The sequence below is a fragment of the Muntiacus reevesi genome, chromosome 2 (assembly GCF_963930625.1).
Source record: "Muntiacus reevesi chromosome 2, mMunRee1.1, whole genome shotgun sequence".
NCBI classification, from domain to species: Eukaryota; Metazoa; Chordata; class Mammalia; order Artiodactyla; family Cervidae; genus Muntiacus; species Muntiacus reevesi.
Window position 1 is genome coordinate 106,536,570 of NC_089250.1, and position 127,849 is coordinate 106,664,418.

The 127,849-nt window shown below is 50.7% G+C and overlaps 1 protein-coding gene across 2 annotated transcripts; it reads left to right on the top strand.

Moving 5' to 3' along the window:
* The first annotated feature begins 29,251 nt into the window (after positions 1-29,251).
* On the top strand, positions 29,252-118,052 carry UNC5B (unc-5 netrin receptor B). 2 transcript variants are annotated; one of them, XM_065922522.1, is made up of 17 exons: positions 29,252-29,800; positions 94,199-94,423; positions 100,656-100,799; positions 101,250-101,353; positions 102,633-102,813; positions 103,549-103,716; positions 104,411-104,575; positions 104,766-104,798; positions 106,711-106,905; positions 107,254-107,643; positions 108,269-108,356; positions 109,176-109,344; positions 109,472-109,705; positions 111,588-111,737; positions 112,305-112,469; positions 113,546-113,727; positions 114,219-118,052. In XM_065922522.1, exons 1-17 carry the CDS (start codon positions 29,722-29,724, stop codon positions 114,382-114,384), a joined length of 2,838 nt encoding a protein of 945 aa, XP_065778594.1. In that variant the 5' UTR covers positions 29,252-29,721; the 3' UTR covers positions 114,385-118,052. The 2 variants fall into 2 exon arrangements, with proteins under 2 accessions (XP_065778594.1, XP_065778595.1); XM_065922523.1 differs by lacking the exon at positions 104,766-104,798.
* Positions 118,053-127,849: the final 9,797 nt, after the last annotated feature.

The following is a 127,849-nucleotide window of genomic DNA, read 5'->3' on the forward strand; positions in this document are numbered from 1 at the left end:
TAAATACTGATCAAGTGTTTCTGATGAAAATGTAGCATCCAAATCAGAGAAGTTTTAAGTGTCAAATACATACCAGATTTTGAAGACTTAGTATTATGTAGTATTATTAATAATAAAAGGATGTAGTATTATTAATAAATTTTATATTGATTGCAGGGTTATGTATTGAAATATTTGAGGCATATTCAGTTAAGTATATCCAAAATAATTCAATTAAAAAAATTTTAATGTAGACACTAGAAAATTTTAAATTACATATGTGACTTGAGTTATATTTCAACCAGACAGAGCTGAAGGTCTTGATCGTTGGCCTAAATTTAGCTTTAGAATTACGCACTATCCATTAGGTGGCTCAGATGTGAGTGGCCCTGGGGAGTCTTCCTTGCTGCCCAAGAATGAGTAGGGCCCCTTCTCTGGGCTTCCAGAGCACTCGCATCCATTTCAACGTAAAGAAAGCACTATGACTCTAAGGCTTTATTAGTGTATTTTTTTTAAGTCCAGAGTCTGTGACTGGGGTACATGAGTTGGGATTCTGCTTCTAGGCTCTGCTGCCCGCCAACCCACCCTAGCTGTCAGCAGGCACAAGCCCAGTGTCCTAAATCCAGCCAGGCATGAAAAGCAGGCATCTCCTACCCCTCCCACCTCCCTGCCTGTAGCCTAACAGCGGCACAGACAGGCCCAGGACAGGCGCTGTCAGCCCAGGCCTCTGCAGGCTTCCTGTGGCCGGCTGCTGGCAGGGGGCTCCCAGAGGGAGCGCGCCGTGACACATCAGACCTGTCAGCTCTGATGCTGAAGAAAGGATACACAGGCCAGTGAAATATGACCCCAGTTGCTGCCTTGCATTGTCTGGGCCTGGGCCACCTGCTCGCAAAGCGCTCCCAGGCTCCCAGGCCTGTCGGAAACTCCCTAGCCAGAGGGGATAGGAGGTTGGGGCCACGTCCTCTCCAGGCCAGGGGAGGAACCAGATCAGCTGGCCTGGCCTGTTAGTTTGCTCTCTCTCCTTAGTTTCCTGGAACTATTTTATAGGGCATGTTTTCACCCAGTCCTTGAAATCGCCTTTGACTTGGTCTTTGTCATGGGGAGAGAATCAGAGGCCAGAATTCTGGCCAAGGCAGTTCCTAGGGGCCGCCATACTAGACTGGAATCGCTATGCTGCTTGCGGAGGGTCACTTTGCTTCTCTGTGCTTGTTTGCCCAAATGGGAAGACTGTCCTAAAATCCCATCTGATATCCCACACCTGACATCAACCAAACCTTTACAGAAGGAAAGAAAGCTAGGATGAGTTGTATATGTGCAGGCATGCAGAGATAGGAGATTCAGAACCAATACCCAAGAAGAAGTGGCTGACTTTATGGAAATCTGGGTTTGCAAGTCAGTTCATTAAGTGAAGGCTGCAAACCTTGTGCTTCCCCATTTCTCTTTAAAGACTTCTCTCTCTCTGAACACTTAGGACATCTGCCTCCCTATACAGGAATAGGCCCATCTTATTCATTTCTTCACTCAACAAACATCAATGTAATTTTGGTATCATGAACAATGCTGAAAGTCCGCTAAAATATATTATTATTATTATCATCATCTTCTTCTTTTACTCCAAGGACTGAACACACTCTTCCCCATAGACCATGTTCTTCCTGGGGGAACTATCACCTACTGAATATTCCCTCCCTGGACCAAACTGTCCCAGGGATGATGCAGATGATGGCTTTACAGCCTTATGAAGGGGCTATGCACTGCCTCCTCTATCTTTCCAAAGCCTCTACACACTCATGCCCATTACCCAGGATCACTGAGGTTTCCAAATGTTTTTCTTTTAGTAATTAAACCTTTTCTTTGAATAGACCCCAATGTGTAAATCAGCTACACTGAAGGAGAGGGTAGAGCTGTGGAATCCTCCTACCCAAAATCCATTCTCCCCAACTCGATGCTGTGGCAGCCTCTTGAATACCTGTGTAGAACCCCAGGACTCCCTAGAACACAGATTGAAAATCACCAAGGTGGAGAAAAGATTAGGAGTCAGAAGAATTGGGCTATAAAGCACAAGTCATTGTCTTGCTCTGTGACTTCAGGCAAGTTACTAATCTCTTTGGGTTCCAGGTCCGTTTTAGTCAGATGAGAAGGGTGAGGTGGGTGAATCTGAATAGATGGCCATAACCCTACATGGGGAAAAGAGGGAAGGTTACCATGAGCATAAGTGAGACAGTGTCTCACCTGTCCTGAAACAGGCAACCTGAGAGGAGCCACATCTCTTCGGATGGCAGTCCACCCTCTGGATTGAATCACAGCATACGAGGAAGTTTTGAGGTCCTGCAAAGACACTGCTGCTACGTCACTTCAGTCGTGTCTGACTCTGTGTGACCCCATAGAGGGCAGCCCACCAGGCTCCTCTGTCCCTGGGATTCTCCAGGCAAGAATACTGGAGTGGGTTGCCATTTCCTTCTCCAATACATGCCTGTATGCTAAGTCGCTTCAGTTGTGTCCGACACCGTGCGACCCTATGGACAGCAGTTCACCAGGCTCCTCTGTCCACGGGAGTCTCCAGGCAAGAATACTGGAGTGGGTTGCCACTCCTTCTCCAGCAAAGACACTAAGTGCCCCAAAATATGTCTCCTCAATTCTTTCACAATGTCTAAAATTCCACCATTAGCAAATTGCATCTCTTTGGATCCCTAGTGTTTTATGTTTCATTCAGATCTATGCTTCACTTTCTTGTAGAAGCTATACATGAGAGACGGATTTCCCCAGTGGCTCAGTAATAAAGACTCTGTCTAATAATATAGGAGACACAAGAGACGGGGGTTTGATCCCTGGTCAGAAAGATGCCTGGAGAAGGAAATGGCAACCCACTCCAGTATTCTTGCCTGAGAAATCCCATGGACAGAGGAGCCTGACAGTCTACAGTCCATGTTGTGGCAAAGAGTTGGACATGACTTAGTGACTAAAAAATAACAATATATATAGGAGACAGAAACATCTTATCAGCTAAGACCTTGGAGAAGATGAACTGGCATCTGGCAGAGGAGGGCTTGGAATGACAGTCAAGGAGGTCAGTCCCAAATCAAAGACCAACCTCACCACCAGCATCATTTTCACCAACAGATACTCTGGCAGACAAACTTGAGATTTTAACTAACCTCAGGGTCAACCCAGGGCAGCCAAACTCCCCTACAAACTCACCTCCCACCCAGGCCCCATGCTGTGCAGAATTTACTCCACCAGCAGCCACTCTCTGAGCACCTGCCGTGCACCAGGCACTGTCCTCTGTCCTGGGACTCATCCTTGAGAGGACAGACCAGGTCCCTGCCGTCCGACAAGGACACACAATAAATAAATAAGTCCCTAGCAGATTGTGCAAGTGGTATGATCTGGTTTATGCTGTAAAGGGTCACTGGCCACTGGATGGAGAAGGGATTTTTCAGGAGATAAGAATGGACACATTTGCCCCAGGAAGCTGGAAATGGGTCTAATGGCCATCCTGTCTAACTGGGGACATCTTGTCCAAAGTGGGAAGTGGCAGCAGCCTGGTGTAGTGAAGACAATCTAGGCTGACTGGTCTCATCCTAAACCCCAGCCTTGACATCATTCTCTGGGTGGCCTCACTGGAGTTCCTCGGCCTCTCTGAGCCTCACTTTCCACATCTGTTAGTACAGTCCCCATTCTGCCTTGGAGGGGTCTATGAGTGTGGATGAGATGATTTGTGCAAAGAGCCCAGAGCAGAGTTGTTGTTGTTTAGTCACTAAGTCATATTCAACTCTTTTGCCACCCTATGAACTGTAGCCTGCCAAGTTTCCCTGTCCATGGGACTCTCCAGACAAGAATACTGAAGTATGTTGCCGTTTCCTACTTCAGGGTATCTTCCCAAACCAGGGATAGAACCTGAATATCTTGCATCTCCCTCATTGCAAATAGGTTCTTTTTTTTCCTTTTTTTTTTTTTTTTTGTAGTCTTTTTTTTTTTTTTGTAGTCTTTTAAAAATTTTTTTATTATTTTCTTGGCCATGCCACACAGCATGTGGGATCTTTGTTCCCTGACAAGGGATTGAACCCATTGCCCTTGAATTGGAAGCACAGAGTCTTAATCACTGGACCACCAGGGAATCCCAAATTTATAGTCTTTAAAATTCTCTCTAGTGGTCTTATCACAAAAATGAAACAAACTGGCCTATTTTGACTTAAATTGTTAAAACCTGTTGTTCTGTGGGTAATAGAATAGGAGTTTCATTATTTTTAGACTATGGGCTGAAACTCTTTTTGTGAAAAGCCAGATGGTAAATCTTTTTGACTTTATGTATTGTATGGTTACTACTCAACTCTACTCTTGTACCAAAAGTAAACATAAGACAACATGTGGCAGGTGAGTTCTTTTTAAAATTTTGTTTTAAACTGGAGCATAATAATGATATTGTGATGGTTTCTTCCATACATCAACATGAATCAGTCTCAGGCATACACATACACATGTCCCCTCTCTCTTAAACCTCCATCCCACCCCTCTAGGTTGTTACAGGGCACTGGCTTTGGGTTCTGCAGGCAGATTCTTTACCACTGGGCCACCAGGGAAGCCCTCAACATAGTAAATGCTCAGTAAACAGAGTCGTTATTATTGCCATCATCGTCTGGGTGACCTGACCCAGGTCACATAGGAAGCAAACGGAGAAGTCAGGACTGGACCCCAAGCCTCCAATGCCCTGCCCACACCCACTAAGATCCTGTCAGCTAGCAATGGAGTTTCCAGATTAGATGATGGAGACTGGACAAAAAATTAATAGGATGTTATGCAACTGACTAACATCAGGAGAGTGATTAAAAAAAAAAAAAAAAAAAAGGAAAGTGCCTAAGAGGATGCATTGTCTTCACAAGCTGCTACTGCTTCCCAGCATGTTTTTCCCCTGAAGTGAGCTCAGTGGGAGACACAATAAATTAGTGCTGAACAGGAAAGGCCACCCCTGCCTGGGGAAGCCCTCTGGCTAAACTAGAGCCATGAGGAAGGGAGCTTGCTTGTCTAGCAAGAATCCCCAAAGACTGCAAGAGAGTCCTTCAGCCTGCCCAGTCTGGGAGAGCCCCAGGGAGAACAGAGGCCCATCTGGGGGCCAACGCACTGGCCACTGTCTCCGGCAATGCAAAGAGAAAGGCTTTGGAGTGACCGCTGAGCCTGATTTCTGACACTCCCCTCTTGAGTCCGCTTTTCCCCAATGACTGTGAGCTTCAGTGTCTTTATAAAACACAGGGCTGGCAGCATCTTTCTTGTGGGAGTAGGGCTGCAAGAATCCCAAGGGACCAAGTATTGCAGAGCCCAGGAGAGGTTCAAGACTTGTTTGCCCCTCTGAGGATCCAGGTCCCCACTTTGGAGCATGAGGGCAGAGGTGATTCCTGGAAGGTGAGGGCAGGATGGGACTGGGGCAGTAGGGGGCAAAAGGAGGAGGGTTGGGGGAACCAGTAGTTTCTTCTCTGGGTGGGGAAGGGGCAGTAGAGCCTCAGTTAGGAGGGACTTCGGGGGAGAAACTCAGATATTAAGGGAGTGCAGAGAGGGGTGTAGCAGACATGCTTGTTGTATATTAGGGTCATTGTAGTAACTCTTTCTAAAGGGGCTTGTTTCATTTTCCAGGGTTGCAAAAATAAAATGTCACAAACTAGGTGGCTTAAAACAGTAGACATTTATTGTCCCACAGTCTGGAGGCTAGAAGTCTAAAATGAGGTGTTGGCAGGGCTGTGCTCCCTCTGACGCTGGGCAGAATCCCTCCTCGCCTCTTCTTAGCTCCCTGGTCGGCAGTCCTTGGAGCTTCTTGACTCACAGCTGCATCACTCCAATCCTGTGTCTTCACGTGGGCTTCTCCCTGTGTATCTTCGTGTCATCTTCCGTCCGTGTGTGTCTCTGTCCAAATGTCCCTTTCTTGTACGGACACCAGTCTTATTGGATTAGGGCCCACCCATATCAAGCAATATTATTTTAAGTGATGGCTTGGAGGAAAGATGGAATAGCATCATGAAGGGACTAAAGCTCCTACCAGGCCCCTTTTGTTGTTGCCACTGTTAAGAGAGAGGTCTAAGCTAGCCCCTCCAGGAGAGGTGAATCCTGTGACCTCAGACTGGAATAATAGTGCTAAAGGGGAAGGACTGGGTGTCAAGCACTCTACTAGTCAAGTCACATAGCTCATCTCATTTCCTCCTCCCAATTGCCCCATGAGAACTCTTTTTCAGGTAGGCATCATGCCTATTTCCCAGTTAGGAAACTGAGATTGAGACAAGCAAGGGGTCATGATCAAATGCACACAACTGTCAAGGACAGGAGCTTAGATCCCAATCCAAGCAGTCTGACTCAATTGCCTCTGGGTTTCACCACTAAGTTATGTTCTCTCAGAGAGAGAATCACATGGTGCTCTGTCTTCCTCAAGCCCTTGAATTCCAAGGTCCTGCCAGAATTGGATCCAAAAGTAAACCAAAAGACAACCTGAAACTGCAGCCAAACCCATTCTCAGTTCAGTAATGAGATTGAAAACCTGCTCATGGCACTTGAGATTGCCAATAGAGCTAATTATAGGTGATTTGATCTAATTAAAACTGAAGCCCAACACCAATGAACTCAACCCAGGAAGAATCTGATTGATCTGCTTCTTACCATGGACAGAGGAAAGAGTTTATACTCTGTGTGAAAAACATAAGCAAAGAAAGGAAAATTACATTTCAGTCCCATATTTTTTTTTTCTAAATAGTAGTCATTAAAACAATTGTGCATATGAGTAAATAAGAAAATCTGCAGTGGTGTGCTGGAGCTAGCTCTGCTCTTGAGAGCCTATTGTGAACATTTTTTTTTTATAACTCTGTGTTCAGTTATGAAATGTTGGTAACTTGAACTCAGGTCTAATGGGAGTATTCACACAATGAAAACTGGCAAACACCACAAATAATGACTGCTGCTGCCGTATCTTTTTTTCCACGTCCCCACCCTCCTCTTCCTTCTCCTTCTTCAGAGAGCTGGTTGTTAAACATTTATACCACTGCAAATATGATCCATAATCAAGAAGAAAACAGTCACTACAAGCAGATCCACAGATGACCTAGTTATTGGAATAAGAGGAATAGGATGTTAACAGAATTGTCATAAATTCACTGTAGAGACTGTGTATAGGAAAAGATCGGAGAAGGCAATGGCACCCACTCCAGTGCTCTCGCCTGGAAAATCCCGTGGACGGAGGAGCCTGGTGGGGTGCAGTCCATGGGGTCGCACAGAGTCGGACACAACTGAGCGACTTCACTTTCACTTTTCACTTTCATACATTGGAGAAGGAAATGGCACCCCACTCCAGTGTTCTTGCCTGGAGAATCCCAGGGACGGGGAGCCTGTTGGGCTGCCGTCCATGGGGTCGCACAGAGTCGGACACGACTGAAGCGACTTAGCAGCAGCAGCAGCAGCATAGGAAAAGATGGGCATAACAGGTGAATAGATGGAATATTTCAGGAAAGAAATAGTAACTCTAAAACAGAAATAATAGAAAAAAATATATATGAAACAATTCACTTATAGACTTAAACACTGCAAAAGATGAGATAAGTGAAACTTGAAGTTAGGTGACAATTATCCAAATAAGAACAGAGAAATAAAACTGATATAAAAATAATGAATGGAACCTCAATAACCTGTGGGATAAGATTAAGTTGTCTGATATGTATTTGGAGTCCCAGAAGGAAAGGATAGATAATGGAGCAAAAAAACATTTTTGTTTGAAAAAAATAATGATTAAATGATGAGAAATAGTAACTCAGAGATCTAAGGTGCTCAATGAATCCTAAGTGGAATAAGCAAATAAACGAGGAGAAAAAAAACAACCAAACAAAAAAACTTACACAGCCTAGGTATATCATAGTCAAATTGATGAAAGTTAAAAATGAAAACTATGGTAGTTTTATAACATGTCTACAAATTCTTTGATGCCTTTCCCTGCAGGAAAGTGAAAGTGAAGTCACTCAGTTGTGTCCGACTTTTTGTAACCCCATGGACTGTAGCCTACCAGGCTGCTCCATCCATGGGATTTTCCAGGCAAGAATATGGGAGTGGATTGCCATTTCCTTCTCCAGGAGATCTTCCCAACCCAGGGATTGAACCCAGGTCTCCCACATTGTAGGCAAATGCTTTACCATCTGAGCCACCAGGGAAGTCCTTCCCTGCAGGAGGTTGATTATGCCTAATTTCTCGCCCCTTGATTGTTGACAATGACAAAATACATGAAACATTGTTTTCAAGACACCAAACATCAAAAAAATGAAGGACAGGGGGTTCCTTGGTGGTTCAATGGCTAAGACTCCACACTCCTGATACAGGGGGTCCAGGTTCAATCTCTGGTCAGGGAGCTAGTTCCCACATGCCTAAGTAGGAGTTTGCATGCCACAACTAAAGATTCTATGTGCTGCAACTAAAAGATCCCACATGGTGCAATTAAAACCCAGTGCAGCCAAATAAAAAATAATAAAAATAATTAAAAGAAGATGAACAGTGATTCTTGAGATATGGGAAATAAGTGAGGTATATCTGATGATTTCCTCAGCTTAGTATCTTGAAAATACTTCCAGGCTACAGTGCAAGGAGGGGTATTTCAGGTAAAACTTGGAAGATATCCTAAGTTGAGTACACAGAGCTGTGAGTCCAGAGAGATTAAGTCATCTAGAATTCACAAGACAGAGCTCTAGCACTAGAGAGAAGAAGATGGTACAGAAAAAGAATTCAAGAAATCTGCGGATATTGCCCTTTGAGTATTCAGCAGAGTTCTGATCAGCAAATTCATCTGAGGAAACTACCGGAGGCCAGGGTAGGAACCAACCAACATGATTTGAAGGAACAGTGCCTAAATGTCACACAAGGCTGAGCTCAGGAACAAGACAAGGATGCCCACTCTCACCACTCTAATTCAGCATAGTAGTGGAGGACCTAACCAGAGCAATCAGGCAAAAAAAAAAAAAAATAGAAAGAAAGAAAAACTGATTGGCTTAGTGCCTCCCTTCTAATAAATAATATGGCAGAAGGGAGAGTGTGTCTGTCAAGACTGGGTCACGAGAGGTGATGCTCACTATTGGATCACTCACTCTGGGAGAAGTCAGATGCCATGCTCTGAGGAGACTGCAGCAGACCCATGGAGAGGTCCACATGGTGAGAAACTGGAGCCTTCTGCCAAAATGCAGTATAATCGCTCCTGCTCATGCCATGTGAGTGAAGCATCTTGGAAGTGTGTCCTCTGATCTGTCAAACCTTTAGATAAACTGTAGCTCCAGGCAACATCCTGACAGGAATCTCATGAAAGATATGAAGCAAAAAACATGAATGAAGTTGCTCCCAAATTCCTGGCCCACAGAAACTATGAAAAAATTAATGTTCAGTGTTGTAAAACACTAAGTTTGGGGGTAATTTGTTACATAGCAATAAATCATGAATGTAAAAAGAAAGTCTTAGAGCAGATAGAGAAAAATGACACATTATATTCAGAGAAACAGTAGGAACACTGACTTCTAAAAAGAAACAATGAAAGCTAGAGGATAATGGAAGAAGATTTTTACAGTGGTTGGGGGAAAAGAATCCTGTCAACCTACAGTCACTATTCAGCAAAAGCAGTCTTCAAAAATTACAATAAAAAAAAGCATTTTTCATTGTCATTTTATGCACATTAAGAGAAATAATAAGAGGATACTCTTCAGGCTAATAGGAATGATGGTAGAAGGAAAGACAATTGTATAATGTGTCTGTAAAGGAAATAGAGTTGTGAGTAATAAATAAATGGTGTTAGGAAAACTAGGTGACTGCATGCAGAAGAATGAAATTGGACCCCTATCTTATACCACTCACAAAAATTAACTCAAAATGCATTAAGACTTGAACATAAGAACCCAAACTGTGAAACTCCTAGAAGGAAATACAGGGAAAGAGCTCCTCAACACTGGCCTTGGCAATGATTTTTATGGTGTGAGACCAAAAGCCCAAGCAACAAAAACAAAAATAAGTGTGACTACATTAAATACATTAAACTAAAAAGCTTCTGCCCAGCAAAAGAAAAAAATCGACAAAATGAAAAGGCAACTTATGAAATGTGAGAAAATATTTGAAAATCATATATCTGAGAAGAGATTAATAGCTAAAATATAAAAAAGAACACACATAACTCAATAGCAAAAAAAAAAAAAAAAAAAAAAAACCCACCAATTTAAAAATGGGCAGAGAAACTGAATAGACAATTTTCTAAAGAAGATATGGTGGTGGTGGTGATGGTTTTAGTTGTTAAATTGTGTCTGACTCTTGTGACCCCATGGAATGTAGCCCACCAAGCTCCTCTGCCCATGATATTGCCCTAGAAAGAATATTGGAGTGGGTTGTCATTTCCTTCTCTGGGGGACCTTCCCGACCCACAAATCGAACCTGGATCTCCTGCATCACAGAGAGTCTCTGGCATTGCAGGAGGATTCTTTATGATTGATCCACCAGGGGAGCCTCTAAAGAAGACTATAGATGGTCAATCAGTACATAAAAAGGTGTTCAACATCACTAATTATGAAAGAAATGCAAATCAAAATCACAGTGAGCTATCACCCCACACCTGTTAGAATGGCTATTGCCAAAAAGACGAGATAACAAGTACTGACAATGATGTGGAGAAAAGGGAACCCGTGTACGTATATATGATAGAATGTTATTCAGTCATGAGAAAAAAGGAAATCCTGCCATTTGTGACAATGTAGATGAATCTTAAGGATATTGTGCAAGTGAAAGAAGTCAGACAGACAGATGTTTTATGACCGTATGTGGAAACTAATTAAGCCAAACTCATAGAAGCAAAGTAGAGTGGTGGTTGCCAGGGGATGTGGGGTGGAGGGAATGGAGAGATGTTGGTCACAGGGTACAATCTTCCAGTTATAAGATAAATAATTTCTGGGGATCTAATGTCTAGCATGGTGATTATAGTTCCTAATAGAGTATTATATACTCAAAAATTGCTCAATAGCTCTTAAATGTTCTCACTACAAAAAGAAATGGTAACTATGTGACATGATGGAGGTGGCAATCATTTTGTAATACATAAAGATATCAATCAATATGTTATACACTATCAGGGACGTTCAACTTTAAGGGATCCAATATGTTGCATTTTCCTTTGAGTGCCGTTTCTCAAGGACTCTCTGTTCCTTAAGTTCCTGGAATACAGGAAGGAGTAGAGCTGCACACAGTTCTCAGGACTGAGATCATGGGAAAGGGCACCTGCTTGGATTCCTTTCAGTGACTCCCTTCAGTGACTGTCTTCAGCGACCTTGTGTTTATTAGAATATCCATTTTGTTACAACTGGTGGAATTTCATTCTTTGTAATGGCTGAGTAATCATTTTACTGAAGCTATATAAGCATACATTTCTGCTAATAAAATATCCTTGTTCCACTAAAGACTTGGGTCCCCCGCGTCCTTCTTTCTGTCTTCATTCTCTTCGGAGCGTGGAAACCTACCAAGCTCATTTTCTCGCCCGGGCTTTCAAGACCTCCTTGAGAGGACGCCCTGTGCCTTCCTAAGTGGTACAAGTCCTGTGTATGGGCTTTATTGGTTTTCCATGTAACCCGAGAGATACTGCTCTCTCTCTCTTTTTCTCTCTTTCTTTTTGTCAACTCTGGTCCCCAGGTCCCGGTCTGTAAAAGACCACAACAATACACCTTAAACTTACACAATGTTTTATATCAATGATATCTCAATAAAGCTTGGAAGAGAAAAATATTATACAGTTTCTTTCTGGTAAAATCAGACAAGAAGAAACCAAAGGCAACCAAATCAGCAAGAAATAAATAAAACTGTTTATTTGCAAACAAGTTGATGATCTCTGTAAAAAATCTGATGGAATCTACAAAAAGCTAGAAGATTTAATGAGTTTAGCAAGGTTGCAGGATATAAGATCAATATATTTAAAAATCAGTTATTCAGTACTTCTCTACTGGCAAGAAACAATTGTAAATTGAAATTTAAAAAATATTACTTGTAATAGTGTAAAAATATAGAATATTCATGGAAAAGTATGATAAAATGTGTGAATACATGAACATCAAAAACCATAAAATATTGCCAAGAGAAATTAAATAAAAGCTAATACTGTTAAGATATAAATTCTCCCAAAATTGGTGTGTAGATTCAATACAATTCTAATCAAAATCCCAGCAGGCTTTTAGTTGAAATTCACAAGCTGTTTCTAAAATTTATACAGAAATTCAAAGGAGTTAGAATAATCAGAATTACTTTGAAAAATAAGAAAAAAGTGGAGAACTAACACTACTTGATTTCAAGGCTTACTTTAAAGCTAGGGTAATCAAAACAGTGTGGTATTGATACAAAGATAGACAGATTAATGGAACAGATTAATTAAGAATCCCGAACTAAGCCCACATATAGACGGATAACGGATTTTTTTTTTACTAAAGTGCAAAGGCAAATCAAGGGACACAAGTTAGTCTATTCAACAAATGGTGTTAGAAAAACTGGGTGTCCATATGCAAAAAACAAATAAAAGACAGAAGAAAAAAATGGAGTTGGATCACTACTTTGTACCATATACAAAAAAGTATCTCCAAATGCATCATAGACCTAACTGTAAAATATAAAACTTATAGAAGAAAACAAAGAGAAAAATTTTTGTAAAAAAATAGAGAGATTTCTTAGATATACCACCAGAAACAATCTATAAAAGAACAAATCAATAAACTGGATTTCATAAAAATAAAAAGCTTCCAGTCTTTAAAAGGCACTATTAAGAGACTGAAAAGACAAGCCACAGACTGGGGGAAAATATTTTCAAATTTATACCTGATAAAGGACTTAATACCCAGAATGTCAAATCTCAACAATAAAAAAAAGAAATAACTAACTGAAAAGTGGACAAAAGATTTAAACAGATCTTTCATCGAAGATGACACAAAAGTACATGAAAAGATGCTCAACATCATTAGTCATTAGAGAAATAAAAATTAGAATCACAATGACATATTACCACATACCTGTTAAAATGGCTAAACTTCAAAACAGTGACCATACCAAACATTGGCAAGAATGTGAAGGAACTGGGACACTCATGCACTACTGATGGGAATGTAAAATGGTGCAACCACTTTGGAAAACTAATAGTTTGTTGATATCTTAAAAGTTTAATATACACCAATAGTATAATCCAGGTACTCCATTCCAAGATATTTACCCAAGAGTAAATGAAAGCATATATCAAATATGAAGACTTGGACACAAATGTTGATGGAAATTTTATCTGTAACAGCCCCAAACTGGAAACAGCCCAAGTGCCCATCAACAGGTGGTTGGATAAATAAATTGTGGGAAATCCACACAACGTAACACTGCTTGGAAATAACAAGGAATGTGCTGCTGATATACTCAACAACATGGGTGAATCTCAAAATGAGTACGCAGAATGAAAAAAACCAGACAGAAGAAGAGTATATGTTGTATGATTCCATGTTTGTAAAACTGTAGAATCTTCACACTAACATGCAGTGACAGAAAACAAATTGGCGTTTTTGCATGGCAGTAATAAAGAGGACAGAGTAGGGTGGGTGGAGAAAATTACAGTCACATGAGGAAACTTTCAGGAGTGGTGGATAGAGTCACAATCTTGATTACAGTGTAGGCTTCACATATATATCTCCAGAATGAATACGTTTTTATATGTCAAATATATGTAGTTTTTAAAAATGAAGTTTATTATATGTCAATCATATTTCAGTAAAGCCATCTAAAATTTTAAAGTATATGCTATGATCCATATGTAGAATGAATCTAAGTTCACATTGATTTATTTGTCTTTTATCTTATTGCTCAGATGCAACTATCTTTTTTATTATCAATTTTGTGCTGTACCATATAAAACACATTTTCTTAACATGTAAGAAAAATTATTGTTGCTATATTCATCATATCAGATAAGTAGCCTTCAAAACAAAAACTATTATCAGCAATAAAGAGAGATATTACATCAAGATAAATGGTCAGTCATCAAGAGACATGATACTATTAATGTCTAGGTTCTTAATAATAAAGCTTCAAGAGACAAGAAGCAAATATTCACAAAATTAAAGGAAGAAGTAGAGAAATTACATTAGAATATTTTAACACTATTCTTTCAGCATTTGATAGAATAATGAGATTAAAATTTTTGTAAGGATATAGATTCAAACAAAATTATCAATTTGTTAGTTGTTTTCAACTAACACTACCTAATTGACATTTTTAGAATATTACAGTTAACAATTGCAGAATGCACATTATTTGCAAATGCATATAGCATATTCATCATGATAGATCATCCAGAAAACAAATTCTAATAAATTTTAAAGGATTGAGACCATGAAAAGTTTGCTCTGTGACCACATTTGAGTAAATTAAACATTAATGACAAAAGGTATCTGGAAAACACTGCATATTTGGAAATTAAACAGCACACATAAATAATTCATGGGTCAAAGAATAATCCCATGGGAAATTAGACAATGTTTTGAACTAAATGAAATTGATTTGAGAACCTTTGCTTTCTTCCAATGTAAGTATTCAGTATGATAAATTTCCTTCTTAACCCCAAGCTGCATTTCAGAAATTTTGATATTGTGTATTTTCATTATTACAGTTCTAAGTATTTTTAAAATTTATTTTGAAACTTTCTGAATGAACAACATATTATGTAATTATTTAATTTGCAAGTGTTAGGAAATTTTCCTTTTTTTTTTCTGTTATTGATTTCCAATTTGAGTCCACTGTGGTCAGATTTCAGACTGTTTATGATTTCAATTCTTTTAACTGAGATCAATTTTATAGTCTAAAGTATGGTATGTTTTTGTGAATTTTCCATGAATAATTCAAAGAATGTGTATTTCACTGTTTGAGATGGAGTGTTTTATAAATATCTATCAGATCCTAAACTTGTCCATCACACCGCTTCTGTTTAACATTGTACTGTAGATTTTTGCCAGTACAATAAGACAAGAGAAATAAATACAATTCATAAATGTACATGCATTAAACATTTATAATAAATAAATGCATAAATAAATATAAATAAAATATAAATATATAATTTATAAATAAATTTATAAATTATTATAAAATATAATTATAAATTTATAAACAAATATACTTTATAAATAAAATATAAATATATAATTTATAAATATAATATAGAATATATATAAATATTTATTTATATATAAAATATAAATAAATAAATGCAAACATTTATTATCTATAAAATGTTTTTTATTCATAAATAATAAGTATGTTTGTATGGGCTTCCCAGGTGGTGGTAGAGGTAAAGACCCTACCTACCAATGCGGGAGACATAGGAGACATGGGTTTGATCCCTGGGTTCAGAAGATCCCCTGGAGAAGCGTATGGCAACCCACTACAGTATTCTTGCCTGGAGAAACCCATGAAGAGAGGATCCTGGTGGGCTACAGTCCATAGAGTTGCAAAGAGTTGGACACGACTGAAGTGACTTAACACGCATGCAATATGTGTATGTACAGAATACAAAGGAATTGAGAATAAAACAGCTAGTACAAATGAGTTAATTTAGTAAGTCACAAATCAACATACAAAGTCAATGGTTGTTATTGTTCAGATGTTCAGTCATGTCTGACTCTTTGCAACCCCATGGACTGCAGCACGCCAGGCTTCCCTGTGCTTCACTATCACCCTGAGTTTGCTCAAACTCAGGTCCATTAAATCAGTGATTCCATCCAACTATCTCATCCTCTGTCATCCCCTTCTCCTGCCATCAATCTTTCCCAGCATCTGGGTCTTTTCCAATGAGTTGGCTCTTCACATAGGTGGCCAAAATATTGGAGCTTTAGCTTCAGCATCAGTCCCTCCAATGAATATTCAGGGTTGATTTCCTTTAGGATTGACTGGTTTGTTCTCCTTGCTGTCCAAGGGACTGTCAAGAGTCTTCTCTAGACCACAATTCAAAAGCATCAATTCTTCAGGGATCAGCTTTCTTTATGGTCCAGTTCTCACATCTGTACAAGACTATTGGGAAAACCATAGCTTTGACTATATGAACTTTTGTTGGCAAAGTGATGTTTGTGCTTTTTAATACACTGTCTAGGTTTGTCACAGTTTTTCTTCCAAGGAGCAAGCATCTTTTAATTCATGGCTGAGTTACCATCCTCAGTGATTTTGGAGCCCAAGAAAATAAAGTCTGTCACCATTTCCTTACCGCCCCCCCCACCCCCCCATCTATTTGCCATGATGTGATGGAACCGGATGCCATGATCTTAGTTTCCTGAATGTTGAGTTTTAAGCCAGCTTTTTCACTGTCCTCTTTTCACCTTCATCATGAGGCTCTTTAGTTCCTCTTCGCTTTCTGCGATTAGGGTGGTGTCACCTGCGTATCTGAGGTTACTGATATTTCTCCTGGAAATCTTGATTCCAGCTTGTGATTCATCCATCCTGGCATTTCTGCAAGATGTACTCTGCATAGAAGTTAAATAAGCACGGTGACAGTATATAGCCTTGATGTACTCCTTTCCCAATCTTGAACCAGTTCATTGTTCCATGTCCAGTTCTAACTGTTGCTTCTTGTCCTGCATACAAGTTTCTCAGGTAAGGTTTCTCACCTTACCTGCAGACAGGTAAGGTGGTCTGGTATTTCCATCTCTTTAAGAATTTTCCACATTTTGTTGAGATCCACACAGTCAAAGGCTTTAGCGTAGTCAATGAAGCAGAAGTAGATGCATTTCTAGAATTCCCTTGCTTTTTCTATGATCCTACAGATATTGGCAATTTCATCTCTGCTTCCTCTGCCTTTTCTAAATCCAGCTTGTACATCTGGAAATCCTCAGTTCATGTACTGCTGAAGCCCAGCTTAAAGGATTTTGAGCATTATCCTGCTAGCATGTGAAATGAGTACAATTGTGCAGTAGTTTGAACATTCTTTGGCATTGTCTTTCTTTGGGATTAGAATGAAAACTGACCTTTTCCAGTCCTGGGGTCATTGCTGAATTTTCCAAACTTGCTGGTATATTGCGTGCAGCACTTTAACAGCATCATCTTTTAGGATGTGAAATAGTTCAGCTGGAGTTCCATCACCTCCACTAGCTTTATCCATAGTAATGCTTCTAAAGGCCCACTTGACTTCTTACTCCAAAATGTCTGGCTCTAGGTGAGTGGTCACACCATTGTGGTTATCCAATCAATAGTATTTTTAACCAAACAATTAGAAAATGAGATAAAAATGAGATTTAAAATATTTTAATAGCCAAAAATCCATAAAATATACAGAAATATATTTAATAAAAATGTACAAAGCCTCTACACTGAAAACTATAAAACAATGCTGAAAGAAATTAAGAAAATGGAGAGATATGCCTGTTTGTGGATTGGAAAACTCAGTATCAAGATGTCAGTTTCCCTTAAATTAATCTATATATTCAGTGCCCTAAATTGATCTATATATTCAAAATCCCAATGGCTTTGGTACAGAAATTAACAAGGTGAGTCTAAATGAAATGCTAAAGATTTAGAAGACCAAAATCATATTGAAAAATGTGAACAGGGCTAGAGGGCTTAAAGATTAACTATAAGCTTATAATGCTAAAGATGGGATGTGATATTAGGGTAAGGATAGACAAATGGATTAATGAAACAGAATAAAGGATCTAGAAATAGATCCACATTTATACAGCCTATTGATTTTGATAAAGGAGGCAAAGCAATTCAATGGGAAAAGGAAAGTCTTTTCAAAAGGATGGTGCTGGCACAACTGGATAATCATACAGGAAAAAAAAAAGTGAACCTCAACCGATACCTCACATTATACATTTTAAAAAATTGGATATGGACAGACTTAAAAAGGCTAATTACTATAAAACTTCTGAAAGGAAACAGAATATCTTTATGACACAAAAGGCAGTAACCATAAAAGAAAACAAAAAGTATAGAATTGATCTTTATCAATTTAAAACATTGGCTCTTTGAAACACGATTCACAAAATGAGAAAGCAGCTGTAGACTGGGGAAAAGTATTCAGAACACATATGCCTGACAAAGGATGTGTACTGAGAATGTTTAAAGAACTCCTACAAATCAATAATAAAAAGACAAATATCTCAATAAAAATTGAGCAATTGGTTTGAACAGATCCTTCATGAAAGAAGGTATACAAAGAGTTAACAAGCACATTAAAAAAGTGATTAGCATCACTAATCATCAGGAAAGTGCCAGTTAAAACTAAACTGAAATGCCACTTCACACCCACTGGCTAACACTAGAAAGCCAGACAATATCAAATGCTGGTGAAGAACAACTGGAACTCTCATCCATTGAAAGTAGGAATACAAAATGTTATAATAACTTTGGAAAACTGCTTTGGCAGTTTTGTATACAACTATGCATATACTTACCTGATGATCCAACAATTCCACTCCTATACATTTCCTGCTGAAAAATGAAAATATATGTCCACAAAATAATTGCTCAAGAATATTTTTAGCAGCATTATTCATACTAGACTAAAATGGGAAGCAACCCAAATGTACATCACAAGTGAATGGATAAACAAATTACAGAGTGTTCAAATAATTAATCCTCTTCAACAATCACAAGGAATGAACTTCCATTACCACAACAACACAGCACCCTGGAATGAATCTCAGTCATTATGCGGCGAGAAAGAAGCCAGACACAGAAGACTACATATTATTTGCTTCTGTGTATGAACATTCAGAATAAGCAAAACTAATCTCTAGTGTTAGAAATCAGCCTGGTGGTTGCCTCTGCACAGTGAGGACTGACCAGGAAGGAACAGGAGGGAATGGTCTAAGATGACGGAAATATTCGAATCTTGATTGGGATGGTGGTTTAGTACATGCTTTCCCTTGACAAATGTCATATAACTTTATGCTGAAGGCCTGTGCATTTTGCTATATGTTAATTATACCTCAATCAAAAAATTTTTGTAAGGAGAGAGAAGAGGAAGCACTGGGCAGGAATGCAAATGTGCTAGTTCTTTAACTTCCTTTCCTCACAGTTGACCTTCTTCACCATTAGTTCCAGCTGGTGATACTAACAAGGCAACAGCAATCTAAGTCCTGATTTCTGCACATCTTTGGGGTGATGATGTTCTGGGCAGCATCCATTGGAATTTTTAATAGCTCTTTGAATTTGGAGCTAAAGTTTTCATTTGTTTAAATATCTCTCACCATGCAACTTAAGCAAACTACTTGAAAGAAAAGATAAAATTCTCAAAAAGCTTAGACATGTTGAGATAGAATATGTGTAGGCCTTCACACTGACAGCCTCAAGTCCTGCTAAAAGATGTCAGCAAGGATGAAGAATCATCAGGAACAGCAACTCTAGAAGAAAACAATGAAAAGCTAATAGGTCCAACTTCATGGTTCAGAGTGGAATCGATTTTATGGCAAAAATGCAGAGCAGAGGGGACCTGATGAATTGACGGCTGATATTGCAAGAAGAGCAGAGGATCAGAGGACCTGACAAGGCATGCTCCTCATAAGGAAAGGTTTTCACTACCCCTTCCCTTTTACACACTCTCTTCTTTCCTTCCTTTGCTTCTCCCTCCAGTTAAGATCTTTCTTGCCAATACATCCCAGGGGACAGAGTTCACAACTCAGGTACCTCTTCTTCCCGCTCCTGTGGGAAGCTTGTATACGAAACCTCAAGAATCCTTTTCACTGAAGAGTTTCTTTGGTGTATGTCCTGAAAACAATAGTGAGTTATCTTCAGGCTTCAAGAGAAACTGCTCCTAAAAATTCAAAACCATAGCAAGAAACACGGGGATTTTTGTCTCTCTTCCAAGTTCATTTTGAATTCTCCCTCAGTCTTAGTTTAAGAAACTGCTATAACTTAAGTGGTCATGCTTTTGCCCAAATGAAAGCTTCACAGAATTATAAGTATCAAGATAGTGTGTTGTAAATAAAGTTGTTGTTCAATCACTAAGTCATGTCTAGCTCTTTGTGACCCCATGGACTACAGCATGCCAGGCTTCCCTGTCCTTCATTATCTCCCAAAGTTTGCTCAAACTCATATCTGTTGAGTCAGTGATGCTATCTGCCCATCTCATCCCCTGCCACTCCCTTCTCCTTTTGCCTTCAATACTTCCCAGCATGAGGGTCTTTTCCAATGAGTCAGCTCTTCACATCAGGTGGCCAAAGTATTAATATTAGAACTTTAGCAACAGTCCTTCCAATGAATATTCAGGGTTGATTTCCTTTAGGATTAACTCGTTTGATCTCCTTGCTGCCCAAAGGACTTCTCCAGCACCACAATTTGAAAGCATCAGTTCTCTAGTGCTCAGCCTTCTTTATGTTCCAACTCTCACATGTGTACAAGACTACTGGGAAAACCATAGCTTTGACTATACCAACCTTTGTAGGCAAAGTGATGTCTCTGCTTTTTAATACGCTGTCTAGGTTTGTCATAGCTTTTCTTCCAAAGAGCAAGCATCTTTAAATTTCATGGCTGCAGTCACTGTCCACAGTGATTTTGGAACCCAAGAAAATGAAATCTGTCACTGTTTCTGTTTTTTCTCCATCTATTTGCCATGAAGTGATGGAACGGAATGTCATGATCTTAGGTTTTTGAATGTTGAGCTTTAAGCCAGCTTTTTCACTCCCTTCTTTCACTTTCATCAAGAGGTTCTTTAGTTCCTCTTCATTTTCTGCCATTAGAGTGGTATCATCTGCATATCTGAGGTTGTTGATATTTCTCCTGGCAATCCTGATTCCAGTTTGCGATTCATCCAGCCCGGCATTTTGCATGATGTACTCTGCATGGAATTTCAATAAGCAAGATGACAATATACAGTCCTGTTGTACTCCTTTCCCAATGTTGAACCAGTGTATTGTTCCATGTTCAGTTCTAACTGTTGCTTCTTGACCAGCATACAGGTTTCTCAGGAGACAGGTAAGGTGGTCTGGTATTCCCAACTCTAAGGATTTTCCACAGTTTGTTGTGATTCACACAGTCAAAGGCTTTAGTGTAGTCAATGAAACAGAAGTAGTTTTTCTTCTGGAATTCCCTTGCTTTCTCTATGATCCAGTGATTGTTGGCAATTTGACCTCTGGTTCCTCTGCCTTTTCTAAAACCAGCTTGTACATCTGGAATTTCTCAGTTCATGTACTACTGAAGCCTTGCTTGAAGGATTTTCATGTGAAATGGGCACAATTGTACAGTAGTTTGAACATTCTTTGGTATTGCCTTTCTTTGGGATTGGAATGAAAACTGACCTTTTCCAGTCCTGTGGCCACCGCTGAGTTTTCCAAACTTGCTGGCATATTGAGTGCAGCACTTTAACAGCATCATCTTTTAGATTTGAAATAGCTCCACTGGAATTCTCTTACCTCCACTAGCTTTTTTCTGGTAATGCTTTCTAAGGCCCACTTGACTTTGCATTCCAAGATGTCTGGCTCTATGTGAGTGATCACACGATCGTGGTTATCTTGGTAATTTAGATCTTTTTCGTATAGTTCTTCAGTGTATTCTTGCCACCTCTGCTTAATCTCTTTTGATCCTCTTAGGTCCTTACCATTTCTATCCTTTATCATGCCGATCCTTTCACGAAATATTTCCTTGATATCTCCAATTTTCTTGAAGAGATCTCTAGTCTTTCCCATTCTATTGTTTTCCTCTATTTCTTTGCATTGTTCATTTAAGAAGGCCTTCTTACCTCTCCTTGCTATTCTCTGAAATATTAATCTCAGTGAGTGAATTATTTACATTATATTGTAATTTCTAGATAGTTTAAATATTGTGTTTAATTTGGTTAATTGTTCTTATTATAGAAACAATACAGGAAAGGTCACATGAGCAATTCTGAAATTAGACTATTTGGGGCTACTTATGTTTTTAATTTTTATTGAAATAAGTTGATTTATAATGTGTTAATTTTTGCCGTACAGCAAAGTGATTCAGTTATACACATGTACACTCTTTTTCATATTCTTTTCCATTATGGCTTATCACAGACCATTGAATATAGTTTCCTATGCTATACAGTAGGACCTAGCTGTTTATCCATTCTGTATGTAATAGTTTGCACCTGCTAATCCAGACTACCAGTCCTCCCCTCTCCCGGCCCCTCCCGCTTGGCATCCACAAGTCTGTTCTCTATGTCTATGAGTTTCTGTTTCATAGATATGTTCATTTATGTCATATTTTAGATTCCACATATAAGTGATATTATATGGTATTTATCTTTCTCTTTCTGACTTACATCACTTATATAATTTCTAGGTCCATCCATGTTCCTGCAAATGACATGATTTCATTCTTTTTATGGCTGCATAATATTCCGTTGTATATATTCCATATCCTCTTTATCCATTCATCTGCTGTTGGACCTTTATGTTCTTTCCTTGTCTTGGCTATGGTAAATCGTGCTGCTGTGAACAGAGGAGTGCATATATCTTTTTACATTATAGTTTTGGCTGGATATATGTCCAGGATTAGGATTGTTGGATCGTATGGTAGCTCTATTTTTGTTTTTTGAAGAACCTCCATACTGTTTTCCATAGTGGCTGCATCAGTTTACACCGCTACCAACAGTGTGGGAGGGTTCCCTTTTCTCCATACCCTCTGCAGCATTTGTTATTTGTAGACTTTTTGATGATGGCCAATCTCACCAGTGTGAGATAGTACCTCATTGGAGTTTTGATTTGCATTTCCCTGGTAATCAGTGATGTTAGGCATCTTTTCATGTGCCTATTGGCCATCTGTATGGGAAATTAGACATCTTTGAAATGGCAAAAGGCATATATGCCAAGGGCTGTATTCCATAGTTTTAAAACAAATATGAAGTGCCCTGATGTTTTTCTTAGGCAAAGTACCTTGGTGCTTACCTGAATACACTTAAATTGGGATGTTTATAAAAGAAAAACAGAATATAAGAAAGTTTGAAAGGTCTATCTTGCTATTTTGGACTGTACCCTGTTGGAGTGTACCTTCTTCCCTCTGTATGGATAATTTCCTACTGAATTCCACAGAACTGAAATTCAGCATGGCCTGAGCAGCATGGCCTGGTCATAATAATGTGGGTTTAAAGCTCAGAGTCAGTACTTACCAGCTGACCTTAGGCATGTCCCTTTCCCTTTCAGAGCCCCAGTTTCCATTTAATGAGCCCATGTTTAACACCTACCTCCAGCAAAAATGGAAATGAGCAATGGGAAATTACATTGTTAAGATTTAAAAAAAAACAAAAACAAAAACAAAAAAAAAAAACTGCATCCTGGAGATGTGTTGAGTGTGCAGGCTCTGGCACCAGGCTGCCTGGGTTTGAATCTGTCCTCCATCTCTAGCTAAGCAGGAAAACCTGTCACACTTTTCCCATTAAAATGGGGATAATCATTGCATCAACCTCACTGGTTATCATGGAGATTGAAGGAACCAATTCACACAGCACCCTTTGCACGGTGTCTGGCCTGCTGCAGTTTCGTCAGCTGACTTTTTTATTTTTCAAGACGGCAACCCCTCCTCTAAGGACTGGTTGGTGCTTCGGTCACAGCTGTGCCCTGGAAGTCCACAGGCACCTCTGACTCACCACGTCAGCACGTGGACCCAGCTACTCCCAATCACACCATCCACATTCCTGATCCTAGGCCTTCCTCACCATGTTCCCTCTGCCTAGAATGCAGTCGTCTTTCATGTTTACTTTTTCCTTCTCCCCCCTGGATCTAACCCCCAACACTACCCCTTCAGAGCACTAAGGAAACCCCCTCCACCACTGCAGGCAGGCCCCGGGCATGGCAGTCTCAGTCAGCAGTCTGTTCCAGCTCTGTCTTTGTCTGCTTTTTCTATGCCCTATAACCCACAAGCGGGACATACTGCATCATTTATTGGTCCCAGTGCAAAGTTATTTGGAACAGGGCTCCTCATTCAAAAATTATTAAGAACTTCAAGATAGACAAGTCCCAACTGAGGGATATTCTGCAAAATACCTGATGAATAATACTCAAAACTGTCAAGATCATCAAAAACAAAGAAAATCTAAGAAACTCTTAGAGGAGCCCTTAGAGTCCTGACTACTATGTGTAATGTGGGATCCTAGAACAGAAAATGGACATTAGGTAAAAGCTAAAGGAAATCTAAATGAGTCTTAGTTCATAATAGTATTTCAATATTGGTTCATTAATTACAGCAAATCCACCACGCTAACCTAAGTTATTAATATAAGGGGAAAGAGGGATGAAGGACTAGGGGAACTTTCTGTGCTATGTAATTTTTTCATAAATCTAAAACTGTTCTAAAACTATTATTCTTTTTTAAGTAACAACAACAAAGAATTTTGAGAAGGCAATAGCGGAGAAAATTGTGCAAGACAGAGCCAGGATTTGAATCTGAATCTGCCTGACCCTAAAGCTTTTGTGAATGACTACTTACACTGCTTGAATTCCAGGGAGAAGGTCCTCTTCTAGAGGTAAGAGAAAAGATGTACATGGGGTGGGGGAGGAGGTGGAGGGTTGTCACAGTATTTAGTAGGTTAAGAGCCCGTTCTTGATGACTCAGGCCACATAGTGTATGTGTGTTAGTCGCTCAGTCGTGTCTGACTCTTTGCAACCCCACGGACTGTAGCCCACCAGGCTCCTCTGTCCATGGGATTTTCCAGGCAAGAATACTGGAGTGGGTTGCCAGTTCCTTCTCCAGGGGATCTTCCTGACCCAAGGATTGAACCCAGGTCTCCTGCATTGCAGGCAGATTCTTTACCATCTGAACTACAGGGGAGTCCTGTATAGTGTGTGATTGCATTTATATGAAATTCCCAGAACAGGAAAATCCATAGAGACAGAAAGTAGATTCCTGGTTGCCAGGGGCGGGGGATGGGAGGGGAGCATAGGGAGTGACTGCTTACTGGTGTGTGGTTTCTTTTTGGGGCAATGAAATGTTATTGAATTAGATACTGGTGATCACTGCACAACAATGTGAAGATATTAAAAGAGACTACATTGTATGCTTTAAATAGTTAAAATTGTAAATGTTATGTTACCTTGATTAAAAAAATATAGTACAAGCTTGAGATCCAGTCTGCCTAGATTTGAATCTCCAGGGTCCCATTTACTAGCTGTCTGCTACCTCGGGCAAATTACCTCTCTGTGCCTCATTTCCCTCATCTGGTAAATGAGGTAGTAACAGTCCCTAGTTCATAAGGTTGTTGTCAGCAAGATCCAGGCGTTTGGAGTCCATCCCGGCCTTGAAGGGTCAGGGGAGGGATTATGAACTCATCCCCAAGACTTCGCACCTAAAATTTTGCAAACAGAGTGGTCTGAAAGCCCCCTCCCCAGACAACCTGGAGTGGAAACCCACTCTTGGGCGGGCCCAAGGTGGAAGCCGGAGCGCATCTCCACTCCAGACCCACTGCTTTAGGAAGCAAGCCGAAGCAGCCACGGAGGAGGTGTGAGCTGCAGCGCGCCGCCTAGTGGCGCCTTGGAGCACAGCGGTACCGGCCGCCTGGGGAAGCCGCCAACCGAAGCCACTAGCCACTCCTGCAGGGAACCCCGGACAGCTGCTCCTTATTATAAAATAGGTGGCGTGTATTCAGCCAGATTAGGGGCTTTCTGTAAATTCTTTTTAATCCCACGAGCTAGTTATTGTTCACATTTTACACCTGATGGAATTGATGCTTGGAAAGGCTCCTCAGCCAACCCAAGTTCTCCCAGCAGGTAAGAAGAGGAACCCCGCGTCTGGTGTTCATCCATCGGCTCAGCTGCAGATTACAAAACTGTCTCTGATGCTCTCTCCTGATTTTGGAAAATGAGGGTAAACCCAAGGAAGCACCACAGATCCCACTAAGGGTCAGAACTAGCTCTGAGACTGATTTCAAAGCAACTACATTGCACAAAGTCTGCCCCACCTCCAACCTCAGGCCCTGTAGAACCCCCTAGGAAATGGAGGGGAGATGGGAGGCTCCGTCCAGGGCTCATCAGGCAAAGCTGTAGGCCCTTTAACCAGTAACCCTTCTTTCCTCAGCCTCTTTCTTAACTCACAGCAAGACCTCTTCACTGTGAGTCTGACGGAACTGGGTTTGGGAACACCCTGGTAGGTCTTAATCCAGCTATTCCAATGTGTCATCCCAGGGCCAGGACCTTACCCATTCTTCACCCATTCTGGGGAAAGGTGTGAGCTCAGTGTACTGTGACTCCCTCTGAAGTTCTTTTGCTGACCCCCACCCCCCGCCTCAGTTGAGGGCTGGCACTTGAAGATGTCGGGGCTGGGGAGCAGCCACACCCCCAGTGGTTATTTAACTGCAGGTGTCTGGGGAAGGGACATCCTCCCAGACACTGGAATGGCAGGGAGGTGCAGAGGAGTTATGGAGGAATTCCAATGTGGTAAGTCTCCTACCCCAATGCGGGAGTCCTGGAGGCAAAGAAGGGTCCAGGACCTCCAATGGGCATATTTCTAGGATCAGGGGAAATGGGATGGGGATCAGCAGAATAAGAGGAATGGACTGTTCTCCTTTTGCTTGCCCAACCCCCGTCCCCGAGACCCCTTCTTTCCAGTTAGGAATTAAAGTCATGAAATCTGACACTAGGACTAGAAGGGCCTGCCTGGTGCAATTACTATCTAAACAGCAAAGTCCTGTGCACTGGAACTTTTTGGAAAAATGTCCAATATCATATTGGTCTTCTGGTTAAGAGAGAGAGCATGCCTGTCCTGTGGTCCCTGCCTGCCAAGGCTCTACTGAGGTCCCCGCTGAGTTATCGAGCAAAATGCACTTGATCTTGTGCCTGTGCCAGGGGTTGACAGTACACGGACCTGTATGTGTTGCCTGGTAGAAGTTAAGCATCTAAATATCTATTTGTCCTCGGTGTCATCTGCCTAAGAATGTATTTGTACTTTTGGATTTGCATGCCTGTGTGTGTGTCTGTGACAAGGTGTATGTGTGTACTTTTTAAAATCCTATGTTTTAAGTATGTGGGCCTCTCTGCAGGTGGGTGCCTTTGTGATGTTTCTGGGTCATTTTGCACTTGTATATTTTCATTGTATGTTTGCTTGTGTGTGTGCCTTTGTAGGTGTGCCTGTAACTGTCTAGGGGTGGGTGTGTGTATATGTGCTTGTACTGTGGTTAGGTGGGGCTGGCTGGGTGTGATGAGCTATTGACTCCCTCACCTACTGCCCTTGCCTGGGCCAAGCTAAACATAATCTGTCTTTGCACATGGGGGCCTTTCTTAGTTGGCCTAAGTTCTTCCCAGGGAGTTCTACTCCCCCATATCCACCCCCTTTCCTACATGTTCCAGACCCAAGCTGTGGAAGCAGTCTGTATGGACAGGAGTCCTGGGCAGTCCTGCCCTTCTTCGTCCTCTGGGAAGACAGCTGAGGCAGGCCCTTGTTTTTTCTCTACCTGCCCCCACCCAAAAAATCCCTTTCCAACCTGCAGTTCTGACCTCCAAGTTCTTTCGCCGCCAATCTAGGAAGTGATCCTGGGAGCACTGACCATATTCCAGCCTACCCCTACTGGCCTGGGTGGACCTCCCTCTGCCTTCCTTTACCCCTACTTGAAGCAGCCACTGCCTCTGTATTGGAGGAGTGATTCCAGACCCCAGCTCTGGAAAAACCCCAAGTAGTGAACAGATCAGGACTAGAGGAAGGGGCATTCCTGCTGGCTGCCAGTTCTTTCTCACCCACCAGCCCCAGAAGAGGTAGGAGGGTGGAGGATCCCCAGCTCAGCATTTCTTTCCAGTCCTATCTCTCTTGCCCTTTGACTCATCCACCCATTCACTCAAAGCTGTGTGATCTTGGGCAAATGCCTTCATGTCTCTGTGCCTCCATTTCTTCATAGGTAAAATGAGACTACAAATGGTACTTACCTCCCAGACTTGTGAGGATTAACTGAAGTGATGCATATAAAGAGCTTAACCTGGTGCCTGGCACATAGAAGGACCTTGCTGGCATTAGCTGATCCACCCCTTCTAATGTCACTGGGTTTCAATCTCAAGATACTGCCTAACCCCAAACTCCACCTGGCTCCTCATGCCCTTTGGCTCACTCTTGGGTGGTCAGGATTTTCCACCAGGAGTCAGATTAACTGAGAGGAGAGATCTCAGAAAGAAAGATTGAGAGATTATTGACATTTGCACAGTAGTTTCCATACTTTGGCCGGGGAGGCACGCTGCACTGCATGTAGGATCTTAGTTCCCCAGACCAGGGATTGAACCCATGTACCCTACAGTGGAAGCACAGAATCCTAACCAATGAACTGCCAGGAAATTCCCTCTATACATATTTTTAAAATTCAATTCTGCCATGCCCTGCCATGTCATTTCAGCGTGTCTGACTCTTTGTGACCCTCATGGACTATAGCCCACCAGGCTCCTCTGTCCATGGGATTCTCCAGGCAAGGATACTGGAGTGGGTTGTCATGCCCTCCTCCAGGAGATCTTCCTGACCCAGGGATCAAACCAGAGTCTCTTTTGTCTCCTGCATTGGCAAGCGGGTTCTTTACAATTAGTGCTACCTGGGAAGCCCTACAGTTCTACACCTCTTATAAAATTGTTATCATTTTTCTCCATTTTGGAGATGATGAAGTATCAGAATGGTTAAGTAATTTGTTCAAGGTCACACAGCAGGCAAGGGGCAGAGCCCAAATTTACACCAAGCCAAACAGGGCTCCCCCCGTGCCCCACTGTCAGTTGGGATGGAGGTAACATCCTAGGCCCTGGGTGCTACAGGAGGTTTAGCCGGTCCGGTCAAACAGTTCTGCCCAGGGTCATGCCAACAAGTAGGGCTAACCAGGATGATCCAGATCCACAATCAAGTTCACAGAGCTGTAAGTTCCAACTTAACCCAGGACTTGAGGGTTTGAGATTTTTCTCATTTAAGAAGGGTTTTCTGGGAAAGAACCCCCACCGTCACCCCCTTCCCACGTAGAATACATAGATTTTACAGGTAGTATAGACCAGGGAACCAAAAACGACAGAGTCCTGAGTTTAATCAGAGGAGAAAGCTGACACAGCCAAGCCAAATGGGAGCGCAAAAATACATTTCCTTAGTTTCTGGGAAGGAAAATTGGGCAGACTCCGCTTCCAGTTTCGATCCAGAGGCCGAGTTTTCCAATGCTCCGGGCCCAGCGTCTCTCGAGGACCTCCCTGAAGGGCCCCCAGCTTCGCTGAGGCCGCGCCCAAGAGGCCGTCCGTCACCCCCTCGAAAGGCCCCGCGCCGGCTCCGCCCCTGCCCACCCAAGGCCCCGCCCCGCCCCGCCCCGCCCCGGCTGTGCTTGGTCCTTCTCAGCTCAAAGACGCACTAGGGTGAGCGAGCGGCCGCGCTCGGCGTTGTGGCAGGAGGCTGGGGCCGGCGAAGACGCCGGAGCCGCGGGTAGCAACTGGGCGCAGGAACGCGCGTACTGGGGTTCGGACCGCGCGGCTTCAGCCGCTGCGAGCGCCACTGAGCGCTCTAACCTTCAGTCGTGCAACTTCGTAGCCAGGACGTGAGAACCCGCGGAGCGCTCGAGTCCCGGCGCCGGAGGAGCGCAGAGAGGGGCGCGCCGGAGCCTGACCGGAGAGCGGACGCCAGGCACCCGTCGCGCTCCGAGCGCCCGGCAGCCCTCTGCGAAGCGTGGCTGCCTCTGCCCCAACGGAGGGCACGAGCTGGCGCGACCGGGCGCCGGGGAGGACGGCGAGGAGGAGGCGGCGGCGGCGGAGACGGCGGCGGCGAGGCTGGGGCCAGGGAGAGAGCCCCGGGGGAGAGGCGCCCGAGCCGGGCCGAGGGAGCATGTGGGCCCGGAGCGGAGCGCGGGGCGCGCTACTGCTGGCGTTGCTGCTCTGCTGGGACGTGAGGCTGAGTCAAGCAGGTAGGGAGCGGTCGGGCATGGGGGAGTGGGGCGAGGGAACCCTGGGGCCTCACTCTGCCCCGAAGTTGAGGTGGTCCATCGCTCCGTTAGTGCGCGTAGGGAAAGAGGCAAGGGCGCCCAAGTTCGGAGGTAGATTTCTCTGCCCCATCAAAGTGGGCGATGATGCAGCCATCTCGCGCGGGGTGCGCAGGTCCTCCAGCTCCTGCTTGGAAAGGAGGGGTCGCTTCTTTTCCCTGGAATGATATCCGAGTCGGGGTCTGCGCCTCCTGGAAGACCGGCCTCCAGGGGACCCCTGGTTCTGCGCGTGCTTGGCAGCGGCTCGTAAAAGACACACACACACACACAGAGTCGCTGCACAGGCCAGGTGTGCGCTCGTTCCCGGTTCTCTGGCAACTTCCTAGTCCAGGTCCCGGCTCGCCCAAGCTCCTACCGCGGCACCGACCGGAATCCGCAGACTAGAAGGAGGGAGCGAGAAACCTGGGGAGCACGGGAAGCGCTGGTCCGCTCCACCAGCCGGATGAGGCCAGCTTGCAGGGGTTTGGTTATCGATGAGAATAGGACTGAGTCTTGCACGTACAGTTTTACCCGAGATCTTGGGATTCGCGGGTCTAGAAGATATTTTTTTTTCTGTGTGTTGGTGGTTGAGGGGAGGAGTACGTAGCGATCTGCCTAGTTTCTTTTTAAATGAATCACTGACATTCTCCCCGTCTGGGGAGTCGACTGGGTGCGCTCGCCAGGCTCCTACTCAGGACCCACCAAGGTGCCTTAAGGGAGTTGGTGGGCTACTAAAAATTAAAGCTATTCCGCCTCTTCCGCCGTGGATGTGTACACGTCTCGCTGGTCTGTAACTGGGTCCGGCGCGGCTGACTGGGCTGAGTCTTCCTGGGGAGCAGGATGGACGCACGGGAGCCATCCACCTCTCTCGTTCTCTCTCCGAAACCGAAGCACAGGGCTTTCGAGGTAGGGTGGGAAAGGGCCGCATCCTGCAGAGTCCTCTTGAGTTGAGGCTGAGAATGGGGCAGGAAAATTGGTGCAGAAAGTGGACAGATGACGCAGCCGGCCCCCCCCCCCCCCCATCTTCCGCTGAGGTGTTGACGTCCACCGCCCTCCTGCCTCCCCCCGACCTTACCACCTCGCCTCCCCCCCAACTTGTAGTCAGAGATTCTTCACTCTGGAATTAATGATTCCCACGGCCCAGGCCCAAGTGAGGACTTGGTTTTAGCACATCCCCCCGCCCCCTTTTTTCCCCTAGCCCTATGTTGTAAAGTTACGACACAATCAATTTGATCCACGTTAATTATGATTTGGGCAGACTCTGGTATTTAAAGCAGTGTTTTGAAGTTGGAAGGTAATGATGGGGGAGGGGGCAGGCTGCTGAATGACCAACTTTGTTTTAAAGAGTGCAGTTGGATGTGGGAGGTGCTGGGCTGGGGTGTTGGTTTCTGGTTTTGCGGTGTTTGAGGGGACGTGATTGAAGGGTTGGGTGAAGTCTCTGTAAATGGCACACGGGCAGGATTGGGTCTTGGGAAGCTGTCTTTGACCAGCAGGGCAAGGATATAAGGAATAAATACCGAGATTACTGAGGGTGGGGGGCTGGGTAGGCAGGAGAAAGACAAGACTGATTGGCCTGGAGTTCTCCAGAGCTGCAGAGTAGGCTCCGTTGGGAGGCTGGGGGTGGTCTGCCTTGCCTGCTTAACAAAGCATCCGGCCTCCACCTTCCCCAAAAGAAACCCCAGGCCCAGGGCTTTGATGGATTTGGGCATGATCGGTGCCCAGCCAGAAATGGCCTCTAATACTGGGCTTTGATTTCTCACTAGCAGAGTAGAACTGGCGTTGGAATTGTGCTCATTACTTAGCGCAGCAGGGGTTGCCTGCCCACCAGCCTGGAGAGGGGCCAGCCGGTGGGATCAGCCTGCTGCCTTCCCTTACCCTTAGAAGCCTGCCTTTAAGACAGAGAACATGCCCCTTCCTCCTACACAGCCCTTGTACTCTAATGTACAGAGCAACTTCCAGAATATTCATTAGGTCTTCCCAGCGATCCCCCATGAGTTCCATTGCACAGATGGGGGAAAAAAAGGCCAAGATGTTGCCTTTCCTCAAATCTTACCTTCACTTGACCACAGATTGCAGATGTAAATCCAGGGCTCCTGTTCAATAGCCAGACTGATTCAGTTCACTTTGAATTCCTGCTTATGGTCTTCATCCACGGTCTTTCTTGGGAGTCTCCAAGTTCTCCTGAATGGGCAGGCACCTCTCTGTCCTCCCCCCTCCTCCTATTCCCAGTGGATCTGGAAATGAGTCCCCTTTACAGTACTGAGAATTTTTTTTTTAAGCCATAAAATTTGATGGTGGAGAAATCAAACCCAGAACCATAAAACCCCAGACTCTTAGAAGGAGATGTCAGCAGGTGACTGGCCAGAGAGGACACTTTAAAAGCTAGGTTAGCCCTGGGAATCTCCTCCCACCTATCCCTCAGCCTTTCCCAGAGCTATTAATGAGTCCCTGGCTCATTGGCCTCTGGCTGGGATGGTTGAGAAGGAACCAAGGTGTCATGGTAATACTTCTTTTTAAGGTGCAGTTAAAATCAGAGTTTTCCTAGTGTTTTTGCTCTGTGTGTGTGTGTGCATGTTGGTGGTGGCCTGTCCTTGTCTTCCTGTACACTATACTAAATGCCAAGTTCAATTAAACAAATGGAAAATCGAGAGTGTCTTAATTCTTTTTCTCATTAAAGTGAGAGTACCACTGCAGGGGAGGAATTCTGTATGTAATTTTTCTCCCCACCTGACAAACTGGGAATTCCATAGGACAAATTAATTCCCCTCTCTTCCAATCCACTTATTTAACTGCTGAAGCTTTGGGACAGGCCCTGACCTGCCCAGGACTACACTTGGACTCATGGAGAGACCTGAGATTTGCACTCAGGCCTCGTAAACCTCATTCTTGTCAGGGCTCCTTTATTCCACTTGGGCTGCAGACTGTCTGCGTGGGTCTGGGATTGAGATTTTGAAATCAAGGCCTGGCTAGGCCAGGTAGCTAAAGATGGAGTTGGTTTGGTAACCGAGTTGGACTGGGACTTGCAGGGGCAAGACTTGCAGGGAGCATGGACCTGGAAGAGGTGGAACAGGGCTGGACCAAAGGTCTAGGTGAGACCTTGAGAAAAGGCAAGTGCCCAAAAGTAGCTTCCTCCCTGGTCTTCCAACACTGATCCTCTCAGTAAAAGCCCCCACCTGCCCGTGGTGAGATAAATCACAATCCAGGCTCCCTTGGTCTGCAGGACTACATATTAGCATTTTTTTTTTCATATTAGCATTTTAAAGCTCTATACTGATTGGCATGGAGGCTTTCCTGATGGCTCAATGGTAAAGAATCTGTCTGCAATTCAGGAGCAGAGGGTTCGATCCCTGGGTGGGAAAGATCTTGTGGAGAAGGAAATGGCAACTCACTCCGATATCCTTGCCTGGAAAATCCCATGGACAGAGGAGCCTGGCAGGCTACAGTCCATGAGGTCACAAGGTGTTGGACACTCATTTGTATAGCTGGAGGCGAAATAGGTTTTTACATTTTTATTTTGAAGCTTTAGGGACTCATCTCCTGCACCCATTTTGTTGTTGAATTTTTCCTGGACTGAGGCACTGTGACCTGTTCCTGGCTGTCAGAGCAGGGTGTCAGGTCTGCCTCCCACTTCCTCACCAGCAGTATCTTCTAAGGAGGGTTTGGACTTTGGCAATGAGGCTGAAGGGGAGGTGGGTCTCTTACATTCCAAGTGCTTGGTTGGTATTTCTGAATGGCCCACCCTGGAGCCTCCTCCCGGGCCTGCTGGCCAAACATATGGTCATTTGAACCTTGTGGCTGGGATTAGGGTAGCAAGGAAGTATCTTGGAGCCCCCTGAGGCCTGGAGGAAAGGGTTAAGGAGCAGGGGTCATAGGCTGGGGTTTTAGGGGTTGCCTGTGGGGTTGGTTGTAGGGAGAAGCTACTCTCAAGGCAGGGAGAGAGGGATTCAGACACTAAGGCCAAGGGCTGGCGCTTCTGGCCTCTTCTTCCTCCTCCTCCCCAGTTTCCTAAACAGCTTCCACAAATGGAATCATTAAAGCTGTGAAGGCAAAATGAAACCAAACAAGTGTGTTCTGTGCTTTTCTGTTACTTTCCTTTTTTTAAATGAAAACTTAAAATACCGTAATTAGCATAATATGAGGAAGGGCAGTTTCAGGAGGGTGGAGGGAACGTGTGTCCTCCTTTTGATTTGCTCCTGAAGTCGGGGATGGGGCGCCACCTCCTGCCCCACCGTGGGCCTGCGCTCAGCCGGGTACCACTGGAGCTGGGGGAGTTTGTCCCCAACCCGACCGGGTGACCGAGGGCCAGGTGAGCCCCTCCTCTGGGTTTTTTGAGAGAAGCCTGGCTTCTCGTTGGGAGTTGGGCCGGCGGCTGGATTGCGCTGGATTCGAACTCCGGCGGCCAACACCAACCGCTCCAGTCCCTGCACCCCCTCAGGGCAGGCGGGTCCTCGCAGCGCCCCTGTCTCTCCGACCCTCCACTTCGGCGAGGCTAATGGCAACGAAAACGTTTGCTGAAGTGAAGGCATAAATCAGCCGCCTCCCTGCTCCCCCGACCCTCCCCGCTTTGTTCCCTCTTCCTTCTCTTCCGAAGCCCTGGGTTGCTGGAAGCTCCCAAATTTACCCTTGCCGACAAAGCGGCCTGGTTAGTATCTCCGAGGCTGGCGCTGGCGGGGCTGATTCAGCTCGCGGGTACCTGGAGGATGCACGAATCTTGGCACCGACACCAACCGCTCCCCCTTCCCTTCCTCTCCCGCGTACCCCCTGGTCCTCCTCCGGCCCCCTCACCAACCGCCTCTACCCCTTCCCCTGCTGAGGAGCCGGGGCAGCTCTCGGCCACGGTCAAGGAGTGAGCTCGTGGGGCTTCCTTCTCACCTCCCAGAACAGGCTGACCCCAGCGCCTCACAGCTTCCCCGCCTGCTGCTGCGCAGCTCTTTTCGAGAAAGGCAGGCTGTGGTGTGAAAGTGTGCGTGGAAGAGTGGGTCGGGGTGGGGGTGAGAATGTGTATGAAGGAGGTGGGCGGAGGTGGGAGTGTGAAGTGGGAGGTGAGGGTAGGTGTGGTGCTGCATTGGGTGCTGGGTGTGTGTGTGGGGTGAAGTGTGCAGGAGGGATGGGGCGCATGTCTTGAGTTGTGCCTTTTGCATATGGGATGGCGTGCATGTGTTAGGGTTGGGGGTGGGTAATGCAAGTGGGTGCAGCTGTGGTGTGTGTGTGTAAATAGGTGTGTGTAGCATGGGGACGGTGAGTCACCACCATACTAGGGAAGCTCCAATGTGCTTAGGAGGTGGGACCCAGGTGAGTGAGACTTGATCCATTTGGTCTGCATGCCAGCTTATGGAGTTGGAAGGGCAAGAAGCTCCCTCACTTGAAGACAGGTGGAACCGATTGCCACAGACAGGCCCTATAGCTCGCTAGACCAGGAGCTTGGGTGACTCCCCCCAGGAGGACAGGAGTCCGAGTCCTGGGGTCTCCTGCAGTCTGCTTCCCTAAAACAGTGGCAGGTCCTGTGGTTTGAAGGTCTGCTCTCTGCTCTGGGTCAGGTTCCTGCTTCAGCCCTCCAGGAGGAGTGGGGTCCTCAGGAATTTGCGAGGGAAGAAGCAAGCTGAGCTCAGATGAGTGGCATCGCCTATGGAGAGCAACATGGGCAGGCATGGCTGGGCCTGGGACTCTCCGTGGATGTAAGGCACATACAGACACATACATGAGCCCTGGACTCCACTGTTCCTCATTTCCTTGGTTACAAAGGGCTCCCCTGCCATCCTTAACTCTAGGATAAGGTATGCTGTTGTAGACTAGAGAGACCTTTAGGAAAATCATAGTCCCACCGATAAACTTTTGTTTAACAGGTTATAAAACCCTCTCATATGTAAGACCTCAGTTTGTCCTCGTAAGAACCCCACTGGGGAGGCAGGTGCCACTTAGGACGCGCACTTCGGACCTGGCTCAGAACCAGAGCAGCCCTGGCCCCAGCCCTCAAGGTGGTTACTTTGTGTGAGGGATGCTGATGTCCACTCCAAAGAATGGTAAGTGACATTCCAACAGCCTCTGTGGCAAATGAGGCCAATGACACTGCAGCTGATCTCTGAATAATGTAGGGGTCAGGGGCGCTGACTCCCCAGAAGTTGAAAATATCTTTGCTACATCAGCCTCAAAAATAAAGAAATTGACAAGTGACTCACCCAAGACCAGGAAGCTGAAATGGTTTGGATAGAATCAGGACAGTTCTTTTGATTCCACATATTGTAATCTCTAATCAAACATTAACTCATCCCCAAGCTTAAACATCTATAAAATGAAAATACGGATACCACATTCATTGAAAAATTATCTACTTTTATGTGGACCCACATTCAGAGAAGAGAGCCTTGGGGCTTCCTGGAGAGGGTGATGTGAGCCAGACCTTGACTCTCTCTTTCTAAGAGCACTGCTGAAGAGGAGACAAGATGGGGGCAGGGGTGCCCACCTGAGACTTCTCCAAATCTTGAGAAGTTGGCCCTGCCAGCATCTGCAAGGGCTCCATCCTGTGTGGACACCAATACTTGGTGAGCCAGCTTTCAGCCGTATTTCCATCCTGTCCCTCCCAGGTTCAGCTGAAGGGGTGGTGCCCCTCTCAACCACCTCTGAGTAGTTGCAACCTGGGGCTGGCACTTGAGAGGAAAAGATTTCTTATTCTTTGATTTGCTCTCTGTGGTTTTTGAAGATGGAGTGAGCCCAGAAAACACTTTTTAAGCAATGATAGGAATTACGTTGGGGATGAAGGTGTGGAAAGGTATACTGTTTTGCCTTCTGCCAGGCCCCCACCAGAAAACACAGAGTGGGGTACAAGTGAAGGACAGAATCCTCAGCCCAGCTACTGCCATGAGATAATTGGAGAGGGCAAGCTCAATTGTCAACACCTCTAGGAACCCCCAGCCCCTCCAACCCCTCTCCTCACAGAGGACCCTCAGGACCTCAGCTACAGGTGCTTGGCGTGGCCAGCTGAGGTTCTGAGGAGATTAATATAGGCCCCCAGCATTGCCACTTAGTAACCCTATGGCCTTGGGCAGCTCACCTAACTCTTCTTTGCCTCAGTTTCCTCACCTATACAGTGGGGGTAATGATAGTTTTGAGGATCACATGACCTGATATATGATAAAGCACTTAGCCCAGGGCCTGGCTCACAGTGAGCTCAGGGAGCACTCGGGCACAGCCCTGCGATGCCAGAGAGGACCCCCTCCAGAAAGCCAGGAGGTTCAGGGCCTGGAGTCCCGGCAACCCCTGCCCTGGGAGTTGGGAGGTTCTGGCTTTTGCTCTTTCTCTGCTGTGTGACCTTAGGCAAGTGACTTCCTTCTCTGGGTCCCCTCTGTAAATTCAGGATGGGGGAAAGGTGGAAGGATGATCCATCCTTAAGGGCTCTAGGATTTTTGATCTGGTTCCATCTGAAGAGGCCCCAGCAGCCAATAAGAGACAGAGGTAACCAAGGCCCAGAACCACTGTGTTTACAGAGGCCCCTCTCAGAAGTCAATATATTGACTAGAATGCCCTTGTGAGCATTATGCGGCCCTGGGTCTCTCTCTCGCTAAAGCTATAAATCACCCTCTGGGACCTCAGTCTGTTTTTCCTGTTTCATAAGCATCTCCTGCCTCATAGATGGAGAACCCCAGATGCTAAGCAGGGCTGGGGAGGCAGAGAAGGGCCCCACTGGCAAAGGTACTCTGAGCATATGAACAAAGAGGTACTTGCTCCCCCCACCCTGCCACCCCCACCAAGGCTCAGGGAGGCCCCGTGGGGGGGTGTGGTAGGAAGACACTGTCCAGACCTGGCCATCCCACTCACTGTTTCCTTTCTCAGGGGTAGAGTGTAGTTGAACTCAGGATTGGGGGTTTAAGAATCCTGTGCCCACACCAGGTATTGGAACACAAATACACTCAGCCCTAAAACTTGGTACAGATGGAAGTTCATTTGATCTGAGGAAGTACTGGGTCAGAGGTGGGCAAAGCACTGGCCTGACCCTTGGATTGATTTGTGTTGCTTCTTGAATCATGAGTCATGCGCCAGGCTTGTGGTGCTGGAGTGGGTTCTGGCATGATGTTTAGAGGGTGGGCTGTGCAATCAGACTACTTGGGTTCAAGTCCTGGCTATTCTAGCATTTGGCTGTGTATCCTGGAGCAAGTTACCTACCTCTCTGAGCTTTAGTTTCTTCATTTGTAAAGGAGGAGTGGTAACAGTGCCAATCTCATCAGATCCTTGTGGGGATGAATGAAATAATGTATGCAAGTGCTTTGCACATTCTAAAGCACTCAATAACACTCACTGTCCTCCTCCTCATTGTTGTTGGTGCCAAGTATCGAGTGATACAACAGGAAGTCCTTCAGGTGTTGAAAGAAGGCTCTTGTGGACCCAGGTGGCTGGTTAAGGAAGGCTTCCTGGAGGAGGGAAGGATGGTGCTTGACTGGCCTTCAAGGATAAGCAGAGCTCGGGTGAATAGAAAGTGCATTCTTGGTAGGGGGTATGTATATTAAAGTGTAGGATGGGAGCGTCTGACATATCCACCCATGAAATGGATTTTGAATTCAGCCATCTGATCATCTGATAAAACAGGACTTCAGGAGCCAGGGCTCCCTTCCTGGTAGAAAGAGCCAAGGCCTTGGAATTAGAAGAATTTGACTCTTACCGAGTGGCAGTGCTGTGTGGCTGAACCTCCGTGTACCCTAGTATCCCCATCTGTGGGGTGGAGATAACCCCCTGCCTTCCCGGGATGGTGATGTGACATCAGATAGACATGCGGTCCTGGCACAGAGCAGGTTCCATCAATTTCCCATGGCCTCCCTCCTGCTTGTCTCCCCCCGCCCCGTGTCTGGTCGCCCCCTGGCTGGGCCTGGGCCCTGCTTCTCTGCCTGTGCCTCTGGGCAGGAAAGCAGGGGTCAGAGAGCTCCTGGTGGCAGCTTTCTGGTTGACCAGAGAGTCAGGCAGAGGGGCAAGAAGAAGGAGGCTGCCTTTTCTGTCCCTGAGGCCTACCTGGGCCTGGTGGATATCAAGAGATATCCCTAAGGTCTGGGAGAAACGTCTTCTGCTGAGATCACCCAGGAGCCTGCAAACCCCAGAGGCCTTGAGTAGCGTCTAGAGGCATTACTGGCGTCAGGAGACAGAGCTGAAGGCAAGCAGCTCTGTAATGCGATCAGAGGCGCCCGCCTGCCCAGCCTGGGCCAGGGCACCCATGAAGAGCTTGCAAGAAGTTGAGCGGGGATTCTAGGAATGCTATTCCTCGCTCCCTCCCTCGTCCCACCTTTGCTCATTCTGTGACACTCTGCAGGACAGAGTGAGACTCAGAGATGGGACTCAGGTGTGCCATGGGGTGGAGTGGGGAACACCTTATGGAGCAGCTCCCCACCCTTCGTTTTCCTTGTCACTCAAGCCAGGGCCCTGGGGGTGAGGAGGCAGGGTCAGTGAGTGGAGGCAGGATGAGCTTGGAACAACTAGATGAACAGGGTATGATTTGTCTGATTTTGCTCAATCACATGTCCCTGGTACACAGCACCATCCCAGGCGCGAAGAGAGAGCTTGATAAACACATGTAGGGCAGATGAATGAGGAATTCATGCAGGCCTTCCTCACTCGGGAGATTGCTGTGACTCACTCCCTGCCACACTTTGGACTTGCTGCTGCTTTAGAAGAGTCTCACAGCCCCCACCCCACCCCGACTCTGCCTGCTTCTCTCTCTTCATTTTCTCCTGCTTTCCGTCTTTGATCACTTACTGGGGTGCCATGGAAATCAGAGCCAAGCCTGCAGTGGTCAGAACCCTGAGGTAGGAAAGAATGTATTCATGAAATCCAGTGGAGCCACGAAGAACTGATCAAGGACTGCAGTCAAGTGCCCTTGATGCTTGTGTTCAGAGGAAGCAGACGGACAGACATCTGCTGGGCTGGTAAACATTGTACTTACCTGCAAGGTGGCCTTCACGAGGCCCAACAGGCTGGTCCAGGCCCTTTAAAGATGTTTGTTTCCAGTTTGCAGCCCCAAGCCCATTGATCATTCCCCTCTACCTTGCTGTCTAGTGGCTCAAGACAATGTCTGTTGCAGAGACTCTGGTCCTGAGACCTGGGAGTAGGCATGGGCTGAGACAGTATATCTGAAAGTTCGTTGGCAGGGTCTGCCTGAAGACCTCAGCCCTCCAGAACAGCTGCCACCAGCATCTTGGCAGGAGCTGGGTTTGATGCAAGGGAACAGTTTTGGCTTCAGAGTCTGGCTAAGGCAGGCTCCCCCAGCACTGCATCCAGTGTTAACATTCAGAGAGCATCCCTAGGAGATTAAATACCCCCAGGCGCTTAGCCGAGGCAGCAGTAGTCCGAGCCCCACCGCCACCCTCACAACTGGGCACCCGCTGCCTCTTGCCAGGAGTCCCCAGCACTGATCTGGAACTCCTGCCTGGCAGCACAAGATAGCCAGAGCTGATCCACACATCTGATCCGGCCCCACTTTTTCCTGCTGGTGCACCCTGCTCTGTACAGACACACACAGACAAAAAGAACTCTATGTTGAGTTCTAATGGCTGGATTCTAATCCTAGCCATGCAGCTAATCTGCTGTGTGTCACTGAGCTAATCCCATTCCCTCTCTGGGCTTCAGTGTCTTCATCTGTTCAGTGGAAGATGGTCTGCCCTACAGTCAGTAAGCTGAGTTCAAGTCCTGGCTCTGACTACTAACTGTAACTCCCCAAGCCTGCATCACCTCACTGTGAATTGGGGCCTGATTGGTTGTTGTTGGGGGGATGAAACGAGGTGGGGCATGGTCAGTAAGGGTCAGCTCCTTTTTATTTCTACCTGGAAGGAAATCAATCTGCAAACCACTGATTACACTCCTCCTTTCTTTCCAATATTACCCTATTGACACATCAAGTGTTAGACTTAAGGTTCAGGATGGCCCACAGGGTGACTTGATGATCTGCCTGGGGCCTGGGGGTTACATCAAGAGGGGAAGCCTGCATTGTCATATGCATTTGGAAAGAGCACTGGACTAGGAGTCTGGAAGCTACAGCCCTGAGACCAACTCTGTCTTTGTGTGACAAGCAAATCACTCACCCACTCTGAGCCTCAGTTTACCCACCAGCAAAAGGAATAAAAGAAGCCGAATGCTAGGCAGGGCTCAGGGAGAAAATGCCTGGACAGGTGCTTTGGAAACTTCTCCAAACCCCAGGGGCTGCTGATGTGAGTAGGAAGGAGGCCCACACAGCAAGGTCTATCCCCAGGGGCTGTGCGGTACGTCCTGGGAGCTGCTCACTGTGGGGCAGGTACGAGAGGGCCCGTGTTTCCACTTCCCTGGCTGGAACCTCCCGCGGCAGGTGGGCCCTGGCTTCTCCCTGTGGCCTGGCTGGCCCTGGCTCTTGAGCTGGATGACAAGAGTTTGGGCCGCTTCCCATCCCTCTCTGCTCCACACCCCAGAGCAGGGGAGGCTGGGGTACCACGTCAGGGAAGGTTAGTGTCAGTGCTGGGTTGGATGTGTCCGAGCCAGCACGCCATCTGCCATGCCCACCAGAAGTTACATAATCCCTCGGCCGGCTGCCTGTTCTTAGAAAACAGGGCAGGCAGGACCAGCAGAGAGTGGAGGTCAGTGTTTTCTTCCCTACGCTTTGTTCCCTCACAGCCCACCACCTCCCTGGACCCGTCTCATGCTCCGAGTTGTTCCCACACTGTCTGGAGCCTGAGACATAAATGCTGGGACTGAGCCAGGCTGAGGCTGGAAGGGGATGAGGCAGTCCTTGAGGGCTGCTTGCAGCCTGGCCTGGAGGCAGCCTGCAGGCACAGCCCTCACACCCTCTCACACCTTTCCTCTGCCGCGCTCAGGCAGAATGGACTGAGGGCAGCTCAGGGTTCAGGAGAGTAGGGGCAGACCCTCCCCCCGGTTCCTACAGAGGTGTTCCTCTTCTAACACCTTATCAAAGAATAAGCATTTTAATTGTATCTAAGTAACAGCTAAATAATGCTACCCATGTATTGCTATGGCCTTTGTAATCACTGAGACCCAAAATTCAATCCTGTCTCTTTTATTTGCTAGCTGTGTGATGTTGGTAAGGCAACTTCACCAATGTTAGCCTCAGTTGCCTCATCTATGAAATGAGAATGATAAAGCAATTCGTTCACTTATCACTGAATGATAAAGGGGTTCACATCAGTATCCTGAGGATCAAATCAGACAATAATGCATGTAGAGGACAGAGAAAGCGTTCAATCAGTGGTAGCTGTCATCATTGGTATCCAATTCCATCCCCCCCCCCCCACTTTCTGAAGAAAATGATATATAATGACTAAATCTTTTTTATTCTAGAAAGGCAAAGTTGGTTCAAGGCTAATCCATTAATATTAATAACATGTGCCAAATTAGTATCGTATACCATATTAATGATTCTAAGGAAACAAAATCATGTGATTATATCTATAAATGCTGAAAATGCCTTGGACAAAATTCAACATTTATTCATGATATAAACATTCAAGAAAATAGGAATGAAAGAATAGTTTTTAGTATAATATATACTGATATGTTGTTGTTGTTTAGTTGCTAAGTTATGGCCTACTCTTTTGCAACCTCATATACTATGGCCTGCCAGGCTCCTGTCCATGGGATTTCCCAGGCAAGAATACTGGAGTAGGTTGCTATTCCATTCTCCAGGGAATCTTCCCCACCCAGGGAGCAAACCCATGTCTCCTGCTTTGTAGGTAGATTCTTTACCACTGAGCCACCAGGGAAGACCCATATATATATCCTGATCCTAAAGCCAGTATCTTGTTTAATGAGAAAACAGTAAAACCATTTTGATTAAGATCAGTATAAAACATGGACACCCACCATTTTTCTTATATCCAACACTGCTAAAAGTATTAGCCAATGTAATTAAACAAGAGAGATCAATGAGAGGCCCAAGATTGGATAAAGAAGTAAAACTATCCCTACTGATATTAAAACATACTATAATCCCTGTATAATTAAAATAAAGTGAAGCTGGTGCCTGAATTGGCAGATAGACCAGTCGAAGATAAGAGAAAGCCCAGAATTAGATCCATATGCATATGAAAATATAGTATATGCAGAGGTGACGTCCCAGATCACCAGGGTAAAGACAGACTTTTAAATAAATGCTGCTTGGACAACTGAGTAGCCATTTAGAAAATGATAATCTTTGATTCACATTTTACACCAAACAGAAGAACAAACTTTAAATGGATTTGGAATCTAAATGTAAACAGAGGTATCATACAGGTAGTACTAGATAGAAACTCAGGTGGATTCTCTTTAACGTTGGGGTGTATGCGTGCGTGCATACTAAGTTGTGTCTGACTCTTTTTGACCCTATGGACTGTAGCCTGCCAGGCTTCTCTGCCCATGGGGATTCTCCAGGCAAGAATACTGGAATGGGTTGCCACACCCTCCTCCAGGGGATTTTCCCCACCCAGGGATTGAAACTGCATCTCCTGTGTTGGCAGGCAGATTCTTTACCACTGAGCCACCCAGGAAGCCCAATGTTGGGGTAGGGGAAGGCTTTCTATGTCTCCCAGAGACAATAAAATTAAAACTTGCTAATTTTTATTATATAAAATTTTTTTAAAAATTGACAATAAAGCACCCTAAGGAAAGTCAAATACAAATATTTGACAGATTCGGAGGAAATGTTCATAATATATGCCACAGACAAAAGACTAATATCCCTAATACATAAAACACTCTTAAATATTGAGGACCAAAACACTTGATTTTAGAGTAGGAAAAGGAGACTTCCCTGGTATTCCAGTGGCTGACTCCACACTCCCAACATTGGGGGTGCAGGCTTGATCCATGGTCAGGGAACTAGATCCCACATTCTACAATTAAAGATCCTGCAACTAAGACCAGGTGTAATAAAAATAAACAAAAATAATTTTTTTAAAAAGTGGGAAAAGACATGAACAGATAATTCACAAAATAAGATGTTAACAGTGACACTCAAACATGTGAAAAAAGATGTTACAACTCATTCATATTTAGAAGCAAATCAAAACAACTCTGAGATACTACCTCTCACAAGACTAGAAAAAATTAAAAATTGTGACCAAACATTCCACTGGGGAGGCAGTGGGGGACAGGCACTTTCAGACACTGCTGTTGGAAATGCAAATTGGTATAGTCCTTTGGAGAGCTAATATACCAATACTTGACAAAACTTCATATGTACTTTATTTTTTGGCCGAACAGTCCTACTTCTAGAAATCTACCCTTAAGGTACACTTTTATCAATATAAAAATGCTTATGCTCATGGTGAATGACTACAGCATTATTTGTAATTCCAAAATATTGGAAGTAACCTGAACACCCTGGTAGAGGAACTGAATAAACTATGATACAACCACATATCGGAGTACTATGCAGCTCTGAAAAATGATCCTAAAACTCTCTAAGAACTGATATGGTGAGATTCCTAGGACATACTGACAAGTAAAAGTAAAAGAAGCAAAGCACAAAATAGTATCTAAAGCCTGCTGCCTTTCATGTAAGAAAGAAGTAGGTATAAGGCCAGACCCAGACCTCTTTTCTCCTTTTTTCATGGCTTCTTAACAACATTCTATTTGCTCATCAAATGCCCAGTTCCGGTCTCCTTAAAGATCTGGGCAGTGAGCCCTGCATGGGGAGACAGATTTCCTGTGCTGTCCTCGAGGAAGATAGGAGAGGGGCAGGACCCACAAGTTGCCCAATTTATGACTCCTGGCTCCATGTACCTGCAGCCCCCTGGTACTCACTTTCCTCTTCTATTGAGTGGGGGATTATGAATCCCACACCATTGGCTACACAGGCAGGAGGTGGGACCAACATCATAGTTATTCATGTATGCAAAGGGCTTTGCATGATGTGGAATATGTTATTTATTATCTACTTACATAAGGCTCTGTACCTTGCTCCTTGGGGCTCAGGTGGGTGTTAGATCCTCCTTTTCAGTCCCTTGTGACATGAATGTGCATGCACACACACTCCATTCTGCACTGTACACCTCCATTCAGAGCTGTGGAAGATGCGGAGGTGGTTGCTTAATTTGTTGTTTCCTTTACCTGTGAGGGTCCCGTCCACATACTCTCCACTGCCCATCATGTGTGTTTCAGGCCCTCTGGGTCCCCGGCCTCCCTCCTACTCTTGGGCCTGCTCTTGGGCCCATATTGGCCAGTTTGAACCATTGTGCTGTTTAGTTCTTAAAGACTAAAGGCAGGTGGAGAAGGGGATGACAGAAGATGAGATGGTTGGATGGTATCACCGACTCGATGGACATGAGTTTGTGCAAGCTCCAGGAGATGGTGATGGACAGGGAAGCCTGGTGTGCTGCAGTCCATTGGGTTGCAAAGAGCTGGACACGACTGAGTGACTGAACTGAACTGAATGTCTCTGGGAGGAAGACCCTAGCAGAGGAGCAAAATGGGGCTTGGAGAAGTGAAGTGACACCTGCTAATCTCCCAGCTTTGGAGTCCGAGCCTAGTCTGGATCTAACCTTAGCCTCTAGACTCCAAATCTAGTGCTTTTTCCAGGATCCCTCTCTGCATCCACTCTCCAGAGCTGGGACCATGTTTTATCCTCTGTGTACTTCCCTGGATGTCCCAGTGAGCACTGGCTGCTTAGTGATAATTCGTGGAATGAATGGTGAGTGGACAGAACTTGGAACTGCTTTGTGAAATGCAGAATCCCCCAGCCATGTGATTCTGGCCTCACTAAAAGGGCTTTTCTACCATGTTCCTCCCCATGCACCCGTATAGTCATATGTTCACATGGGAGCATAGGGAAGAGTCTGTGCTCCTCAGGCCCCTGTAGGTCCAGTGGTCTGGGGGGAAGGGGCCAAGCCAGACGTCAGTCTCCACAGAGCAGGAGGTGCCTTGGGCAGGCAGTGGAGGGCATAATTGCCGGAAGGTCATGGTCCGAGCCCTGAGAACTCTGCTTGCCAATCAATAAGTCGTTTATTATGCCCTTGACAGCATGTTCCTCTGCCCCACCCTGGGTCCTTGCAGCTTGCAAAGGGAAGGGTAAGGCCAGCAGAGAGTCTGGCCTCTCCAGGGAGAGGGGCTGCTGGGAGCCAGAAGTAAGCCATCCTCCCGCCTCCTCATCACAGCCCACTGGACCAGAGTGGCTGCCCAAGCCCTCAGGCACCCTGATCACTGCTGAAGAAAGCTGGCTGAACGGAAGTTCTCAGGTACTTGGGCATCTCCATCTCACTGCCCTGGACTTCCTTCCCGAGGCTCCTTCTCAAGAATTGCAGTGCTTTCAGGGAGGGTGCAGTCCTGGGTACCACAGCCCGGTAGACCTGATAAAGGCTCTCATGAGGGCCCAGCGTCCCCTTAGCTTGAGCAGGAGCTGGTGGTGTCAATCAGTCACGTGCTGTGTTCAGCTCTCCTGCCCACCACATGTCAATATGGTGCCCATTGCCTGCAGGTGTGGAGCACTGCATGCAAAAAGCACCTTCACAAATGAAGCTGAGCTTCTCAACAACCCCAGGATGTCATTCGGCTGAGTGCTTGCACCCCCGACTTACAGCTGGGGGATCTGAGGCAGAGGGAGTGGTTTGACATGCCCACGTCATCTCTGGACTGGCTCAGTTGCTGCCTGATTTTCCACCCTTACCAGCCCTTCTCCACTCTTAACATGGAGAAAGATTAACAGGCATTCTAGATTCTTCTAGATTGTTCTTCCAGGGCAAAAACCTGTGTCCACAGAGTGACTCAGTGACCCAACTTGCCTCTCCAGGGCAGGGATGTTCCAGAAACAGTCAGCCACCTTCTTTCTGCCCACACTGCCCTCCCCTCGACATCCCGCCTCTGATCCTGAGTGCCTGGGCTGCCCACCCCCTGCCCGGGATATACTGTATCTTCCCTTGTATGTTCACCAAGGGTGGACAGCAGAGATCAGCCTTCCACATAAGGGAAATTCCAGATCCCCTAAATTCCAAATTCCACAGACTTATCTGGCACCATTCTTTCTGACCTTTGATGGGCTTCTTGGTGTGGGGGAAGGACCTCCCCACCCTCAGAGAGACAATGGGGGGGTCCACTTTCCTACCACCCAAGCCCACCCCACTGATGACCCCCACCCCCACCCCCAGTGTGTCATGACCTTGTACTGTGGCTGAAACACACAGGTTGTTGATAACAGAGAAAAAGAGCAGCAGGGAATTTGGGGGAAGGGTGGACGCTGGGCCTGACAGTGACTCATGTTGGAGTCATGGTCCCGTTTAACCCTTTGTGAACTGAGATACCACACCAGTTGCTACCTCTCCCTAAGCCATGGTTTCCCCATCTGTTAACTAAGGGGGCTGGACCAGGGAACTCAGAGGACCCTGTCAGCTTTCAGGTGTACGTTTTCTAAAATCTGTCCATTCCAGCCACCTGTTGAATTTCCTGAGAACTCAAAAAGGACAGTTGTGACACCACTGGCCTCTCCTCAGCATTTCCTGTCTAGACAGGTCATGTAAATAGGGGATTTTGATGAGAGTGTGGGTCTGCAGCTGACAGGAGACGCAGCTCCCACGTCAGTAAACATGCCTTTGTCCGGGGTACTCCCACCACTGACATCCCCGTGGTGTGCTCCTTCCTGTCATCTGGGTCCCAGCTGGGATGTCCCTTGCTCAGAGGGTCCTTCCCCACTGCCGCTGCTCTGCCTCACTTACTTTTTTCTTATTGCTTGTTACCATTGGGAATTATGTTTTGTGTATGTACTTATGTGCTTGCTGGTTCATCGTCTGTCACCCCTCTAGCATGTACACTCCATGAGGGTAGGGCTGTGCCACTCTGTCAGTACTGCACCCCCCAGATCCAGGACAGTGCCTGGCACAGACCCAGTGCCCAGCACAGACGGGACCCTTGATGTCCAGGTGCCCAGTGAACGAATAACTGGGGTTGTACCTAAGAATCATCTGGAGGTTTTTTTCAAAATTTACATGTGTGGCCTTTGCCTCTAGCGGTGCTGGCTCAGGAAGTCTGGGCATATGAATTTAGCCAGAGCACCCCAGGTGATTCAGATGCACACCTTGTTAAAGAGAGAAGAACCTGCTGGTTCTTAGCCTTGGCTGATCAGTGGGATCACTGCCGCCTGGTTCTCACCCAGAGATTCTGACTCAACTGGACTTAGAATCTGGCCTGGCCGTTTTGTGCTTTAAAAGTAATTCCATTGGTTCTGTTGTACTGCTAATGTAGAGGCCTAAGAACCCTATCTTCTCCAAGGCCTCTCGAATCCAAAGATCTGCAATTCTTGGAAAGTCTTGCAAGGTTAAGCCGCACTTTCTTCCAAATCTCCAGTGGGGGTCAGCTCCTTGTTCTACCCTCCTGCACAGATAAAGAAAGTGATGACCCTGCTTAACTCTCGTGGATGAGTTGGGAGCATTGCCGGGGGTCCCACAGCCCCTCTCCAGTGACTTCCTGGGAGCGACTGGTGGCTCTCTGCACTGTCCCACCTCCTTTTCCTGGCACGATTTCGGCTGAGCTATGTTGGAACCTGTCTCTTCCTCTCCCCTGATAGCACACAGTTTTAAATAAGATCTTCATTTACCAGAAGTTCACACCACAGCTTATGTGTTATATGAGAAGCAGCAGTCTTGTGTTCGTGGGGGAAATGCTCTGGGACGCGATCAGGGGGGCTGGAGGAGGAGAAGCTACTGCAGAGGGGGTGCAGGAGGAAGGAGGAACCCAGGGAATCCGAGCTGGCGCCCGCCCCAGCCCTGGCAGTGCCACGCTCCTCTGGGCTCCGCGTGATGGGTGGGGGAGGTGCCACCACTCTGCAAGCTGACCTCATGGCCGCTGGGGGGTGGGGAGGGAATGTCATGTCCACACCCGCTCTGCCAACTGGTGCCCACAGGTCTGCTCCGGGTCATTTATGTGTCTTCCGTTGGTCGCTCTTGCTGTTGACGTGTCAGCCACCTCCCACCTTGCCTCGAAGACTGGGATAGGGAAGGGGTTTGGTGGCCACAGACAGACACCACTCCTCCCCCATGGCCATCCCGCCTCCCTTCTTCTCAGCCCAGACTATGCAGCATCTAAATCAATAAACAAATTCCAGTTGCACAGCACTTAAACATTTCCGGGGTTTTTTCCGTGCAGTCTTCCCTGCTGCTCTGTGAGCTGGGTGTGATCACCTTGTTTGTGCAGGGGAAGAAACTGAGGCGTGGGTGGGGGCTGGAGTACCTCGAGAAAGCAAAGCTGTCACCTTGTGCCAAAGATTCTTCTCTGCTCTGCCTGCCCCTGGAGGGGGACGGAAGGGCAGGGCAGGGAGCTGTCGCATCTCAGTGGTCCGTGGTGTTCTTAATCCAGTGGTGTCTGCTTGTTCTGGTGGCGTGAAAGCTGACAGACCAAGGATCAGGTACCAGAGTGCCCTGTGCCCTTGGGCAAGGCTGCTTCTCCCTCTGGGCCTCAGTTCCCCCAAAAGTGAACCAAAAGAATTGGAAAAGGTGGTCTCTTGGGAAGGTGCTGCCCTTCAGCGTTTCCTTGCAGGTGTTCACGTGCCCTGGCAGGGGGGAGATGTGGGGAGAGGGTCCTGTGGTGGTCCTGTCACGGGGTCCGTGGTACAAGGCCAATGTGCTGGCAATAAATATTGAGTTGACAGATGCTAAGCCGCATCCCCAGCCTCTGAATAAATAAAAAGTTGCCCAGAATAACAGCCCGGAAAATGCTGGGGCTCCAGCCAGCTCTCACCTTCGCCCCTCCCACTGGCTGTGCCTTTGTGCCTCCCCGTCCCCCTCCCTTGTCCATCACTCACTCCAGCCCCAAAGGCGGGCATTGTCCCAAACCGGCTTTAGCTCATGGCCTGCCCCCTACCCCACCCCACCCCAGCTGCCGCAGCAGCTAATGAAGACCAGGCCCTGAAGATGACAGCTGGGGGACAGGCCAGCCAGGCCCTCATGGGGCTGGGGGCAGGAGTACGTAGGGGAGCATGTCTTTAATCCCCAGTGCCAGCCAGAAGCCTTTCTTTGTGGACACTCCCTGGCATGTCTGGTCCCCACCCTGGGAGATGGACTAGCCAGAACCCAATAGGATGCTGCTCCACTCACTACTTCTGGCTGAGGCCACCAAGATATTAGGACCAGAGCGCACATAGGTGACCCCAGGGTGTTTCCAGATAGATGGCTCACATTTGGTTTGATGTTTCTCTGATATGTGTATGAGTGTTTCCTATCCCCCACCTGTTGGGTCAAGTGTCAAGTTACAGCATATTAGAGCAAAAAGACATCTCCCTCATTTTACAGAGAAGGAAACTGAGGTCTCAAGGTAGTGCCTGGATGGTGAGGACACCTACCCAGGATCACAACTACCCAGACAAGTGACAGAGCCTGGATTTGAACCCACATCTGGGGTCTCTGCCCTTAACCCCACTGATTGCCCTTCTCCAGGGGCCTTCGTTGGGGCCCCACAAAGATGACGTCTCGTCTTTGGGATTTAGCCCAGCCCCAGAGGAGAAAGTCCAGGCCAGGACATCAGGGCTCCTTGGTGCTATATACTCGGTTTATGGCCTACTCTGGGAAAACATTGCACCATCAGAAAACCTGCTTTCCACTCTAGGAGAGGGACCACTGCATGTGGGGAGCCAGTGCTAAGAAGCAAAACCTCTTGCATGGGGTTTCTTTGATCTTCCAAGCTGTGTGAGAACCAGTGGGGAAGCCTCCAGAGTGGAGAGACCAGACAGAACAGAGCCCCCTTCTGCATGGCCCTTGCAGGTTTCCACAGACATGTCTACGGAGGGTGCCAGTAGTGCAGTGCAAGAGGCAGTGGGGCTTTTAATCCCCTTTCTACAGGTGAGAGCACCAAGGCATGGCCCGTCAGGAGCTTGGCTGGAGTCTTAGGGTCCAGCCAGTTCTGGGCTGCAGGGTCTAGGGACTCACCTCAGTGCCCCTTCCCTGTTCTCTCGGGGAGGTCCTAGGGCCAGTCTGAACAAGTAGGGCTTAAGAGCCAGGCTAGAGAGGGGAAGATTTGGTTTTAGACCTCCTCCCAGGCAAGGCCAGATTCCCATTGATTCCGTCTCTGCTGGCCCAGACCAGACCCGCATGGCCCCCTCCCTCCCCAGTGCCCAGGGCGCCCTCCCCTCCCTGCCCCTCCCCGCTCCTTCCCTCCCCCTCCTGCTGCAGCTGCAGGGCCCCTCTGCTGCAGGACTCCTGCCCTGCTGCTGCCGCTGCCTCTGACATTCCGCCCCAGAAGATAAGGATCCTGTCTGGCGCCTGAGTGCTTTTTTTCTCCTGTTTTCCGAATCTGTTCCCTGATTATCTGCAGACAGCCCCTCACTAGGGGGGCCACCTGGGAGGGGGCTCAGAGCAGAGAGAAAGGCATGGGGGTGGAGGGAACCAGGAGGCCTGCAGCCACCCATCTGGGGTCGTGGCGGCCATTGACTAAGCCCCCACTGCAACCTGAGCACCCAGCTCAGCAGAGAGCTGAGGACTGCTGTTTCTGGGTGAACTGACCCACTTGAGTGGGAAGAAGGGGTATGCGAGCTAGGGCCTGGGATGAGGACAGGGTGGGGTCACTGCGGTGGTCAGCGTTCCTCAGCATTGGGCCTGGACAATACCCAGAGGGGATGTGGTGGAGGCTGCAGCCAGCCAGACGGCCACATCCTGTGGGAGACGCTGGCCCTTCCCAGGCCAGACAGGGTCTGAGGACACTTAGGGACAGGAGAGGGAGGGTGCTGGAGGGCTCCCAGAGCCCAGCCTCCAGCCCCGGGGACTGGTGTCAGAAAACAGCCAGGGCTAGCATGGCCCCCTGGCCAGCTGAAGAGGAGGGACATCCCCCTCCCCTGGGCCTAGGGGGCTTCCCTGGTGGCTCAGACGGTAAAGAATCTGCCTGCAATGCAGGAGATCCAGGTTCGATCCCTGGGTCGGGAAGATCCCCTGGAAATGGCAACCCATTCCAGTATTCTTACATAGAGAATTCTGTGGACAGAGGAGCCTGGCGGGCTACAGACCATGGGGTCGCAAAGAGTTAGACACAACTGAGCACCATCACAGAAGCCCAACCTTCTTAGGCCTGGGCTTCCCAGGAGAGCATCCGGTTATATCAAGCAGTGTGCAGACAAGGAGACCATTCAGAAAGAGAAGGGATTGGGTTCATCTCACCACCTGGCAAGTCAGATGTGATTCCATCTTCCAGGGGTCAGGAGTCTGCATTGTGGGCCCCACTTACTGGAATTTGGGAGCCCACACTTTACTGCTAACATACTGTGTGACCTTGGGCAAGTTCCTTTCTCTTTCTGGGCCTTAACATTCTTCCACTATAAACTGGGGAGGCAGCCTATGTGGAATGAGTACACACAGCCTTCTGTCAGTGGGAACAGGAGAGGACAGCAGAGGCCTGAGTTCATAGACATCACAGCCTTGTCAGACCTCCAAGGGTTCTTGTGAAGACTGAATGAGATGTAGGAGGTGATACCCTGGCTTGGAATAGGTGCTCCCTAAATACAAGGATGGCCAGCTGTTAGCAGCACAGGCTGGGAAGCCCAGGACTGGCACAGCTGCTGCAGGAGCCTGGGCTGTGGAGTGTCAGGAGGCTGAGGGGCCAGCCTTCTCTTTTCATGAGTATTTGCTTGTGCAGGCTTTGGAAAAGGCCCCACACCTTCCCTGCCCCCAGCCTCCATTCGCCATCCCCTCCCCCACACCCCTAAAACCATTTGGGGGAGGGGAAGCAATGCAAGATCATTTTTTATGGCTTCCTGGCCCCAGAGCCAGAGGGCTGAGGATTGGGTGGTGTGGGCTGGATTCCTGAGCCTCCCCCTCAGAGCCTTCAGCTCATAAATATGAAGCCCAGGGCTGGGAGGAGCTGGCCGTTAAGCTGTCAGCGGATTGCCCACTTAGAAAGTCATAAAGCATTTCTCGGAGCTCCTCGGAGCTGGCCCAGGTCTCTCCCACCCTGCCCTCATGGGCAGTGGGCTCCTTTTCTAAGTGTGCTGGGCTCCCTCTGTCCGAGTCCCCATTTAAACTCGCCAGTCACTCCCACCACTAGCTGTGCCTTGGTTTTCCCTCTGTGCACAGGAAGTCTGAGGAGATGGATGGGGAGGCCCAGAGCCTCAGGGGTCCCTGAGGCTCTTTGAAGGTCAGTGGAGATTTCAAGAGGTCATAGAGGGTTCTGCTTCTGCATTTCTCCTCCTGAGAACAGGGAAACCCCCATTATTTCTAATTCCCTTCTCTGTGCCTAGCCTAAGTGGACCCAGAATCTGCCCCCAGGAGCTCTCAAAATTGCACTTAGGGAGAGCAGATGGATGCCTAGGAAGAGAGAGCTCACATTTTCTATAGCTCAGAGGAAGAGTGTCTCCAAGGCTGGGTTGCAGGAAGGCTTCCTGGAGGAAGCAGGTATGTGGGGGGAAATGGGGTGGAGCACAGCTCAGAGTCCAGGGTGAGTGTGGAGAGGCAGAGGCCAAGGAGCCAGCATCTGAGCATGGGGGCTATGGGGAGCTTTGTGAACACATCCTCTGAGGATACCCTGTCAACTTATGCTTGTGTGGACAGGCCCTGGCAACAGACTAGGCTCAAATACCACCTTCTCCACTCCTTAGCCTTGTGTCCTGGAACAAGTTAGCTTATCTGAGACTCATCTTCAACCTTGAAATGGAATTAATAGCGATCCACTCCATAATGACCTTAGTCATAACGTTTAAATGAGAGCTTATAGAAGAGGAATCTTGTCTCAGTGGCCAGGAGTCTTTGGAGTCTGGTAGACTGGATCCCAAACTCAGTTCTGCCTCTTACCAACCATGTAGCCTCGGTGGTTAGTTCACCTCTCAAGGCCCTAGTTCTCCCATTTGTGAAATGGGGGTGAGAGTAGTGAAGATTTGATGTTAGCTGTTAACAGGCACAGTGTGTCCACAGCGGCTAGGGCAGAGTAGATGCAGGGTCAAGTGTGTGTTGGGAGCCCCTGCCTACAGCCTCACTCAGCCTATAGGTTCAGGAAGGGACAGCTTTATTGGGAGCAGGAATGATCTTTACCAGGGCTTCTTAAGTCCTTTTTTCTTTCTTAAGAAACATTTAATGCTTACCCTAAGGCAAGTTGAAAACTGTAAAACGCCAGCCAGTCCATTTTCCTGGTTTGTGGCAAGGGGGCTGGGGGAGGAGGGATGGTAACCTGAGCTGGTTAGGCTGGGGAAGGTGGGGAGAGGCCCCTGTTGGGCAGGTAATTGGGGATGGAGGGGCCTCCTGTCTTTTCCCACAGGGGGCTGGGAGAGACCTGGCTTCCACTGCTTCGTCGCCTCATTAACTTCACCACAAATAGCCCAACTGCCCTGTGACTCCCTCAGGCAGAAATCAGGGGCTGTTCAGAAACTAAATAAATAGGAGAGTGATCATTAAAAATAAGACGGCACTGGTGGCCCCCACCCCAGGTGGAAAATCTGCTTCCTGCTGGAAACATCAGTCTTGGGGCCATTTGGAGTCCTGGAAAGGGACTGCTCAAGAAACTGAGGGGTAGACTATTGTGGAGAGCTCTGACTACTACTGAAAGGTGCGGAATCCTCCTCGTCCCTGCCCAGGGAGCAGGGTGGCAAAACTGTTGGCGGGTCACTTCCACAGAGCTGCTTTTGTCTTCCCTGGGCTTCCAGTGACCCCAGGCTTTGCATCTCCACTCTCACTACCCGCCCTCCCTGCCCACCTTGACCTTGCCAGCTCCACCTCTCCCCTCCCCATGCATCTTCAGTCTCCAGCTGGGCCTCCTCCAGCTCAGACTTAGAAACTGAGACCTGATAACTTATTTCCCTGCCCTTGAGCTGCCCTGGATGGTCGCTGGCAGGGGAGAGGGTGGGTTCAAATTTGAGTGGCCTGTCCGCCAGGCACCCCAAACCCCGCTTTCTGTTCCCAGGATGGCTATATAATCCAGCAGGAGCTGACTTACTTCCTCTCGCCTTGCAGACACCTAGCAGTCCGTGGTTCACAGGGCAGTGATGACTTCAGGGGTAGTAGGGTAGGCTTGGGGCTTCCCTAGTGGCTCAGTCAGTAAAGAATCTGCCTGCAATGCAGGAGACCTGGGTTTGATCCCTGAGTCAGGAAAATCCCCTGGAAAAGGGAATGGCAACCCACTCCAGTATTCTTGCCTGCAAAATCCCATGGACATAGGAACCTGGTGAGTCCATGGGATCGCAAAGTCATACATGACTGAGCGACTAAACCACCACCACCGTAGGTTTTTAGCTGCAGCTTGGGAAGGGAAACCATCTTCCATAATGTAGGGTCAACAGAGATCCTCCCCCCAGTTGAGCCTAGTCATGGGGGAGGGCTGCTGAAGCAGCAGCAGGTTCAAGGTGTGAATGAGGCTGACTGTGGCCATCTTGTCAGCAGGGCGGTGGGACAAGGGACGGCAGGCTGTGAATCCCCATCCTGATGAGCAGTGAGGAGCTCCTCCACCCACCATGAGTCACCAGGCTGCCCGATCACTTCACTTGCACCCCCACTATCCTTGTTGCCACCACATAGGAGCCTGAGGGTGACTGAGGAGCCCTGAGAAGTGTCCAGTTCAGGGCTAGTAAATTAATTACTAGTGCTCAGAAGTGCATGCCATGCCTTTCCCGGTGCTAATACTAGTATTTGGTGCTAAGCTAGACTCTATCCCACCCCACCCCATTCTCTGTTCAGCAGCGCAAGAGCAGGGCTCCTCAGGTGGGTGGTGGCAGCAGGCTTCTGGGCTGTGGGTGGTTGCAAGTGCCAGACGGTTCTTGGGTGAGCCCAAAGCCCAGATTTCTCAGGTCAGCTTCACAGAGTTCTACCCCGTTTTTGCAGGTACGCCCTGTACGTAGAGTTGCCCTCCAGGGCTTGCCTGCTTCAAGGGGGAGACCGACCTTAGACTCCTAGAGAAAGGAACAGGTCTCATGTGGGCTGCATGGAGGTGGGAGCAGCTGGGCTCCGGGGACTTCAGACAGGGCGAGCGGGTGGCACATGAGATTCGGTCCCTTCTGAGCCTGTGTCCCTATCCCTTCATCTCTCCTCCCTGCCAGAGACTCTGCCCCTGCCCCACCCCCCACCCCCCGCAAAGAGCCCCAGAGCTTATGAACCACACTTCTCACGTGCCAGCCTCTGCTCATCACCCCGAGTGACACTGTTGCTCTCCTGCCGGTACCCTGCTACATTTGGGGATGACTTGAACAGCTGTTGATATCAAGCCTAAATCTGCCTCCTTTGGCTTCCACTCTCTGGCCCTGGGCCAGCCACTTGCCACTAAGGAAGCAATAGTTCCTCTGCTGATGTAACCTCCTGAGTCCCTGAATCTTACCTTCCCCCAGGACCCCAGTAACCCTAGAAAGGAATGAAGACTCTCGGGGCATGGGCAGTGCCCACAGGAACCAGTGTCCCAGCCGTGGAGGTGAGGGTAATACCTGTGGTCCTCCTCTGCTAGGCTCCAACATGGGAGCAGGGCCAGCACAGTGGGTGCTGGAAGGTCCAGCCTCCATCCCTTGTCCCGAATTTTGTGTCCTCAGACTCCAGCCTTCCGAGGGGCCCACGCCATCGCTTCCTGTTAGGGTCACGGCCAAGCAGAGGCCAGCAGCAATGACTTCCTCCCTGCCTGGTGGACGGCTGTCTCCTCTTTGACCAAGACAAAGGCCCACCCTCTGTGCCCCTGCCTGCCCCGTATGTCCCCCAGTGCCCCTCTAGGGGCAGGAGAAAGCAGAAAGCATATTTGATATTTCTGGCTGCTCTTCTACCCTGAGGACACCTGTGGCTGAGGAAACAGAAGCAGGGTCCTTTGACGGCCCTTAGAAGTAAGCGGAGCAGCCCCTTGGAACCAGGCCTCAAGGGTCAAGGAAGCCTTTGGCAGGAATTCCTGCCTGGAGCGGAGTTCAGGATGGCCCACGTGGCTTCTTTTCACTTAGCAGCCTGGGAGGCCAGGATTCTATAATTTTTTTGTTTTTTTTGCTTCAAGGCTTGATGTTTCTAGGAGTCCATCATCTTGGTAGCTTCCATGTGTGGCAGTAACAGTTCTGTTCTCTCTGTGTACATCGACCTCACTGCTTCTGAAAGCCTCCTTGGATGGGAACTCTGTCTCCATCTTCAGAGAAGCAGAGCATCTCATACTCTGGCAGCACACCTGCAGACCCCACCCCCATAATCACCACGCTCCCGCCGTTGCCTCCACTCTGCCTGGCTGCCTTCTACAGCTCTCAAAGCCTATGTCTTGGAGCTCTGGGGAGAGGTTTCTCAGGCCTCCCCAAGAAGCCTGAGGGGTCACAGATGCCCAAGGCAGCCCCTAGAGAGACTTACCAACTGCAGGGCAGCGGTGAGAGGTCCCCCCACATATCCTCCACGTTGCCTTGGCTCGTTGCAAAGGCTTTTGAAGCCTTCCTCAAAGCCTTCCTCAGACATTCCACATCTGTACTGCAGCTCAGCCCTCTGGAGTCAGAGGACCAGCTGTGTCATGGAACCTGGTGGCTGGCCACCGCCAAGGTTCGTGCTGGCCCCAGTGACCTGATCTGCGCAGGAAATGAGCCAGAGGCCACAGAGATCATGTGAGCCCTAGAGATGCCCTTGAGGGTGACCTTGCTGTCCTTCCCCACCCTGACTGCCTCCTGCTGAGCACCTTGCAGGGAGCCCCGTATTATCTGAGTAAGGGGAAGGCCGGGAGAGCGGGGAAGTGTGCTTATTGGGTATATCTGGCTTTGTCCCTGGAGCATGGACCAGACTTGAACAGTAACGGTTGTAACTGGCACCAAGCCAGAGGCCCATCTTCTTCTTAGCCTGGCACCTCCCCAGGAGATCTCTATCTTTAAATCACAGGCTGTCAGAGCTGGAAGGAACCTCCCATTACCACTGCCCAAGTCCAGGCCCAGAGCCTTCAAGTGCCGACCAAGGACACAACATCATCATTGGTGCTCCTGGGCCATTAGAGTGAGTTAAAGCCAGGTTAGTCTTAATAGCAAACTTCTAACAATGGACATAATCAGAGCCCAGGCCACTGCCCTGTTATCCTGTACCTCACCTCCTGTGAGATTACAGTCCAGAGAGGATGTGGGGCTGGCCTGGGTTACAGCCCAGAGAGGAATGCCCGGGAGTCCCTGGCACTAGTGAAATGCTCACATGGGGTCTGGTGCTCCAGGAGGCTGCAGAGAAGCCCAGCACGCTTATCCGCTTTGCTAAGGTCTCAAGCCCTTCTTCCTGGACTAATCATAGCCAGCGCCATCCCCGTAGAGTCGAGTGGGGAGGGCCCAGGGAAGGGGGCAAGTTCAGGGGGCCAGTTTGGTTTTGTCCCTCTGTCTCCCACGTGGCCTCCCTGACCGTGTGCCAGGCCCTGTGCATGGTACTCACACACAGGAGCTCATCTGATCCTGCTACAGGCGGGATGCTCACCTTGGTGCCGATGAGGGCACAGAGGCTCAGGGTGTCCCATGTGACAAGGCCAGAGACAAGTGAAACTGATGCAGGGGTGCTGCGAGGTCCCCGAGTTACTGCCGCCACAAGAGGAAGCCTGCTGAGGGAGAGGGGAGGCCACCCTGGGCTTCTGAGGGGCGATAGTATCTTCATCTGGTTCCTGCATCATCCGGTCGGGAGACCCCCTCTTCTGCCTGGGGTGCCAGGGGTGAGTGCAGAGGGCCTGCTATCTGCAGGGCCCGCCCCCTGAGAGTGACAGACAAAATATGTGGGCACCAGCTTTGCTGCTGGGGCATGGCGAGAATGCCTCTCAGGCCCTTGTATACCCTTTGTCTCCCATGAGACCTCTGCCCCCAGAAGAGGGCTGGGGCTTTAGCTGACAGGTCACGGGTGCCCACGGCCCGCTACTGCCATATCTGTTCCCTGCAGACCCCTGGGTCTGAGCTCTTAGGGGCTCCCGGAACCACCCCCCTTACACACACACACACAACACCTCAGGGAGGCCGGGGGGAGGGAGAGCGGGCCATGTGTGCTATCCACTCTGTCCTGGGCTTGGTTCTACCAGCAGCAGAGCAGCAGATGGGACTGTGGAACTCCTAATGAGGATACAGCCCTTCCACTGAGGAGTCTGGGGAGACAGCCCTTGGCCGAGCAGGAAGGGCCTGGGCTTCAGGCTGGGTTTCCCTGTCTGCAGGGCGCCCTCACACCCCCCTCCAGAGCAGCGCTGTCCAGGGGACCTTCCTGCAGGGTGGGGATGTTCTCTATTGTCCAGGACGGTAGCACAGCTGCAGGTGGCTGTTGAGCACTGGAATTATGGCTGTGCAACTTAGGAACTGGATTTTTCATTTTAATTAATTCAAGATTAAATGGCCACATGAGGCAGCCGTGTTGGATAGCACAGCTCTGAAGGTTCTGGGGAGATCCATTTGTCCAGCAGGCACTCAGTCAAGGCTGGTCCCCTTCCCTGCTCCCCCGAGGGGCTCCTCACAGACCACCCCACCCAAATGGCCAAGACAAGAGGACCAGAGACTCTGGGGTGGACTGGAAGGCTCCCTGCTTATCTCAGAGCTTTCTGCAACAGAGAGGGAAATAATAACCATGGCAATGCTGATCACGTGGGGCAACTTCTCCTGTGCCTTGTAATAATAACATTTGTTGGGTGCAAATCAAGCACCAGACACTGTGTCAATTGCTGGACATGTCTTGCTGCTTGGCCCTTGGAGCTAAGCATTGCTCTTCCCAATTTGTAGTTGAGGACACGGAGGCCCAGAGAGGTGAAGCAGCTTGCCCAAGGTCACACAGCTAGTGTGATCAGGATCTGCCCTTGGGTGTGTCTGTCTCCAGAGTCTGTGCTCTTTTCACAATTCCATGTTTGTTTACCCTCCACTATTCTGCTGTGGCCAGCACTAGGTCAGGCATCTTTGGGGACAAGAAATTGCACAGGCAAGGTCCCTGCCCTCCAAGTCTCCTTCACACATCACTCCCTGTGCAGAAACAGTAAAGGGGGGCCCAGTGCCCCATCGGCAGGAGTGTCTGAGCCCAGCCTTCACGGAGTGTGACAGGTCTGTCCCTCTAGCCTGGCTTCCTGCCCTGGGACCACTCAGGCATTATGGCTACACCCTAAACCTGGATGCTGAGGTTTGAATCTTAATCTCTTAAAACGATACCCAGCACTGGGCAGTTTTCTGGCTCGAAGTAAATAGCTGGATGGATGTTCTCTAATGTTCTCTCTCCGGTGAGCCAGGCGGGAGAATCACATCTCTCATTTTCCAGAGGAATCTGAGACCTGGAGGAGCCTCGAGAGTCACCCCTGTTCATACCCCTGCCCAAGGCAGAGCAGGGCGGCCTTCCGCTCTCCTGACGCCATCTCCAGGCTCTGTCTGACTCCTGCGGCTGCTTTTCTAGGATAACCAGGGAGCAGGTGGAAGGAAAACACTCAGCTTACATACTCAGAGGGGCAAGTCATCAATATGATAACATCCCAGAGTGGGGAGGAGGGCAGCCGGATGCTGAGAGCAAGGATGTCCGCTTCCGAGAGCCTGCGTTCTCAGCCCCGCTGTGAGTCAGGCTCCTGCGGGTCGCTGGGACCGCCCTGCGTGCACGCGTGTGTGATGCTCCACATTGGCCGGCTGACTTGGGGCTTGCTGCGTGGCGGCGTGTGCCCGTGGGTGACCGCGGCACACAGACTGTCTCCAGCTCCCTCTTGCCCTCCCCAATCCGCCTGCCTGTGCTCCAGGAGACAGATGTCTCCCAGATGTTTCTCACTTCCTGCCTGGCTCCGTGCAGTGCGTGTGTGTGTTTATTTTGGACAGCCCACTAAATAATAACCATTTTAAGAAAAGCTTTTCATAACCCCGTTCCCACGAGGAGTCAGAGTTCAGGAAATAATCCCAACTCTATTCACTATTGTCCCCAGGCTCTCTTCTTTCTGACCTCTGCTCCCCCCCACTCCACCCTTGGGGACCACTTTTGAAAAGATTTCTTTTTATTCTACATGACGTATCCCCTCTCTGTGATGCTGGTTCTCTGGGAAGCTGGGGCTGGGTGAAGAGTTGGGGGAAGCTGGAGCAGAGAGGGAACCTGTTAGAGCTCTGCTACTCAAAGTGTGGTCCCTGGACCCACATCCCCTGGGAGCTTGTTAGAGAAGTAAAGTCTCAACTCTACCCCAGATCTCCTGCATCAGAGTCTACATTTCCACAAGGTCTCAGCTGATTCATACCTACTTCAAGTTCAAGAAGTGGTGATCTAGGCCCAGGCCTTGTTGGTGAGGAATGGAGGCTGACTCTAGGGGTGGAAGGCCTTGCCATCAGGCCTTTCTTAGCACAAGCCACTTAGGATCTAGTGGTATAGTCTAACAGGCTCTGAGCCCCCAACAGTTGGAGCCTGGGTGGGCCAAGGGCAAAGGCAGCCCAGGGAGCCCCTGGTCGGGTGAGCCAGGCAGGCAGATTCTCCTCCCAAATGTCATCCCAGCCCTGGCAGCCAGGAGGGCAGCAGGCTAAGTGCTGCTCTGGCCATGCAGCTTGGAAGAGTGGTTTCTGGGCAGCCCTGCCCTCTGTTTACTGGGCTCTGTTTGTCCCTGCTCTGTCCCCAAGTGACCTGTGGGATCACTCCCCCATCTCCGGTGGGATGCCACAAGATTTGTGTTCTCCTGTCCCTGTGTGGCCTGGCTTGTGGTCCTGCCTTTTGTGAAAACAGAGGAAGGTCAGCTCTGAGCTTCCCAGGTGGCACAGTGTTTAAGAACCCATCTGCCAATGCAAGAGATGCAGGATACACAGGTTCCATCCCTGAGTTGAGACTATCCCCTGGAGGAGGAAACAGCAACCCACTCCACTATTCTTGCCTAGAAAATTCCATGGACAGAGGAGCCTGGCGGGTTACAGTCCATAGGGTCACACAGAGTTGGACATGACTGAGTGAGCTCGCACACACGGTAGACTCCACTTGCCACGTGGGGACCTGAGGAACTTGTGTCTGTGACTGCCCCATAAACTATCAGACCCGACACCTGCCCTGTGTTTCTGTCTCCCCGCCTCTCCGTCTCTCAGTAAGGGTTTGCAGAGGCATGGCATGACTGGCTCAGGATGGACACGGGAGATGCTCGGAGAGGCCTGAGACCCAGGCTTGGGCTTGACCTCAACTGGTTAAGGGGAAAAAAGACTCTTACCTTTGGAAGGTTAAGGAAAAATCAGACCCCAGTGCAGGAGACCACCAGAGAGCAAAGGCTGCCCCCTCAAGCAAGGACAGAGCTGACAGGAGTTCCTTCATGGATAAGGTGGGAAGGGGTTGCTGCAGGCTGGGAGGGGTGCGATTCTGAGGGGAGAAAGGGATGTGGCGAGCTCTCAGCAAGGTGGAGACCCCAGAGGGGGAGGATCCCAGAGGGCTTCTTCCAGAGGGATGGCTTTGTGGTTCTCCAAGCCCAGGAAGGTGAGGTCCTCATGGGGTGGGGGTCAGGATGGTAGAGGAGTCCTCGCTTGACGGTAGTGGAGTCCAGACAGGGAATGCCCTTGTGTGTGCTCTGAGATCCTTCACTATAGAAGGTGACCAAGTCACATGTCAGAGTAGGTACACAGTAAATATTTCTTCACTGATAATCAGAAGATAAATGAGTAGGTGAGTGACAGGAGGGAGAAAGGGAGGAATGGATGGACGAATGGGTGGGAGGGAGGGGGGAAGACAGGAAAGAAGGGAGGGAAGAGAAGGTTAGCCATCCTAACCTTCTTCTGCATTTGTCACAATCCTTTCACATCTGCCATCCTTTTGACCCCACACTTGCCCCCTGAGGGAGAACAAGCCACAGTATTTCTCCATAGACAGGATCAATAAGACTACGACCCAGACCCAGGAAGGGGAAGCTGGCAGCCACCTGGCCAGCCGCAGCCTCCCACGAAGAGTTTCCTTGCGCTCCCTGCTGTGAGGCGGGCTTAGCACTAACTCATCCACACTCCCTTGCCCTGTGCGACCAGGGACCCAGCCTGCAGGCCATCCACAGCCCATCTGTCTGGTCCTGTTCCTGCTGCTTGGAGTGTGCCAACATCAGCCTTTCCCCAGATGCCAGCACAAGCCCAGGGAGAAAGTCCATGGCCCTGACACTGTCCACCTCAGGCAGGTCAGGGTCCAGCAGGGCTATCTAGGGAGCTCATCACTGAACATTTATTGAGCACCAGCTGTTTGCTGGTGGTTCCTTGAGACAGTAAGGATAGTAAAGGTCTGTTCCTGCGGCAAAGGTGCACGTGATATCTGGGAACAGAGAGGTCACACAGAGGTCACGTACAGCAGCTCGGGCTGTGGTGTGAAGGTCCCTGCACATAGGAAAGGCTTTGGGGGCAGATGCCGTTGGAGCTGGCCTGTCTTGTTTCTCTCTCGCCCACTGAGGTCTCTGCTCTTGGATGAGCTCCCATACATTGCAGATACTGTCAGCCTCCCATCCCCGACCTTTGCATGTCTAACCTGATGCTCACTCCCCAGTCCAGCATAACTGTTTCAGAGACCCAAGTCCAGGCCTCTCTCTGCGTCCCCAGCTCCCCCACCCTGGCAATTGTGAGCAGTACCTATATTCCCCAAACTGGAACCCGTGCAAGCTTGGGAGTTCTGTGCCACTGGGGTCTATGAGAAGCGAGGCAGCAAGTTCTATAGGCGTTAGACAGAGGGCCTGAAGAAAGACATGCTTCCTTTGGTTTGCCCTGGGGTCTGATGCCAGAGGAAGTAAGACTCCCCTTAGTAATTTGGAGACCAGCTTGTTTCTGGGTGACCTCTCTTGAGCCCTCCAAGAATAGGAAAAGAGATGGGGAATACCACACATGCCTTTAGCTTCTGTGATCACCTTCCTCCTGCATGCCTTTGTCTTCCTCTGTGAGATGAGAGGTGGACTCAGTGGCCCTTGAACCCCTCTTCCAGGATTGGCTTGCCGCATGTGTGATATCTCAGGGATAAAGATCCTGCTCCTCCCTGAGGACTTATCCATGGGCCTTGGGCCCCTAGACAAGCTCACAGCTCCTCGTGACAGAGACTTTGAGAAGCAGAAGACAGTTAGGTTTCCCCAGCCACCGCCCTGGGTGGGCAGTCTTGCCTCTGGCCTCAGCAGTGCTTACCCAAGCAGGAATGCCCTGGGAGGCTGCAGCCAAAGGGGAGCATGGAATAGAGGGAAGCAGACAATACAGACAGAGCCCAGGGAGAGGAATCCTGGAGCAGGAGAGGCCCTCCCCTCCCTGGACTCCACCAGGAGCTGGCACATCCTCACCCCATCCCAGAGAAATGAACCAGTGGGGAGGCCGCCCTCCCCTTCTTCCCCTGAGTTGGCAGTTTTTCCTCTGGGTGTTAAACTCTGGCTCTTCCTCCCTTTTTGCTCCCATTCCTGACTGCCTGTTAAATATTTGGGCCTAAAGGGCTTCAATTATCCTTTAATTTACATTAGTAATTTATGTATTAGGCAGAATGGACACGCGGTTAGTCTAACAGCCCCCAGTAGACCGGCTAGTATCTGCTGTACTCGCTGTTCTTAAGAATCTCATCATTTTCCTTTGCAGCCCAGGGTCTTTGTTTTAAAAGCGGCTCCTATATATGCACGTTTATACAGGCCTGTGCACGTGTTCACAGGTGCACACAGGAGGAGGCCTGAACTCACAGCCAATGTGAGCATACATCCTCTTGCACACACATACACTGAGGCAGAGGATACAGATTTTATACACACACACAAAGATATAAAATACAGAACTCAATGCCCTGCCGTCTCCACTCCACCTGTACATTCTTCCTTTCTCCTCCAGGCAGTGATGTACACATAGGCCTGGATATCCATCAGTTGAGTTGGCCAGGTGGTCCCAAACATAGCTCCTTCTGGCAAAGAGGCTGGGGTGGCGGTGGGGGAGGGGGTTGGCGGTGGTGCCCAGATGGTGTTCAGGTGGGCCATTCTCTGTGCTGGTTTTCTATCCCTCCTTGAGTGACCCCAGGGCAGGATGCACAGCTAAGAACATGATCGTGGCCATGTCTCCAGCCCGCTCACACGTCATGGGCTGGCACCAGCTCCAAACTCCTCCTGGGCATCTGAGGCATGCTGCCCACCTGGCCTTGGCAGCAGAGCCTTGCAGCCTGGGCTCCGGCAACCTGAGCTTTTGCCCTGACACAGCCCGGCTGCCAAGGGGAGTGCTTTCAGGACTGCCAGCTCCTGACTGCCCTCAAGTCCCAGCCCGGCTACCCCAGCGCCAGCGTGCAAGGGCTGGGGACTCCTCAGGGGGTGATGACCACAGTGACAGAGAGTGACGTCCCTTGTGTGTGTGTGTGTGTGTGTGTGTGTGTGTGTGTGTGTGTGTCCCAGTCCAGTGGCAGCTGAAGTGGGCCCTGAGCCCTGTGGGAAGGCACCTTGTACCTCTGCTGAGACCATGCTCTCCAGACCAGGCTCTTAGGATCCAGAGCTGTCCTCGAGGTTGGCCTCCCAGCTCTCATCCCTAACTTCAGGAGAGCCCCCAGTGTGGTTCCTGGCCCCACCCTCGCATCATCCCCCATGGTCCCCAGAGCACAGGATGGCAAGGAGGCAGGTAGCCTAGTGGGCATTTCACGCATACAGTTGGTGAGATGACCCTTTATACAGAGGCAAAAGCCGAGGCTACAGGAGGTGAGGCCACAGGACAGAGTACTTACAGAGGCTTCTCGAAAGGTCCCTTTTAGGATTCTGACCACATATCCCAGTGTCAGTGGGACCTTTTGGAGCCCAGATATCTTTCTTCTCATACTGATACTCAGGCTGTAGCCCTGCTGCTTGGGATGGGGTAGGGATGTAGTTCCTTCCCAAGCACCTGTCCAGGCCCAGGAGAGCAGCCCAGGGGAGCCAGGTGGAAAAAGGTGTGGGCCACAGGTGCCCATCTCCTTACTCCCCCTCCAGGTCTATCATGGCAGAAGTCCCACCACTTCTAAGCAGGGCAGGGCCACTGGGAATCTGTGGGCCTGCTGGACCTGGGCTTCCTGGCTGCTGAAGGCCTTTTATCCTGTGGGGACCCCAGGCCCAGCTCCCCAGAATGTCTTTAGTCAGGGGACAGTGCCAGTGGGACAGACTTCAGAGTCCATTTTACCTGGTCCCCAGGAATGATCCTGACCCTCCAGCAGGTCTCTTGGATCCAAACAGGATGCCCTTCCTTGGTTGGCATGCTCTCAGGTCTTCCTGGGAATCCCTACCACGGCCCCACCCCAGTCCTAGCCTCCCTTCTCCCTCATCTGTCTAGTCTTGCTTGGGTGTTTGGGTGCTTCCTCAAGCCGCAGTTTAATTTCTTCCTCTCCCAAGAAGTCTTTCTTGATAACCCCGAACCTGTTTAACCCATTTCTCAAAATCTAGGGCAGCAGTGGCCCAAAAAGAAGGTGCATCTCAGATGGCTGTTTTGAAAACCTGAGGGTTATGCTGAGGCGAATTCTAGGACCACATCCAAATTCATTTGTAAAGGTCATCATCAGTTGGTAATGTCTGCTGTGGGCCCAGGATTGGAATGTAGTGGTACTAATGCCAGGTATTTGCCATCACTGACCCAGGGCTAAATTAAAAAGTCTCATTATTACTCTAGTGGTTTCATGAAGGGTTATCCTATCTCCCTCCTGACTCCCAGCACCCCAATATAGAGGATAACTTTTCATGTGAGCAGAGCATACATCTCTGTTTCCCACAGATTCTAACATAGGTCCAGAGACACGAAGAAATTGAAGAGGGCAGCACCTATAGCATTCTAGAGGTGGAAGGAACTCCAGAGACGATCGAGTTCAGGGATGTCAAATAGGTTTCCTCTTGCCTACCAACTTTGAGCAAGCAATAAGGATTTCCAGGAGCTGTGCTTGTTCCGAGGCTAAGATCAGGCTCCATCAGAAAGTGTGACAGTCGATTAGTGATGTCTGCCACGGGCTCAGCCATGACAGCAGCAGTATACAGTACTGCTGTGCTGCGCTTAGTCGCTCAGTCGTGTCTGACTCTTTGCAGCCCCATGGACTGTAGCCCACCAGGCTCCTCTGTCCAAGGATTCTCCCAGCAAGACTACTGGAGTGGATAGCCATGCCCTCCTCCAGAGGATCTTCCTAACCCAGGGATTGAACCCAGGACTCCCGGATTGCAGGTGGATTCTTTACCTTCTGAGCCACCAGGGAACCCAAGAATACTGGAGTGGGTAGCCTCTCCCTTCTCCAGGGAACCTTCCTGACCCAGGAATTGAACCGGGGTCTCCTGCATTGCAGGCAGATTCTTTACCAGCTGAGTTTCCGGGGAAGCCCACAGTATTGCTGTCTCTGTTTTATTTTAGTCTTCCAAATATACTGATGTGGAAACTAGCACCCAGGAAGGGGTAATCTGTCAGAGGTCATCCCTTTGCTTGGTTGAATGATTAGAGAATCCTGGCTCCTGCTAAGGGAGCCAAGGTAAGGAAAGAAGGAACTTTTCCAGCTCATGCTCATAAATTTCCACTTGTGCTTACATACTCACCTTCTCCCAGAAACACATACACTCATGTATGCGCTACTCCCAAATGTATCCACATACATTAACATATACATTACATACACATATACATTAACACATACAAACACACACACTCTGCCTTATCACCTGGCAAACCTCATCCTTTTTCAGCTGGTGAGCAGGACACAGCAACAGCCCAAGGAAGCCAGGACAGACACACTGACGATGTGTATCTGAGGCTGATCCCTACAGCTGCAGTCTTTGTAAGATTTCCTGCAGTTATTACACTTTTCCCTTTTTCCTTTTGATATCGTGGGTGGTTGGTGTGATAGAAACACTCTGTAAATGGCATTTAAAGATGAATTGAATTTTCTTCTGGCCACTGTCCTGGACTTCAGACTCGCAGGCCACAGAGTCCCTCCTTGTGTGCAAAAGTGATTTTCCATTTGCCCTTCAATGGGAAATGAGAACCCATCATGTGCTGGTACATGGTGAGGGTGACCCGCACTTCAGTAAGTCCGCTTTTAAATACTGTCTCTCCAGATCCTTCCGCTTGTCCTGCCAAGTGATGGAAGCTGCAGCACATACATGGTCCCAACATCAACTCCATCCCTCTCTGAACCCCCTGCCCCACAGTCAGTCCTGGGCAAATAAAGGAATGAATGAACCAAGGAATAATTCCTGTCCTGGGAGAATCTCACAGTTGCAGAATGCTTCACAGGTGGGGAAGAAGTGGGGATTATTTATATTTCTTCAAGTTTTTTCATTTCTTTTTTGAAAATATCCATAGGCTGGGAATGGATATTTCAAGCCAGTCATTTCATTTGCCTTCATATTGACCTTACTTTTCTGGAACTTTGCATATTTAAGTATATCAGGTATGCCAGTTTTTATAAATAAACAAAGTGAGATGTAGTGCTTTTCTTTCCCTCCCTCAACACAACAAAAAATGTGACTTGAAATCTGGGTTAAAATAATTACTATCTATATTACATGTATATTACAATATTTCCCTAGTGTCTGTACTCTCTGTCCAGTGTTGTCTTCAGCAGGTCTGAATCTTGAGTTTCATCTCTCTGGGTCTGTTTCCTTCAGAGTTGCTTACTCACTGTGCTGTGTGACTGTAGGCTGGTCTGTTGCCCTCTCTGTTGTTGTCGAGTCATGTCCAACTCTTTGAGATGCCATGGACTGTAGCACACCAGGCCTCCCTGTTCTCCACCACCTCTCAGAGTTTCATGGGAGAAAGTTTCAAGTTCAAAGTTTCAAGTTCATGTCCATTGAATCAGTGATGCCATCCAGCCATCTCATTGTCTGTCACCCTCTTCTCCTACCCTCTATCTTTCTCAGCATCATGGTCTTTTCCAGTGAGTCGGCTGTTCACATCAGGTGGCCAAAGTATTGGAGCTTCAACTTCAGCATCAGTCCTTCCAATTAGTATTTGGGGTTGATTTCCTTTAGGATTGACTGGTTTGATCGCCTTGCTGACCCAGGGACTCTCAAGAGTCTTCTCTGGTCCTCAGTTTTTCATCCATCAAACGAGATGACTTTGGGCCATCAATAACAGAACAACAGGCTACAGCAGGCAGCTCCCTTCTGTGGCTGTGTATCCGGGCAGGGCAGGGTTTGACCTGCTGCCTATAAGGGGCCTAGCATCAGCCCCAGAGCACTGATAACAGCAACCTCACGCCCGCAGCCTCACCTGCTTGTGTTTACAGAGCGCGTTCACCTCTCTCATCTCTTTCTAATCTCACAGTCACCCTGTGAAGGTGTGACTTGTGCCACATTGTACAAAAGAGGAAACCAAGGCTCTAAGAGGTTGCTAATAATAAAAGCCACTAGCAGTTTTCCAGCTTTTATTATGTGCCCGGCACTGTGCTAAGCTTGTGTTCAATTGCCTCCATTTAGTCCTTAGAACAATGCAAGAGGTAGGCGTCATCTTTCCCATTTTGCAGTGGAGGAAATGGGTTCAGAGTGGTGAAGTGATGTGCCCAAGGCTAGACTGTTGCATGGGACTTGCCTCAATAGACAGCACCTGTGGGGCTTGAAGCATTAAAGTAACACCCAGAGACAGGGGAGGAATTGGCGGGGAAGGCAGTGGGGGTCAAGGGAGCAGAGAAGGTTTTCCTGGAGAAGTTAAAGAGTAGGAGGATAGCAAGGCATAAGCACCAGGGTCTAAGCTCAGCCCACCCTGTCCCTCTTAGTTCTTTGCCTCTTGGAGGCTCAGACCTTTAACCCCTCCTCCTGTACCACCCCCCCATCTCTCATCAGCTATGGGCTCTGAACCTGTGCCCTCTGTCCCTGACACTCGCTCACTATAGACTTCAGCCTTGTGCTAAATGCTGTGTCACTTTAGTTGTGTCCGATTCTGTGTGACCCTGTGGACCCTGCCACACTCCTCAGTCCATGGGATTCTCCAGGCAAGAGTACTGGAGTGGGATGCCATGCCCTCCTCCAAAAGACCTTCCCAACCCAGGGATCGAACCCACATCTCTTACATCTCCTCCAGCCTTAGGGGACCCCCCCCAAAGGCTCAGCCCTCCCTAGCATTGAGTATCAGAAGGGCCACACCCCCAATGTGGCCATATTAGGCACCCCATCAGCAAGGCACAAGTGCCAGAATAGACAGTTCCCTGAGTTTTGGCTTTCTGCCTGCCCTTCCTCCAACACCATGCCCCAGAGATCCTGATGCAAGGAGAAGCAATGGCTGAGCTTCCCAGGAATGAGGTTTTCCTTCTACCAACTCCTTTTCCATTTCTCCTGCAACAGGTGGGCAGGCTTGTGGGGAAGGCCAGGGTGGCAGATGTCAGGAGTGGCACTGTTTGGGTCTTTCCCTGGACAGCCTGGGGCTTGCCTCCCTCTTGCTGGGGCCCTGCCAATCTCCCTGGCACCTGGCTCAGAGCATTTCTAGGGTGTCAGAGCTGTTGAGTTCCCAAAAGCTGCCAAGGGAAGAGGGGCAGGAGAGCTGGGCAGGGCCATGAGCACTCTCCCTCCCCAGGGACATCTCAGCTTGGGGATTCTCCGGGGGTGGCCCAGTGACCAGAGTGATGGCTCAGGGATGTCTTTCAGGAGGTGTTCGGGGAGGACCTGTCCTAGGTAGGGGTCTCTGGCTGGGCAGGGGCAGTCCCAGGGACCTCTTCCTCCCTGCTGCATGTGTGTCCTTCCTGCTCACCATACAGCGCCATCCGCAGTTCAGCAGATGGGAGACTGGTGCCGAGAGACGACAGGATTTGCTCAAGGTCACATTGAGTAAGCAGTGGTGTTGGGACTAGACTCCAGGGTTTCTGACTCTTCAGTTCAATGCTCTTTCCACTATAGCAGGTGCTTATGCAAATCAATGTAAATTATATGTAAATAGACGTGGCTCTCTACACCTAGGAGCAGGAGTGGGGGATGCACTTCCTAGGGGTTGATGGGGATCTTCTCCCTTCATAGACTATCAGATCGGATAAGGCAAGTGGATCATCCTACCCACCCCAAGGCCAGGGTCCCAGCGGACTGTGGTGATAGGAGAGGAGTGCAAGTCGGCTCTGGCTCTGGGACTGTGAGTACCTGGCATTCTCTGGCTGTGAGTCCGATGACGCCAGGAAACAGCCAGAGGAAGCCTCCAGGATGGGCCCCCAGAGTCTGCAAGATGCCGTGGGCTTAGCACAGGGAAGTTTTCTCACGCATCCTGGGAAGGCAGCTCGTTCTCCCCAGGCCCCCTGGGTCCCCATCAATAAGCCAGCCTGAATGGAGAGGCTGGATTGCAGGAGAAGATTTATTTCCTGGCTTTGGAACCAGCCATTCTCCCTGCCCCCACCTTCTTCCTGGCCAGAGAACAATGGGGCATCCCTAAGAGGCCTTCCTGGGGTGACAGGTGCAGAGGGTAGGGAGAAGGCCCACTGGCCTCCACAAGCTCCCAGCCCTTTGGCTTTTAGGCATTTGATGATCCTAGTTCTGCTTCCAGAGTGCAGCCTGAAGGTCACTTGCTAGAATCCTGGGGCCCTTTGAAAGAACACCAGGGGCTCTCTGGCCCTCTCTCCAGTACCCCTTGTTCTGAGAGGCATTTGTTTGTTTATAAGTCCAAATAGTGTTGCCTGTTGCCCCAGATAATGGGAAACAAAGGTGTGAAAAATAATCTGGCATAATCCTACCACCCAGACTCAATTGCTATTTGCACATTAGTATGTTTCCCTTTAGGCTCAGGCCCAGGTTTGTCCAGGTTTGTTTCATGGTATAATACAAGTTAATGCTTCCCTTTACACCCTTGCCTCCTTATTTAGCATGGTTCCATAGATCTTTCTTGTGCCATTACATAGAGTTCACACATAGCACCGTGATACCTAAGAATCAGTCACACTGCCAATGTACTTTGTTCACCCCCTCCCATCTTTAATTTATTCACATCCCTTCCCCTCTGTTGAATATTTTAGCCTGGTAAATAACACCGCAGTGAACATCTCTATGCATCCCAGAAGTGGCATTTGTCTGTATTGGTCAGTAGATGTGGAGCAAGGTTATCCTCAGTTCGACCTAAGTCCCGGCAGATGTGCATGGGCACAGGAGGTGGTGACAGGTGTTTCCCAGACAGCGCAGACTCCCAGACTTCACCAGGTGCTCCTAGTTATGGGGGCAGGGAATGTGAATCAGAGACAAGGAGTTCAGGACTCACGCTTCCAGAGTCCCTAACTTAGAAACGCAGGGCCCCCAGGGACCTGTCTTACAGCATGGGCCACTCCTTGTTGGTAATTAGCGCCATCCATCTGCAGTCAGATCTGCAGTGAGCGGAAACCCTTTAAAGCAATTTGCTCTTTTAATATCACCCCTGTGATCTCATTTAATTTTCTCAACCAAACTTTGTTCACTGAGGATGCCAGAGGCTCCTGTGCCCTCCCAGCCTGGGCTGGGTTCTCAGCCTTTCCAAACAGTGGGTCTGATTCCAGCAGCTCTGCAGAGCATTGTTTTGCCTCTGGCAGACTAGATTCCAAGCAAAAAAGCTGTCCCTGTCCAGCTGCAAGAGGGAAGAGTACAGTGTTAAAGATGTTGACTTTATAAAGTAAATAAATTAATTTAAAAAAAAAGATGTTGGCTTTAAAGGTGGGCAAGTGCTCCCAACTCTGAGCCCCCATAGAGGGAAGGCGGGTGATTATTTACTGAGTCATACTCTGTGGCATTTTTGCGTTATGTGTGGATGGGTCTCAGGAGACAGGTCTCAGGTAATCCTCCCATGAACTCTGTGGGGTTGGTGTATTATCACCCCATTTTACAGACCAAGAAACTGAGGCTTAGGGTCACAGTGACTTGCCAAGGTCCCTACCATGTCCCTTTCCTTGAGTGGTCGCCGGATGACACTCTGTGCAGGAACCTGTGGTTCCTGCTCGCAGTGTCATACCTCAGAGGTGACAGCAGGAGTGGCTGTGTGCTGGCCACACCCCATGCCACTGCCCCTCACACAGCCCCTCTGGGCCTGCCCCAGCTCCTCTAGGAAGGGAGCCTCAGCTGAGCCAGCAGAGCTTCCAGGCTGTCAGCAGCCAGGCTGGGAGAGAGGGAGCCACTGTAATTTATGGCCACTTCATCCCCCAGTGCCCTGCTCAGGCCGGTGTGCTTACTGACTAATGGAAGCCCAGCACAGAAGGAAATAATTCTGCCAGGAGCTGAGTCCAGTGACAGGGAGCAACCACCATTGCCCGGGGGTGAGGACTGGACAGGGAACAGAGGGAACTCAGGCAGAGGCCAGAGACAGAGGCATATTGAAGGCTCTGAGAAAACAGATGGAGCCAGACAGGGACTCGGGGGTGCAGAGGGTGGTACTGTCTGGCGGCCCAGTCCCTGGATCAGCTTCTCCAAGACCCCAGAGGGGGAGCCAAGAAGTGAGCCAGGAGCCCAAGGTCCCAGATGCCCACCAGCACATCAGTCTGAACATTTGGTGGGTTTTGATTTTCATAGAGCATCAGAACTTCTCACCTAACCTCTCAATGACAGAGGGACAAGCAGGCGCTCAGAGAGGGTCAGGGACTTGTCCAAGGTCACACAGCAGTCAATTCCTGAGCTGAGACAAGAACCCAGGCTCCCTGCCTCCTTGGGATGTCATAAGAACCCTCCAGCCAGTGTGGAGCCTAGTGGGGTAGAAAGGAAGATCATGAAGAAGGCAGAGAGGGTGAGACAAAGCAGAGATTATGGAGTTGGTAGGGGGCAGTCAGGGTCCAGGGAGAAGGAGGGACATGTGGATTAAGCAAGTTTACTAAGAAGGACGATTGGAATAGCCGCATGAGTGGGAGGGGCAGGGGGGCTAGTGTCCTCCATCCTGGCAGGGGCAAGTTAAGGAGGGAACCTGGAAAGCCACACCCTGATGGATCCCTCTGTTAATTAGCAAGTGTCCCTGAGGTTCTTGGCCTGAGGGGCCAAGAGGGGCAAGGGGCAATGGTACCTCTAGATCTTACTTTGTTTCTGCTGGCATCTGCCAACCAATGTGCTTGCCCTCCTGGTGGGCAGAGGAAAGCCCTGAGGTTGAGCCCCAGCTTTGCTACCAGCTCAGCCTGTGAACCAGGTCCACCATTCACCTCTCTTGAGCCTCTGTTTCCTTACCTGTTAAATGGGACCATTCTGCCCAAGGAGAGAGTGAATTTGGCAGTTTGGGCTAAGAGGAAGTCTAAGCGAAAAGGAAGTGCTGGCCTCATGTGAGGGGTCTAAGGACCCTCAGTGGCCCCTTGGACCCCATCCCCTTCCAGCCTCACTCAGACCAGTCTCCTAGTGGCGAGTGACTCTGTGAAATGAGTCCCATCTGTGAAATGGGCAGAATCAAGCCACCTACCTGGGCTCCCAGCTCCCCTCCAGCCCCTGGCAGGAAAACATCCCCGGCTGAGAGGTGAGCTCCCGCCTCCTCCCGCCAGGTGCTTCACAGAGGGGTGCGTGGGTTTGGAAGGTGTTGCTCCTGGCTGGGGGCCCAGCAGCCATCTGGGACTTGACAACAAGGCTGAGAAAACAACCCACGCCTGTTGCAGGACTGGGATGAGGCTCGGTCCCCTCCCTGGAACTAGGACGGGCTGTGGCCAGGTGTGTGGGAGAGTCTGCCAGGTCACCTGGCTATGGCAGCTTTCACCCGACACTTCTGCTAGAGCCTCTCATATGTGTGATCCATCGAAGGTTGGCAAGATCCTGATACCCAATTTACAGACCAAAAAGCAGAGGCCTGGGGACTTGAAGTGATATGTCCAAGGACAGTACCGCTGCACTGGGGAACTGCTGTTGTACTAAGTATTCCACATGTGGTCCCACTCATTCCTCCCAGTTATCCTCTAGGCTAGGGGCTGACACAGGTGAGGAAACCAAGGCCCAGAGAGGTAAAGCCTCGTGCCTAAAAGCCACAGCTGCTGATGTTGAGTCTCTCCTGAGTGTCTGGTTCTTCCCACCCAGAGCAAGGGCCTCACCTTCCCCACGCCTCAGCTCCAGCCAGGGCTCCCCACTTCTCCATCCAGGCTGGAGGAACCTATGCTCTACCTCATGCTGGTCTCTGCACACCAGCAGGGCGGGGGTGCAGCCCTTGTGGTCTCAACCACTCTTGCTTCCAGAGTGTCCAGAGGCCACCCCCTGTCCCTCCAGACCAGGCCCCTCCAGGACGCCTGGCCCCTCACTGAGCTGTGAGGAAGGGCTGGCTTCCCTCATGACTTTCCCAGAACCCTCTCCTCCTGCCAACCCAAGAGCAGCAGGACGAGCATGTACTTGACAGGTCTCCTTTCAGAGGAAGAAGTACTTCCAGAAAGGGGAGGGTACTTGTCCAAGGTTACACAGCAGGGCATGCATTCCAGGGAATCTTTCTGAAGCTCCCTCAGAGAAAGGGCAGGAGGAACCAAGGATGGGCTTTGCCCAGCAGGCTCTCACCCATGTCTGTCTGCCCCCAGGGTTCCCACCCCAGTCCTGGCCCAACATTGCCTTTTCTCTCGGGGTTGATGTCCAGCTGGGTAGAGGATTCACCTGATGGTTAAAGACTTCTTCCTCAGAGAACCGAGCATCCAAAGCCCCTATCCATCCTCCCTGCCCAGGACCCCTCAGTGACCTTCCTGTCCAAGAGGCCACTGGCAGATAAAAAAAATAGCCTGAGCCTCAGGGCAGGCAACTGTGTGGGGCCAGGTGAGCCAGATGTCCCCAGATTCACACAGGCGAGTTGGGTTAGACATGGGCTAGCCTCACCTTGTGGGCAGGGTGGAGGGAGGGTAAGTGTACCTGTTTGTTAGAAAAATCACAGTGAGTAATCTTAGCCTTGGACAGCCTTTTATAGGTTATAAAGCACTTCTCATATTTCTAAGAAGAATGCACTGTTCACCCTATCTGAAGGTTGAGAAACCGAGGCCCAGAGAAGTGAATTTAGTATATGGACAGGACTTCAACGTAAACCATGTTGGGCATGAGTTTTCTGAGCAGCCCAGTCAGATCCTGTGCTGATTTCTTTCACATTCATGACTGTTTACCTGAACTATGGGCCTAGGAGATTCCTGTGGCTCTCCCCATTTTATAGAGAAAAAACAGGGCACGTAGAAAAACCTGTGGGCACAGGGCCTCAGCCACAGCCAAACTCAGCCAGGGCAGTGGGCCTGGGCCCTCTGTCCCACTCCTGACCTTTAGGGGCAGACAGCCCTGAGGCTGCCCACCTTCGATGTGGGAGAACACTGTCTGCTGGGGAGGGCGCCTGGAACAGCTTGGTTTGGGTTTAAGCCAGAGCCTCTAGGAGACAGACAGACCTTTGTCACTGTCCCTACTAGTGGACAGAGGTGAGGACATGGACGGCCATGGGTGGACTCTCCTATGCCCAGTCCTTTTCGTGGCCCGGCATAGGGGTGGCCACTGCTCCCTCTTCCTGCCTGAGAATGGCTTCTCCAATCATGCCAGTCTTCATTGCCCTTGTTTTCATGCCTGAGACCCAAACCTCAGCTCAAGAAACCACCCCCGACACATCTAGTGTTCCTTTCTCAGGGCCCCACCATGGAGGCAGCACACAGGGGTGTTCAGGGCTCTCCCCTCCCCACAGTCCCAGGGAGGAGGTGGCAATAGGTGGAGGCTGGAGCGGAAGGCTGGGCCTGGGAGTTTAGAGGCCTCGGATGGCTCCGGGTGTGGCCTATAATCCCGCTGGCTGGCCGCCCTGTTCCCTAATTAAAGTGTCCTTTTGAAAATGCCCTCCGGTCCAGGCCTGGAACTGCTGGGTGAGGCAGAGGCACCTCCCAGAAAGCTCAGTGGCTTTCACACCTTCCCTGGAGGGCCTCTGAGCTCAGGGCCTTTGGTCATCCTAGCGAGGCTCGGGTTGGGGGTTGGGGGGCGCAGTCACGGGGAAGCGAGGACCTCGGGGTGGTACCCATCCTGTCCTGGTCCCTGTCCTCCCAGACACCTCTTTCCAACACCCCTTGCTGAAGGCAGCAGGCCATCCTTGTCTAAGAGGCTGGAGAGCCTGGATCAAAGGCGCTATTGAAGAGGCTTGTCAGAGCGGGGGCCGCCGAGTGCAGAAGACGTGGGGAAGAGGAGGGGGAGGAGGTAATGAGGAGATTGAGTCACTGCAGGCCAATTGTGGTGAGTGGGCAGCGGGTGGCTGGAGCCAGCTTTTTGGGCTGGGAGGCGAGCCCAGTCAAGAGGCCCAGGAAGGGGCATGTGGGCAGCTGGGGGTCGTGTGGTGAGGTTGCTGCTGCTGAGGCCCCTCCGCCAGTGAGCAAGCCTGCTTCCCCTCAGCCCCTTATGAAAGCTGCCTTCTGGTCAGGGCTGCAGATCAGCCAGCTGGGTCAATACTGCAGGGCCTGCAGGGAGCCTTCAGGAAGTCTTTTCCACACAGGAAGCCCCGAGTTAACAGGGCTGGGCTGAGGGTGCAGTGGGAGTGGTGGGTTGGCATCCACAAAGGCTGGGCCATTAAGGATTAAGAGCCACTCCATTACTGGGGCAAGTCACCCCAACTCTCAAGGCTTCATTTTCCCCGTGGGTAAGTGAGAGTGAGTGGGAATTAATCAGATCAGGGACGATGGAATCGTCTTCATTGCTTGATTGGCATGGCTGTGTGGTCCTGGACTGAGAAGGAATCTCAGGCCTCATCCAGACTTGCCATGATTGATGATCCATTAGTGATGTCTGCCACAGCCTTGAGGTGGGCCAGGCTGCTGTGTGTTTGCCCCTGAACTAGATTTTCTCTAGAGGTCTCACTGGCTAATATCCGAGATTCTGAGACTAATAAGGCCACCCACATCCTGGCTCTGCCTCTGGATCCTGAGATGCCAGTGGAAATCAGAATCCCAATTTGTCCATCTCTAAAAGGGAGAAGAGGACTCAGCTGGACCTCTCACGCCTCAATCTGCAAAACACATCATTCTCGGGGTTCGCTGAGCCCTTCCTTGTCCTCCACCCTGTGCCCAGCGCAGTGAGGGGCACAAGATGGAATGCACCCACACTCCAGAACCTTCTCCCTGTGTGGGCCTGGCTCAAGCCTGGGGTCTGCCTCTTACTGGCTGTGTGATCTGGGGCAGTTAGTTGAGCACCAAACCTCGGTTAGTAACACAGGGTTGATGTTGGCTATGCCCATGAAATACTACTGTGCAGAGCCATTAGCCGGGCCTGGCAGAGAGCTCAGCGCCGAGATGGGGCTGCTGATGAAAGGACTGCAAGAGCAGCCTCAGCTGGTTTCTTTGCCCATTCCTGACCTCGGCTTTGGATGGGCACTTCTGATGAGGGTGGGGCCAGGGGAGGTTTGAGGACAGTTTCAAAGCAGCACAGGCCAGACTTTCGGCTCTCCTCGGCTCTCCACTCTTCTGAAACCGCAGCTCCAGCCCGAGCCGGCTTCTCTGTAAACTCTCAGTCCCTCCCTGTAACCAGCCCCATAAAAAGGGAGCGGGGCAGGAGGGAGTCCGGCTGCAGACTTTGTAATTTGGCTTGGGGGCGGCTCCTGTTCGTTTTAACCAGGCTGTAATTACAGCTGGCACCCAGCACCCCTCATTACTGGAGCCTGGAAGGAGGACTCTAATTATAGCATGCTGGGTCCCGGCTGGGGCGGTGGGGGGCTGTGCAGAGCTGGGGGCTGCAAGACCAGCAAACAGCCCTCATGGGCGGAGCCACCCTGGGCCCTGGGTGCCTTCCCTAAGTCTCCTCATTTCTCTTGCTTCCAAGAGCCATCCATGGGAAGGGTGTGGCATGAATCTGGGGTCCTCCTTCAGGGAGAAGAGGAACCAGAGGAGCCCAGAAGTTTCATTCATTCACATAAGAAGCATTTATTGACCATCCGCTGCATGCCGGGCTGGCACTGGGGGTCAGCAGTAGGTACACAGGTGCTGTCCAGCCAGGGATAGCATCCAGGCAGAAAGTGCCGTCCTGCTGCTGAGAACAGCTGAATACACTACCTATCCTGAGCCTTGAATGCCCCCAGTCACTCCCCTGGGACCCCCAGCCTCCCTTAGTACAGCAGGAGCTCCGGGACCCAGACCCAGGGCCCACAAAGGTGGTTACGTGTGTCTGCCCCTGAGATCCCAGAGTCTGGTGGGGACCTGGCATTAAATAAGGAAATATACAATGAGTATATAACTTAAAAAGGTGATGAGGGCAATAAGGAAAAGAAATACCAGACGAAGAGCCAGAGCCTCAGTGTGGTTGGGAGGGTGCAGTCAGGGCCGGGCTCTCTGAGGTGACCTTCAGTGTAAGAACTGAGGATGGAGGGATTCAGCCATTGGGGGTGGAGAAGAGGGTAGGTGTGTCCACTGGAGGCCAGGAGATGGAGGCCTGCAGTCTGGGACTTCATACTCTGAGGCGTGCCCATGCTGGGGGGCAGCCTGGACAGAGCAGGGATTTCCCCTGCACATGGTGCCGAGAGCACTGGACTCTGTGTCTGTAGACTTGCAGTCCAGGCCTCGATCTGCCCAGAGTGCCATGTGACCTAAGGCCAATCATACCCTCTTTGCACCTTGGCTTCCCCATCTGTCCACACGAGGCCCCTGAATCAGACCACAAGTCCTCTCTGCCTCCACCCCTGAGGAGGTGAGGAGACTGAGCAGCTAGTCCTATTTCAGTGTTATGTTTTGAGATGCCCTGATGGTGAAGCCAGGGGCCCTGCAGCCTGGGTGGGGTGGGGGCCTGAGAGCTCCAGGCTGTCCCCGAGTTATTAAGAGCCACCCGGAAGCAGACACAAAGGGCATTGTCCTGAGCTGGAGTCAGCCCCTAGCCCCCCAGCTGAGAACAATTGGGGAGGAAAACGTAGGCCATTTGTCCAGCACAGAGTGCGGCAGTGACGGCGGCTGGGAAAATGCCGAGTATTTTTCAGCTAAAATTAGCCACCTACTGAACCTTTACATCAAGGGAACCCTGAAGCCTCCATTGTTTTGAACTGGGGATCCCAGGGGGTGTGGGGGCAGGGAGTCTCCGGATAAGCAAGTAACTGTCTCCTCTCCCAGGATCTGGACTAGCCAAGGCCTGGCCAGCCCTCACACCTCGAGGGTGCCCAGTAAGGAGGAGCAGGCAGGGGGTAGATGGACAGACATAGCGGGCAGGAGTCTGGCCATCCACGGTCACCAAATGTGGGTGGCTGACACAGTCTCTGCTTCCCTGCTGGTGACCTGATGGAACCCTGGGCTAAGCTGAGGGGTCAAGAAGAAAGCACAGGAAACATAAGTAAGAAAATAACTCTCCATCCTTTCCGGAGGAAGCAGCCAGAGTAGGCTTCTGTCTTTGCTCATGGTAGATGGTTTCTACCACTGAAGTTCCAAACCTGGCTTAGAATCTTCCCTCTGCCACTTAGCGACTGTGTGAGTTGGGCCAGTTACTTATCCCTGGAGCGACTGTATGTAAACAGTGGAGGTGGATAGGGTTGTTGGAAAGATAACATAGATGAGGTAGATAGTAACAATAGTAATTAAAAAGAAAAACTATAATACAGCTTATACCCAATAAACCCTTTGGATGTGCCAGGCACTGCTCTAAGCAACTTGTATGTGTAGTGTATTTCCTAGAAGTATTATTACTCCCATTTTGCAGATAAAGAAACTGAGGCCCAGAGAGGCCAAGTAATTGGCAAGAACAGAGGTGCAGGTGATGGCTATCGTAATCTTGATTACCACACGCTGGGGCCTGATTCAAGCAAGAGCAGCCGGCACCATGCTGCCATGTAATTCCACTATTCCTCTTGAAAGGCCTCCAGCTGAATCACAGAAGTGCTTAGGGAAAGGAGCTGACCCACATTAAGCACCATTATGTGTGCTAAGTGTTTTACGTTCCTGTCGGGAGGCACAGGAGCAACAAGCAGCGGACCAGCGGCAGCACCTAGGTAGGATCTTGTTAGATGGGATACATTCTCAAGACCGGCTAAGTGCAAACCTCCGGGTGGAGGCAAAGGTTTTTACCTAGCCTCCAGCTAATCCTGGGACACGCTGCAGTTTCAGAACCACTGGCACAGAAGTTAACAAGTATGGTCTTAGGGTCAGGGAGATCCAGGTGGAAGTGCTGGCAACCCTGTTCTGTGACCTTGGGCAAGTTACTTAACCTGTCTTTTGCAGTTTCCTTACCCGCAATCTGGGGATCAGATTTAGAGTACCTGCCTTGATGGTTCTTGGAAGGATTCAGGTAGGTGATGTACGTACACCAAGTGATTTGTGCAGTGCCTGAGAGTAGGTTAGTCTGAAAACAGTAGCTGTCGCTGGTCAAAGGGAAGGTGGGTCTCTGTGGCCAGGGAAGCGCGTGAGTTCCAGCTGGAGTGCAGCTCCCCTGTCCAGCGCAGTCAGGCAGAACTGAGGGCCCAGTTAGGAAAGGTAATCCTCTCCCAGACTGAGGAGGTAGGCATGGCTGAGATGGACATCTCCTCCCCGCCTGGCTGGTTCCTGTCATTTTTTCCCTTCAGTGTCAAGCAAAAAGACATGTGAACTATGTGCGTCTCTTTCCCTCCTGCCCCCCCCCCCCCCCCCCCCCCACTTTCTCAGGGAAAGAGCGAAGTCATCTCCAGGGAAACCAGCTTGGAGAATTACAGTCTAGAGACAGGGTAATCCTCAGACCCTGGACTCATGAGATTGGGGAGACCCTCAGGTCCATGCCTGTGGCCTTGCATTTTCCAGGTGTAGGTCCTGGCTCTTGTCCTTATCACCTGTGTGCTTTTGATGGTTCCTTAGAGGCCTCTGGGGTGTTGCGTACTGCCCTCCATGCCTTTCTCCCCAAGGGGAGGCTCCTGGGGCCAGGCCAGGCAGAGTGCATAGCTGACAGCCCCACCTCCCTTACCCAGCCTCTGGGCGCCCCAGGCTCCTGGCAAGAACCTCCCTCAACTATCCCCAGCCCCCTTCCACCACCCGAGCTATCCACAGACTTTAGTGTCATGTCACACTTTCACACCTTTGGCCCCAGTTGTCTCTGTGAGGTGGCCTACAGAGATGTTGTGCCCATTTTACAGATCAACAAGCTTGAGGTCCCAGGAAATGAGCTGGTGGCCAGCCCTGGACTGTTCTAGTGTTTTCATTCCACAAGCCATACTTCCATCCTTTCTCTTTTCCCCTCTCAGACTTCTTCATCACCCTTGAGACATCCCTGGAAAAGAGTGACAAGTTGAGTGCCTATCCAGGCTCAGAGACATGGGACCCCTCCCTCCCTTGAAGTGACACAGTAACACAGCTGGGTTGACCCAGATCCTGCTTACCTCTGAACCATGCTCTTTTTCATGCTGTTCTTCTAGCTCTGTCCTTCCCCTCCCCTCTCTGGGGCGCAGCCACCCCTCCCTAAAGAAGGGCCATTTCGTGGTGCACACAGCTGTAACCTCACACCCTTCCTCTGGCTCCGAAAGCCAAAGTGAGCAGGCCGAGCCCTGAGCCAAGGAGGCCCAGCAATTACATCAGCAGGTGCAAACAAGCAGGCAGGGGCCGGGCCCAGCGTCCCACGGGGCTGGGGGTGGAGCTCTATCCGCCCCACTCAAGTCTGTTTCATTCCCTCCTTCCAGCTTGCATCAGCCTTTTGCAGCTCCATGTCATCACAGAGTGGGCTGGGCAGCAGCTGGGAGTACAAGCAATGTAGGGGGTGGGGAGTGGGACACCTGGCCAGCACCTGGAAGGTAGAGGAAGACCCTGGAGCTGTTGTTCAAGGTGTCAGCCAGTGCCCCTGCCAGCCCTGAGAAGGTATGCGTATTGTTTCTCACTGCACAAAGAAGCCATAAAAATTAGCAAACACACACGGCAGCCCAGCTGGCAAAACAGTGTCACACTTCTGACCTTGATGTTCTCAACAACCCTGGAGGGTAAAGCAAGTCAAAGTGGCCCCATTTCCCAGAAGGAGAGATTATGGTCCAGAGGGAAGTGGTTTGCCCAATGTCACCTCATGAGCCAGTGGAAACACCCGTGTGCTTTAGCCAAGAAATACGAAGGATTTTAGGAGCCTGGAGGATGAGAAATCCCTATAGTCATCAAGGCAGAAGTAGTCAAAGCCTACTTCCTGGAGGACGTGGACTGACTCCTTGACAGAGAAGGAGAGCTTCAGGCAAAGCTGTAGATTTACTTCTACACTGATAGTGGGTCAGCAGGCAGAAGGACCATCATGTGACTGTAGGGCTAGGCTGGAAGTGGACTGAGCACGAGCCTGAGAGGCAGGGTGTCTGGGTCCCTAACCTTGACCGTTTGTTGTGAGCTTCCTGTTGGCGGAGGTGAAGCTTGGTCATTGCTCTCCAGACCCTGCTATAGGCATGATGGAGGGGAAGCACTCAGGAAATATTTGATGAATGAATGGAAGAATGGAGGTGAGTCCCTGCCTGCCTCAAAGTGCACCGGCATGGCCATCTAGGCCTTCCTCTGGGCCAGTGCCACTGGTCTTCCCACATCTTCACCCCTGACAGCTCAGCTGCTCACCTGAGCTCAGGGCTAGAGAGAGGCCAGGGCAATAGCTTTTGGCTGAGTGCCCGGATACCCACATTCCAGTCCTAGCTTTGCTTTCAACCCTCTGTGTGACCTGAGACCAGAAGCTCCCCACCTCTGGTCCACAGGGAATTCCCAGGAGCCTAGTCTGTAAGGGCTGCCTTCCCTGGGGCCCGTGGAGCCTTAGCTCACTGCCAGCCTTGTGGAAGAGGCAGAGCAGAGTGTGGTGGAAGGCTGGAGATGGGTGGCCACCTTCTTCCCTTCCCCCTGGGGCCCAAGTAGGAGCCCAAGTGGATTCCAGGTTCAGAAAAGTACAAGAAGCTCCCACACAGCCTCTCCTATCCCCCCCCCATCCCCAACTGCTGGGTGCTCTCAAACTTCTCTCTCTCTGTCCCTCTCACTGTGACTCCATCCCTACCTCTCTCTTCACCTCTCCTGGCTTGTCCAACACCCCATCTCACAGGCTGACAAAGGCCAGAATCCAGGCAACCCTCTTTGTCTCTCCTGGTTGCAGTTCTCTTTATGCCAGTGTGATGCCGACGTACCAGTGGTGCTACAGCCACTGACCGGCCTTTGGCACTGGGACAAGCCATAGCTCCCCTCTGGCCTCAGGCCCACCTTCTGGAAGTGAAGAGCTTGGACTTCCAAGCCCTTGGAAGTCCTAAGGGCCCCACAGCCCAGGGGTCTGAGCCACCTCCCAGTACCGCCCAGGTGCCCGCAGCCAGCCCTGGGGCGGGGTCTGGCCAGGCGTGGTGATGGTGCTGACAGCAGTGGGCAACAGTTCCACAGTTTTTCCACTTGGCAATGTTTTGGCAGCCTAGAGAAAGATGCTGGGAAGGCAGGGGAACTTTGTGCCTTGGGGTACTCCAAGAACAGTCCCGACTCTCAGCTTTCCAGGGTGGCATGGGGACACTTTGCCTGGAAGTGCAACGTGGACATAACCCATCAGGCAGCCCCAGGGCCAGAGGCTATACGCCTGGGCGTTTTGACTTTTCTGGGACATGGGTACAGAATACTGTCGTCTTTCTTCCCAGCGCCCAAGCATACAAAGAGATCCTGATGTCAACTGTCCAGCGGCTGCCTGCACCAGGTCTGCATCCTGCGGCTCCTCCAGCCACCTGGAATGCCGCACAGGGGCAGTCAGCCCAGCTGGCAAGCACCCCATGTGATGTATGTGACTGGAAGAGGGAGAGAGGGATGCCTGGTGCACTGTGCTTGTTTAAAAGGTTTAAAAGTCTTCAGTTAACAGCCTTGAAAGAAAGTGTAGGATACAGACTGTGTATGGTGAGACCCTTTAGGTCATAAAACATGGGCACATCTAAGAATGTTAGGACCAATGTCCAGTGTTAATTCTGCTCAGTTGGAGCTGGGAATGGGTGATTTTATCTTCATCATCATTTTTTCCTAAATTGTAGTCAGAAAAGGCCAAGAAAAGTACTTTCATCAGGGGAAAAAAGGGCATTTTTAAAAAAGAGTCCTCACTCCCTCAGAAATCTAGAGCCCAGTTTCTTTAACTAGTTCTGCCGCTCAGACGCCGTGTGATCTAAGACTAGCACATGCCCCCTCTGGTTTCTGTCCTAGAGAACAGTACGTAGGTGGTCTCTGAGGTTCTATCAGATGGTGGCATCTTACAGGATGGAGTTTCCAGAGGCACTGGCTCCCATGGCCCAGGTGAGCCCAGCCTGTGTCCACCACCTCTGGCTGCTCCCTTCCACCCCCACCTGCCAGCTAAGGTATCTCTGGAGAGGCTGGGCAGCGTAGCTGGAGAAAATCTTGTATCATCAGTGAACCCAGCTAAACAAGCAAACAGGATTTCCAGGCTCTCAAGAAGCTTGCCTTTCAGAGAGTAGACCTGTCCAGACAGACAAACAATCAAATACACAGAGAAGGTAATTCCAGAGAGAGATGAATACTGTCAAGAAAAACAAACAAACAGGACCATGTGGAGATAGCATCAGGGAGGATAGAGAATGAATTTACACTGGGTGATCAGGGAGGGCCTCACTGGGGAGGTGGCAGGTGGCACTTGAACTGAGATGTCAGTGGCAGGAGTCAGCCACAGGAATATCAGGAGACAGGCGGGGAGGGGTGCTTTTCGGAAGGAGAGAGCGTCAAAGGTCCTGACGTGAGAGGAAACCAGGCATGTTCAATGGCAGGAAGCACCCTTGGGTGGCCTGGAACCTTTGAAGTCTGGGGGTTCGGTAGGGGTTCAGACTTCATTCCAGGTGCAAATGGAAGCCATTGGAGGGTGTGAGCAGGGGGAGAGATCTATTTGCATTTTGTAAGATTACCCCAGCTGTTGTGAGGAGAGTGGATTCGAGGGAGCAAGAGGGGAAGAAGGGGAACACAGTGAGGTGGGGTCTGGGCTGGAAGATGTGGGCTTGAAGACTGTAGGAGGTTGGTCATGCAGTTTGAAGCAAATCTTTGTTGTTTTTTTTTTTAAGAAACCAAACTTTATTTTGTGTTGGGATATAGCCGATTAACAACGTGATGGTTTCAGATGAACAGTGAAGGGACTTTGCCATACACATATCCATTCTCCCCTAGACCCCCTTCCTATCCAGGCTGCCGCATAACATGGAGTAGAACTCCCTGTGCTATACAGTAGGTCCTTGTTGGTTGCCCATTTAAAATATAGCAGTGTGTACATATCCATCCCGGAGAGAGAGAAGACTCCCTACGTGGGACCCAAGCTATTGGGTGTTTGGTGGAATCTGGTATTGCAACTCACTCCATCTAACTCTGGATGGGGGAGTGATGACCAAATAAAATAGGAGGTTCCTCCCAGGCCAAAGTCACTGCCATTGCCTTAAAGTAGATGTCAGCAGCCCAGAGAGAGGAGCCACGGTCCCAGCCTGGCTGGGGCTCTCTGGATATCCATGGGAGATGTTTGGGCGAGGCATGGGTGGTTCTGCCGGTGTGAGCATGTGTGTCTGAGTGATATCCTGGGGGGTGGTACCAGGCTACCAGCAGTCCCTTCCCAGGCAAGGCTAAATCTCTGCTTGGGGCACCCCATACAAGTCCAAAACTTGTCGGGCCCAGACAGGAAAGGGGGCCAAGTGCTGGAGTTAGGACGTTGAGGCTCTCTTCCCTTCCAGCAAGCTCGTGGACTCAGCTGCTGCCCAAGGATATCCCTCAGGGGGTATTGTCAGCCAGAGGAGGCCTGTGACTTAATGGGAAGAACTTTGTTTCTTGGAGGCTGAGAGCCTGAGCTTGCCTTTTCACTTCTCAGTGATAAGAAGTGATGAGCCTCAGTTTCCTCTGTGACATGGAATGCCTGCTTCACAGGATTATTGTATTGATGATGTTTATTATCCCATTGTGTACTGAATAAGTGGTTATTATCTGGAGGGTGATGGATGAGAGGGTTTTGCATTCCTTGTCTAAGAGAGGAAGTGGAAGCAGAATGCCCCCTGCTCAGGGCCCAGACTTCTAGGCAGAGGGACTAGGACTTGGAAGGGGAACTGAAAATTAGCCGTAGAGGGACCAAGGTCCAGGCCAGGGGAGCCCAGGAGCCAGAGGAAGGGTCTGGGGGAGGGGAGGGGTTCTGGGCCCATAGGTGTGGAGTACAGCTTCCCAGGTACCACTGAGAGTCTGGGGCAGACCAGCGACCCGGGAGCTGAAGTGTCCTCTCTCTGTTTCATAAGCTGTGTGGCCATAGGCTTCATGCCAGGACTCTGCGCCTGCCCTGGGGCTTGTCCTCAGCCTCCCATGAGATCCTTCGCTTGCCCCAAGTCCTTCCAGGGGAAAGATTTCTCAGGATCAGCCAGACACCCCTTTAGGATGCAGGCTCCTGCCCCAACTGGCCATCTTGGTGAGGCTATTTCATGTAGCCAGCAGAGGAAATGATGTCATGGGCACGGGCAGGTCTGCAGAGGGTATGGGAAAAGGATTGTGCAAGCGGCCTCCTTTGTTAGGAAGAACTTGGCGCCCCCCAAGCCCACCAGCCCCCATCCGTCATCAGTAACAGCCATTGTAGCCACCTCTGAGGGGAGCCCCAGCCTGAACCCCACAGCCGCCAGAGGCCAGGGCCAGATGGAAGAAGGGCTTTGTGTCCAGGGAGGGTCCTTGCATGTGGGGTTTGTGTGTTTTAAAACATAATAATAAGCGGGCTTCTCTCCCCCCACAACTCTCCCCACACCCCACTGAGCGCATCCACCTCGCACTGAATGGAAGAGATTTTCCATGCAGTGGGAGGTCAAGTCTGGCGAGAATTAGCCAGTGTCCAGGGGCTAGAGAAAGACTGATTGCTGATGATAAATGTGCCCAGCATGGAGTGATTCTCTCTCCCTCACCTCCCGCCTGCCCCCCGTTCTCCCTTCCCAGTCCTGCCCCGCATTGTGGCCACCATCCCGCACCAGCCAGCCCTGCTCAGCTACTGATGCCTGTCCGCTGCACTCGAGTCTGAGGGACCCAAGCCAGACTTTGTCACCCATATGGGGACAAAAACCAGGGAGCGGAGGCATCAAGGCCCTCTATACTAAATCACTGCAGCCTCTGAGGTCTCTGTCCTATTGGGCAGGGATGGACCTGGCTAAGATGGACATAGTTTCCATCCCAGGCATGGGACATACAGAACCCAAACTTTCACCCATAGTCATGCCATCCTGTACTGTCTCCCTCAGCACTGAATCAGAAATGGGGCTCTGGTCCAGCTTGGCTGTTAATTTGCTGTGTGATGTGGCATTGGTCACTTCCCCTCTCTGAGCTGGTAGAACACGTTTCAGGACTCCCCATACAGGGCTCAGCTGGAGAATCATTGCTGCCTGGCACTTCTTCATGTGGCTGGCATGAGCTCTTCCCAGTTAATAGAGCATATTTGCATCTGTATGCTAAGCTGACCTTCACCACCACACCTCAGAACTGACAGGGCAGTACTTGTTAGTCCCTTTCTCATAGATGGAGAAACTGAGGCAGAGTGAGTGTTTGAACTGGTCTGCTGGCTGTCAGGCCAGCCCATTCTGCCATGTGCCCATCCAAGCTGTACCCCATGCTCAGGATCACCATAAGGGAAGCGCAACCCCTCTGGTCTCCCCTAGCAACTGGTGGCAGTCTCCCATCCAGGGATGTCTGGACACTGTAGTTTAAGTCCCTTCCCCCCTCCTCTCAGGCGTAGCTCTGGTAAATACAGTTTCTTTGTTATTGTTCAGTCACTAAGTCACGTCTGACACTTTGTGACCCCATGGACTGCAGCATCCTAGGCCTCCCTGTCCTTCACTATCTCCTGGAATGTGCTCAAACTCATGTCCATTGAGTCAGTGATGCCATCCAACCATCTCATCCTCTGTCACCTTCTTCTCCTCCTGCCCTCAATCTTTTCCAGCCTTAGGGTCTTTAATTTACCTTTGTCCTAAAGTGACTTCCTTCATCTTTAAGGCCCCTGGACTCTGTTTATTCTAGTGGCTTAGATTCTTATTCTTAAATAAGCCCACAGCCTTGACTTCCACCTCATCAGACCTTCCACTTGCCAGAAAATCCACTCTGGGCACTGCCCAAGCCCAGCCCTGGGAAGGAGCATGCAGCCTGGCATGGATCCTGCTGGCAGGCAGAGACCAAGCTTAGACTCCTGTGTCCTGCAAACTCCACTCCCCTCCCAGGCATGGGTACCCTGTCCTGGACATCATGGGGGACACCAAGAACAGTGTGACATGCTCCCTGCTTTCTAGAAGCAGCCATCCACTTCTACCAAGGAACCTTCGAGCTGCCTAAAGCAAGAAGGTGCCACCAGACCCCCATCCTCATCACCTCCTCTCCCTACGTTTTAAGCGGATTGTGAGCAAAATGGAACTTGCCCACGAAGAAGCCAGATTGGTAACGAGGGCATGCAGCATGGTGCCTTGTGAATATTTGAGAGAAAGACAAGAAGGCTAGGGCAAGTAGGCAGAGGCTGGGACGCCATCATGGGGAAGAGGACATGCACTGTTTTGCGTGACCTCAGAAGTTGAAATTATAGCGATGGCTGGAACCTCTGACAGCAAATTTCAGGTGAAAGTAAGGAAGGCTTTTCTGTTAGATCTGTCTAAAGGAGAACCTGGCTGAGAAAGGCAGTGGTGAGGTCTCCGTCCCTGGAGGTATGTGAGTCAAGGTTGGATACAGAATTGATGGGGGCGGGGTGGGTGTTGTACAAGACAGCCCTTAGAGTAACCTCTATCCCTGTGCATCCAAGTGAGATTAACTGACAGGAGATCCCATACAGGCAGGAATAGGTAAATGAGAAGTGAGGGTTTGAATGGTACCCACCACCAACAAATAGTTCCTCCTCCTCCCTCCCCGGCCTCCCCACAACATTGTGCCTTAAGGCCCCGGAAGGTGCTGGGTCTTTGAGCCGGAATAACGGCAAGAAAGTTGACCCCACTTTAAGCAAATGTGCTTCATGAGAAAAACTTTATCCAACAGGGCCGTGTCCTCTATTAACAGATTCCCCATCAGACCATCTTCAAATATCAAAATGTGGGAACCAGAGTGCTGCTCAGGAAGTTGACTCAACCAACTTCCTGATTTTACAGATGGGGTTCCTGAGGCCTGAGAGGAAGGCCACATGGCTGTGCCAGTCCCCAGCTGGGGTGCAAACCCAGGGCTCCTGGCTGCAGTGGTTTTTCTTTTCCTGTGTTTGACTGTCTTTGGTTACATCTTCATTTTGGATTAGCTGGGCCGTTTGTGGATGCAGCTGTAAAGGCAGGTTGCATTTTTGCAACTGTAGGTTCAAATGCATTCTGCCATTGGAAAACTACACTTTATGTGAGTCGTTTTCCCACCAGGAGGAAATCCAGATCTGGCCTGGCAGTGGCAAAGCCTTCTCCTCAGGGACCTCCTCTTAAAGGTACTATATTCTCCCCTGTGATGATGGGGCAGTGGGGAGAGCAGAGGTGAAGCCAGGGAGATTGTGACCAAGGGCTATAGTTCTGAGCCTGCAGAAGTGGCTTCCTCCCACCGACCAGGTGACTCAGGCAAGTACCTTGATGCCCCATGTCTTCATCTGTAACACGGGAGGATAATGCTCACCTAGGCAAACTATTTGCACCATCCCCCAAATAATGGACATAAATGCCAGTTCCCAGTGTAGAAGTCAGATTCAGGTATCCAGCTGCCTGAATGTGCTTCCCAACTCTGCTATATAGTCTTATAGCCCTGTGCCAGCTACTTATAAATTCTCTTGGTCTCAGTTTCCTCATCTGTAGTATGGGGATAATAATGGTACCTATCTGATAGAGATGTAGTTACCAGAAGGATATGGTTCTCAAATTGTGTGCTTAGGCACCTTAGGATGCTATAGCAAATTCACAGGGGTACTGTGGGCTATTTTTAATCTTCAAAGAAACACAGTGATACTGGACAGCTGCCAGATACTGCAACAACTACTAGCTCAAGATAGCTTACAATTTTAGCATCACATCACACTTCTTTCCTTTACATGGCACCTTGCCTTTGCAAAGCTGGGAATTTTGGCATTTGGGAGTACCCCAAGGCAAACTATGAGGTAACAGTGTCCGTTATGACTCTAAGATTTGGGGTATTGTGCTGTGTCCAACAGGCACACATACATCCTCATTATAAGTCAGTGTGGCTATTTAGAAATGGAATACTAATATTATTTTTTCTTTTAATTTATGAGTATTATTTTTTCTAATAGGCTTCTCAGGTGGCAGTAGTGGTAGAGAATCCGCCTGCCAATGCTACTAAGTTATTAGGAGATCACACCCGCACACAGATACGTAAGCTGGTTGGATTTAACTACTTAATAAACAGAACCATTAGGAATTTCTTTTGGCTTTGGGGTAAAATTACTGGGTAAAAATGACCAAAACACTGAAGACCAAAAACGTTTGGGAAGTTCTGTCTAGGACTGTTGAGGGGCTCAGTGAGTTAATTGAAAATACCTTCTAAAAGCCTTTGGTCAAGGAAGCAGCCAGGAGCTCCGAGACTTTATTCTTCTTTTCCCTCTAAGCTAGAGCGGCAGGCTCAGGCGGCCCTCCCCAGGACCCCTGAGGAGCCTTCCTCAGCCACTAAGGGCCAACAAGCCCTTGGCCCAAGCCAGGGCCAAGGAGGAGGAGATGTATCCACTGGTCAGGACTGGGGCCCAACTCAACCGCTACCCGGGGCTGGCAGCACCCCCCACACACCTCTCATTTGTGTTCACCGAGCACCTACTGTGTGCCGGCCAGCACCTAGTCTGCTGATGGGGCCCTTGGTTCTTCTCGCTGTCTCCTGCAGGATGCCTGGGGGCTAGGGACCGTGACACGTGGGCAGTGGCTGCATCGAGAGCCACTGGCACTGCCCTGAATGACGGGGAGGCAGTGATGAGAAGAGTCAGGCATCCTCCTGCCGAGATAGAGCGGAGCCTTTGAGCCAGGGTTGAGAGGAGGGGCGGGGCAGGCAGGGCGGGGGCCCCGGGGCCGCCAGACTCAGGCCTGCTGCGCTAATGGACCTCTCATGTTTACTTTCCTCAGTCGAGTCTGCACCTGCTTTATAAATGAGCTGCATTAGGGTTATAAAACAAAGTCATAAATGCACCCCGCAAGTGCCACATAGAGCCAGGGTGCTGTCCCCTGGAGGCTGGGGGCTGCATGGTTAGAAGGTAGGACAAGTCTGTAGCTGCACCCATGAGCTGCCCTTGTGGCCACCATCCCCAGAGGGAGGCCTGTTCCCCGCATTTCACAGATGAGGCGCCTGAGGCCAGTAAGGACTGGCTGAGACCCAGGGGTGTCTGGGTCTGAAGCCTGAGCCCTGTCCTACACTCCTCAGTCCCAAGACTGATGCAGGATGCTGTGGCGGGAGGTGGGTGTAGAGTCCTCTCGGCTCCTCCCTGCTCTCCCTGGAACTACCTGACCTGGCGGGAGGGCCACAGTGAGCAGCTCTCAGGCCACAATGTCCAGCTCCCCAGGCACTGTGTCATCCCATCATCAACTGCCCACACTCCTAGACCCTAGACTGCCAGTTACCTACAGAGAAGGTAACTGTCTGGCAGAGGGAAGCAGGTGTCGGGGAGCCCTGAATCCACAGTATAGATGCCCACTAACCAGTGACCATGCATTAGTTTGGATGGATTTCAATTTCCCCAGCTTTGAAACAAGAAAAACAGCTCCTCGCCTTGCTAGCCCTTTGGTGTGCATGTGTGCATGCCCAGTTGCATCCGACTCTGTGCGACCTTATGGACTGTAGCCCACAAGGCTCCTCTGTCCATGAGTTTCTCCAGGCAAGAATACTGGAATGGGTTGCCATGCCTTCCTCCAAGGGATCTTCCTAACCTGGACATCAAACCTGTGACTCTGCATTGCAGGTGGATTCTTTACCACTAAGCCACCGGAGAAGTCCAGTCTTTCTGTGAGAAAGCGCCATAATTGTAGAGACCTGGCCAGTGTCAGGGTCTGTTAGGATTCTCAGGTGCGGGGACACTCACAGTGTTATGAAGCTACTCCAGGGATAGGCAGTGTGGAGTCCTGTTTGGGATAGGCAGCATCCCAAACACTGAAGTCTGATTTCCTGGGTTCAAACCTTGGCTCTGCCTCTCACTAGCTGTGTGACCTTGGGCAGGTTGCTTAACTGCTCTGAACCTCATCTTCCCTTATCAATAAACTGGGGACCAATATATCATACCTTACGAAGTTGTTGCAAGAATTTGGTTAGTTAACTGGGTAACTGAAAACATAGCAGCTAATTCCAGGGAAGCATTCATTGCTATTTTGATGCAGCAACTTGTACTGGTTCTAGACCTCTCCTAGGTCTAGGCCCTCATGCACATTAATCTCGCATGATCCTCAAAAGAGCCCAGAGAGAGGAAGTGTGTTCATTTGTCTGTTCACTTCAGAGACAGAGTAATGAGGTCGGAGTAATGAGACAGAGTAATACGGGCTCTCCTTGGGTCACACAGAACATGCCAGATGGAGCTGGATTCCTCCTCCTCTTTGCTGACTTCCCCTTCACTCCCCCAGACTATGCACACACACCCCAGGGCCCAAAGCTGAGAGCCAGTGACAACCTGTGCATTTTCTCAGAGCCCACATCGTAGCAGGAGCTCATGGTCCTCCAGGAGATGACGTGGCTTAGACATGTTGGGCAAATGTTGTTCATTCTGTTCTTGAAGAACTAGGTGTCCCTTTGGCACCTCTGCCCATAGGGGGACTCCCTAGAGTGTGTCCCACCCTTGGCCTTCTGGGACCCCAGCTGCACTTGAGGGACTGGAGCGCTGGAATAGGGACAGGCGTGCGGCAGGATGGCGAGGGGCTAGGCAGACACACACCCTTGCAGCTTAATTCGCTGTTTCCTCGGGAGCAGTTAGCAGAGGAGGACAAACCCCCCACCGCTTGTCCCCAGCCAACTGATTGTTTGGCACTTGGCACTGGAAAGTCAATTTTCCTAAGTGGATTGTAAACCAGTAGCCTGGCCCGGCCTGGTTTTCCTCCCTCCCCACGCTGGTGGTGGCCAGACCCCTCTCCCTTCCTGTTTGTCTCACCTCCCGAGGTGCTGTTCTTTCCAGGCAGGCAGGCAGGGCCAGGGTTTCCATTTGGCCCCTTTCGGGGAGGAGATGGCTGCCGGCACAGCCTCACTGACTTCCCAGCCTCCCCGTGTCCTCATCCATAGGCCAAGGGTGTGGATTTGGCAGAAGGGGGTGGATCAGAGCCACAGACCAGAGGAGAGGAGGGGCTGGGGGGAGGCTGCAGGGAACATGGTCTGCCCCTCCACGTTGCTGCCTGCCCTGGACTTCCGGGAAGAGGAGGCACTCTGAGAACGAGCGCTGGGGAGCCCAGCCTGGTGTTGCTACCTCACCTCACCCCTCCCCTTACCCCTGCGGGACCTGGCTCGTCTTCCCATGTCCATCAGCCTGCCTGGCTGGGGCTGCAAAGGGCAGCTGTGGCTTCGGGGCAGAGCTGGCCGGGTTTGCACTCCAGCCTCAGGCCTGTTTCCAGTTCTTCACATGCTGTGGCATCACCACGGGAAACTGGAGGGAGGCCCTGGAAGGCCAGTGAGGGGGATACTGGGGAGGACTGGAGAGGGGTGTCCTTGCCCTGATGGATTGCCTCATCTCCCTGGGCTCCCCTGCCTCCTCCACCTGTAAAGAAGTAGACTCGTATAGCATCATAGAGCTGGGACTGGCTTCAAAATAAAAAATCCTAAAAGCAGGGCACATTGGAGAAACTGAGGCCCCAGAAGTGCCAGACCTTGCCTAGGTCACAGTGGGCGTCCTGGCAGGTCTCCTCCAGCTGCCCTCCCCTCTGCCTCCCCCCATTTCTGCCTCCCCCCACCTCCTCTCTCTGTCACAGCCCCCAGGGGTTGGAAGGGACCTGGGACCTCCCACCCGTGGCCTCACAGAGCCCTCCACTCTCTACAGGCACTGACTCGGGCAGGGAAGAGCTCCCCGACTCCTTCCCATCAGCGCCAGCAGAGACGCTGCCCCACTTCCTGCAGGAGCCGCAGGACGCCTACATCGTGAAGAACAAGCCCGTGGAGCTGGGCTGCCGTGCCTTCCCTGCCACACAGATCTACTTCAAGTGCAATGGCGAGTGGGTCAGCCAGAGTGACCACGTCACCCAAGAGGGCCTGGACGAGGCCACCGGTGAGCCCGCGCCACCCCCCCCACCCCCCCTCCCCCGGCACCCCCTGTCACTCCGAGCCCAGAGGGCTCTGGACCTGGCTCCACACTGGCTCCCTGGGAGCCCTCACATGGCCATGGTCCCCCCAGGGCCTTGGTTCCCCTCTGGGGTTCACCCTGGATCAGTGCCTTCCCAGGACTCGGCCTCCCGCCCTGCCTGACTTTGGGTGACCAGGTGAAACAGCACCACATCGCTTGCTGAGTGCTTGCTCCCTTTTCCAGTTTCTTTCCATCCTCTGCTTGCCTCAGAGAGCAGGTCCAGTCCAGCACTAGGGTTCTTTCCCCCTCTCCCCAGCACCTGCTCTGCTCCCTGTGGAGAAAGAGGAGCTGGTCCTGTCTCACAGCCCTGCCCCCAGCCCCCAACCAGAATTCTCGACCAGGTCCTCTGAGTTTGTGAGAAGTGATACTGTTTTCTGTTCATGATAATGATGCAACATGTCATTCATAGAAATTAACTGGTTTAGGTTTTAAAAAAAAAAAAAATAGGCACAGAGAGGCCTGGCAAGTGCAGTGGTGCAGGTGTCCTTGGGTAAGGGTAGCAGGAAGTAAAAGAGGAGAAGAAGAGAAAATTAAGAAGGAGCTCAAGCCCTGAGCCTTTGGAGTGGGAGCACTGACTCCAAGACCCTAGACTACCAGAGAACTAACCCTAGGGAGTATCAAACAGTTAGAACTCACACAAAGGAAACCACTTGAATACAAGACCAGGCATCACCAACCACCAGTAGCACCCTGTGCGGGATGCCAGGGTGCTAAACCACAAACAAAACAAAAATACAAAGCCAGTCATCAGCAGACAGGATTACCACCTCACTCAGCCTTGCCCATCAGAGGAAAAACAAACAAACAAAAACCCAACACAAATCTCACCCTGTGCTAAGCTTACACAAACCACTGAACCAACCTTAGGAGGGCAGAAACCAAAGGGAAGAAAGAATGCGACCTTGAAGCCTGGGAAAAGGAGACCTCAAACACAAGAAGTTAAAAAAAAAATAATGAAGAGGCAGAGAAATACTACACAAATGAAGGAACAAATGAGGAACAGAGAAGTCCAAATAAGTGAAGAGGAAATAGACAACTACAGTCGTCAGGACAGTACGATACTGGCACAAAAACAGAAATATGGAACACTGGAAATAAAAACACAAGTAAACACGTGGGACCTGGTTAAACTTAAAAGCTTTTGCACAGCAAAGGAAGCTATAAACAAGGTGAAACGGCAACACTCAGAATGGGAGAAAATAATAGCAAATGAAACGGCTGACAAAGGATTAATTTCCAAAATATACAAGCAACCCATACAACTCAATGAGGAGGAAACAGGCAAAACTATAGTCATCAAGACAGTATGGTACTGGCACAAAAACAGAAATGTAGACCAATGGAACAAGATAGAAAGCCCAGAAATGAACCCATGCACCTATGGGTACCTTATTTTCGACAAAGGAGGCAAAAATATACAATGGGGCAGTTCTATATTGCCCCATTCAAAGCAACCCAATCAAAAAGTGGGAAAAAGACCTAAACAGACATTTCTCCAAAGAAGACATACAGATGGCTAACAAACACATGAAAAGATGCTCAACATCTCTCATTATTAGAGAAATGCAAATCAAAACTACAATGGGATATCACCTCACACCGGTCAGAATTGCCATCATCAAAAAGTCTACAAACAACAAATGCTGGAGAGGGTGTGGAGAAAAGGGAATGCTCTTGCACCATTGGTGGGAATGTAAATTGATACAGCCACTATGGAAGACGGTACGGAGATTCCTTAAAAAACTAAGAATAAAAACACCATATGACCCAGCAATCCCACTCCTAGGCATGTATCTGAGGAAACCAAAATTGGAAAAAAAAAAAATGTATCCAACTGTTCACTGCAGCACTATTTACAACAGCTAGAACATGGAAGCAACCTAGATGTCCATCAACAGATGAATGGATAAAGAAGTTGTGGTACATATACACAATGGAATATTACTCAGCCATAGAAAGGAACGCATTTGAGTCAGTTCTGATGAGGTGGATGACCTAGAACCTATTATACAAAGTGAAGTGAGTCAGAAAGAGAAAGATAAATATTGTATTCCAATACATATAAACAGAATCTAGAAAAATGGTACTGAAGAACTTATTTACAGGGCAGCAGTGGAGAAACAGACAGAGAACAGACTTACGGACATGGGGAGAGGGGAGGAGAGGGTGAGATGTATGGAAAGAGTAACATGGAAGCTTACATTACCATGTGTAAAATAGATAGCCCAAAGGAATTTGCTGTGTGGCTCAGCAAACTCAAACAGAAGCTCTGTATCAACCTAGAGGGGTGGGATGGGGTGGGAGATGGGAGGGAGGTTCAAAAGGGAGGGGATAAATGTATACCTATGGCTGATTCATGTAGAGATTTGACAGAAAAGAACAAAATTCTGTAAAGAAATTATCTTTCAGTAAACAAAGAAAAAGAAAAAAAAAAAAAACAGGCTAATAATACTAAGTAAATAACCATAGAGGTGGTGCTAAGATGTCACCGAGTCCTGCAGGAAAGGAGGGTGACAGAAGTGTGGGAAATGAGGAGAAAGAGTAAGATGTGTGGGCAACCCCCACTCCGGGCAGGAGGCAGAGCCCCAGGCTCCTCTCATCTCACGAGTCCAGCCCCTGCTTACAGCACAGGACCCTTGGGGGTGGAGAGCCTTTCCCAGACTCAGGCCAGCAAGGGGGCCCGTCCACTCTGGTCACTGTGGGCGGCCAGGTTATGCAACCCCAGCCAACCCCAGCCTCCAGGTGGTTCCTTCACCCCAGATCCTGCCTTGTCTTTAATTTCATTTTTAACCTCTCTCTCCTGATCTTTTCTTTCTCCTCCTTATTCATCCCGTCCCTCCTTCCTTCTGTCTCTTCCGCCTCTCCTTTCTCATCTCTGTTTCCTTTTGTGTCTAACTTTTCTCCTTTTTTCTTTTAATTCACTTTTATTGGAGTATAGTTGCTTTATAATGTTGTGTCTGTACAGCAAAATGAATCAGTTATATGTATACATACATCCCCTCTTTTTTGGATTTCCTTCCCGTTTAGGTCACCACAGGACAGTGAGTACAGCTCCCTGAACTATACTGTAGATTCTCATTAGTTCCATATTTTATACATCGTCTTTTTTCTTTATGTCTCTCTCTTTTTTTGTGTCTCTCTTTTTCATTCTTATGTCTCTTCCCTGACATACTCTCTTTCATTCTCTTGCCTTCTTCAACTTCTATTTCTCTATGAAAAGCTGACAAACTTCAGAATATTCAGGCTTAAAATCATACCCCAGAATGTACTTCATGCCACTCAACACTATATCCTAAAAATTGGTCAAAATGGTAAGTTGTAGCTTATGTATATTTTACCAAAATTTTTTAAAGAATCTCAAGAATTTACAAAGTTAGATTTGGAATCCCATTCTCACCCAAAATTTTAAAATTAAAAGAAGAATTTTTAAAAGGGAAACATAACCTGTATCCCGGCTGCCTCCCTGCTCTGGCTGTGTGACCCTGAGGTAGTCACTCAACCTCTCTGTGCCTCAGTTCCTCTCCTTATAAACTGAGATGTTACCAGAAGGTCCTCGTGAGGATGGAACAAGGTGGTGCCAGCACAGCCTTGAGCACACTGCCGGGACTCAGCAGGTGCTTAATAAATGCCCATTTCCTCCATTTTCCTTCTGGGTGTTTCTCTTTTGGCCTCTTTCCTCTGGAAACTTGTTGTTACTTCTGTGTCCCCCGACCCCCTCTGGCCCTGAAGAGCAAGGAGACAGCGTGTCCTGCTGGGGCCCCTTGCAGACCCTGTGACTGCTGGTAACAGTGTGGCTCTTACTCCCCTGCTACCAGGCACACAAGCCCTGCCCATCCTAGAAGTCAAGGCGCTGTTGTCCCCATTAGCTACAAAGAATGGACAATGGTCCAGCAGGCCCCACCGTTGGCAGCACTGTGGCTGGTTCCTCCTGCTCCCACCCCAAGCCCTCCCTGGCCCTCTCTGAAGCCCTTGGAAACACAGAGGATGACAGAGGGGGCCAACAGAGGCAGGGCAAGCCCACCCATTAGCTCATGCCAGATCGAGGCAGGCAGCCCAACCCTGGGCATCCTGGTCAGGCACTGCCTGTCGTGCTGGGGGACACCTCGTCTGGGGCCCAAGTCCAGAAGGCTGAAGGCCCCTGGCCTCCTGTCTGCCTGCTGGTGACCACTGCCAAGGTGTCAAGCCCTACTGGTGGCGATTTGTCTGTCTAATTCTTGGGTGCTCCTGAAACCTTCTGGGTGGATGGCCCCCTTGAGAGAGGCCATTCCTCCAGGCTCCTAGCCTGGTAAGTAAAGGGTGGGGCCCCACTTTCCTACCCCAGAGTATCTCTTGGGAGCAAGCACTCCAGGCAGCTACTGCTGCCTGTGGGTCAGGCACCCCCACCCCAAAACCTTCTGCAAGAAGCCTCTTCCCTCCTGGTGCTCCCTGCTAGCAACCTCCCAGCCTCGACCACCAATTTAGATCCCCTGCCATGAGGAGGGGATTCCTTACTGCCTCAGCTCACAGTATAAGGGCCCCCTCCCTTAGGATGCAGGAGAGTTAAGGCAATGATTTCATTGGGAGAGGTCCAGAGAGGTGTCATTTATTACCGGGCAGAGCTCTAACTGGGGCAAGATGCCTAGTAGCTGATCTCAGCTTTGCTGGCAATTTGCTGTGGGACTTTGGGCCTGCCACCTACCATCTCTGAGTTTCAATTTCTCCCTAGAATTGAATGATATCCACATGAGCTGCCAGAGTAGATGTGTGTCCAGCCTGGTCTGGGTGCTGTAATTGCCATGACTCATTTAGAATTTACCTTGAGTGTTTTACTATGGTGAGGGAACCAAGGCTCAGAGAGGCTAAGTATCAATAACTTAGCTAAGGTCACACAGATGAGGAGTGAGGGTGGGGCTAGGATTCAAACCTGTCAAGAACCTGTCCAGTCCTCCACCTAACCATGCCATAGTACCACAAGGTGTACACTCAACATTCCTGCCCTTGAGGGGCTTATCAGAACCCACATGCAACCAGGAGAGGATGAACTGAGATACCTGATGTCAAGGAGGAGAGACAGGGCAGTCACGGAGGGCTTCCTGGAAGAAGCATTCTCAGTTCTATCACAAGCTTTGGGAGGAGCTTCAGATGGACACCCTCATCCCGGGGGCTTCATCCCTTATTTGAACGTAGAGCATTTTGTCATTGAGGGAGCGATGGCAAAAGAGTAAATGATTCCTTTTGTGTGTGCTGGTGGCTCCAGTTATCCAGGGAACCCCTCTGGCCCCAACAGGGAGCCATTGAGAGATTGGAGGGTTCCCAGGAAAAGGGGCCTCCTCTTAGCTTCAGCCCCACAGGCCCCTGAGCCATGACCAGAGAGAGACCACATGCTTACCTCATATTCATTGATCTCACTGACTGTCCCAGGCCCTGGGCCACAGCAGTGAACAGGGCAAAGCCGCACCTCATTCTCCTGCAGGAGATTCAGTAAATACATGAACATGTCAATAAATAATACAGTTTCAGACCATGGTTAGTGTCATGAGGGAATCGGGGTGGGTAGGGAATGACAGCTGCACAGACCAGTGTCCAGTGCACCCATGGGAGTGCTGAGTGGTACTTTGAGAGCTGGTGGGGGTGGGCCAACATTGAGGGGCTTCCCTCCGAAGTGAGACCTCGCCCAAAGCGGATGGTGACTAGGAATTCACTGGACACAGAAAGGACAGAAGAATTGTCCCAGGCAAGGGATTGGATGTGCAAAGGCCCTGTGACTAGAAAGGCTGGGGGAACATGAGGGCCTCAAAGATGCCCAGTGAGGCTGCAGTGGATAGATCTTACAGGGCCTGGAGGCCACATGGAGGGTCTGGGTCTTTACACTGAGATGACAGGGACGTAGCAGGGGAATGGCATGCCACTTGTACCTTTCAAAGAGCACACACTGCCTGCAGGGTGGAAAGTGGATTGAATGAGGGTAGAGGGCTTGGATTAGCCACTATGGTTTCCAGGTGAGCTGCAGTGGTGGCTTGGGCCAGGCTCGAAGCAGAAGAGATGAGAAAAATGGAAACAGAAGGCAGTGGGAGAGGAACCCCCAGGTGAAAAGGAGTGAGATATCATGGTCCCACATCCTGGGTCTCCTGCCCTCAGACCTGCCCCCCCATCAGCAGCATCTCTCTCCTCCTCCCAGGCCTGCAGGTGCGAGAGGTGCAGATCGAGGTGTCGCGGCAGCAGGTGGAGGAGCTGTTCGGGCTGGAGGATTACTGGTGCCAGTGTGTAGCCTGGAGCTCTGCGGGCACCACCAAGAGCCGCCGGGCCTACGTCCGCATCGCATGTACGCTGCCCGGACACCCCGCCCCCGCCCCCTTGGGCCCTTCCCCCGTGGACCCTGGAGAGAGCGTTCTACACACAGGCACGAGGGCACAGGGGCCACCAGCTCAGAGGAAGGCTCCAAGACGCAGAGCCTTGAATTCTGGTGCCAGAATTTCTAATGGCCCTTTTTTGCCTACTTATTTATATAACAAGCCGTCAGCTTCCCTAGTCATCGTGTGCCGAGGATCCCAGAGTTAGGGAGGGAAGTTTGTCCCCCTAAGCCCACCTGGTGAGGCCCCCGTCTTGGAGAAGAGACTCCCCTGGTAAAGCCCAGGAGTCCTGGTGAGATTTCCTTGGTGTCCACCGCCACCTCGTGGCTAGAATGGGGCACTTCAGGATCCAGCTCTGCCTGACTGGCCTCCTCCCTGCCCTGGCCTGACGGTGTGCCTTGCAACCCTTTCCCTTCTCCCAGACCTGCGCAAGAACTTTGATCAGGAGCCTCTGGGCAAGGAAGTGCCCCTGGACCATGAAGTTCTCCTGCAGTGCCGCCCACCGGAGGGGGTCCCTGTGGCTGAGGTGAGTGAGGACGTGGGAAATACTGGGCATGGCAGAGGCCACCCAGGTATGGTATTTACCACCAGCCATGGTAACTCAGCCTCCCAGAGCCCTCCCGTTTCACAGACAGAGGAAAGAACTGCCATCTCTTTAGAACTCGGCACATCCCAGATCCCAGCTGGGCCCTCCACAGGCATAATCTCACCTCATGGATGGGGCAGAACTCGGGAAGGATCCCCCAGGACTCCTTGGGCTGACCCGAGGCTTGGTCTCCTGCAAGGGAAGTGGCTGTACACACTGTCTCCCAGAACCCAAGAACCCAGCTTTATGGACACCAAAGAGGCTCACGATGCGTGTGTCTGAGCTCATCACACCTTCTGGTACCACATGTGCATCCCTGGGTGATGCCCACCTGTCCCCTCACTGCCCTGCTTGTATTCCAGACCCGCCTCCTCTCTCCCACTGCCTGCACTGGTGGTCCTGGAGTCAGAGCAGGGCATGGGGAAACATCTCAGCTTTGCTGCTAGGGACCTCAGTAGCACAGGGCTGGGGAAGATGGGCCCCTGGGCTTCCAGCTCAGGATCAGACATCAGAATCTTGGCTCTAATCACTCCCCCCAGCCCAGGCCATCATCTGGAAATGAGCTCAGACACCCTTCATGACAGGTACCCTCGTGGGGCTCCCACACGTGCCCAGCACCTGGCACAGTGGTCCTCATAGCAACCCATGTAATCCCATCTTATGGCTGGGAACGCAGCACTGGGCCAGGGGAAGTGGTCAACCAGGGTCACCCAGCTTGTGAGTAGCGGAGCTGGGATCTGCACACCCAGGTCTGCCAAAACGAGGACCATGTTTTTAATCACCTGCCAGGCCTCTTACCTTGACTAAGGGAGTCCGTTTACAGAGTTAATGATGAAGACACGCATTTATTTAGTACTTACTGTGAGCCAGGCATGTGCTCCACACCTACTATATACAGACTCCTTTCATCCTCACAGTAGCCTTTGGATAGTGCTATTGAATATTCACTTATAGGTGATGAAACCGGGGCTCAGTGGAAGTCCCATCCCAAGGCCGCCAGCTGGTGGGTGGTTGTCTTAACCACTGTGTTCTGCAGTGTCCAGCACAGTGCCTGGCGTGTAGAGGCCCTGCATCCTGGGTCACCACCAAGGTTGGACATGGATAGAACTGGTGTCCTGTTTAGTTCAGGCCTTCCCCACCTACCCCCTGCAGAGAGGGCACACTCCAAGGTGCAGGGATCAGGCACTGGGCCCTGACACCCCCAACCCCTCCCCTGCAGGTGGAATGGCTCAAGAATGAGGACGTCATCGACCCCACCCAGGACACCAACTTCCTGCTCACCATCGACCACAACCTCATCATCCGCCAGGCCCGCCTGTCGGACACGGCCAACTACACCTGCGTGGCCAAGAACATGGTGGCCAAGCGCCGCAGCACCACGGCAACCGTCATTGTATACGGTGCGGCCCCGAGCGGGCGGTGGTGGGTGCGCATGCTGGAGGTGGGCGGGAGCCTGGGGCTGTACAGCCCACCTGACCCTGTCCTACCCAAAGGCCAGCAGGACCCTGGTGAACAGGTGGGGAGGAGGAGGCCCAAGAGGAGAGGTAGCTTCTCCAGGGTCACACAGCAAATTTAGTGGTGAGGTCAGGCACTCCTGGGCCCCCAGCCAGGAGCACTCGCCCCTTCTCAAGCCCTTTGCTTATCCCCGAAGAAGATCCAGTTCTCTGGGAGTTGGGGCTGAGGCAGGGCCCACTTGGGAGCCCCATCCTCAAGCGCGTTATTCTAGCAGAGTTCGGGACTGCTGCTCAGGTCCCTCAGCAATTCCTTGCTGTCCCCTTGGGTGGGAGGGCAGAGTAATGGCTGAGATGAGTGTTGTAGATAGAACCCTGTACTTGGTTCCAGTTATAGACGCCCCCCCCCCCCATTCCTCACGGGGAAACCCTGGATGCCAGCCCTCTCTGGACCTCTACTTGCCATTGTACAGAAAGGCAGGGAGTCATTGGGTCCCCTCTGGTGCTGAATGCAACCTAGGTCTGCCTGCCGGTGTCTGAGTCCCCAGCCTTGATGGCAGAAGGGGTCCAACTCGGGAGGACCAGTCCTCAGCAGAGGGGCCTCCTCAGGGCTGTGGGATGGGACCTGGGGGGCCCTCAGAGTGAAGAGCCAGGTCAGCCGGGTGACACCTACTACCCTCGCAGTGAACGGTGGCTGGTCCAGCTGGGCAGAGTGGTCGCCCTGCTCCAACCGCTGTGGCCGCGGCTGGCAGAAGCGCACGCGGACCTGCACCAACCCTGCCCCCCTCAACGGAGGCGCCTTCTGCGAGGGCCAGGCCTTCCAGAAGACTGCCTGCACCACCGTGTGCCCAGGTAAGGCTACAAGCCAGGTGGCACTGCACCCGTGCCCAGCCCTGCCTCCTGTGCTGTGTGGTCACAGAGCCAGGACCACTGACTTCTCTCCTGGGCTTGTCCTGGGACCCACAGCTGGCTGACCCTGCTGGACCAGATACTGTGGCCTTTGACCTCTGTTCCACCCTGTGCTATGGGAGAGACGGAGGCGGAGGCTCTTGGGGGTAGGCTCTCTGCGCCCCCCCCAGGATGGGAGTTCTCCGTGTCAGCCCCCAGGCCAGGGTCCCAGAGGCACCCGGAGTCAGAGTGCCTGTCCCTTGACTGCTCAGCACACCTGGCCCCTGACCGCTGTCTTGCTGCAGTCCTCTTTTCCTCGTGTCTTATTCTGTATCCCCATCAGTTGGTCTGTGTTCCCTCTCTCTGGTGACGTGTTTGTGTGAATGCGCGGTGTTTTTCACCCTGGGTTTGTGCCTGTGTGTGAACCCTTGTGCTGAGTCTGCGTCGGTGATCTTACACACGTGTCTGGAGCTGTCTTTGCCCCTCTGTGCTCCTCTGACTCTCGCGGATTTCTCTGGCCGGCCTGTGTGTGTCCCGATCCCTCTTGCCCTGCTGCACTCCGTGTGTGTGTGCACTGCTGTGCTGGGCACATGTAACCGTGTGTGCAGGCAGCCATGCGTGCCCGGGTCCCCACGAACCACGCGCTGTGTCCCCACAGTCGACGGCGGGTGGACGGAGTGGAGCAAGTGGTCGGCCTGTAGCACCGAGTGTGCGCACTGGCGCAGCCGTGAGTGCATGGCGCCCCCGCCCCAGAACGGAGGCCGGGACTGCAGCGGGACCCTGCTCGACTCCAAGAACTGCACTGACGGGCTGTGCGTGCAAAGTGAGTCTTCAGAGGGCGGGGCCCAGGGTGGGGGCTCTGGAGTCAGAGAGGCCCCCCGCCTGGCCTGCAGTGCCGCAGACCTGCCCGCCCACATGCTGTCGTCTCACCCACACATCTCCCCGTCACCCTCGCTACCACCTGCTCCCTGTCATCCGTGTCATTGTCTTTCTTTCCTTATTTCCCTCGACAGATAAGAAAACTCTAAGTGACCCCAAAAGCCACCGTAAGTCCCATTTCATGGCTATCCTCTTTCCTCTGGGGGGACCCCTGGTTTTCCTTGGCTGGTTTTTTCAAGGGGTGGAGTGCAGGGCAGGGCAAGGGGCAGGGGGGAGTTGAAGGTGCTCCCCTACAAGCTCTGTGGGGCTCCCCGCGCCCAACTCTGCATGTGGCATGGTCTCCATCACGGTCAGACAGGCAGACCCTCAGCTGAAAGAAGGGCCCCCAGACACTATCTTGACCTTCCCATTATAGGAGAAGAAACTGAGTCTCAGAGAGCAGGGACTTACCCAAGGAGCCAGTTAGGGTTGGAACCTAATTATTTGGCCAGAGCTCTGCTCCTAGCCCCAGCCCCCGGTGTTCCTCTGTGGGACGGGGCCAGCAGGCAGGCCGACACCTACCCTTCCCAGTACCTCTCATTGTTCCCGCCAGCAGCCGGCTGACACCTCCTAGGGCCCTGGGACACCCGCTGCCCTGCGTCAGCCCCCAGGGGCTGTGCTGCGTTGTGGTAAAGCCGCTTGGGCAGATTGGCCTGTGGTAATTCAGCCACAATTTCCAAATAATTCCAGAATTATAAATTCAATGGTGAGGCCCTAAATGCAGTTCACAGCGGGGGCAGACTGGTGACTGGTTAGATATTGTAAATCACCAGGCAAGCGACCACCCCCCATGATATCGATGACGTGGTGAGGCAGAGCCCCCAGAAAGATGGGAGCCCAGCCCTGGGGACCTGCTCTGGCAGCTCTCCCCGGGGAGCCCAAGAATGAGGGGAGATGGAGGTCCGGCAGGTGGTGGAGTCAGGCAAACCTCAGGGCTGAGGGCCCCACCCTACCTTGCTGAAGCTCAGGCCTCCCCCCAGTTCGGGCAGGAAAGCCAGCCTCCCTCTCTGAGGGCCCCTAGGGGCTGGGGGAGAGTAGACAGGGGCTTCCCCGAGCTCCCAGAGGAAATGGGGGGCGGGGGAGGGTCAGCCGTCTTGGCTCTGCTGCACTGTCCAGTGTAGTAGCTGCTAGACATGTGTGGCTTGAAAATTATATTTATCTTAGCTGAAAATAAATATGCCTAAGAACTCTTTTCCTCAGCCAAGCCAGCCACATTTTAGTTGTTTAATAACTGTACATGGCTGGCAGCTATCATGGGAAACAGTGTAGACATGGGATACGCCTTCATCCTAGAAAGTTCTGTTGGACGGAACACCTCTTTGCCTGGCTGCCTGCTATTGCTTCTAGCTCTGCAGCAGCCTGCCCTGCGCACTGTCTGGAGCGGGGTATCCTCCAGCTTAGCAGCCTGTCTGGGGTGGGGAGTATAACCTGGGGTTGCCTCCCTGAGCCCCTTCCTTCCCTTCCAGCTCTCCCTTCCCTTCCCTCCTCTCCATCCATCACCATGCATCTCATTCTCCTCCTCCTGCTTCCCCTCCCCCTCCCGCCCTCAGTCCAGAATGGAAGTGAGCTTAGAGGGCTACTTGCAGAGATTTCTGGGAACCAGGACCTTGGGTCCTATGGAGAGTGCTGCAGGCTGCAAGTGAGGCCCTGGGTTAACTCCCACCTTGGACAGGACACTCTGTGGCCCCCTGACTTTGAGCCACAGGCCCTGTCACCTCCTGAGCAGAGAGCAGTGACTTCAGCTTCACTCTTGGGAGCGTCCACTCCAGGAGTGCCTGTTCCTCTCCTTACTACATTGGGAAGGAAGCAGAGCATGGGGGCAGGAGCATTTAGACCGTCTTACTTATGGAGACTGATGCTCAGAGAGGTTCAAGGCTTGCCTGAGGTCACCAGCCTGTCTTGCGGGGCTCAGATTTAAACCTAGGACAGCGCCAGTCTGTCCCAGGCCCTGCCTCTCCCAGGGGACCAAGGGAATGTCTGGCTCCCCCAAGGCCTAGGTCTCTGCCCCCTGCCCCTCACTCGGCCCTCCTGTCCCCACAGTCCTGGAGACCTCGGGGGACGTGGCGCTGTATGCGGGCCTTGTGGTGTCCGTCTTCGTGGTGGTGGTTGTCCTCATAGTGGTGGCGGTGGTGGTGTACCGCCGCAACTGCCGTGACTTTGACACCGACATCACCGACTCGTCCGCCGCCCTCACCGGCGGCTTCCACCCAGTCAACTTCAAGACTGCAAGGCCCAGTAAGGACCTGGGAACACCTGGGGTGGTGGGTGCGGGCAGGGTCCCCAGCGGGCTTGGCAGCCAGACCAGCCAGACAAGAGCACAGGCGCCTGAGTCCCTCGTGAGGTTTCTCTAGAGGTTTTTTTAATAAAGATGACTGGACAAGTATGGGTGAGAGCGATGCAGGAAAGAGAAGAAATCACTCAGGTGACAAGTCCCTAAGCTTCCTGCCTCAGTTGGCAATGGAACCTTTCAGAGCTGGAATTTGGATGGGATTTTGTAAAAGAAGGGCTCCCAACAGTAGCAGAGGGTGGGATGGGGCCAGGGAGGCACCGCAGGCTGAGTCTGACTGCAGCCCTGCCCTACAGACAACCCACAGCTCCTGCACCCATCCGTGCCTCCTGACCTCACTGCCAGCGCCAGCATCTACCGTGGGCCAAAGTACGCCCTGCAGGACTCAGCTGACAAGATCCCCATGACCAACTCGCCGCTGCTGGACCCACTGCCCAACCTCAAGATCAAGGTCTATAGCTCCGGCACCACCGGCTCTGGGCCAGGCCTGGCAGACGGGGCCGACCTGCTGGGAGTCCTGCCGCCCGGCACGTACCCTGGTGATTTTGCCCGGGACACCCACTTCCTGCACCTGCGCAGTGCCAGCCTCGGCTCCCAGCAGCTCCTGGGCCTGCCCCGTGACCCAGGGAGCAGTGTCAGTGGCACCTTTGGCTGCCTGGGCGGGAGGCTCAGCATCCCCGGCACAGGTGGGTCCCTGCTCTCCTTGCCCGTTAGCCTGGCCTTGGCATGTTCCCCTCTAGACAGTCTAACACTTACCCAGGCGAAAATAGGACTTCCTGGTCCCATTTTAGAGACATGGAAAGTGAGGCCCAAGGGGATAAAGTGATGATAAAATGAAAACCTGGGGTCCAGGCCTGCCTCTGCCTTGCCGGGGAGGGGAACTCTCTAAACCTCAATTTCACTATCTAGTAAGTGGGAAAGAATACTGCCGTGTTAGTCAACAAACCCACAGAATGTTGTTAAAAAGACAGAGCTGCCCAGCTCAGGTTGCATAGACAGCAGTGACAGTTTCCTAGCGTCATACCCTGAGCTAGGCTGGGGCTGGAACCACCCCTTCAGCCTCCAGGACTTTGGCCTATCTCTATATCCCATTGCAATGCCTCCTCTGTGTGGTCCCTCTGGACAGACCCCCTGCGGTCAGTGACCTGGCCTATCCTGGCACCCAACCACTCTCCCCATGCCTTGCTGGTGACCACCAGGATCTCAGAAAATGTCTTTCTCTCCCTATTCCAAGCTGGAGGCCAAATCCCCATACCCTGTGCTAAGCTCCTAGACTCTAGCCCCTCCCTACTAACCTCTCCCTCCCCCTAGGGGTCAGCCTGCTGGTGCCCAATGGAGCCATCCCCCAGGGCAAGTTCTACGAGATGTACCTCATCATCAACAAGGCAGAAAGCACCCTGTGAGTAGAGAGACGCAGCCCCAGGCTGGCTGTCCCCTGCTTGGCCTCTGTCTCCCTGCTGCTTGCCACTTTGGGCTCAAGTATATCCCCTTCTAATCCCAGTGCCAAGACCAGAGATAGTTCTCCAAGGAAGACATTGCTTGATACTTTTTCCCATTTAAGTCATACAAAACCAGCTCAACAAATCATAAAACTGAAAGCCAGATGACCAGCTGGCTACAATATGACAAAGAGCTAATATCCTAACTATGTGAAGAGGTTTGGGAGACCAGTAAGAAAAACTGAACATCTCAGTACAAAAATGGGCAAAGGATATGAACAAGTGATTCACACACACACTGTCATACATATAGATGTGTGCACACACACACACACAATGGCCAGTAGGTTATGAGGAAATGTTCGACATAATTCGTAATCAAAGAAATAGTAAAAGAGCTATGAGGCGCTGGAAGTTTCTCTGCTCATGAATTTGCAAAGATATTTTCAAATGTCATAGTACCTTCATACTGGCAAGAGTGTGGGAACACAGCCCTCCCATGACGCGTTGGTGGGAGTGTGGATGGGTAGTAGTTTTCCAGAGGGCCTTTTAGCAGTATCTATCCACAGCATCTTCAGAGTGCAAAACCTTTGAAAATAGGAGCAAAGATTTGGCTATGAGAATGTTGCAATAATAGCAAAAATCTAGAAACAATCTCAAGGCCTGTGTCATTTTTCCTTAACTCTGGGAGCCCCAGGGGTACAGAGCTGCTTTCAGGGCTGGGGGAAGCCCAGCCCCGCTTCCTCACTGCCTCCCTCTTACCCTCCACCCTGCCCCAGCCCACTTTCAGAAGGGACCCAGACAGTATTGAGCCCCGCAGTGACCTGCGGGCCCACAGGCCTCTTGCTATGCCGCCCCGTCATCCTCACGGTGCCCCACTGCGCAGAAGTCAGTGCTGGCAACTGGATTTTCCAGCTCAAGACCCAGGCCCACCAGGGCCACTGGGAGGTGAGGAGGCAAGGCTGGGGGGCCTTGGGATCTGAAAGCCCCTTTCGTCCTAGCCCAACCTGGATGGACCCCCTCCAGGTCCTTGGCTGACGCGGCCACCTCTCCCCCACCCCCTGTGAGCCTACAGGAAGTGGTGACCCTGGACGAGGAGACCCTGAACACCCCCTGCTACTGCCAGCTGGAGGCCAGGTCCTGCCACATCCTGCTGGACCAGCTGGGCACCTATGTGTTCACGGGTGAGTCTTACTCCCGCTCGGCAGTCAAGCGGCTCCAGCTGGCTATCTTTGCCCCAGCCCTCTGCACCTCCCTGGAGTACAGCCTCAGAGTCTACTGCCTGGAGGACATGCCCGTAGCGCTGAAGGTAAGGCCAGACCGTGGACGCCCGCACAGGCCTGCACACTGGGTGCCTCACTCACAACCAGCCCACTGCATGATACCTTCCAGTACTCCCTCCCCGGGATCATAGCACCTGCCAGGCACCCTCTGCCACCATCAGCCTCATCCAGTCATTCCTTCATTCCTCAAACACTGAAATGGCATCAGACCCTCGTGATACAGAGATGAGTCAGGCACAGTTCTGCCCTCACCAAGCTGCGGGCTAGAGATGGAAACAGACCTGAGGATAGCTGATGCGGGGCTGAGGGAGCTTCAGCCTGGGGATGCGGGCTGGCAGGGCTTGGTTGTTGGGGAGGGCGTCTGAGAAGGCTTCACAGCCTTCTCAGAGCTGACCTTAGCCCTAAGCTCCCGAGGACAGGTGGGAGCTCCAGGCAGAGAAGGGAGAAGGGCATTCCAGCAGACAGCAGTTCATGCAGAGGCAGATGTGGTGGTCTGTGTGCCAAAGCGTGCTGCGGTATGAGAGGTGGGGCTCAGCCTCCCAACAGCCTTGGGGTCATGCCAAGGAATTTGGAAGCCATCCAGTGGGTGGGGGCAGAGACCTGGTGGACACCTATTCACAGGTGCTCTCTTGAAAGCTACTCTGTGGGGATGGATAGACAAAAGGCTGGAAGGCTGCAGCCAGACCTTGAGCTGGACCCTGGACAACAGGCAGGCAAGGGGGCTGAACTCTGTTTAGTTAGTAGAATGGACAGAAGCAGTGACCAGTGGAAATAGTAAGGGGAGGAAGAGTCAGGACTGACAGCCAAGCTTCTAGTGTGTCCAGAACAGTGGATCGTGCCCCTAAGTGAGGGGGGCCATGGCAGATCAGGAGGGGTTCAGGGCAGGTAGAGAGAGAAGGAATTTAGCACCTACAACCTGGTAACAGAAGGTGTTAGTACCTCCCTGTCTCCCTAGCCACTAAGACCCTGTCCATTGTCTGCCCACCCTCTCACCGGTTCCCAGGACCTCAGTCTCATCCTGACAAACAGTGGGAGAGCACAGACCCTTGGCCCTGTTTAAACCCCTTTTCCTTTTCCATCTTTCCATCTCCCGCCTCTCTGAATCCTCCTCCTTCCCTGTGGCTCCAGGAAACAGCTCCTGTAGCTTCTTCCACCCATGGTCTGTGGGCTCTTCTAGCTCCTTTGCTTCCCGGTCTCATGTGATTTGTCTCAGGCTCCAAGTTGCTGACTGATGCAACACAGGTGAAAAGGCCTCATGGGAGAGAGTCTCCTCCTGAGACCAGGCTGACCTGAAATTCCAGGAGGCCCATAATGGGTTAGAGGCTCTGGTAAGGTGTTTTTGCAGCCTGGACCTCTTGGTTCTAGGGCACTGTCTAACATCCAGTTATGGTCAGAGAATGGAATGGAGATCAAGAGGGAAGTTGCCACATATTGGATTGATGTCATTCTTTGTTTATTCAACCTCTGTCCATCCATCCAGCCATTACTCACCCGTCCATTTATCTTTTCTTCCATCTGTCCTTCTGTTTACACACCCATCCGTTTGTATTTTCATCTACACATCATTTTGTCTGTCTATATCTATCCACCCATCTATTTGTCAACCTGTCTATTGAGCCATCCATGTATCTATTTGGTCATCTATAAATCCATTCATCCATCCACTTGTCCCACATTCTTTTAATCCATTTTTTTCTGTCTATCCATCCATGCATCCACCCACACAGTAAATTTTCTTTGAGCACTTACCAAATGTCCAGTCCTGTGACTCAGATGGGCCCCTGCTCTCAATGTTACAGCCTGGTTCCCTCTGCCCACATGTATCCCCAAGTCTCAAACCTGCAGCAAGAAAGAGCCTGCTGACCTAGTGTGATGGGCTCCACTTTCTCATTGCTCCCTGGCCCACAGGAGGTGCTGGAGCTGGAACGGACCCTGGGTGGCTACCTAGTGGAGGAGCCAAAACCCTTGCTGTTTAAGGACAGTTACCATAACCTGCGCCTCTCCCTCCACGACATCCCCCATGCCCACTGGAGGAGCAAGCTGCTGGCCAAGTACCAGGTGAGGGCTGGGCCAAAGGAGGGGGGAGGGTGGAGCTGGGGCGGGGGCTGCCCAGAGAAGACCAGTCCATCCTCCCCACCTTCCCTCTCCATTCTGCAGCCTCGGTCTCCACACCCACCCTTGTGTCTCTCTTTCTCCCCCTGTACCCCGGTCATACACTCCCACACACAGTCTGTATACATCATCTTTAAAGAGGTCCTACCATCTCTAAGAGCATTCATACCTGCCAGACTGTCCAGACTAATCTCTGATAGTCACATCCCTCTGCCCATCTGTGTGAAATTATTGAGTCCACAGGGCTTCCCAGTCCCACAGTCTCACACACACACACACATGTACACACACACACACACACACACACAGCGACATATATTCAAACTCGTGCCTTCTTGCCCATATACTCCCTTTCTCAGTTGGAGGGCCCTTGCCCAGCTCTTCTTCCTCTGCCTGCCTGGGTGAGAAAGTCCTAACCCTTCCTGAGGCTGGGCCCCTTCCCTGCCCGCGCCTCCATTCCCTGAGGGCAGGGCCAGCTGGCCTCACCTCCCTAACCCTGCCTGCCTCCCCCAGGAGATCCCCTTCTGTCACATTTGGAGTGGCAGCCAGAAGGCCCTGCACTGCACCTTCACGCTGGAGAGGCACAGCCTGGCCTCCACGGAGCTCACCTGCAAGATCTGCGTGCGGCAGGTGGAGGGGGAGGGCCAGATATTCCAGCTTCATACCACGCTGGCAGAGGTGAGGGCCAGAGCGCAGACACCCCGTGGGGCTGGGCGCTGCAGAGTGCAGACCCGAGGCTCCCCCTCGTTTGGGGGAAGGGCCACCTCCCACAGAACTGTGCCCTCAGCTCCCATGTCTGAGCTGGGACGTGCTCACTCTTGGCCACCATGCATGCTAAGTCGCTTCAGTCGTGTCCGACTCTTTGTGACCCCATGGACTGTAGCCTGCCAGGCTCCTCTGTCCATGGGATTCTCCAGGCAAGAATACTAGAGTGGGTTGTCATGCCCTCCTCCAGGGGATCTTCCCAACCTAGGGATCGAACCCACGTCTCTCATGTCTCCTGCATTGGCAGGTGGGTTCTTTACCACTGGCACCACCTAGGAAACCCCTCACCTCCCATGTCTGGGCTGGGACGTCCTCACTGCTGGCCAACAGCTGTGACTTACTGAGTGCAAACCTGGGCCTGACCTGTACCAAATCTCACCAGATCTTCACAACCACCAGGGAGACAGATACGAGGATCCCCACCTGGGAGATGAGAAAAAAGATTTAATGGAGGGCTTGTGGATCTTGTATCAGGTTGATGCTCGGCCCGAGCCTGTCGTTTTCCATCACTATAGCCCAGATTGAGGCTTATAAAACCTAAGGCACCCAGGGGGACAGTACCGGGCACTCCCTGCAGTGCGGTGTAGAGAGTGCTGGATATAGTCTAGACCCACCCCTGTCACTGACTCATCATGTGACCATGGATAGTCACTTCCCCTTTCTAGACTTCATTTTTGCTTGTGTTAAAGTGGGTCCATGTGGATGAGACTGTGGCCGAGGCCCTCGTGGCTTTGTAATCACGAGGCAGCATCAGTGCTAGCCAGGGCCATGCGTTAGCATGTGCACCCTGAGGCTGGGGAAGGGTGTGCCACCCCAGTCCTGGAGAGCTCACCTTCCAGGGGACGAGGCCTTTGAGTAGCGGGAGCCCACCCAGAGCACAGAGAGATGCCAGAGTCTCCCCGAGCTCACAGTCCCTGGGCAGGGAGGCTGGGGGGACAGATGGCCAGGGAGCCCTCTCCCCATCTCACCCTTGCTCCCTGTCCTTCCAGACGCCCGCTGGCTCCCTAGACGCCCTCTGCTCTGCACCCAGCAGTGTGGTCACCACCCAACTGGGACCCTATGCCTTCAAGATCCCCCTGTCCATCCGCCAGAAGATATGCAACAGCCTGGATGCCCCCAACTCACGTGGCAACGACTGGCGGCTGTTGGCACAGAAGCTCTCCATGGACCGGTGAGTGTGGGGACAGTCTGCCGGGCTGGAGCCATAGCCGCCCCCCTTTCCGGTGTCCCCACGGGGCAGGTAGCCTGATAGTGCTTGAGGAGCATCATGCTCAGAGTGTCAGCCCGTGAGAATCAGGTTGAGCCAAGATACCAGCCAGGTGTGATCAGCAGCAGCCCTGTGCCCAGGACATCAGGTGTCCTGGAATGCTTGCTGGCTGACAGAATACATCCTGGTGTCAGAATTCTTCTGGAGAGCTTAAAATGCTGGATAAATATAATGGCAACAGTCATCCTCGTTGGGGCTCAGAGAGGAGCAGTGTATGGCCTGGGGCCATACAACCTGAAAGCAGACGGGATGGGACTCAGACCCAGGATTGTGGGGGCCCAGAGTCCACAGTCCCGGTGCTCTGGGGAGGTCCTACCAGGAGCCCCTCAACCCACGGCCCCTAGGAGGGGCTGAGCGTCTGGGGAGCCCAGGGTCCTTCTTCTTCCCTCCATCAGGTACCTGAACTACTTTGCCACCAAAGCAAGCCCCACAGGTGTGATCCTGGACCTCTGGGAAGCTCTGCAGCAGGACGACGGGGACCTCAACAGCCTGGCGAGTGCCTTGGAGGAGATGGGCAAGAGCGAGATGCTGGTGGCCATGGCCACTGATGGAGAGTGCTGAGCTGGCCCGCACCTGCGGGCTGGGAGGGACCAGCAGGAGGCGGGCACAGGCAGGCCCGGGGCAGCCTCCTGGGGGGCAATTGGGCCTCCTCTGCCCCCGAGCTCACAGCCAGAATCGCCCCTCCTCCTCCTGCCCCCGCTTGCCCCACCCGCAGACCACAACCAGCCTTAGGAGATCCATGGACTTCGTTGTTGGGAGGACTCAGCGGTCCTTCTCCACCCCATGCTGTCTCTCCTGACCTCAGACCTCTGTGCAGGAAGCGGGAGGTGCCGGGCCCTCTGGAGGCAGCTAGGGGAACAAGGAGGTGGCCCTTCCACCCTCAGCCCCAGGAACTCTCGGGGCACCTGTTTTAGTTGTGTTCTTTATTCTCTTCCTCGGTTATTGATTCTCCCTCCTCCCTCTCCGTTCGCACCATTTTCCTCTTTGAAGAGTCAAGTACAATTCAGAGAAACTGCTTTCTCCTGTCCACAAGTGAAAACGAAGAGGAAAGAAAGAAAGCTTCCAACCACTAGTAAGGCTCAAAAAAAAGAAAAACACCAAAACCACAAGGGAAAAGAAAACCCAGTTTCTTAGGAAACGCAAATGATTTATTATCCAGATATTTGGATAAGTTCTTTTTAAGAAAAAAAAAGAAAATGAAAAAACAACACAAAAAAATAGAAAACGCTTTTCTTGAGTGTGGATGTGGGCGTGCTCGTGATTCTGGCCAGCAGCCTGTGTGTGTGTATGTGAGAGAGAGAGAGAATCAGGGAGAGAGAGACTGAATAGGAAACCCTTTGCTGCTAGTGATTCCATCTTAGACTAAATTCTAACAAGCCCTCAGCTTCCGCACTTCTACAGGTTCAGATGAGATCTGAGCCATGGTCCCGTGTTTCTGAAATCTTAAACAGATGCTGAATCAGTAAAGCCAAGGAGACCTGAAGTCTGGCATGGGGTGGGGTCCTGCCTCCCTCTCACAGCCCCAGGCAGGTGCCCCCATGGCTCCTCCAGGTTCCCAGGAATCTAGATTAAAAGGACCTGGGATGGAAAATGTGGGTGGGCCAGCCCAGCCAGGGAGTACTATGGTCTGGGGGCTCCTGGAGAGGGGGCATGGCCCAGAGAGGGTCCTCACAGAGAAAGGAGTCAGGAATGAGAATCCCCTATGGACACCTCTCTTCCCCCTCCCCCCAAGGCGGGGCCAGCTGGGACACCCCAGCCTCTAGACCAGCTGGGCTGGAACAGGTGGGTCTTCTCTTAATGCCCAGGAATCAAGGATCTGCCCTTCCTTGCAGATTCCCTTCCATTTCTCCTTCTGTAAAACAAGGGGAGGATAGGACGGGCTCTCCTGCTTCAGAAGCCTGAGCTCCTGGGGTTGGTGCGGCTTTGAGGAACATGTGAGCAGCCAGCCCTGTGGGCGGCGTGGGAGGCAGGGAGGCGGCTGGCCTGGCTGTGCTTTGCACACCTGCCCGGAGTGGAGGAGGAGGGGTGGAGGGCTATTTTCCCAGCTCTGATCTCCCCAGGCATCTCCCTGCAACCCTCTTCTCACTCTCCTTCTGCTGTCTGGGAGAGTCTGAAGGAAGCTTTGACCAGCAGGGTGGAGTCGGGTGTGGCACCCCCTCTCCAGCCTGCCTGTTCCAGGATGTTCTGAGGGCCATCAAGGTCCCTTTCCACCGTCTGGTGATAGCTGGAACCAGACTCCTGAGCTGGCACAGAGGCCATATCAAAGGCCTCTCCTCTTGGCACCCAGGCCAAAGCAAGTGCCAGCTCTGGGCACTCACCCCAGGGCTTGCCCCAGCAGGTCCAGGAGCAGCTGCTGGGACCAGCCTGGGCATATCCTGGCCTTTGAAAGTCTGATCTCCTGGGAGAAAAGCAGGTTAGGGGGCTGTAGTCCCAGCCAGTGTCCTAAGCCTGGCGTCCCAGCCGTGTACTTGGGGGCGTGTGGGGACAGTGAGATCTTCATCACTCCCCAGCCCCCTGGGGAACAGGCTACCAGCCAGCCATTGAGGGCCTCCTGGGTTTGAGAGACGTTCCTTTTTAACAAGGCTGCTCAAGGAGCCAGGCCTGCATCAGGCTTGAGCCCCTGAGGCTGAGACCACAGCCTTTTACTTTTACCCCAGTGCCTGTGTGGATGTTGCCTCAACAAAAGCAGCGAGCCTTCCCTGCCAAAGATGCCGTCCACCTCGGGCTCAGTCTCCCTGCCCACCCCCACCCATGTGGGCCTGGGTGGTCACATGAGGGCAGTCTGGAGTCCATGGACCAGCGTTCAAGCTCCAGCTTTGCTGAGGCCCCTGTGTGACTTCAGGCGTGTGACTGCCTTCTCAAGGCCTCTTTCCTTTTTAGACCTAGAAGCCTCCACAACTGCTGTCTGAGGCCCTTTGGTCTCTGATACATCATTTTAGGCTTCTGAGGTGAACCCTGGTGGGTTGAAGTTGACTATGGTCTGCCATGGCCCTTCTCCCTGCCCCTACTTCCCTGTCCCTCCTCCCTCCCTTCCTTCCTCTCCTCCCTGTCCCTTCTTCCCTGCCCCTCCTCCCTCCCTTCCTTCTATCCTCCCTGTCCCTCCTCTCCCCCTTCCCTCCATCCTCCCTGCCCCTCCTCCCTCGCTGCCCCTCCTCCCTCCCTTCCCTCCATCCTCCCTGCCCCACCTCCATCCTCCTTCCCTGTCCCTCCTCCCTTCCTTCCTCCCTCCCTACCCCTCCTCCCTCCCTTCCGTCCTCCTTCCCTGCCCCTCCTCCTTTCCCTCCTCCCTCCCTGCCCCTCCTCCCTGCCCCACCCTGAGAAACCTGCTTCCTTAGCACCCAGGAGCTCTTGTTGGATGAGGCCAGGCCAGCCACCCAGGTGCCATTTCTGACCTGATTTCCAGAAATTGTGTACCAGGGCCTGGAGCACAGAACCAATTGGCTAAAGCCTCCTGGGAGGGCTCAAACTGTCCAGCTTTATAAGAAAAGCCTGGAAAGGATTTGCTGGCTCCATCAATCTGCTTGGGCCACTGTGACTGTGTCTGCAGACTGCCCGCCTCAGGGTGGCATGGAGGTTTCTCAGCTTATTCAGGCCTGAGAGGCAGCCCCATGCAGCCTGAGTACCTTGAGAGCCACAGATTAAGTGCCGCTGCAAGGCCTAGCGCTGTGTTGACGTCTCTCTTGTCTCTGGGGTGTGCTTGCACATCTGTGCGTGTATGCATGTGCTTTTATCTGTGGGCACATCAGCGTGCCTCTCCGGGAACATGTCCCCACCTGTGTGTGCGTGTGTGCCCTCCTCGAGTCCACGCTGGGCCGCCTGGAGGTTGCCTCTCTGAGTACACAGGGTCAGTCGGTGTCTCTTCTACGTGCCTCTCCCTCTGCCTTCTCTCGTAGGGTTCTGGGCTCCAGAGGGGCCCTCCCCCCTCCTGGATGCTCCAAGGCCCTCTGGTCTCCTTCCCCCAGCAACCAGGCAGCTGAGCCAGTTCCCTTAACAGGCCCTCTGGGGAGAGGTGACCAGGAGCCTGGGTGCAGGGAGCAGCTCTCCTGCGGGCCAAGGGCTGTACCACCCGCCTGGGCAGTGGACATGGTTATATGCCCAAGGGCTGCCGGGCTGGCCCCAGTCCCACCTCTGTTTATTCTGTACTACAACCTGTAAATAACATTTAGCATTCCTATTGTAACAAAATTAATTTTTATGAAATAAATTATATTTCCTAGTCTAATAAAAAATTCAGGTTGTAGTCTGCTGTCTTTTTGACTGCCTTTCTGTCAGCAGTTGGGAATGACCTTCCTGCTCTTCTCAAAATTCCATGAGTTTGGGGACAAGGGGTCATTGCCAGAGCTCCCTCTGATCTCCTGGAAATGATCAAGTGCAACTGCCTGATTTTCTACAAGGGGAAAGTGGCCCAGAGAGGACTGAGAACTTCCCCGTTGGCCACGCAGCAAGCTGGAGCCCACGCTGACTCTGAGCACATCCCTGCTCCCCAGCCAGTGCTCTCACTGGGGAAGCATTTGTGGGATGTGTTCAGGGTCAGTAATTTGAGCCTGTCATGGGCTAGGTGGTGAGTGAGAGGAACAACAGAGGTGAAGCCCTCAGCGTCCTTGTCTGCCTGTGAGACATTCAGAAGCATGTTTCCCAGCTGGGGCCGAGGCTGAGGTCAGCTAAGAGCACTCACCTGAGACAAAATCATGCCAGCAGAAAGGGAATGATGGGCAGGCTGGGCTTGTGTGACTTTGGGCCCATGGCTGCCATGATGGTTGGGCAGGTTACATACTGAACAAGAAAGCCATATCTAAGGGGGAAGGTGGTGCCTTTCCCACTCAGATTGGAGATTTGTGTATTTATTATACTATGAGATATTTGCAACAGAGGTCAGTAAAGGGCCTTGTTCTAATAACATCAATCTGTTGGTGTTAATTTTCCTATAACTGAAAATGTCTTGAGGGAATTTTTTTTCTAATTTACAGCAAGGTACCATATAATCATAGCTACCCTGTAGACTTCAGCTCTCCCTGGGTGACTTGAGTCTGGTCCCAGCATTTTCCAGCACGCATTGCCTATTCTGCAGATGAATTCTGCAATCTCTAAATTCTGGGGTGAGAGCACCCTCTGGCTTCATGGTAGAGAGTCATAGCGCATTAAAGGCCCTGAGAAGGCCTGTGTGAAGATGCTGGTCTCATAATAGAGGGTGTACCACATGTATTTGGCCATGGGATACGTTTCATGTTTATATTTAAATTTTTTATTGCAGTATAGTTGGTTTACAACGCTGTGTTTCAGGTATACAGCAAGGTGAATAAGTTATACATATATCCATTCTTTTTCAGAATCTTTTCCTCTACAGGCCATTATAGAGTATTGAGTGGAGTTCCCTGTGCTATACAGTAGGTCTTTATTTATTATCTATTGTGGGACCCTTTTCTAAACCTTTCATGCCCTGAAGGGTCCTGACAGCTCTGACTTGCAGGGACCTGTGGCTCTGGGGTGTGTGCCAAAGATGGCCTGGCCGTCCCCCTGGGGATAGGGAGCACCTGTGGGCTGGGTCCTCTGGGACCTTATGGCCTAGTGGGGAAGGCGGGATAAACAAGGCCCATATACATACACGTACATAGACCTATGACTCAGACTGTCTTCCTTTCCGGGAGTCCAGGAGTACTTAGAGCCATCATATGTGTGTGTGTGTGTACAAAAGGAAAGAGGATATAGCCTGAGGTGGGCAGCAGCCCAGGGAGGGGGTGGGAAGTAGCCTCCATAGGCAGGTAGGTTATCTGTGGTCCCCCCAGGAGCCACCCATTTAAAACCCCTAAATCTATCCCATCACCTAAGCAGGAAGGCCTTGATTGCCACCTGCTCCTTGGTGGGGTGCAAAGAGTTCCAGCCTGGGAGACAGGAGACCTGGATTCTGGTCCTGATGTTGTGGGGGTCACTTTTCCTTCCCAAGCCTCAGTTTCCCCATCCATGAAGTGGCAGCCTTAGACCTGCTGCTCTGTAAGCTTTCTCCGGTTGGTGTGGTTCTGTAATTGGGGGAAGGGAGGTGACAGCCCCACTCCTTGGACCCTCCTCTGTCGCTGTCCCAGGGCGGATGATGGAAAACCAGGAGCAGGCAGAGATGGGCCAATTCTCCCCTTGTAACCGAGTGGCCCCAGTGAGATGCCCTAGAGCAGAGCAGCAAGGTGACAAGGCTGCCGCACATGCGAGCCAACCTGGCACAGGCACGATCTTCAGGCCGCCTGCTGTTTGCCCTGGAAGGGTTGCTGGGTTCAGGTTTCACCAGTTGCCCCTTCCTTCACTAGGGGCCAGAAGGAGAGAAAGTCCATTCCAACCCCAGCTGACAGCTTAAGATCAGACTCACGAAGACTTCATCCATTTCTGTTTGGCAAATTTTTGAAACTTTGCTCATTTTAATTCAAAATTCTATAATTCCTATGGTTTAAAAATTAAGGTGCAAAAGAATAGGTGAAAAGTAGATACCCCACCTCCTCCTGTCTCACCCCTCCCCTGCCACCCTCCCCATTCCCAGTCCTCCCCCCATAGAGGCAATTGTTACTTTTCTTATATATCCCCTCAGGAAGATCTATGCATATGCACACATATATTTGTACATGTAAATATTTAAATATAATGGGTTTGATCCAAGAGTCTCAACCCCTCAAGGTATAAATATGAACTAGTTTTATTTTTCCAATAACTGCTCAGATATTCATTTTGTTGACACCATCTTTCCCGCTGGATAGCAAACTCCCTTAACGATGTCTCCACGGAGGTCCCTAACTTTTCTCTCCCTTGCAGTTATTAAGACAGATTCATTTTGGTTGCTAAGGCTCAACCGATCCATCTTGGAACGCCAACCACATGTTTAACTAGGTCCCTGGGAGCGCCCTCTACAGGCCACTGGGGGCTGTGCTGCCAGCTCTCAGCAGCTCCCCGTTGCCCTCCCCCTCTACTGCCTCTGCCAACCACTCCCAGCTTCCAACTTCCGGATATCTTCCTTCCTCTCAGCCTCCACCCTTGTCACTTCATCTGAAAAGGTTGCCGCCTCCTGCACCAGGTACACGAATCTCACACCAAAGCCCCAGCCCTCTCCAAACGGACGCGGGGAAGTCTAGGGACCGTTGCCGACAGGTTGCCGTTTCCAACCATACTCCCTGCCCTGGACCATCGTTACAGGGACAGGAGATGAGGAACTGCCAGGACACGATACTTCAAAACACAAACCGGTGGGGCCGGGCGTGCCCCCGCGCTGCTGCACGCCTCACTGGGCACGGGGCCCATCACTGCTGGGTACCAGCGCCGGGCAGCACACACGGCCCTCAGAGCCATGGCCGAGGGGGAGACAGGGAGACAGATGGCAAGGGGACCCCAGAAGCTCCCACTAAGCCTGGGGGTTCCACAAAGACTTCATGGAATAATGATGTTTTAGAACGCTAGGGTCGGTGTCTCTGAATCAGCCTCTCAATTATGCATTTTGTGGAAGATGCTTTCAGGCAAAAGTCGGCAGCGACTTTTTTTTTTTTTTTTTTTTTAATGAAACTTCTTACACAGAGAAGGTGCTGATGTCCTTTTAGCAGGTGATGGGCCAAATGTGAAGGCTGCTGTCTGCCAGAGATGCTGGGGTGGCTTCAGGGCCCTATCTGTGTGTGTTTGTGTGTGAGTGTGAGGGGTGTGGGTGGGCTGGTTTCTCCTTAAGGATCCTAACCTGGGAGAGGGAGGCGGAGGAGAGTCTGTGGGAGGGGGATCCAGCGAGTCTGCTATTCCTGCAGTCCTGAAGGGCTGGCCCAGCCCAGGCCACACTGCAGGGGATTTGAATCTGCCCATCCCAGTTCTTCAGCCCAAGAAGCTTCCTCAAGGAGAAGGTCTGGATATTTGGAAATTCAATCAATATTTATCGATCTGATCCATAGACTGACACAGCACAGTACACAGGGGTGAATCAGACCTGGACTCGGCCCTCAAACAGTTCAACAGAATGAAAAGCAAATTCTTATAGTGGGTACACCAGGACCGGGCAGAAGCCAGGCTGAGAGGGGCAGCCAGGACATGCTCCTGAGCCCCTGGTCCTCTCTGCAGACTGCCAGAGGCCCTGCCTGGGCGCTGCTTTCTTCAGGTTGTGTCGGAGGGACAGTGGCCCCTGTCCCAGCCCCCCTCCTTCATCCCTCCCCCCGATGGCGGCCTCAGCTGCTCCTCTCCTGATGAGACCCAGGGCGGGGCTAAGCTGCCAGCCCTCGGGTCCCAGCGATGCCCCCATGACCAGGAAGTCAGGCACGGATGCCCTGCACTCACACCAGTAAACACTGTGACTACCCAAGGGGGTTACACTGGGCAGAGGCAGTCCCTGCGGACTGCAGGGGTACGTTGGGATCCATTTCACAGACATCTAGGATGCAGAGCTGGGCTTCTTGACCATTCGCTAATCTACCCTCACCCGATGCCAGCATTCCCTTCACAATGGCCTACACATGGGCTTCACCAATCTCTGCTTGAATACTTTCAGAGTTGGGGAACTCATTACTTATTAACAGTAATAATTGCTGGCATTTGAGTGCTGACTTACTTTCACCGTAAGGGGCTGATTTTACCCTCAAGAACCAACAAGAATAAGTTTTAAAAGTCTTCTAGTCCCTAAAAACTTCTCAAACATTTGAAAACAGCCCTCATGGTCCACCCTGGAGACACTTCTGCCCCAACCAAATGCTCCCAGGTCCTCACGTGATGCGGCTCAGCGTCCCCATGTGGTTCTGTGCTCCCTGGGTTCCTACTCACTTGCCTCTGCTACTTGACTCCCACAGGGAGTGACGATGGTACCCGCATCTAGGGTGTGGGAGGCATAAAAGCCACCACCTGGGAGGTGCCAAGCATGAGGTGTGGCACTGAGGAGGCTCAGGAAATAGAAGTTATTTTACCCATAGCCCCATCTCAGCTATGGCTTTAAGGGGATAAGTTCAGGGGTCTGCCTGCCCTAGGTTTGAACCCAGACTCCATCATCTGCTTTCCAAGTGACCTTGAGCCAAGTGCTTAAACCAAATTCCTGACCCACAGAATCTGTAATACAATAAACAGTTGTTTTATACACTACATTTTGGGGTCATTCATTTTGCAGCCACAGTAACTGGAACACAGGAGCTTCTGGGGTGCCAGGGTTACTGACCTGGGTTCTTAGACTCTGTTGGTGGTGGTTTTAGTTGCTAAGTTGTGTCTACTCTTTGAGACCTTTGGACTCTGTGCTGTGTGCTGTGCTTAGTCGCTCAGTCTGTCCGACTCTTTGCGGTCTCATGGGCTGCAGCCCACCAGGCTCCTCTGTCCATGGGGATTCTCCAGGCAAGGATACTGGAGTGGGTTGCCATGCCCTCCTCCAGGGGATCTTCCTGACCTAAGGGTCGAACTCAGGTCTCCCGCATTGTAGGTGGATTCTTTACCAACTGAGCCACAAGGGAAGCCCAAGAATACTGGAGTGGGTAGCCTATTCCTTCTCCAGGGGATCTTCCCAACCCAGGAAGTGAACTGGGGTCTCCTGCATTGAAGGCAGAGTCTTTACCAGCTGAGCCACAAGGGAAGCCAGACTCTAAACAATAGCAATTGATGAGACCAGGGAGGAATTCCAGTGAGCATCAAGGTGTGAGAACAAGTAACAGGTACCCTTGCTCATTCTCCATGGAGGGCAGGCTGGTTCTTTCAATGGGGTGAGGCCAGGGGTGTATCAATAGGTGGGGCCCAAGCGTGGCTTAGGTGTCCTGCCCAGCCCCTTGGAGATGTTGTGTGCAGGGATCATGCGCAGTACCCTGCTTTTGCTCTGGGCACCTCAGAAATGGCAATTGGTTTTTGGCCTTTTTGTATCTTGTTGCTCATAATTTGCCCCAATTATGCATGCATGCGGTTACCTTTTAGCCCCTTGTAGTTTCTTGGTATTCTGTTGCTCGAGGATACAAAAAAACATATGTCCAGGTGAACGCACTGCAGCAAAGGTTCCTAGGTTCCAGCCTGTGTCACTTACTAATGTTCCATTTCTTGATCCAGGTGTTGATGGCATAAATACATCCATTGTGTGGTCATTCACAAACCCTACACTTACAATTTGTAGGTTATACTTCCATCAGAAAACGTCAAACAAGGAAACAAAAGAAGCAGTGGAAAGAATGCATTAAGGAGTGTTAGACTAAAAGTGTAAGAAAAAGAAGGGTTGATGGATCCTGAAAGGCTCCTGAGCTGGTGGGAGGGGAGGGTTTAGGATCTGGGGCCAGAGAGGGCAGACCTAGGACAGAGAGAACTTTTCTGTTGTAACTGGAAAGAGAAAAACAAGAGCAGCTGGGGGGCATATTTGGTGCTGAGAAACAAGGAAGTTCTTCCCTGATGGTTTCTGTTTTCTCTGCCAGGTAGGAGGCAGGAGGCAAGGCCATCTCAGGGTGGGATGTGTTCAGATGTTTGAGATGAATGGAGACGGAAAATGGCAGCCATTTCTATGGAGAGCAGGGATTGGGACTGCCATGGGACTACCAGACTCCTGGATGCCCAGCCCAGGTTGGCCACGAGTTCAGAGTGGAGCCACTGGCCTGCTGGGGACTTCCTGCAAGAAGGCTTATCCACTCGGGCGTAGGGAGTGCCACTGGGAGTCGAGAGATGTGAGAATTGAGAGTATTGTCAAGATATTACTGAGATGATGAGCCATGAAATCTAAGCTGGCTCCAAGAGGAAGGAAGATGCCCAATGCATGGAGGGAAGACAGATGCGTCAGGGCTGGAGTCTCCAGCAGAGGCCCAGAACATTCCTCAGTGGGAGCAGTTAGGCAAAGCAAAGGAGAGGTGGTTCGAGTCAGAGAGATAGTTAGGACTTGAACTAGTGATGTGGGCGCAGAGAGTTACGGGTCAGCAGATATGGATAATTCTTTACCTCCCAGGAGCCACATGCCCTGCTTGGGGGTCCAGGAAATCCTAGAAAGCAGGAAATGCCCAGGCAGCCCAGCTCATGAGAACAGCAGTGACAGGGAGGGGCCACAAGATGGCAGCATGAGCCCGATGAGGGCTCCGCCTCCACCGCCCGCCTTCTGTGCAGGCTCTTATTTCTTAATTGCCTACAGGTTTGCAAGCTTTGGAGCAATGAGGAGTTTATGTGAGACCCCCCCCTCCCCCCCGCCGCCCCCACTCCCAACCACCTTGGATGCAACCCCTGACTGGGCTCAGGAGGCAGAAAGGCGACAATTTGAATCTTGACTTTGCGGTTTATCAGCTATGTGTCTCTGAAAAGGTCTCTCTCCGCACCCCAGGTTCCTCATACGTGAAAGTGAAAGTCGCTCAGTGTGTCTGACTCTTTGCAACCCCGTGGACTATAAGTCTATGGAATTCTCCAGGCCAGAATACTGGAGTAGGTAGCCTTTCCCTTTTCCAGGGGATCTTCCCAACCCAGGGATCAAACCCAGGTCTCCTGCATTGCAAGCGGATTCTTTTACCAGCTGAGCCACAAGGGAAGCCCAAGAATATTGGAGTTGGTCCTCATATGTAAAAGAAGCTAACTAGAGTACCAGCCTCAAAGGAGATGGTTGTTGAGGGTGGGGGAAGGTAGCCAGAGTGTCCTTGAGAGCTATCTATATTACTTTTGAATCCCCCAATCCCTCACCCCAGGCCTCATAGAAGGCTATCAGCTTGGGCTGATATGAGTAGGGAAACCAGGCTTGACTTCATAGGGATACCTAGACAGCATCTAAGCCTAAGCACAGGTTCATATGGCTCCAGTTTGTCCACCACACCAGGAGACCTCCCCAGCCAGTCTTCGTGGTGCCATCGCAGCTCCCCAGGGCCAGAAGCAAGTCTGTTTGTAATACTGAGATGGCTTCTATTCAATTGTCAGAACTTTCAGTATTTCCAAGCCCAGGTGTGGCAGGGTGCTTTACTCTGAGAATTATAAAATATCAACCCAGTGAAGAGCGCTTGGGATGTTTTGATTTTCATTTGTTCTTTCTTCTTTCTTCCTCTCTCTCTCCCTTCTCTTCCCTTGCTCTTCTCCTCCTCCTTCTTATTCTCCCTCTCTTCCTCCTTTCTCTCCCCACTTCTCTTTCTTCTTCATGTGCATTTCAGAACAATGGTGATGCCCAGTAGCTATGCAGCACTGTACCATTTACAAATATTTCCCTGACATTCTCTGACTGCCTGCAAACAGGCATCAGCTCTGCCCAGTTGAAATGCCTCAACTCATCTGCACCCCGGACACAGAATAGATGGCCCCAGGCAGGAAAACGTTGCTTCCATTCCTGTGCATACCCGCTAAGTCGCTTCAGTCATGTCCAACTCTTTGAGACCCTATGGACTGCAGTCCACCAGGCTCCTCTGTCCATGAAATTCTCTAGGCAAGAATACTGGAATGAGTTGCCGTGCCCTCCTCCAGGGGATCTTCCCGACCCAGGGACTGAACCCGAGTCTCCTGCATTGGCAGGTGGGTTCTTTACCTCTGGCACCACCTATCAAAAGGGGCCTCCACAGCCAGTCCACAACATCCGCCAGACCAATCACGTGGCCTGCCCACTTGTTCCCATCCCCTCCTTGGTACTGAAATCAGTCTGTTCTCAAGCCGGCTGTAGGTTGCAGGGCTTCTCACGTCCTCCACCCTTTCTGGCCTATCCCCCAGGCAGAGTGCAAGCCTCCTCCAAAGCAAGACCCCAGCCCTTTCCTCCTTTGAGTCTTTGCACTGTTTTTACTCTCTCAACACTTCTGACAACAGATGCAGTGGGTTTCTTCTTCACATGTATACTCCAACAAATTCTCCAACTCTCTGGACACCAGCTGGGGATCCAACAATTCAATTCTGACACTATCTGGAGCCACAGATCCTACACGTTGAGGGGTCCCACAAGGCTGCCCCTACTTCAACTTCAGACTCCAGTCATAAGTATAGAGTACCCAGGGTGCCCAAACTTTTGTCCAACTTGGTGACAAAACCAAGGGTTCCCACACACTCCCTCCAGTTTCAATAATTTGCTGGGATAGCCTACAGAATTCAGGAAAAACTTACTATCACTGGTTTATTTTATATAAAGGGTACAAAATGAACAAGTTACCAGGTCCCAAGTGTCTGTCCCCATGGAGTTGGGGTGTGCCACCCTCACTGAAGGTGGATGTGTTTGCCAACCCAGAAGCTCTCTGAACCCCATCATTTAGGGGTTTTATGGAGGTTCATTATGTAGGCATGGTTAATTAACTCATTGGTCATGGGTGGTTAGGTCATCACCAGCTCCTCTCCCCGCCTGGAGGCAGGGCATGGAGCTGAAAGTTCCAACCTTCTAATCCCCCAGGTGGGTTCCACCAGCCCTCAGCTAGAAGCTATCTGGGGCCACCAAGCCCACCTCATTAGCATCAACTCAGGTGTGGCTTAAACGGGCTTAAATAACAAAAAAACCCCTCCTATTACCCCCATCACTCAGGAAATTCTATGGGTTTTAGAAACAGTCTATCAGGAACCAGGGACCAGATCAAATATATTTCTGACCCTAACACACCACAGGCCCCGCTGCAGGGCCTGGCATAGTTCAGTTCAGTCGCTCAGTCGTGGCGCATGGTAGGTCTGCTTAAGAAAGGACGCACAGTGTTCTGCGAGCCTCACCATGAAACAAGGCTGCCACCTCCCCGTGGCCCTGAGAGCACCCAGCGCTGACCCACCGCTGTGGGGTCAGGGGCCTCTCAATAGTTTTAGAGCCAGACAGAACTGGCGTTAACTCACACTCCCGTCTGGGCTTCCTCCAAGGCTAGCTTCCTCAGGTCCGTGAGAGGGGCATGTGACAGTAATGAGCGTGGACGCCAGCTCAAAGCGGAGAGAGGGTGACTGCCTTGAGCGGTAACTTAGACAGGAAGTTCTGGCGGCCGGTGGGAGGGCCTGATGGGGTCGGAGTGGTCCTAAGGACTGTGTACTGCCCGCCCAGCTACTCCTCTGCCTCAGCCAGTGAGCCTCTGGAAGGTGCTGGCAGCCGGGAGGGTCCCCGCGAGTGCGGGGAACAGTAGGGGATCAGGGAGGCGCAGGCGAGACTCCGCAGCTGCCTGGGGGCGGCCGG

Bases quoted from the DNA above. Each gene is read 5' to 3' on its own strand.
- UNC5B (XM_065922522.1), top strand. From the start codon at position 29,722: ATGTGGGCCCGGAGCGGAGCGCGGGGCGCGCTACTGCTGGCGTTGCTG. The intron at 94,424-100,655 runs GTGAGCCCGCGC...TCCTCCTCCCAG, and splicing joins GGGCCTGGACGAGGCCACCG to GCCTGCAGGTGCGAGAGGTG. The intron at 113,728-114,218 runs GTGAGTGTGGGG...TCCCTCCATCAG, and splicing joins CAGAAGCTCTCCATGGACCG to GTACCTGAACTACTTTGCCA.